Here is a 125,187-nt window from a genome sequence, read left to right on the forward strand (position 1 = left end):
TTGGTTGCATTCCATTCAGTTAATTTAATAGTACAAAATTTAATGTGTTGTATTCTGGGTTTCATCGTGACAAGCGTCAGCACAGAAAACATATTTTGCATATTTCAGCAGGATAATGAAATTCAGATTGTACCATCTTATATCTCGCATGTGATACACCTTACACAATATGCTTTTTATTACCTCAGAGGACATTGTTTTTTTTTCTCTCGATCAATAGGTACAGGGCCTTGATCACACAGATAACTTTACTATTGAACCCCTGGGTTTTAGGCTGATTGACTGTAATCAAGAGGTACTAAACCCAAACATAATGACCTGCATGCCCTCATGAACTGAGATTCTGTGGATACAGCAGTGGATTTTATTGTCTTGGCAGAAAGCATTCAGGAATAACTTCACTGTTCCCCCTTAAAGGCAATGAAACTACAGGATCTTTAAATTAGTAATTTTCTAGTTCATTGACTTTAAATATCTGATGTGCATCTGTAGCCAATGATTCACATTTTGCAATTTTGCACTTTATACTTCTCATTTTCTGTAGACTAAATTATTGCATATATTTCTGCAAATCGATTTTCGGATGGGGGTTGCATGTTCCAATCAAATTCACAGTGAGAATATGAATTACATTGCCCATAATGGCCTGCCAATTTGTGAACTATACCCCCACTCCTATTACTGTGTCTGAAGAGAAACATCTCTGTCGGTGTATGTGTGTGTGTGTGTGTGTGTATATATATATATATATATATATATATATGAATGTAATAACATTGTAATAACTGCCCTGAACATTTGGTGGCCAAAGTTTTGATGCTTCCTTAGTTATTTTTTGTTATTGACATTTTAATCAGTCTACTTGTCTGGTTGGGCAAGTAAAATTATATTTCGCTTACCACTGCTGGTATTGTGATGAATTGGTGTATAAGGTTTCAGTACACTGAAGAAACCCCTATACCCTACTAACCTATTTCAGAATTGGAACTAGTCTGATTTTTGTTGTTGTTAAGGTTGTATTATAAATGCATAATTCACAAAGACAATAATATGTGCTGAAGAATAATAATGTTTATTGATAACACAAGACAACCAAAAAATATAAATAAACACATGCTTTGTTTATCATGCTGCGTTTTTATGAATACTTGTCATAGACCTTATACAAGTGATTCAGAAAACCCTCTGCGTCTTTCAGGTCATCATTTGAGCATGACATTATGCGTCAAAAAAGGATGATGGATTTGTTTCTTTTTAATGATTCAGATGCATTTTAGAAGAAATGAGTTACAGTTGGATCCTCTGACACATTCACACAATTTTCCAAAGCGTGGACCAAGTCTCATGGCGCAGCGGGACCCCACAGCACACTACAGAGAGAAAGAATTTCATGATCAGATGTAAAGAACATGTTTTACAAGACCTTTGAAACAAATGACTTATACACTCTAAAAAATGCTGGGTTAAAAACAACCCAAGTTGGGTTGAAAATGGACAAACCCAGCGATTGGGTTGATTTATACCAGCAGTTGGGTTAAATGTTTGCCCAACCTGCTGGGTAGTTTAACTTAACTCAACTATTGTATAAAAATTACAGTATTGCTTACTGAAAATGAACCCAAAATATCTTGAAAATGAACATTTATTAATATGTTTAATAAATTAACATTTTAATTTAATTTTAGATTCATTTTAAGTCAGCCATATAGTCATTTTCAAACAATAGCTGAGTTAAGTTAAACTACCCAGCAGGTTGGGCAAACATTTAACCCAACTGCTGGTATAAATCAACCCAATCGCTGGGTTTGTCCATTTTCAACCCAACTTGGGTTGTTTTTAACCCAGCATTTTTTAGAGTGTAATATGAAGAAAATAAAGGTGACAAAGAAACGGAGCAAAATTTACCTGTGGAATGCCACGTTTTTCTGGAGTTGGTAAATTGGTCTGATATCTCCCCAAAAGTGCTGTCATTGCCTCAACCTATGCAAAAACAAGCACCCATAATCAACTGAATAGCCTGTTTTTCTTTACTTGAGATATGAGTGAAATTAGACTAATTAGTCTACTTTTACAAACAAGTCTGACACTTCACCAACCAATTATTCAGTTTTTTGCTCACAGATACAGGCTAATTGGCCTCAGGCTATGTCTCATATAAGATATCACGCTACAAAGAAATATAAACAAAGATATTAAAAAGGCGTTAATTTCGCGAATACTCACCAATTCGTTCTCCGTTTCCTGCTGGGACAGTTGTGTGTCATCTGAGGACAGTTCCTGGGAAGTTTGTCCAGAGCACATGACGATAAAGAGGCCGAGTATGATCAGTCCAGACAGTATCTCTGATCTCGTCATGGTCCTCGGTCCAGTCATCTGCCCGGGTCACAGGACACTGAGTTGTGGAGAGTCGGGTAACTTAGTAAAAACTGTCTATTTAACAGTTCATTGGCTGTTTTATAAACTGAAATGCCCCGCCCTGACTTCGGTTAACGGATTATATCGTGTCAGCTATTGGGCAAAACATATCTTTTTTGCTGACGCTGAGATTGGAGCACAAACAAGCGGTTTATTGAAGACATATATTGCAGCTGTAGTAAGAAGAATAGAATAGAATAGAATAGAACAGCCGTATTATTCTTTTATAGCCTATCTGCCGTTTGTATGAGCTCATATTAACTGAGAAACTACATGGAATATTTGTATTATAGTCAAGTCACCTTTATTTATATAGCACTTTTTTTTTTTTTTTACATTACAGATCGTTTTAAAGCAGCTTTACATAAAAATGAAAATAACATTTTGGTTCTGTGTAAAGTAGCCCACATCAATTATGAAATGAGTTCAATTCAAATAAAGCAGCTCTGAAGAAAACAGTGATGTCACCATCATCCAGTTCTCATCCAATAGTGTCAATAGTCAAATCAGTAATATTGCTGAATATTATATATTGCTGAATATAATATTATGTGTCCCCAACTGTGCAAGCCAGAGGCGACAGTGGCAATCAGGTGACAGAAATGGGGGGAAAACCTTGGGAGAAACCAGGTTCAGTCCGGGGCCAGTCCTTCTCTCCTCTAAAAAACGCTGGGTTAAAAACAACCCAAGTTGGGTTGAAAATGGACAAACCCAGCGATTGGGTTGTTTTAACCAAGCGGTTGGGTTAAATGTTTGCCCAACCTGCTGGGTAGTTTTATTTAAACCAACTATTATTTAAAAATTGCTATATGGCTAGCTTAAAATGAATCCAAAATAGTTGGGAAATTGAAAAACCAGATGCAATTAGAGGCAAAAATAATAGACAAAAGGTGAATGTTTATTAATAAGCTTTAATATTTTATTAATATAAATTTAATAGTTTAATAGTTTATTAATATACATTTATTAATAAGCAATTTAATAAATGTTTATTGTTTAATAATTATTCATTGAACATTAATAAATGTTCATTTCCAACATACTTTGGGTTAATTTTAATTAAGCAATACAGTAATTTTTAAACAATAGTTGAGTTAAATAAAACTACCCAGCAGGTTGGGCAAACATTTAACCCTACCGCTGGGTTAAAACAACCCAATTGCTGGGTTTGTCCATTTTCAACCCAACTTGGGTTGTTTTTAACCCAGCATGTTTTAGAGCAGGCTATTATTATTATACCTATGTTATTTATTATATTAATCTCACCACAGTGCTAGTTAAAATGAAGTGAATGCAGTGATTATAAATTACAAATTAAACCATTTTTAATTCATTTTTAGCATAAATATAATACAACTAAAAGATACTGTTATCCTGCTGCTTTTTGTAAGTTTGCTGCGGCCCCCTGCTGGAGAATCACTGGTTCAGAGAGCAGTGGCAGACGATGACCTGTGTTGCCAGTAGATGGCGCTGCAGTCACAGTTACAAGTTTTGAAGCGATTTTCTTAAAATGGGTGTTTCCTGAAACGCATACTTCAGGATTTAGGAAGGAACACGCCCATGACATCAGTGGGTTTTCAAGAAAAAAAAAAGTCGCTGAAACTGTGCAGCGAAGTAAGAAGGGGGCCAGAGGTGCCTTCTCAAGGTCTAAATATAAATCTTAAAGGATACAGATCTGCATTGAGAACTCAGAAGGAAATAGGACTAACTTTTTAAGAAGACATGTCAACTTCTGAAGACATAGACGGTTTCCGACCTAGATATGGGTGTAAGTATTAATGCGTTTTCATTACGCGTTCTTCTGAGACATGTTGAAAAATGTGTTACAAGAAAAACTATTCATTTTCATCTCATGCAAATGCTTTAATTCAAAAAGAGTACAATTCAGTTGATTTAGATGTTTTTAATACAGTTACTCATGTTTTTAATGCTCAAGTTTGCATCGGCATGGTAAACAACTTCCGCATTATAATACTGTATGTGTGCTGGGGCACAACCGAGCGGGGTCACCTGGACAGCTTTTTTGAGTTGAAACATGAAGTTTTTAACGTGATTTTACATGAAGCACTCAACTCTCTCTGCTGAACCTCAGTGTTAATCATATAAATTGAACCTGAAATGAAATGGCGTACATACTGTTTGCCTGCCTTTAATTTAGACAAGACCGTTTGAAAAACAGTTTTATAGACGCTCTCTCTCTCATCTGTGAATGTTGTCTTTATTATAAGCAGAAAACCAACCACCATAAACGCCCAAATGAAGGTCAGTTGGAAAAAACGTCATGTATCGCGCGCTACTATTTATCTATTTATCTTCCCCCCAGGCATGAACGAAACCAAACTGACTAATTATGGAGTTATGGAGTTATTTTGCTGCCGTAAAAGCGGTTAACTGTTTCTGGTACTAATACAGTTTCAATTATCTCTTCCACTAGCTGACAGCTTTTCGAAACCACTCACTTTTCTAAGCTGTATTTCACTTTAGTGGTGTGATTCATCCCAGTTGAATCTTTTGAATCAATTTACTAAAGGATTCATTTAGATTCTCTCACTGATTCGTCCGTTGGGTGGAGACGAGTCTTTTTGGGTGTCATGAGCGAGTCATCGAATCATTCACTCATCGATTCGTTAAAAAAAAAAACATTTGGTTGACTGAAACAAGGGTTTAAATAAACTGCACGATTTTAATCAAACTATAACAATTTATAATGGTAAAAAATAAAGTAAATAAGGATTTTAATGCTCAATTTCACAGACGGGGCTTAGATTAAGCCAGGATTAGGCCTTAGTTCAATTAGGGCATTTAAGTAGCTTTTATAAACGTGCATTAGAAAAAAAAAAATCATTACTGGTGTGCATCCTGAGACAAAACAATGGCACTGACATATTTTAAGAAGTTACTTTCAGTTAAAAGGGCTCAAACATGCATTTTATTCTGGGACTTGCTTAAGCCTTGTCTGTGAAACCAGGGGTAAGTCATCATACTGAGTGACTTTATGGTTATCAGTAACTTTTATACATTCAGAATTATTCTGCCTCCTTTGCTTCTTATTTATTTATGTATGTATCTGAGTTTCACATTCTCATTCAGTCTGAAAACACTGACTCTAAGACTTCTTTGGTAAGTAGTTGTGTTTCAGTTTAATGCTCAGACCTATGTTCTGAGCAATAACTCTGACATATTTTAAGATATGTCACTGTAAGTTGCTTTCAGACTGTTCTAGAATGCTTTTGGTTTGTGCTATTCATCTTTTAAGGCACTTCTAAAGGGAGAGACTTCAGTTCATGGAAAGAATGAAAATGATTCGTTCAGAAACAGATTGGTTCACAAACGAAATGCCAAATTTGCCATATTTTCTTATAGCAACTTTTAAAACTAGTTATCACTTAAAGGTAGGGTAACGTTCAAATGAGGCTCGAGTTGAGCTCTGAACAACAGTTATTTGATGGTTGAGTCATGTAATTTTATTATCTTCTAGACTTTGTTTTTATCTGTAATGCAATGGAAAAATGCCATTAATAGTCTTGTTTTTGGAAAACCTTTAGTGCAGTAAGCTTAAACAGTCACTGAAGAAGGGTATGACATAGTACCTGAAGAATATCCTCGTCATATCATTCTCGTTCACGTCTGAACATGCAGACATCATTTTGAATTGGGTTTATTTGCAGTTTGTTGCAGGGTAAAGGATTGTTTTGAAGTTTCATAATTCAAAATCCGAGACTACAATACTAATATGGTTCTCTCACTCTCATTTAAAGTTTAATATTCACAATTTAGGATCTACTTACTGATTGCTATAAATATGAATCCCCTCTGATGAATGCTGTTCTCAGAGTTAGAGCCTTGCAGCCTGATTTATTCCCTTAAATGTTTATTTTCCAACAGAAGTTTTTACTTTCTCAGACTTATAAATGCATCTTATACATCAAATAGGTCCACAGTGGATCATAACAGTTCAGACCATATTGAGTACAACTCTGGAGACTGAAATTAGACGTTTTTCAAATCTTAGGCCATATTTAATTTTTGACAGGAGTGAAAACCTGGGATAAAAGTACAGTGTGTTCAGTGGATTGTACTGGCTGTCTCTCACGGCGTCATTCGCATAAAATTCAATATGGTGTCTGTCCGAATGTGTTTTTCCATAGTTTCCTCCTTTTTGTTCTTCTGTCTGAAGAATGTGCAGCCATTTATAATTAGGTTTATCTTCTTTTTTGCACATGACATTAAACCTTATTAAATTTCAGTATGTGGAATAATCACAGATCTTAAGGTTGCTAGAGGTCAGGCACGTAAGACAAGTTATATATTACAAAGTTTGCATAAACTGCTGAAACGGTTTGGTTAGAGTGGAGCAGTTTATTTACATTATATAACTATTTGAGGGCGACTATATTTAAGTGATTATGTAAAGCGTGTGAGAAATATATCTATACACTATTGTTTAAACGTTTGGGGTCGATAACTTTTTGAACAGAGTCTCACCAAGACTGCATTTATTGGAACGAAAATACATTATTAAAATTTAAAACTGTTTTCTATTTTAATATGTGAATTTACAGCAGCTGGTCTTCAGTGTCACATGATCCTTCAAAAATCATTCTATTAGGTTGATGTGGTGCTCAAGAAACATTTATTATTATTATTATTATTATCCTTTTAAAAGTTAAGTTGCTTAATGTGGAAATTGCGATAATTTTTTTCAGGATACTTAGATGAATAGAAAGTTTTAAAAAAAGCATAATTTATTTGGAATATAAATCTTTTGTAACATTATAAATGTCTTTACTGCCACTTTAGAGCAATTTAAAGTTTCCTTGCTGATTTTTCAAAAGAAAACTGACCCCAAGCTTTTGAACAGTAGTGTATACAATAAGTGTGTGTTTTATTCTCATGTTTGCCCCCCTCATTTCAGCTGTTCTGGATGGTGTGGAGCGGCTCACAGCTGAGGAGATGGATGAGCGGCGTCAACAGAACATGGCCTATGAATACCTGTGCCACTTGGAGGAGGCTAAACGGTAAGAGCCCAAATCTCCATTTCAGCCCTTCGGCAGTTATGTTATTTCTTGACAGTTAACACAGAGTGTTTCGGTTAAAATAGCTGTTTAGCTTTCAGTTGGTGGTTGTTTAATGTCTCCGTGATGAATACTTGTCACGTGATTGTGGGTTTCTTCCTGCATGTCCCAGCAAGACCCACTACAGTGAATTTCTAAATAACCCAGATTCTCCATGGAGGTCTGGATTTTATGTCAGTTACATTTCAGTGGCTCAGACTTTAAGAGATACGTCACCCCCCAAAAATTGGCATGATTTTCTCACCTTCATGTCATTCATTCCAAACCGGTATGACTTTCTTTTTTCTGTGGAACATAAAAGATATTTTGATTTAATATTTCAGCTGTTTTTGTCCACACAGTGAAAGTCAATGGGGCTCCAAAACTTCACTGAACCCCAAATATTTTCATTATATGTACAAAGAGGGTTGAAAAATTCTTAAAAGTATCATCTTTGTTTAATGCACAAAGAAGGTCAAACAGGTTTGCAATGACATAAGAGTGAGAAAATGATGATAGAATTTTCATCTTCGGGCGAAGAGTTTCAACGAGTTTGTGGTAAATTAGATATAATACACTACTGTTGGAAAGTGTGGGGTTGGTAATATTCATGTTTTTCAAAGAAGTCTCTAATGCTCACCAGGGCTACATTTATTTGATCAAAAATACAGTAAAAACAGTAATATTGTGAAATATTATTAAAATTTTTAAAATAACCGTTTTCTATTTTAATATATACTTTAAAATGTAGTTTATTCCTGTGATGACACAGCTGAATTTTTTTAGCATCATTACTCCAGTCTTCAGTGTCACATGATCCTTCAGAAATCATTCGACTATGCTGATTTGGTACATTTCTTATTATTGTCAATGTAGAAAGCAGTTGTGCTGCTATTTATATTTTTTTGTAAGCAAAAATTCCAGGATTTTGTTGATGAATAGAAAGTTCAAAAGAGCAGCATTTATTATCTTTTGTAACATTATAAATGTCTTTACTGCCACTTTTGATCAATTTAATGCACTCCATGAAAAAAAGTAAATTTCTTAAAAAAAAAAAAAAACATACATCTTACGGACTCCAATATTTTGAATGGTTGGGCAGATTTGTACATTTTTGTACACAATTTGACTAGTTTGCCCATGTCAGGGTGTTTCTATGCGTTGCTAATGTGTTGTAAATGTTTTAAGCACGTTTCTGTGTGGTTCCAAGGTACTCTACGTCATTTCTAGGCCCATTTAGGTGGCTTAGAAAAGAAATGACACACCTCTCCTCATCAAGCCACACATTTTGAGGTACCGCAAAAGATGTGTGATAGTTAAATGCCAAAGTTTAACACTTAGGGTAGAAGTTTATTTAAGTCTAATCTGCTGTATCTATATTTTTTTGGATCTTTTGGAGATTTTGGAGACCATGGCCTGTCATTGCATTCATTACATGCACACAAAGACACATCAGTGGTGCAAGAGGAAGTGAGTCAGTCCCTGTTGATTTCAGTATCTCACTCTGTAGCTATGGCAACATGAGGTTGTCATAGAGACTGGTTCCGGTGTCTGCGTGTTTGAGGGAATGAGTGCGTGACATAGTGGGAGAGAAAGAAACTCCAGTGTATACATAAGTGAGCAAATAAGGTCAAAAGAGTCAAAGTCTGAGCCATTTATGCTGCTGTTTATTCCCTGTTCAGGTGTCGTCATTTGTCTCGCTGTGACATCTGAAATTTACAGTACATCTGTACTTTAATAAATCAACTAAATCTCCAACTTTGTTGCTGTTCTCAACGTCATCCATCAGGCTTTTGCCTGGAGGATGGGAGAAAGTTTCTTTCTCAGACCTTATTGAGTTGACAGAATTTGCCCTTGGGCTTCATCTCTGGAATGCTTGGAGTTTGCAGCGAGAGTGACGTATTGCGGTCTTCGGTATGATGGGAATTTTGCAGGTTTATATGTAGTGTCTGAAAGCAAAAGGCTGTGAATTTGTGTTGGTTGTTAGAATACCACAGTGCTGATATTTCCAAATGAGCTTTTATCATTCGTTTATTTCCATACCACAGTCTACTTTAAAGCATGAAGGCCTGCTCTGTATGACGATTTGCTCAAATGAATTGTGAATTTGTCTCTGAGCTATGCAATGCAAATTCTGCACCTACTTTATCCACTCTTATCTCCATCCATGACTATCCAACCACTGTGCCATTTCTTATTTTGCACTCTTAAAAAGAGAATGGATCTATCAGTACCAGAATAGGGTCTTTGGCTTGTAACTATAGCAGAACCCTTTTTGTTGTTAAAGGGATAGTTCACCCAAAAATGAAAATTATGTCATTATTGACTCACCCTCATGTCGTTCCAAACCCGTAAGACCTCCGTTCATCTTCGGAACACAGTTTAAGATATTTTAGATTTAGTCCGAGAGCCTTCTGTCCCTCCATTGAAAATGTATGTACTTTACATTGTCCATGTCCAGAAAGGTAATAAAAACATCATCAATGTAGTCCATGTGACATCAGTGGGTTAGTTAGAATTTGTTGAAGCATCGAAAATACATTTTGGTCCAAAAATAACAAAAACTGTGACTTTATTCTCTTCCGGAATCCTTTCCATTGAATTGATTCCATTGAATCCTTTCATCTGTCGGTGTTGGTATTGCACTTTTATGTCATTGTTTTTGGCGATTAGGACATCTGCGACATGCACACTTAAGAACCATTTTAAAAAATATAGCAATACCAAAATACAAACAATGTAGAATAGCTTGAATAAAGCATGGGTCTCCCTCAGACTGTAAACGAAGCTCAGGCGCACCGGATAACAGCGTCTTACATCAGCAGCGTCACTGCAGAGTCATGAACCACACTCCGGAGCAGAAGGGGGCTGTAATGCACCAATAAGCTGGATGCCAACCGCCGTAAAACAGGAAAGAAGAAGAAGCGGAGTCGTGAACGTGGATTGACAACAGACCTGGAAGAGAATACAATGCTGAATAAAGTCGTAGTTTTTGTTATTTCTGGACCAAAATGTATTTTCGATGCTTCAAAATGTTGTGGATGTCCTAATTTCCAAAAACAACCACGGCGACGTAAAAGTGCATTACCAACGCAGACAGATGAAAAGATTCAGTGGAATCAATTTAGTGGAATCAATTTAGTGGAATCAATTCAATGGAATCAATTCAATGGAAAGGATTCCGGAAGAGAAGACAATGCTGAATAAAGTCGTAGTTTTTGTTATTTTTGGACCAAAATGTATTTTCGATGCTTCAAAAACTTACCCACTGATGTCACATGGACTACTTTGATGATGTTTTTATTACCTTTCTGGACATGGACAGTATAAAGTACATACATTTTCAATGGAGGGACAGAAGGCTCTCGGACTAAATCTAAAATATCTTAAACTGTGTTCCGAAGATGAACGAAGGTCTTACAGGTTTGGAACGACATGAGGGTCATTAATGACATAATTTTCATTTTTGGGTGAACTAACCCTTTAAATAGGACCCTTTTTAAAGGAGTCTTAACGTCCATTATTGTGTGTATGTTGTTGTTGTTGTAACTGTTGGTGTAACTGCGTGAGTGTTTTTCTCTGCAGATGATGAGCTAGTGCTGTATGACAGCATCTGTCTGAGATGAAATACACATTTAAGTTTAGTGCCACAGTGTGTCTCTTCCATTTGTTTAAGTAAAAGCAATTAAAAGTAGCCATTGTGAATGAGATAAAGCAATGAGATAGCTTTAACGTTTTTGTGACTGGGCTTGTTTATACATAAACCCAAGTGATAATTGAGAATGCTAACAATATGAATCATAAATTCAATATCTCTGTCACATATTTGCTTAGTAAAAAAAGAGGAGAGATGTATCCTTAACTGCTCACACTTGCATGTTCTGTTAGTTTGAAAGATTTAAACCAAACTTACAATTTTGAAAGCTAAAATTTGTAGACATTTTAAGAAGGACACCTGTAAGAGAGTCTGTTTACAGTCTGTGTAGTTGGATGGTTAAGCTCCAGAAAATCAATATTGAGGTGGCTTTGAAAGAATTCTGACAGTTACAGATTATTATTATTATTATTATTATTATCATTAATATTATTTTTGAAGTGCAGGAAAAAAGTACCCTAAACACTTACATAACACAAAGAGCCATTTCAGCATAAAAGGGTTCTTTGAGGCAATATGGTTCTAAGAGTGAATGATGTAATCTGGAAATTTAATAGTATGAGCGCAACAGAAGGAAACTTCTGTAAGCATGGGTGTAAAGTAACAAGGTCAAGAACATTCATGACGGTCAGGGCACAAGGTCACAGTTTTGCATGTAGTCAGCGATTTTTGGTTACCTATCATTCCAGACCATTTTCTTTTGTTTGTTAGCATTTATTTTTAAATTAAAATTTTCTTGAAATGTTTTACAAAAAAATATGAAGTAGCACATTTCTAAGAACTTGGCATGTGTGCTTTAAACTAGATTTTTAAAAGATTTTTTTACTCTTTCCTTTATCGTTGACACTTTGTCATTGACCTTACAGGTCAACATTACTCAGCTGAAGTGCAAAGCATCTTCTCTATGTGAAAATGGCTGTGTCATGATGAGGTCTACCGGCAGCTTGCCATCGTTTTTGGAGCGTTGTACAAACCTCTCATTTCGCCTGCTGTTAATTGTAGGTTTTTGTTCTGTAAATGTGGGAGAGAGATCGATGCTGAAGAGGGAAAGAGAAGTGTGAGAGAGGATTGTGAGAATGTAACCAATTTTTGCGCATATCTCAACAGCACGGTTCACCGCTGCTATTACTGGCATTCACACTGGGATGTGTGAATTTTTTTGTTCAGCTCTTCAGAACTGGTCCTTTCTAAATTACACCCCGCCCTTCTCATAACTTTGTGAACGTGTAGCCTATGCTAGATTCCTCTGTTACTATGCATAGTAGTGTGTATACATGTTATGCTAGTATCACGTCCACTCCTTTTTTTTTTTTTTTTTCCTTGAGAAAAATATTTAGATCAGATACATTAATATTTAGATCTCTTTTTATGGTCATTACAGCATCTTACATGCTTAAATTAATGATTTGTTTCAAAATGGAAAACTTTGTTTTGAGAAGCATGTTGATTTATGTCCCTGTCACACTGATAGCGGTTTTATTGCTGGAGGTTGCCAGGTCAGTTCAGACCTTCAGTTGAAGGATGTTGCCTTTAGCCTCAGATTAAAAAATTGTAAAATTCCTTTGGAGCTCATTGGATTCAAGTTATTTTCATCATCCATTTGGGGGAAAAAAATATTACACATTAATAAACTGTGTTATATATAAAATTATTTAATTTACAAGTGTCGTGTTTGTGATTTTTTTTTTTTTTTTTTTTTTTGATTTATTATTATTATTTTTTTATTCATCATGCAGGGTATATAGTTTTTGACCATTAAATTCAGTTTGTGATTTTATGACAAAAACAGAAGTAACTTAATAGCTGCTTTTCCACTGTCGGGCCAGTGCGAGCCAGGGCTTGCAATGGGCTGGGCAGGGCTAATAGTTACGGACCTGTAGCACTGATCCCTGTTTTCTATTTGAACATATTGTAAAATGTAATTTATTCCTGTGATGGCAAAGCTGCATTTTCAGCATCATTACTCCAGTCTTCAGTGTCACATGATCCTTCAGAAATCATTCTAATATGCTGATTTGGTGCTCAAGAAACATTTATTGTGTACAATTGTACAACATATTTGGGTACAATATTTGAACAAAGTAAAAAAAAAAAGTGTTTATTTGAAATGTAATGTTTTGTAACATTTTATAAATGTCTTTACTGTCACTTTTGATTGATTTAATGCATCCTTGCTAATTAATTTCTTTAATTTCTTTTCAAAAAAATAAAAATTCTTACTGACCCCAAACGTTTGAACGGTAGTGTATAATGTTACAAAAGCTTTGTATTTCAGATAAATGCTGTTCTTTTGAACTTTCTATACATCACGGAATCCTGAAGAAAAAAAACAACAAAAAAAAATACTGTTTTCAACATTGATAATAATAGGAAATGTTTGTTGAGCAGCAAATCATCATATTAGAATGATTTCTGGAGGATCACGTGACACTGAAGACTGGATAAATGATCACAGGAATAACTTACTTTTTAAAATGCATTCAAATAGAAAACAGTTATTTTGAATTGTAATAATATTTCACAATATTTCTGATTTTATTATATTTTTAATTAAATAAATGCAGCCTTGGTTGTGCAGACGAAACTTCTTTTATCTTTTAGCTAAATATGAATATCAGACAGTCCAGTATAAAGAGACTAGACACATTGACAGTGTAACCAAATACATAAACAATTGTGATTATATGATTTGTCTGATTTTCTTCAAGTGGTGTCTTGTATTTATTATATTTTACTATGTTAATAGCATGCCTTGTCTTTTGCATTGCATATAGCCTAAATAATATATGTCTGCCTTTATATGGTGTTCAGAATCCACATCGGATTGCAAACGGAAGTTATTTAAAACACTCGCTGCTGTCTGAAAGTTAGTTTTGAGCTGAAATTATTTTAAATGTCTTTTATGCTTATGTTAGCTATGATCCACGGAGCTGACCCTCTCCTGACTCAGAGAAACTCTGCCTTTGTTCATAACCACTCCTCAAGCCTGAGCTGGCCCGCTTTGGACCAAAGTATTTGGCAGGCCAAAAAAACCTGGCCGCTGGCCACGAGGGAGCCCAGACGAAGCCCAGATGAGGGACACTCTAGCCCCGGAAGTGACTGGAAACACGACTGGCCCTAGCATGATTGAAGTCATAGGAACACCTTTTGGGGGGACTAAATTAGCTTCTAATTCAGAGTAGAGTCTAACCCGGCACAATAAGAACTACCAGTGACTTAATTGGCTGAACTCATGCCATACAAAACACCATTTAAAAAGCTGTGTACTGTAAGGTGCTTTCAATGTTCACATTTTACCGAGGCTGCACTGAAAGGAGCTCCGCAGCAGACTTCTTCCAACAGTCAAATTGCCATTACGTTGCGAAAGTGCAGACTTTTAGGAAGACATTTGGCACAGGGCCATAGTCTTCTGGGTTTTTACGTCATCCCTGCAGCACTCTATTGCAAATCAGACACCTCATTCTGTACTTGCTTACTCTGTGCTTGCTCAAGTTCAAGGCAGCAATCCAAAAGAGTGAATCTAATCATCATACATGTTCACTTCAAGATTGGCCACTCTGCTGATATGATCTTATCACTTGCACTCCTTGCACACATGAGTTATTGCAGATGCATAATCAAGTAATCTTATCAGCAAGGATTATCTGCATAATTTTTTCATATCGAACCAATACATTACATTTGAAACCTTTATTGGCTGATTCCAATGACGTTTCAATAATATTGTGCATTCCTTAAGTTAAACTTTTGTCAACTCTGTCACATTACTGGACATGCTCACATCACTTCGCCACAGGTGCCATTGCTCACGTCTTTGGAAAAAGCCAGCTTTCATTGAAGATCACTGCCTGTCTGAATGGCATTTAGGCTATGATTTTTAAACTACCACCACAAAATACTAAGAACTGAATAGGTTCTTTTAAGTATAAAAGATATTTTCCACTTTTTATTTATTTTTTATTTTTTCTGCAAATGGTAAAATTGAGGCAGACTGAGAAAGGTCAGTTTTAATGATAGTTTGCTAGTCTGTCCAAATGTTTTATTAAATTCACTCATAAAAACGGTGACCTGTTCCTCTTATTACAAAAAAACACTCTCATGCAATTTCCTGTTGTGCTACAGGCGGTCTTAACTATGTTCTCAGAGTGAGGTAGAGAAACCCCTCATCTGTGTGTGTGGCTGTCTGTAGGGAATAGAGCTGTAATAATTGTTACAATACAGAGGATGTGGGAAACTGTGCAATACACTGTCCATTGTTTGCATCAAATATATTAACACACAATACAACTTATAGTTGTCATGTAAATGCATCTTATAGATTTTATTGTGAACTTTTTATCCATGCATGTTTCATTTTTTGTTCTTTCGACTATATATATATATATATATATATAATATTTGAAGTAGGGGTGGAAATCTTTAGGCACAATTTAGTTTCAATTCAGGAGTCCTCATCCAAAAGGATTCCCAGTGCATCTCAGTTTTTCTGCAGAAGTGTAGGGTCCATTTTTCAGTGAATAAGCTGCTGCTAATTTCTGTGAATCACATGGCAATGGTGGTGAGGCGGTAAATGCTAGCAGTGAATGGAGAGAAAATGAATGCCTTTGGTGTCAGGGAGGAACCAATGACACTTCACTCTCTATAACTTTATAATGTTGCAGAAGTTAATTATACAGAAACATGAGGTCATTGTTCATTATGTGATTTGCTTTAGTACGGCTCTCATTCACTCACACACAAGACAGCCTCTCCCTTGTTTGGACAGGAAAGAGCCCACGCCCCTGTGTTTGTCTGCCCTACCCTTCATTACCCACTGCTTTTTTTCCTCAAGCCCTTCACAGGTGCTCTTCCCAGGAAAATGGTAGCGTCCACTTGGCTCTGGCTTTGAGAAAAGAGCCTTAGTCAGCTTTCTATGATGACTGTTTGACTTGTCAATATGAGTTTTTTTAGTTTCTTTAGTTTATTTCTTTGACACATATTTCGTTTAGGACTTCTAAGTGTTGCTTCATCCAACATTTTCTGTGAGAATATGTGGGAGTGAGATTATTTGTCCTCTATGTATGACTTTTTTTTCACTTGAAATGCAGAAATACTGTATAGGCTCTCTTGAACCCTGGGTCACAGCTGTGATACCAATGAAACAAGCACACACTAAGTCCATTGTCACACACTAAAGTGAGGAAGGGGAGACTGCTCGTTTTAAAACCACAGATCCATTTTGATGCCTCCACTTGTCTGTAATGTTTGGGAAATTGGAGATGTTGGCTGCAAGGTCCATTTCCTCTACTCCAAATGCTTATAATGGCTCCAAAAGTGGGATATGGGGACACTTAACCACTTAAAAAAATTAAATGTCATTGCATTAGGCTAGATAACAAAATAAGTGACACTTGCATTGATATTTTAAGAAATATAGCACAAACACTTTAAGTAAAATTTAACAAACAGAAGATTTTACATGCATTGTAAACCCAAATAAGTTGGGCTAACTCAAAAAAAAAAAGGGGTAATCAGTTACATAAAATGTTGAGTTATGATTAGGGATGTGCAACGATTAATCACGATTAATTGTTTGCAAAATAAAAGTCTGTGTTTACGTAATATGTGTGTGTTCTGTGTATAATAATTATGTATATATAAATGCACACACATACATGTATATATTTAAGAAATATATGCATGTTTAAATAAATATATATATTTTATATTACATATAAATATATTATATATAAATCTAACATTTATGTGTCTGTATTTTTATATATATATTATTATTGTTATTGTTATTATTATTATTATTGTTATTATACACAGAACACACACATATATTATACGTAAACACAGACTTTTATTTTGCAAACAATTAATCGTTGCACATCACCAGTTATGATGTTCCCAATTTTAAGTAAGCAGAGCTATTAAGTTTTGAGTTAGTTTTACTCGTGCATGTTAATTGCTCCTAACTTTAAGTTCTGAGTTAGCTAACTTTTACATTTTTATAGTAATTAACATAAAATATTTAGTTTATTAATTTTTTTTATTTTTGAGTTCTTGCAAATAAAATGAGTTATAATGTTCAAAATAAAGACAAATGTATGTGGGCACTTTCTGGTCATTAAGCGTAAGTGAATCTTGTTTAGGGGTGGGTGCTTCATGTGAGTGGGCGGAGCTAAAGAGCTATTTTAGTGCATGTTGATTTCTTCTGTGTAAATGTTTTTGTACAGCATCATGGGTAATGTAGTTTTTTTTACCAGCAATTCTGCTGTTAAACATGATTATTTAAAAAAAATATATGTTGTTCAAAACCAATTTTCCTATGAAGAAAATGAATGGAGTTTTTACTTCAGTAACCCAACAGTTGCACTCTATACAGTGTATGTATAGTTTCAGTTCTTATATAAATCTAAAAGATATAACCTTTACACTAGAAAAAGACCCAGCTGAAGACTTGACAAACAAGAAGGCATTCTTAGGGGTGTTTCGGGGTGAATGAGTTTCAGACAGCGGCTTCCTGTTGAGAGGTGATTCAGCTCAGTGTGTGAGTGTCTGAGGCACCTGATCATGGAGGTCCCGCACTGAATTCCTCCTCTGCAGCTGAGCATGTAATGGAGCACTTGGCTACTGCACGCTGTGAAATGCTCTCCTTCTCGTGCCAGGGCTTTTCCTGTCATTATCTTTCTGCCATAATCCAATATATTTTGATACATTTGTAATGTTTATATGAGACAAAATGTAGTTATTTTTAGTTTTTGCAGTCAGAATACTGCCGAGAAAGTTTGGAAGAAAGTAGGTGTGCCTGTGTAGATGGATATTTTAATATGGTCAGATAAGCTCCACCACTGATTTGCCTGTTCTCTATCCATCTGAACTGGTCCAGACAGCTGGTAGGTGTACAGCTGGTTGTTTTATGGCACACCTTGTTTATGGTGAGAAAAATATTGCACATTGTGTTTACCTTTTGTGGTCTTTTGGAACAATCAACAAATTATAAGACTAATTGTTCAATTATGTGTGAACATTCTGGGCAAAGATGAGCTACAGTCACATTCTTTTGGTCCGGTCTTGGTCAAAATAATACTGGTATGTTTTCATATGAACTAAAGTTTTTACATTACATTTCAGAAGACAAGTTAGCTTAACCTTACTCCAACCCAAAGTCCAAGTAAGCCTACATTTGCTCAGAGAGGAAACAAATGACGAAAACTAAAATTGTCATCATGTCATTCCAGATCCATAAGACTTTGGTTAATCTTCAAAACACATTCATTTTAAAGATCTATTTTTGCTGTTTTTGCCTTTATTTTGATAGGATAGTATAGAGACCTGACAGGAAATTAAGTGGGAGAGATATAGCTCTTTATTGAATGTCCAGGGAAACAAAACTTAAAACATCCAAAAAGGTGATAAAGACATTATCATTTTTAAAGACGTTGTGACAAAGATTTAATTTAGGCTTTTATTTATATATAAACCATGATCGACACATACATGAATGGCAAACTCATGCGTGTCACATACTATGATAGACCTCATTGGTTTTCATGCATCATGAAAAACATCACACATGTACAAGTTTTTGTGTTTACCATACAGTGATGCGCTGTATGTATGTATATATGTTTATATTTACAAGTGAATAAAAGCTTAAATGAATCGTATCGCTTCTCAAGACTGATTAAACCTTGATTCATATGGATTTATTTTACATAGCCTTTACCTTTTTATAATCTTATTGGATCTTTTTAAAGGGTTAGTTCACCCAAAAATGAACTAACCCTTACGCTGATTCATTATGCTCCAAAGCTTCCTGAAGCAGTGTTTTGAACTAAAATAACAAAATAAGTCATTATTTTGTTTTTTTGCCGCACCAAAAGTATTTTCGGCGCTTTATGATATTAACATTGAACCACTGTACTCACATGAACCGATTTAGATATGTTTTTAGTACATTTATGGATCTTGAGAGAGGAAGTGTCCATTGGAGTCATTGGATTTCAACAAAAATATCTTAATTTGTATTCCGAAGATTAACGAAGGTCTTGCGCGTGTGAAACGGCATGAGGGTGAGTAATAAATGACAGAAGTTACATTTTTGGGTGAACTAACTCTTTAAGTTTTGGTTACCTGGAATTTCAATTGAGGGATGGAAACCTCTCAGGTATTAATAAAAATATCTTCATTTGTGTTTCAAAGATGAACGAAAGTCTTATGGGTTTGGAATAGGGCTGCACGATTAATTGCATGCGATTCTGCTTTCAAATGAAGCGGCATTTAATAGACAGAACCGTAGATCACTGACAAGCTACGCAATATCGCGTTCATATCGCAGATGAATCGCCTTCGATAATGAACGCGATATTGCGTGGCTTGTCAGTGAACTACGGCTCTGTCTATTAAATGCCGCTCCATTTGAAAGCAGGTGATGGTGATTTAGCGGTAATCAGGGAACCGGCTTTACTAACGAAATGCGCGTTTTCATTTTTGGTTGAACTATGCCTTTAAGATCTAAGGGAACGTTTAAACCTTTTAAAGGATCATTTGCCTTTGTGTATTATTGAAAAAATGGTCAGGTTTTTTTTTTTTTTTTTGCATCATACAGATTTTGCAGGGGAAACCTATGAGCAGAATTGTAACTGCTTGTAAATTCACAAATGCTGGAGCAGTGGTGTTATGGACTCCCTCTAAAGGCTCCGCCCCCTCGTTCAGTGCTCTGCTTTGACTGGTGGAGTAACGGTCTAGGAGTTTGCCTTTGAAGTTTTTTTTGTATGAGTGAGGAAGTGACTGTTTGTGGTCTGCAGCTGTGAGGCGGCTCAAGAACCATACGGGTGAAGTGCAGTTAATGCATTGAGACTTGTTGAGTCCCAGTCAAAATGATGATTACTGATAACACATTTACAGACATGTGATTCACAGTTACTAATTTATCCTTTTGATTATGTCATACTTTTTCTCCCCTCTTAGGTTCATTAAGATTTTATTTTTTAAGTTTACTTTTTCTGACCATTGCCCTCTCTTTTTTACAATTGGACATGGTGGGGTTTTTTTTTTCTTTCTTTTTTTTTTGTGGATGTGCCTTTAAGACTCCTATATAATGCCCCCTCTTCTCATATGACATGTGGAACAGGGCTTACTGATTGGTTACAGATGTGTTGTCTTATCCTGTATACAGTAGTTTGTAACTGCCCCATCCTTTAATAACAATCTCTTTGCAAAGTAGGGGTGTAACGGTTCAAATTTATCATGGTTTGGTTTGTGTCATGGTTTTATGGTCACAGTTTTGGTATGGTTTGGTATGTGCTAGGTTTAGAAAAAAAGGACTACTGTCAAATAAAAATAGACCATAAGAACAAATAATCAATCTACAAGCAATAGCACAAATAAATACAGTAATGTTTCATACTTCTAACTAAGGTTGGGTGATACAGGTAAAAATGTATATCAATAATTTTCTAAATTTTGATGATATGGATAGATATTTTTGCATTTGCTCTTAAAAAATGGAAAATGGTGATATTCCCCCTCCCCCATGCAAAATATAGAACAGCTAATGTTACAAAATACAAATTGTTTACTCCAAAAAGCCTTTGTGTGTCTTGGGAGACAGTGAGCTCACTCTCATCTCTTCTCTTCCTATTGGAATGACCTGTGAACTCTGTGCAGATTTAGTCTTCCTGTGTCACACTGAAAGGAAGTCAGATGTTGTAGATAATGTTGCGCTTTCTCAGCTACAGTCTCAGTTGTTATTGGCTTAAGTTTGAGATGTCACCACACTCTATGGTGTATTGTTAATGTCAGAATTCAGATTTTTTTTTTTTTTTTTTTTTGGTTTCGGTTTCATTCTCGGGCCCCATTAATAGCATTGACTTGGGTGTGTCTCCTGTGTGTGTATGTGTGTGCGCGAGTTCAGGCGTCTCCCTTTTGAAGAACCATTGCAGTTTTTCAGATGAGAGAGACAGAGAAAGAGTGAAAGAGAGGTTGTTGTGCTGCGGCTATGAATGTGTGCCCTGTGTGGGCATTCACAGGTCAGTTAGAGAGCGTTTCAGTTGCTGTGGTTTAACCAGTGCAATAATGATACCTGCATTCTCTTTCATGGAATAGTTTAGACAGAAATAGACAATAGAGTATCTATTGACCCTTAAATTTCTTAGTTTATCTGGCAGATGTACTATACAAAGTATCAGTCATCAGTCATCAGTCATTGCTCCAGTCTTCAGTGTCATTGACTAGGGGTGTGACGAGACGGGTATCTCACGAGACGAGACAAGACTCTAGATTGAGTTCAATCATGAGACGAGACAAGATTTTTACACACTATTTTTAAGAAATCTTCAATGGCATAATACATGACTAGAAAAAATATTCTGCAGGTGTATTTGAAATGTTTAACTAATCATCTTGTAATGAATGTCATTTCAGTTCTACTTTCTGAGTATGAATTATCATATGCAGTAAAAGACAACAATACTCAAGTACTGTAAAAGGTTTTGCCACTAACTCAACGGACTGACTTCTCTTCTGTATGATTTCAGTCTCTTCAGACCTTACTGTACATGATTTATGAGCTTTTACAACTTTTGACCTCCTAACTGAAATCCTTTCCACAAACTGATCATAGAAATAAAACAGTATAAATAAAAATGTTAACACTTTACAATAAGGTCTCATTTATTAACATTAATGTATTAATAACCAAGATCAACTAACAATGAGCAATATATTTGCTACAGTATTTATTAATCTTTGTTTATGTTAGTTAATAAAAATAGTCATTCATTGTTAGTTCATGATAGTTCACAATGCATTAACTAATGTTAACAAACCTTACTGTTTGTGCTTAATAAGATTAAGAGAAAACTGTTATTCATTTTTATGGTAACACTTTACAATAAGTGCAACCATAATCGCACTCTCTCAATATTCAAAGTGCAAATAAGACCAACATTTTTCTTTGATACAGAGCTAAGAGATGGTTACAACTACACTGCCCAGCCTAAAATAGCTTTCATATTGAGAGATATCTGTATTCATCAGGGAGCCACTTTCAAAAGGCAGGATATTGAAATCGCGTTTGAATGCGCGCTCGCGTTTACTTTCACTTTCAGCAATCGCGCGTAACTCTGTAAATATGGAGTGGCGGCGACCGTTATCCAACTGAATTAAATGTTTTTTATTTAAATACAAAGAAAAACGTCTGATGGTGAGGTGTGATATAAACGTAGTGGTGGCATATTCTTTCCTAATCATCCTAACCACTCTGTCATTGCAATATTACGAGACTACTTCTCGCCTCGACGAGAAATCTCGTCACATTTTAGTCTCACACCGCTATCATTGATGAGTGCTGACTAGTAGTTTGGCCATTTCTAATCATTGGAGGAGACTTGTCCCCTTCAGTGTCTATGGTGGGCACCACATTGTAGATTATGTATTGTGTTTAATAGCATTTGGTGAAATAACATGACATTTTAAGCAAGAAATAAAATGTAAATGTACAAAAGAAAAATCCCTGCTATGGCTAATTTCATAGCTAGCGTTTTATGCGAAAAATATTTTCACACATTTTGCATAAATTGACAAAAATTACATCTTGAAAATGCACTTAATAAAAATTGTCTTTTTATATAGGCTAACATTCTCATATTTGTCTGCTACAGATTAAAGTACATGGAATTCAGCTGAAAAGCTGGAATTTGTCTTATACATAAACTGAAACAGGGAAAACCTGCTGAGACCCACCACTTTTGTCATATTAATATGATTGCAAATCATACCATAAACCAGATGTTTGTAATGTAAATCATTTAATTTTTACGAGAGAAAGTTTCCATGACTCTCTGTAAATGAAACTTCTTGCAGTGATTTTGTCACATCATCAGCCAAGGCAGCTGGCATCCAGTATGATGTTGAGCACAGTCACTGCTCTGTGAAGTTTTGAAGCTAGAAATGGAAAGTGTTCTACAGTCCTTCATTCATGGGCCGACAATCAACACTGTTGGTTATGGAACAAGTGGGACGATGTGTGATTGACTGGGGAGTTTCCATGCCAGATGAAATTGGGATGAGGATGTTGACTGGAGTACATGGGATGATGGCTGGAAGGAAACAGTCAACAGTCAGAGCCAGTCAGATGTATTGACTACTTCCTAAGATCTCCTATAACAGCGAGGCATTCTGTGAATACTGGGATGAGTGGGGTGACATATATTCTGATGGCTCCTTCACTGACAAGCTGGAAAGCATGAAAATGGATGGAAAGAAGGCAGTGGAGACCCCATATACATTAATGAACTGCAGGCAAAGACGGATACCGCTTGTTACTGCCTGTAATGTCCACTGGCATGTCAAAGCCACCTTTGAATGCTGGGAAGAGTGTGAGGACATTTATGCTGCTGGTTCCTTCAATGACAAGCTGGAAAGCAGGTCAATGTATAGAAATAAGGCAGTGGATAAACCCTGCAGGTCCTATGTGCCAAAAATGGCAAATATGGACCCCAAAGATTTCCTTTGTAACCTCTAATGTCCACAGGCATGCCAAAGCCACCTTTGAACACCAAGACGAGTGGAGTGAGATGAGAGGCAGGATCACAGCTGTGGCTGGCTGAGCTCGATGAGCCAAATTGAAGCATTAAAAAAGTCTTCCTTCATCTTAACAATTGAATGAATGAATGAAAGAACATTTATTTCCCGCCTTCCCACAGGTGGCATTAATGTAGGTAATGTTCATCAAAGCATTAAGCTTCTTCACCAAAACTTTTCAACTTTTTGCTCTTACCTGTGAAGTTGATTAAGCTCGTAATGTGTGAGCATAAAATGTAGATATGAATGAAATCAGACAAGATTAAAATGATCCCTGGCTGTAACAATAATCACCTGTAACAACCGCATTAGCTAGAGAGATAAACTGGAAGATGTAAATTGTTCACACTTTTATCATATTGTGTGAATGCGATGTATCTTTCATTAAAATGATCCTGTATCGATGACTCCTGGATCCCACCTGTGCTTTGAACTTTCTTATGAACACCCATGACCATATTTATTATAATCAATTTCAACGGTTTGTAATTTTGATTTAATTTTTTTTTTTAAATAAACAGTCATTCTTAATTGTATTGCTAATATGTCAAAAACAGCTGTTATTTTTTCTTTTCTCAAAGTCGTCACACCCAGTTATGGGCCTGTATTTTCAATTCAAATCATCCAAAAGTCAAGTAGTTTGCATCACCGAAAATTACTGTGGGGTGTTTATAATTTCTATTATAAAACGGTTACCATAAAGCATATTTCATATGCCTTGCACTATTTCACCATTAAAACTGAATGCTGGAATTCACACTTGTCTTCTGTGAACACTAGTAAAGCCTGCCTTCTTTCATTTGATTGGCCAGCTGAAACATTTGACATTGACGAGTGCTGCTAGACTGCTGAATCAGACCAGCCTAAAAATGTTTTGTCATCCAACAAACAGAGCTGTGTGTGTGTGTGTAACAGTCCAGCAGAGCAGCATCAAAACATTGGCACATTTTGGCCATTTGTAATTATTGGGGGGAACCTGTTTTTGGTGGTTTCACAGCCCTGTTGTTATCATGGACTTCAAAACACTACTAATAATTTTATATAGCTTATTATCAAATTTGTTTTGATTTTTATAATGCTCCTTAGCTTCTTTTCCATCATCCCGGTTACAGTGTTGCGCAACATTCTGTTTCTGATACCCACTTGCCACTTTGATGAAAGGAAGTCATATAGTATTTGAAAGTTTATTAATAGCCATTCAGATTTTTCTATTTGCTATGTTTATCAAACATCACCATGTGCTTAAATTCTGTACATTTGATCTGTTTTCAAACGTATGCATTTTCACATTTTAATCTGGACTAAAACATTCCAGCTCAGAAATTATATCTAGATACTGGTTGAAAATCAGATTCTTTATAGTTGTTTTCTTTTGCACTTTTTATAGTGTTCTTTTGCACAAAGTAAATTCCTCATACAAAGATATAATATGGCTTTAGGTTATTTGGAAGACATTGTGTGAGTTGTGCGATTTCTTATATTTTTGGAGCTAAATAGCCCCTAGTCCCTAGTCACATTCTGCTTTCATTGTATGAACAGTCTTCAGAAGTTCTCCTTTTGTGTTTTTCAGAGAAAGTGATTCAGTTTTGAGCATCACAATGTTTTCATCTTTGGGTAACTATGCCTTTAAGAAACGGGCACAGTGAGTCTGCTGCTTTTCTAGAACAAACAGAATTAGCCTTTGCAAAGCAGACAACTACCATTATGTAAATTACATGTAAAAGCCATTGAAAATTTGCATAATCTATCTTTACCACATCCATCTGACCTGCAAGTAGACGACAACCTTAGCAGAGCAAGACATTTTGGTCTCAATCTCAGTTCCTGGTTTTATGTTTAACATCTTTTCCAGGTGTTCAATATTTGAAGTATGTTGTCAGGTTGTGTTGTTTCTGTTTTAAGGCATTTCTTGGCCGCCTTGGAATGTTTTTGTGTTGGCTTCAGCAGGTTGAAATGTACAGGAGAATGTTGTCAATGTGATGCACATGATGTAACGTTGGTATGTGGTATTTTGTTGGTCTTCTTTGGACAAAACCCTCTTGTAATAAACCTCATAACAAATGAAAAAGAGAACAGGGTGTGCTTTAATAATAATTTTTTTCATAGCATGAGTACCACCTTTTGTACAGTATTTTTTTTATTTTTATATTTGACTTTGTAATTGAGTATATGCCCAAGAGCTTTAAAATATTTAAAGGTATTCAAATATGTTTAAATATTCTGCGAAGCCCTACACTGTTAGGCACTATAATGAAGCAGCCTATAACACGATGACTCCTACTGCACGTCTATGTTCACACTGCATCTAAATGTGGCCCAAATCTTCTTTCTTTTGTTTTTTTTTGCCCACATATGACAAATTTCTGTTTTCCCAATGACAGTGTGGACCGTAGAAACCACATGGAATCTGATTATTTCAATTCCGATTTGTGGCACTTAAATATGTGGTACTAAATCCGATACAGGTCAGATGTTTTGTAATGCGACCTCAGTGTGAATAGCAATTCATGCAATTTTTTTTACGTTACTCGAGATCAACATTTGTCACAATTCTGCGCTCAAGGGAGTCTATTCAAAGATTTTACATACCCACGTTATCAAGACAGTTGTGAAAGGTAGTCAGTAGAAGGACAGTAACGTGTCAGAACTCGTAAGTATTACAGAGAAAGCTGTATAATACAAGCAAAACATGAGGGCTCGTTTCATAAAAGTTTCAAAACTCTGCTTTCTTTTGTCACATCATTGTTTATTTTTCAAATTGCCTGGTCATAATTTCGCTGGCTTCCACGGCAGATCACATTGTAAATAAATGCATAATCACTTACTTTAATGCCCTCTGTGTTTACTAATACTGCGATTTCACGCAGAATTGGGTTACTTTTTCACTGTTGCCGCAGGTTGTTTTGCAAATCTGTGGGTTGAAGCTACCGCACCGACGGAACGCGATTGGGCTAGTTTTGGACTAGTATTGAGAAGCACTTGAGTGGATTTTGTGGTTAAAAACCTGGCAACCCCATTTGTATCGTTCTTTTGCGCATGCAGGTCATGTCAGAGCCATAATCTGATATTGGCAACATTCAAAACAATAGTCTGAACAGCTTTACAAAAAAATCTGATCTGAGCAAAGATCGAAATTGAGCATAAATCTCGCAGTGTGAACGTAGCCTTCGTAACTTGCATCATGTACAAAAGAGTGCATTTCCTTGCTGAATACGCCCTGTCTCTTTGTTTCAGATGGATTGAAGCATGTTTAAATGAGGATCTTCCACCCACCACCGAGCTGGAGGAGGGCCTGAGGAACGGCGTGTATCTGGCCAAGCTGGGAAACTTCTTTGCTCCCAAAGTGGTCTCTCTCAAAAGGATCTATGACCGCGAACAAACACGTTATAAAGTAAGACTTAAAAGACTTTAAAACCATTTTCACAAGCACTGATATGGTAATAACAGAAGGTTTGGATTCACTTGTTGCTTCTTTGTCCCATTTGTAGGCCACTGGGCTCCATTTCAGACACACAGACAATATCATCCAATGGCTGAATGCAATGACAGATAAGGGCCTTCCTAAGGTAAGCAGTGTAGGTGGTGAACACGAGTCTGCATGGTTCTGTCATTAGGAGCCTTTCTTCGGATTTATTGAGTCACTAACATGACAGAGCTTGTCAATGATCTCCTTTCCCATGTTTGGAAACAGTGCTGCATTCAGTCTCACCAAAGTACATGTACTTGTCTCTCCCTGTCAGATTTTCTATCCTGAGACAACAGACATCTACGACAGGAAGAACATGCCCCGCTGCATCTATTGCATACATGCTCTCAGGTACTGTTTCAACATTCATAATAACAGTAAATGTTTCTTCAGCACCAAATCAGAATATTAGAATGATTTCTGAAGGATCATGTGACACTGAAGACTGGAGTAATGATGCTGAAAATTCAGCTTTAATGTCGCAGGAATAAATATATTAAAGTTCAAAAGTTATTTTAAATTGTAATATTATTTTACAATATTAGTGTTTTTAATGTATTTTTTCAGCCTTGATGAGCATAAGAGACGTCTTTTAGAAGCGTTTAAAAAAATCATACTGTACCCAAACTTTTGAACTGCACTATATAATATAATATAATGTCTGTTTTTTAAAAATACTTTTTTCTGTTCATTCTCACACTTCCTGTTCAAATGACAGATTTACTTGTTTATTATAATTCATTTTAGTGAACTAGTACTTTCAGTGTTTCATGTAAATGAACCAGTTCACTTTAGAGCAAAATCATTTATAAATCAGTTTTTTTAGTGTTATAAGTTGTATTGAGTGTTATTTTATTGTTTTATGTTATTTTATGTGTTCAATTGAATACTGTGACCTGTATTGAGATTTGTTTTAAAGGTGCTAAAGAGAATGTTTTGTTTTATACATTTTTGCAATATTACTTGAAACTGTCTTTACTAACTGATAAAAGACTATTTATTAGGTGCGCTGAAAAGAATAATATTAATATACATCATCTGTGCACGAGTTAGGGCCTTAAAAACATCAGCCAATCGTTTACGTGATCATGGTGTAAACGAATGGCCCTCAATCACTGCCATTACGTTCCTTGTGAGAGACGAGCGTTGCTGCGCGCTCCAGTAACTTTCCACACTCCACAGGCGCCGCATGCAATGTTTTTGTCAGGAGACCGGAATAACAACTGCCGATTATGAGTTACCTGCAGTGAGTCCGACATAATGAATCCACTAACACGACACAGCGAATGCCGGTGGTAAACACTCGTGTTCCAATACTCGTGCACGAGTTTTGGGAGGCGCTCCCTCGAAATGAGCTGTGAAGGAGAGGGGTTGTTCTTACGCATGCGCTCATCTCAAAAACTCACTAACAGTCTTTGGTTTCTCAGTCGACGAAAAGATCCTCTTTAGCACCTTTAATTGCAGAAAAATACCTATAAATACCTAGTTAAATACTAGCTTCTCCAACTTAAAGATGATATGCATATTTAGACCTGATCTGCACCTACATGTTCTCATCCTTGAATTAACGAGTCAGAATTAATGAGGAAACCTGTTCTGGTTTCTGCTGAGGCACTTAACATGAGGCTAGAGAATCCTGCCGTTTGTAACTCTCACATTCCTGCTCACTGCAGAATTGACGCTGGGCCCAAAGGCCATAAATCTGGCCTTCAGAAACAGGAAATAACAGCATTTAGGGGGCGAGAATTTGGCAGAGGCCTGGCGTGTGATGAGGGGTACTGAATCCAGTTGTGGGTCTTTGTAGCGAGTATTAATGACGGGATGTAGGTTAAACTTGAAAGTCATACAGATAACATCTGACCCTCTTTCCAGTAGTGCCTTTTCCTGCACACACCTGTGGAATAGGATAGCTCTCCTCTGGGAAATTAGATTCTCATGATCTCTTTCTGTTTTCTCTATAGCCTCTACCTGTTTAAACTTGGCCTTGCGCCCCAGATTACAGACCTGTACGGCAAGGTCGCTTTCACAGGTGAGTCAGCTTGCTGTGGTATCAAAAGCTTGAGTTTATACAATAACAGCTGGAAAAGGCCCTGCTCCTGGGAGCTGTGGTCAATGTGAAAATCATTATCAATTGTATGAGCGTTTCCTGCCATTTAGGCTGGCCCAAACTGCCTGCCAAGTCCATGGATGGAAAACATTATTTACCAGACCTATTGAGAACAATGTCCAGCCAATCACATTAAAGCAAGGAAAAATGCACAGCCAAGATTACCTTCCAAAAGCTTACCGTGCTTATTAAAGCATGACATTGCAATATTTATCCTGAGCCTGTCCAGAAACTTGTTTTATAAAATAATGAAAACAAACAGAATACTTTCCACTGAGATAAATAATCCCAATTTTTTGTTACTTGTGTGCTGAGTTTGTTTTTTTTTGTATTTTTTTAGAGGAGGAGATTAACAACATGAAGATTGAATTAGAAAAATACAACATTCAAATGCCAGCATTCAGCAAAATTGGTGGGATTTTAGCAAACGAGCTGTCAGTGGATGAAGCAGCCTGTGAGTATTGTTTCTGCTTTTGAAGTCGAATTCCTCTTGGCTCCTTGGCACAGCTCCTTCCCTTGTAAACATAAACAACTAGACTTAACTTGTACAGCCAAGAGTTTAACAACACAGTAATTACGATCTGTTTTACATGGATTTGATCCCAAAAGAACTGCATTATCTTCTGTTGCAATGATTCAGTGCACGCTGCTGTGATCGCCATCAATGACGCCATTGACCATGGAGTCCCTGAGGGCACTCTAGCTGCCATGAGAAACCCAAACGCCATGTTACTGCAGCTGGATGAAAGCGCTGCCCAGCACTACCAGGACACCTTGTTCCAGGCCAAGTCTGAGAAAGTGGCCAACTCCCGAAAGAGAGTACGAACTGCACTCTACAGTTCCTTTTAAAAGATTTGTAATTTTTGGGTAACTGAGGTTGTATTTTAATATATGCACACACAATCTCTGTAAAAAAAATAATAAAAAATATCGGGCTGCCTAGCTAGACAGGATTTTAATGGGTTAGTTCACCCAAAAATGAAATTTCTGTCATTAATTACTCACCCTCATGTCATTCCAAACCCGTAAGACCTTCGTTCATCTTCGGAACACAAATTAAGATATTTTTGATGAAATCCAAGATGTTTCTGATCCCCCATAGAAAGCAACATAATTATCAAATTCAAGGTCCAGAGCGGTAGTAAAGACAGTGTTAAAATAGTCCATGTGACTCAACCTTAATGTTATGAAAATACGAGAATACTTTTTGTTCTCAAAATCATAACAAAAAACCCTGACTTTTTTTCAACAATTTCTTCTTTTTCTGTCATTCTGCTACACTGTTTACATTGTAGACACCGTGCAGCGCTTCCAGGTTCTACGTCTGAATAAAGTTATTTTTGTTTTGTTTGTTTTTTTGTGCACAAAAATATTCTCGTCGCTTCATAACATTAAGGTTGAACCACTGTAGTCACGTTGCCTGTTTTAACAATGTTTTTACTACTCTGGACCTTGAATGTGGTAATTTAATTGCTTTCTATGGGGGATCAGAAAGCTCTCGGATTTCATCAAAAAACATCTTAATTTGTGTTCTGAAAATGAACGAAAGTCTTACGGGTTTGGAATGACATAAGGGTGAGTAATCAATTCATCCATCCTGCACAGGTCTCTACTTTGATGAAAGGTTTTGATCCACTTCAAATGTTGACAACTGTATTTTATTCCAGTTAATGAAAACGATTTTTAATATTTTAGTTTTAGTTAACAATAACAACACAGTTGATAATCTATCCATTGTGTCATAATATAAAAGATTTGAATGAAATGAATATTTCTTTGGTATAGATTGGAGAGAATGCTGAGGCTGAAAGGGATGCTTACGATGAGCTGCTTACACATGCTGAAATCCAGGGAAACATCAACAAAGTCAATTGTATGTACCTCACCCATGTCTACGTCCAACTCTTTGTGTTCTTCTGAAGTGAATGATGTGATCTGAGTTCTGTTTTTGTGCTGATTTTCAGTGTCCAAAGCCTTGAATTCAGCAGAACAGGCCCTGCTGGTTGGTGATGAGGACAAGCTGTATGATGCTCTCCGTTCCCCTGCATTAGGCCTGCAGTCAGTGCAGGCTCCGAACAAGGGATGGTACTTCAAACAGCTGCTGGCCGATCGAGAGCAGAAGGAACAGGTAACAGGTTCTTCTAATCACAATGGTTTGCCACTCACAGTGTGGTACACTTTTGTACTGTGGTTCGATGTTTATAATGCTGCCTTTTAGAATTCTAAATATTGAATGAATGCATATGCATTGTGTGCTGGCCCTTTTCAAGAGTTCTGTAATTCTATCAGTCAGACTGCTCTCAGAGTCCCTCATCACTGCATGTCTGTGACAAAGCCAAGAGCTCAACAGAAATATATGTTGGTCACGGTAACCATAATAACACAATAATAGTTTATTCAGCAATAGCTGATGTGGCATAAAAATATCCTGCAATAACGGCACTGAGACTTCTTCTCTCGAATGCTTAGTTATTAGTGATTTGTGTTACTTAACACTAAAAAGGAAAAAAATAATAATTTGTGAAATATTTTCAGTTTAAATTAAATTATTTATTTTTTTATATATATTATGTATAGTTTATTAATATATATTACTTTAGTCTTTAGTAATCAGCAATTGTCAGTAATTTTCCTTCAGAAATCATTCTTAAAATGCTGATTTGTTGTTCAAGAAACTTTTATTATCAGTTTTAATATAACTGCTTAATATTTTTGTGGAAACCGTGATAAATTTTCTCAGGATTCTTTTATAAAAAGAAAGTTCAAAAGAACAGCATTTATTTGAAATGGAAATCTTTGTGACATTGTAAAACTCTTTAACTGTCACTTTTGATCATTTAATGCTTCCTTGCTGAATAAAAATATTAATTTCTTTTTAAAAAAATCTTACTGACTTAAGCTTAGAACTGCAGTGTATAGCTTAATGTTTTAAAAGTGAGTTAAAAAAAATAAACATTAGCAGTAAATATTAATATCACTGTCAGATTTACATTGGCCTCTATTTATGATGTTAAAATATTGGTTATCTATATTGGTCTCAGATTTCCTAATCATTGCACCCCTATTAATAAAATAACAACAATTCTTCACTGCATCAGTGAATCAATTCAACTGATTCATGATACAAACCAAACTGTGAAAAATATGAACGGTTACCTCAAAATTATAGTATCTCTTCATTTGGGCTTTTGCCATTCTTCCTCATGCCTAGAATGCCCCAGGAGAGCCGCTCATAAAGGAGGAGATACAGAGTGGAGTGGATGCAGCCAATTCGCATGCAGCGGACTATCAAAAATGTGTGTACTCTTTCATATACTCTTTCAGTATATTATTTTTAAACTTATGAAATATTTTGTATGTTCGGAGAACCGTACATCAGATACGCCAGTGTTTTCTTTGTCTCTCTTTTATGTGTTCATGTTTGCTGTCCCACAGCTGTTTCTCTGCGAAAAGAACAATGAGATGCATTTGTGTGTGTGTGTGTTTGTCTCAGTGCTGCGGGCAGTGGAGAGGATTAATGCTGCCATCAGAAAAGGTGTAGCAGAGGAAACTGTGAATGAACTGATGAACCCAGATGCCAAGCTGCCGCAGGTTTACCCTAGTGCTGCAGATCTGTACCAGAGAGAACTCGCCAGCCTGCAACAGCAGAGCGCAGAGGTTAAAACACACAAACACACTTGCATCCACACAATCTCTGCTCATTCTAGCGCATTATTTTGCTGTAACCATATTTCTAATGAGACGATAAATAATTGTCTCCAGAACCAAGAGAGCTGCCTACAGCCTAAACAGTATCCTAATGGTCATGGCTACTAATAAGTGATCCATTTGGAATACTCTACAAAGGCACCTGTTCTTTAATTCAGTAGAGTTTAGCAATAGCATCATATCTAATGCCAAGAAACTTTAAAGGGCCTGACATAATCACAGCAAAGTCTGGTGGTATGGTCGTATGTTTACAAGCAAGCTGTTTAGAAGTCCTGAAATTAAAACGAAACAAACTTAGTTTTGGCCTGATTTTTGAAAGTGAAAAAGTGACATGACGTGTAGCCAGGTATGGGGTCCGATACTTGGGATATGTGCTCTGCATTTCACCCATCCATGTGTGCGCACACACACGCACACACACACACTGTAAACACACACCTGGAGCAGTTTTGTTCGAATGACAAATTAGTTTGAAGTATTTTGGGGCCTTAATCAAGCATAAAAGCATAAAAAGCATCAAGCATAAAAATACATAGCACACACAAATATTTGGTAAACATTCCAATTTAACTTAAAAAAAAATTAGCTTGACAGTTTTTTTTGTTTTTTTTAATTCTGTAAAAATAGAAAAACAAGGAACTACACACCCCAGTCTGCAGAAGTGCCGACCATCAGGGTTTTTTTTTTTGTGCACTTTTGCACAATTTGCCAAGCTAGTGCCACAATACTGTAAAAAGACTCTCTCCTCCACTTTGCACAGTTTTATTTTGAGTGTGATTCATTGGACAAAAAAAGATAAAACACAAAATAAACAAAGTTAAATGATGAATTTGATAGCATTATTATTATTATTATTTTCAAAAATTATTGTGATAATATTGTTATTGTGAATTATTTTTTAGTGGAAATCTGATACAATGACAGCCATTGACATTTCTCTCACCATGTCCAGCATCTTTTTTTTTTTTCCACTTGTCACATTGAATTATGGGATTGCCTTCTCTGAGAAAGATACATACGATTCCGATTTAGAATATGGTCAGAATTAGGCTTCTTAGGAGGCAGCATATTTAACTTGTATTTAACTTTGTAAGCAGCTCACTAGGTTTTGGAACAGAACAATTATTTACATTCAGTTTACATAAGTTGATGATCTATAACCTTTTAGTTTAGTATGAGTGATTTTCATGCTTTGCTTGACTGCACAGGGCTCCTTGTCACACCCTGAGCTGTTGGTTGCCGTGGAGATGCTGTCCTCAGTGGTGCTGATAAACGAGGCACTGAATGTAGGGGACAGGGCAGCAGTGTGGAAACAGCTCAGCAGTACCAACACCGGCCTCAGCAATGTAGAGGACGAGTACGCCCAGAGGTGAGAATGAAGTGTATTGTTGAAATGAATGTGCAACTGAAATTGGTCCTATTTACTTAAATACACATTCCTGGTCTTATTGTGCACAATATTTTTTTTTTAGTGGTGTTAATCTTGGCCTTTCATCAAAATACAGTAACTTGCACGGTTGCCACTCATAGACTACATGACTTTCAAAGGGCATTTACACTTGTAACTTAATAAAGTGCTCAGTGCTCACCACTTTCAATGAAAATGACTCTGTGTTGTGCTTTCAGGATGCAGGATGTGATGCTGAACATTTAATTTCATTTGTGTTAACTTTGCGCATCTGCTTGCTGAAGAAAGATGCTCAAATGCTCTCTGGTGGACCATAATGTGATGATATGTGTTGCAGTAGTGCTGTCATATATGGCAGGCGATAACACGCTCTCTCACATATATATATACAGTACTGTGCAAAAGTCTTAAGCACGTCAGTATTTTCACCCCCCCAAAAAAGTTTTAAGCCAGTTATTTAGTTTAAGCCACATCTTTTGCTGTAGTGTGTCAATAGGAAATATCCGTTCACATTTCCAAACATTCATTTTGCCATAAATTGTAGTAATCCAGTGAGATTTTTGAATACACAAGGAGTCTGACAACAGCCGGTGCTCCACACAGTGATCTGATCTCACCATCATCGAATCCGTCTGTGATTACATGAAGAGAAACTGAGACAAACTAAATCCAGGAGAACTGTGGCCGTGTCTCTAAAATGCTTGAAGAAACCTGCCTGCAAAGATACAGTACTGTGAAGAGTTTTAGGCACTTGTGTAAAAAATGCTGTAAAGTGAGGATGTTTTTAAAAAATACTGTTATAAATAGATTTTATTTATCAGTTAACTTATATTAACTAAATCAAAACAATATTTTGTGTGACCACCCTTTGCATTTAAAACAGCTCTTGTCCAGGTACACTTGGGCATCATTTCTCAGGTAGCTTTGGAGGCAGGTTTCTTAAAATCTCTTGGAGACATGGCCACAGTTCTTCTGGATTTGGTTTGTCTCAGTTTCATATGTTTCTTCATGTAATCACAGATGGATTTGATGATGGTGAGCTCTGATCTCCATGTGGAGCACCGGCTGTTGTCAGTCTTACTGTGTATTCAAAAATCTCACTGGATTATTTCAATTAATGGCAAAATGAATGTTTGGAAATGTGATCGGATATTTCCTATTGACAAACTACAGCAAAAGATATAAATAACTGGCTTAAAACCTTTTTTGGGGGCTGAAAATACTGACGTGCCTAAGACTTTTGCACAGTACTGTATATATAAGCATGGTGGTGGTAGCATCATGGTCTGGGGCTGCATGAGTGTTGCTGGTACTGGGGGGCTGCATGAGTGTTGCTGGTACTTGGGGGCTGCGCTTCATTTAGGGAAACTCTAAAGTATATACAATTTTAATTTCTATAGTATTGTCGCTTGAGAAGATATACTAAAATGGTTGCTGAAATGTGAGGGGTGTACTCACTTTTGTGAGATACTGTGTGTGTGTGTGTATATATTAACACATTTTTTCTGTGAATAATCATGATTAAAACACTTAAGTTTTTATACTAAGGGTACATTTACTCGACAACAATGTACTAAAAACTCAAAAGTTTTTTGTACAGATGACAACATTATCAAAACTAGTGATCGACCGATATTGATTTTTTATAACCGATACCGATACTGATTATTTGCATGTTTATGTACCCGATAACCGATATGCAGAACCGATATTTATTTACTTCTATACTTCTGTTTTTGACAATTATTACAACACAAATGAGCTGAACAAACCATTTTATTTATAACAATCACTCCCTCCTTGCATAAAAAAAAAAAAAAAAACTTTACTGAATAATATTAGCTGGAATATATAACATTGTCAGGAAAGTAACAAACAAAACAGCATACATCATTGCATTTTCCAACTAGTGTTATTAATTATTATGTTTTGTCGGTCTAGATCATGAAATGCTTTCTGACAAAGTGCTGTAACTTATCTATGCATTTACACAACACTATAAATTGGGCTACGTGTGGAGATACTAAATAATTTCCACAGAGCTGCATTTATTTAGATTTGTATTAACTAAATATTGGTTATGTAGTAAATCAAATGATTAATCTAATAAAGTTAAACAGTACTTGTCAGTTGGCATTTTATGATCTAAATTTAATCTAACGTTAAATCATGAAATGCCAACTGACAAAGTGCTGTTTGACTATAACTTAATCAACCGCGATCGCGCATGGAGATAATAAATAATTAATTTCCACAAAGCGGTAGGCTATATTTATATGTGTATTAGCGAAATAATTATGTAGTAAATTATAATATAATCTAGGGTTTTTAAACAAGATAATCTTGTCAAAAGTTTCATTCAGTGGTCGTGCTTAAGCCTCCTGCTCATCCGTCAGATGCTAAGCAATATGAACGAACTTTTTCTTCTAGACTAATGGTGAGCAAATACAACAGATAGAGAATTAAATTCAGCGCTTTTATTTTCAACATGCACTCATTCACGTCTGTTTTATTTAATTCATGTAAAGTTACGTCTTTATTGGGGCAGGACATGATGAATTACACTACGTGACTCAATGAGTTCGTCTCAATTGTTTAGAAACAAGCTGCATAAATGAACTATATCAGGAATTTATGTGTCAGATCTCATTTGTGCATGTCTGTTATGTTAAATAAAGTTGATTAATTAAAGCAAACCAAGTAGAACATATACTTTACCTGTGCACTGAGTTGTTGCTGACTGATCTCCTCAGACGGAGGAAGTCTCAAAACGGCCACAAGATGGTGCCGTAAATCGGCGAATCCGATATTACAAAACCGATACCCGATTATGGAAAAATGCTTAAATATCGGGAAAAGTATCGGTAAACCGATACATCGGTCGATCACTAATCAAAACTATCCCTGTTCACATGGATCCGCGAAAATGACTGTAAAACGCTGTATTACACATGCCAGACAAGTAGTTGGCGATGTCACTTTGAAAAGAAAGACTACGTGCCTGCGCATTCTTTTACAGAGCACTTGTGCCAAACGCGCATGCCTATCCATCTTATTTTTAGAGTTTCCTGCAATATCCTGTGATATTCTTTTTGTTATTTCCCTATAGTGGCTAATAAATTGGAAGTCTTGCACATTCACAAAAAATGCGTTTAAAAATAAGGTGGATAGACTAAACATGTAATGCGCATGTGCATGCCGTCACCTTTTTCAGAGATTTGCGTTTTTGCAGTTTACACAGAGATGACAACGGTGTCGTTTTCAAAAACTTGAACTTTTTAACCCATTTTCAAAAGTTTGTTTTCAGGCCACCAAAATGCTGTTGTTGTATGCTGTAAATGAACAGCCAAAACGCATAAAAAGTTTTCAGTTTTTAGTTGAAAATGGTGTCGTGTAAAGAGCCCCTAATACAGCTACTGATGTCTCAATGAAATTGATCTTTTTTTAAATTTTAAACCATTATAGCCATTCAACATTAGAGTATAACTAAAAGTTATCATTTTTAATATTTATTATGCTTCAAAAAATAACCAATTTCTACCTATCTGTACAGAAACTGAATAAAGTTATCAAATAGTCTGCACTGCGTTAATTATTAAATAAATTTAGATTAATCCTATTAAAGCTACAAAATTTCTTTAGTCAAGAGCAGTAACTTTCTCTGTTACTGTTACTTTACATTAATGACAGATACAGCAACTGGTTTATTAAGCTACTGAGACTTCAAGACCTGCTGCTGCCGAATATGACGCAGATCTTAAATGCATCCTATTTTCTCATAACTCTTTAAGTTAATTTAAGACGTTATTTAACTCATTTAAGACTGCTCATACGAGGATACTCAACAAAACAGACATTTTGGCATAATTCTGTGTGTTATTGTTAGTTTCACACTACAGGACTCACAGTCCAGTGTAAATATTTGACTTGATAAATATCTCTTGGTCGTTTGTGATTCATTGGTGCTTCTCTCTAATCTCTCAGTGTCTTTGATAATTCAAACAGCGATTGTCACTCACGCGAACAAGCACAGAATCGCCAATTACCTGTCGGTGAGCTGAAAATCATTGCTAATGTGGGCGACATTACCTGGCCTCTGGAATGACTTTCCTTTCAGCTGACTGCCACAGTCTTCATGGGCCATTGGATTATGTCAACCATTAGCCAAATAGCTTTTTAGGCATGTTTTAGCTAACTCACATTCAAGTCTGACACTATTCTTGTATGGAACACCTACTTTTTACGATCAAATTAGTTTGCGATGGATAAAATTAGGTCCCACCCTACTTTCGTTTTTGTTTAGCTCATAAATATGCCAAACCACTGAAGTAAAATAGGTTGTGAATGAGTTTCGTGATGCCAAATAGTTCTGGTTTCAGACACTGCTTGTTGTTTCCCTGCAGGTATATAGATGAGCTAATACGTCTGAAGGCAGCTGCACGTGAGGAGGGCAGTGACTATCTCACCTGGAATGACATCCAGGCGTGTGTGGACCAGGTCAACGGTACTGTTCAAGAAGAGCATGAAAGTGAGTTTGACATTCATCCTCATTATGAGCAGAGCAAATTCAAAAGATTGTTCTTCATTATGAATGGTGTATGTGTCGTTTTGCAATTTTAGGGATTGCTGCTATTGGTCTGATTAATGAGGCTCTGGATGAGGGTGACCTACAGAAGACAATGGCTGCTTTACAGAACCCAGCTGCCAAGCTAACCGATATAGATCCATCTTTGGCCCAGCATTACTATGATATACTGCAGGAGGCAAGGAGAGAGAAGGCCCACGTACGTACTCTTATACAAACCCATAACAGTAACACAGCCCACACAATGTCAGTAAATATCAAGTCTTTGTGTCTTATTTTGAACCGTTCAGCATGCTGGGTCACTCCCATTGCTTTCATCCTCTGATATCCCGTTCCATTTTTTTGTCTAGTTTTTGTTTCCTCTAAACGCTAATGGAAAGTTTGTCACACTTTCTGAACACACAATAGCGTTTTCTCCCATTCTTTATAACCTGAGATGGGTTTACAGTGCTAACTATACTGATGTTAGTAAAAAGAAATTGCCATCAAGTGCATGTTATGTCATACAGTGACGTCAAAGGCAGCTAGTTTGTGTTCACAGAACACATATAAACATAATTAATTCAGAATTCAGTTTTAAATCTGAAAATGTAATGATTTATTTTTATTTAGCTCTTCAGCCATATTCTGCTGCTGTTTGAAGATAGCTGTAGTTAAAGTGATCTGATGAGAGGCTTTGTTCTTAATCATTTAATGAGTTTGGCTTATTTGGTGAACAGCTGATGGAGTCCAAGTTCTGAAAATAGGGCTGCATTTGAGAAAAAAAAAAAAATTGAATTGCTATATATATATATATATATATATATATATATATATATATATATATATATATTTGAGAAAAAAAATTTGTATTGATATATATATAGATAGATAGATAGATAGATAGATAGATAGATAGATAGATAGATAGATAGATAGATAGATAGATAGATAGATAGATAGATAGATAGATATAAAATGCTTATGTATGTATTTATTATGCTCCAGGTTTGTTGTGCTTGACAATACTAATATGAATGACTTTATTTTAAAACATTAAATCAAATTTTTATTTTGGCTGAAACCCCCTGAAGCTTCTCTTCTGTTGACAACAGCGGTTTATAAGTGCTTCTCATTACAAGGTTTGGAAGATTCCCAAATGCATCTTAGTGACTCAAACTCACAATACTTACATAGATGGAGTTCATGTGGGGCGGTATTTATTGCGAGCCGAGTCGCTCTGATACACTGAAAACTCCAGATCATGAGCTGCTTGCGTATAAAAGAACACAGTGCGGCACTTATCCCTGATACAGTGCATATATTTATGTAATTCAATCACACTACACCACATCACGAGTATTACTATTTCCTTTTGATTAACTGTCAGGAAAGTCTGTTTCTCTTTCCCTCTAAAAATGCATCATGTGGGTTTTCAGTCCAAGCTTCTCATGACTCAAGTCTAATGACATCATTTGAGCTCATACAGTCTCATTCCTCACCCCCGTATTTTGTCTGGCTATTAATTGACAGCTTCCCTCTTCTTTTCAGTGGAAACCCCCTTTACATTTTCAAATGACTGCAATATGTAGAAAGGACTTGATTCAGGTTCATCTCTTTATCGTTTGAGAAAAGTCATCCATCATTCAGATGAGATGGTAAACCGAGGTCCTGACTCTCTGTGGTCATTAGGGGTAACCCTGGTGTTCTGGACAAATTCCCTCCATTTGCCTTTGTCAATCATGGCCTCCTATAACCCCTATCCTTTGAATTGGCTCTATCTCTCTCTTCTCTCCTCCTATAGCCGGTGTGTGGCGAGCGCACTGGCTCTGTTGTTCTGTGGCTGCTGTTGCTCGCATCATCCAAGTGGATGCTGCACACTGGTGTTGGTTGAGAGGAGAACCCCTGATATAATTTTTATTTACAATCATATCAGGGGTTCTCCCCTTAACCAACACCAGCACTTTGGGTGTACAGTAGTGTAAAGTGCTATATAAATGCCTCATTCATAAGGTTTCTGTCTGAATGATAATAGGACATTTTGGTTCTGATCTGAGGTTGAGGACGTGAAGTAGGTTAGGCATTTAGTTTTGTTTTTGGCCACGCCCCACATGTTTCCTGTGGACGTGAAGCTGAAACCTCAGGGTCACAGGTGAATGGGCACATGGTTTACCACAGCAGTGTGCCACTGTGGTTCAGAGCTGAACTGAAGCTTCTGAGTCAAAGAATACTCGTTTAGTGGCATTATGGACAACAAATCCCAAATCTGTTTGATTTTTGCCTATTTGGAGGCAGTTTTTACAGAATTACAAAGTTACAGAATTACAGAGTTACAAACATCTTTTTTTTTTTTGTGGACTCGTAATAGCTGCTGAACCCATGCTGCCAAAAAAAACAAAGCAAAAAAAAAACATGGCTGGAAAAACAAAGTGTTTCCTTTAACTATGATTTACACAAGCGTCGGAAATAACAAGGCTGATGACTTTTTCTCTGCCTTAAAAGGGCAAAATTCTGGTCCTGTTAGCTGGTGTAGCTAAGTAAAGGATTTTTAACACTGACATCACTCCTTACGCTAGGCTTACGCTAGTTTGGGTCACTATGGAGTGTAAAGCACAGATAAAACCAGATCTGCTCAACTGACAGGAAGTGGTTAGGAAGGAAGTTTGATGATTTGTTTTTTTAACTTCTGCAATTTTTAAATAATCTCCAATAAGCAAGGATCACAAAAGATTGAGTGATGTGTGACCTGACAGAAAGTAGCAATTCAAGGCATTTCTGTTTAATTGACATCAATAATCACAATATATACTTTTTTACAATATAATTATTATATGTAATATTGTTTGATATAATATTAATTGAGAACTTTTGAGTTTTTGTATGAACAACATTTGTTCATAAAAATTTGTTATGCATCAACTATCAATATGGATTTAAGTAGTACATCACAATTTATATAACATAATGTGCTAAATTTTCCTACTTAACATTTTTGGATGACCTTTACCAAAGTGTAGCTGGAATACAAGTTCCTTTTTTTTTTTTTTTCATTCTGTGTTGTAAACAGGCCCAAAAGAGATGGTAATGTAATCTTGGACATTACACCACACCCTTTTTCACTTCCTTAGTTACAGTTTGCAGACTTCTGATCATTTGTACTCCACCCCACTGGGACACATTAAGTCTTATTTGCACTCTAATCCAGCAGGCATTTGTTTTATACAGCCGATGAAATGCAACACAGTGAAGCGGAGCCTTATCAACCCAGAAGGAACAACGTTTTCCTCTGTTGCAGTTTGACACACCCTCGGGTTGGTGCGCTGCTTTACGTTTGCAAGAAAGGCGGGCGATCTGCATAGAGGCGCCTTTGCATTCAGCAAATCAGAGAGCCGCAAATCGTGCTCAGGAAACTGAGCTCAGCATGCGGTCAGGACTGCTATGAGAGGGCAACTGCGCCACCTGGTGGTGGTAGTAGTAATGAACCCCTCCATTAGCATGTGTTTATCCTATAACTCCCTACGAATGATGATAGAAGCAGATGTGATTAATCCAGTGGAGATGTAGACTATTACAGCCAAAGAACACGATCAGATGGAATCAGTCCGCTCAGTCTTGTTCGTGGTTCTCCTCAGCACTTTCAGAAGGACATTGTGCTATTTTCCTAAAAGGCAGAGTGTAATTGTTTATATAATTTTGGCAGTTGTATTGTTAAATAATGAAACGCTATTTCTCTCTACCAGTTCTCACAGCATTTGTTGTTACTAGTGTTTTTTTGGTTTTTTTTTTTTTTTACATCCATTATACCAGTGTTTTCCAACCCTGTTCCTGGAGGCACACCAACAGAGCACATTTTGGATGTCTCCCTTATCTGGCCCATATATTTCTGGTCTTGGAGTCCCTACTAATTAGCTGATGAGTTGAATCAGGTGTGTTTGATTAGGAAAATGTGTAGTGTTGGTGTGCCTCCAGGAACAGGGTTGGGAAACACTGCGTTATACTATACCCATTGACAGTCAAAACATTTTTGTTAATGAGATTAAAGTGACAGTTTAGCCCAAAATGAAAATACTGTCATAATTGACTCTCTCTCAATTCATTTCAAACCTGTACGATTTTTTTTTCCCACTGCAGAACACAGATGTTTTGAAAACTGTTTTTGTTCATACAGTAGGAAAACAACACTGGAGCCCATTGACTTTCAATGTATGAACCATAAACATTTTTCAAAATATCCTGTTCCTGAGGAAAAAAGAAAGTCGTACAGGTTTGGAACAACATGAGGGTGAGTCAATAATGACAGTTCAGTATTTTCATTTTTGGGTGGACTGTTTGTTTAATGTTTGCCTCTCATTGCAGAAGGTCTATATGAGTCTTATTCCTAACCAACTGCAAGTGGGAATCTAGTTGGAATTAATTTTGAAAACAGCAATTCTGTTTGGTGGCAAAGAACTTTCTTCACCTTTAAACAGAGTTCCCATAATCCTGAAAAACCTGCAATTTTAAAAGCTTGATTTCCAGGTTTAGATAAGTCATGGAAATAACTATAGTCAATATTAAATGCTTATAGTTATGCTTAGTTCTTAATATTTTTCTTATAAATCCTTTTTCAGTCATCAAAATAACAGCAAAAAGTCAAATAATAGAAATTAATTTTCCACAAAGTGTGGGAACCTTGTATAAATTCAGTTTCACTAAATGACCATGGCACATCTTAATGCTTTGAAATGGTTATTCATTGGTAACTGACTCATTTTTTTCCTGTCTTTCCAGGAATGTGGAGATCCTTCTGCAGTGCTTTGGCTAGATGAGATCCAGGATGCGATCTTGAGAGCCAACAAGGACTCAGAAGAAGCTCTGCAGTGTAATAATCCTCATTTACATCTTAGCTTTAATAAAAATATGAACAATGATTATTTTTTTTAATAATGTCAGTCTTTCTAAAGAATGATCTTCTTGTCCACCTTCAGTCTCTCAGGCAATTCAGGCCATTAATGAGGCTGTGGATAACAAGGACTCTTCTCAAACACTGGCAGCCCTGCGTTCATCTTCTTCTGGTCTGTATGGAGTCACATCTGAATGCGCTCAGACCTACCAGGATGACCTGTTTCGAATTAAAGAGGAAAAGAATAAGGAAGGTGAGATGGGTTCTTGTGTTGATTCTGTGATATTTGGTACAAAAATATATGCTAATATTTACAAGTAACATTTATTTTTTCTACTTATGTTCTCAGTTAAAATAATTCATTTTAAACTATTAGGTGATAAATATTATTATCACAACATATTATAAATGTACACATTGTGACTGAGAGATTAATAGAGGTTTTTGGTAGGCGATAATGGCAGTGAATGGATGAAACATTGGGTGAAGGGAGGACACAACTACTACTATAACCTCAAGACTGGACAAGGCACCTGGGATGAGCCTGCAGAGTTCATTCCAAACAACACTCAGCTCAACAAGGAGGAAATACAGGTAAATCTTCATCTGATAATCATATATATAGCATGTGTATGTATATACAATACCACTCTATTGAAATGTATCTTCTGCTCTCCAAGGCTGCATTTATTTGATAAAAAAAAATAGTAAAAGTTGTGTACATTTTTTTTTTTCAGGATTCTTTGAATAGAACGTTCAAGAAATAAATAAATTGTCAGTTATTTCAAATTGTAAAAATATATCACAATATTACTGTTTTTGTTGTATTTTGTATCAAATGCAGCCTTGGTGAACACAAGAGACTTCTTTTAAATACATTTAAAAATCTTACCAATCTAAATCTTTTTAATGATAGTGTGTGTATGTGTGTGTGTGTACATACATATATAAAACATATATATTTATGCTTTATCTTCCTGATTTACATACTGTCTGTGTCTTTATAGTCTGTTGTGTCAGGAGTAACCACAGCATATAACCGAGAGCAACTGTGGTTGGCCAACGAGAGTCTGATTGGCAAGCTGCAAGCCCGGTGCCGTGGTTTTCTGGTGCGACGTGGAATGAAAGACCGTATTGGGTTCTTGAAGTCTCAGGAGCCGTCTGTTACCTGTATACAGGTAATTTTCCTCTTGCTTCCTTCAGTTAAGACTTCAGGACATTAATGCAAAGAATATTTAATAATATCTATGGGTTTGTGCCAAGTCAGTCATGACCATCTGGTTCTCTTTGCTTTATAGGCACACTGGAGAGGCTTTAAGGAAAGAAAGAATTACAATGACAGGAAGCAGTACTTGAAGGATCACTCTGAAGATGCTGTCAAGGTAAGATAATGAGAATCAGCATGAGAAATTCTGATGGAATTAAAAAGCCACACTTTTTGCCTCATAAAATGTAAGGATTATACTCATACTGTATGCTTTACACTACATAGCCTAAAATGTTTTTTTGGGTTTGGTCCCTTTAATTCTGTTTAGATAAATCTTAATATGGTCACATTTGAGTGTGGGTAAATATATGATTTTTTTCCCTTGTAGATTCAATCATTGGTCAGGATGCACCAAGCTCGCAAAAAATACAAAGATCGCCTTCAGTACTTCAAAGACCATGTGAGTTCAAACCTAACAACTTGTATATTTTTATATTTAATATAATCTAATCTCTGACCACACAGTGATCAGTCTTTAATGTTCTCCTGTCAATTGTCTCATTTCAGATAAATGAGGTGGTGAAAATTCAGGCATTCATTCGAGCCAACAAAGCAAGAGATGACTACAAAACCCTCAGTAAGCATTTCATGTACTTCCTTCAAATTATGTTTCACATCCTCTCACTTAGAACATACCACAAAATCTGTGAAGATAACTCTTTTGAAGGCGTGTATTTGTTGTGTGTATAATGTTGAAATTTTGAAGACGCTATGAAATGTATTATTGACTGCATTTCTTTTCTGTGTTGGCATTTGTTTTAAGGCATTTTTTTATGGTGAAACCAGAGTTCACCCAAAAATGAAAATTCTGTCATTTACTCACTCTCATGTCATTCCAAACCTGTATGACATTATTTCTACTATAGAACATAAAATAAAGTATTTTGAGAAATGTTTTCAAATGTTTTTTTCATACAATGGAAGTCAAATGTTTGGTTACAAACATTCTATAAAATGTCAATGTTATATTCTTTTTGTTTATTCAGGTTTGGAACGATATGAGGGGGAATAAATAACAAAATTTTCATTTTTGTTAAAATTATCCCTTTAAGGGTAGAGACAGTCAAAAGAACATTTGATTGGACAAAAATCAGTGTAGAATGAGTCATCAAAATATTTATTCTGTTGTCCCAGAATAAAAAGACTGTAAATTTTAAATGTGTATACATGCAAACTGTTTCCAAAACTCCAAATCCTGTTTTTAACAGTCAACGCAGATGATCCTCCAATGGCAGTCGTTCGTAAGTTTGTCCACCTGCTGGATCACAGTGACCAGGACTTCCAGGAAGAGCTGGATCTGATGCGGTTAAGAGAGGAGGTGATCACCAACATCCGCTCCAACCAGCAGCTGGAGAACGACCTTAATCTGATGGACATTAAGATTGGCCTGCTGGTAAAAAACAAGATCACCCTTCAGGAGGTGGTGTCTCACAGCAAGAAGCTCACCAAGAAGAACAAGGGTGAGCTGTCCAACCTCATGATGATGAATAAGCAGAAGGGAGGCCTGAAGGCCCTCAGTAAAGAGAAGAGAGAGAAGCTGGAGGCATATCAGTTCCTCTTTTACCTGTTACAGGTAAACCTCATCAACTCTAATCCAACAATTATTTGAAAATCAGTGTCTCGGCAGGCCTGTTCATTTTCCTCTCTGTTTTCCTCAGACAAATCCAACCTATCTGGCCAAGCTGATCTTTCAGATGCCACAGAACAAGTCAACCAAGTTCATGGATTCTGTAATTTTCACATTGTACAACTATGCTTCCAATCAGCGTGAGGAGTACCTCTTGCTTAATCTCTTCAAAACGGCCCTGCAAGAGGAAATCAAGTAGGAACTCAATGATATTCCATAAATTATATACTCTTTAAATATTTATCAAGTTGCACTTGCACTCTTTTACGATCTCTCAGCAGTATTTATCTTGTAAATTCAGATCAAAAGTGGATCAAATCCAGGAGATTGTCACAGGAAACCCTACAGTCATTAAGATGGTGGTGAGCTTTAACAGAGGAGCCCGAGGTCAGAACGCCCTTCGGCAGATCCTGGCTCCTGTCGTGAAGGAAATCATGGATGACAAGACTCTCAACATTAAAACTGACCCAGTTGACATATACAAGAGTTGGGTGAACCAGATGGAGAGTCAAACAGGAGAGGCCAGGTGTGTTCCTCAACCTTTTTACTTGAAGGCCTCCCAATATTTTAAGGCCCCGCTCCATATACCCTAAGATATTCCCACTATTTCTGCTATAATTATGACAAAGCTGCTTTTTATTGATATATTGAATTAATTCATGTGGTAAAATAAATAAATAATACAAACCCCATTTCCAGAAAAAAGTACAAAGAAAATATTTCTGATGTTTTCACTGATGTATTTTGTAAATATAAACACATTTTGATTTTGATGGCTCCAACACACTCCAAAATAGTTGGAACAGAAGCATAATAAAAGTTTATAGATTATCTAGGTTAAACTGTTTTGAGTCCACAATTATCAGGTAAATTGGTAATTGATCAGACTATCGTGATTGGGTTTAAAAGGAGCATCTCTGTCTTTGCCAGCAAAGATGGGTCATGGCTTATCACTTTGTGCCAAATTTCATGAGATAATTGTCAGACAAATCAAAAATCGCAAATTTGCAAAGAATTTAGGACTTTCACCATCTACCATTCATAATATTATGAAAAACCTTCAGGGAATCCAGAGAAATCTCAGTATGCAGTAGGCCCTCAGAAAAAAGGGACGTTGAGTTCATAGTCCCAAAGATGAAAGTGACCATCCAGACATTCATCAGCGACAAGTCCAAAAGCAAACGTCTGTCATGGTATATAGGTGCATTCGTGCAAATGGCATGGGTGACTTGCATATGTGTGAAGATACCACTGACGTCGAGGCATATATTTGGCATTGTACAGAGACATATACTGCCCTCAGGATGACATCTTTCATGGGAAGTCATGGTTATTAGATCAAGACAATGTCAAGTCTCATTTTGCATGTGCTACAACAGCATGATTTCGTAGACACATGTGGATTTGACTGACTGGACATCAGATCTGACTCCTATTGAAAATGTATGGCCCATCATGAAAAGGGGAACCCCACAACGATGCTTAAGTTTTGTATGCAAAACGTCACCAATATCCTCAATTCCCAAACGATTAAAAAGTGTAATTAAAAGGAAAGGTGATGTGACACAGTGGTAAACGTGCCTCTGTCCCAACCTTTTTGGAGTGTGTTGCAGCCAGTCTTTTCGTTGTATTTATGTCAATTAAATAAAGGTTAAAGAGAATGAACAAATCAGATTATTGATTTTATTGCATTTCACAAAACGTCCCAACTTTTCTGGAAATGGGTTTGTATATTAAATTATTTATCTATAATTTATTTTGTTATTCTGGAGGTTATGTTTTGTATTCCAGAACTGTGTGTTCTTCAATAACGGTAGTAATTGAAAGAAAATAAGAGACATAATTTCTTCGCATTTTATTTTAGGGTTAAATTTTATTTTTGAATATTCTAATCATAATAATTTATTAATTTAAATAATTTTAAGTATGCTGAGGCCCCCTAATTTTGTTTTGCAGTAAATTGCCATATGATGTGACTCCAGAGCAGGCAATGAGTCATGAGGAGGTTCGAACCCGCCTTGAAGCCTCCATCAAGAACATGAGGACGGTCACAGACAAATTTCTTTCGGCCATAATTGTTTCTGTGGATAAAATCCCGTAAGTTTACTCACAAGTCACTGGTAGAGTGCGTGTTTGTGTGTCAGCACCTAATATCCACCACCGGAATTTCCCCCCTGAGACCAACCATTTAGATGCACCTACCAATAATGGATAAATTAGTTCTTCAGTATATGAAAATGACTTTTAGCAAGACCAGATTTGAATATTCAAATACATGTCGGCTACATGAGCTGTTTCATTGTTCATGCTTGTGTACAAGTCAGTGTAATACCGCTGTTAAAGAGTGGCACTGTGCTGCAACTGAATCATATTTTTCTGAGCTTTCAGTCTGAAATAAACCTAATGATTTAAAAAAGGTAGTGTACCACAAAAAAAGTCTTTATATTGCCTTTTCTTCACTGATTGAACTTAAAACAAATGACATACAGCAAACGACTCTTTATGAAGCTTTAATGGGTCATTAAAAACTAATTATTGCTTTTGATATCATCCACTGAATCCAGAGCACAGTTAACAATTATGAATTGATTGTGATGCAATTTTTAATCATCTTATTCATTGAACTCTATCTTATCATAACATTCATTTTTGATTGAAGATGATCCAAGAACTGTTGAACCATGTTAAGTGTACTAGCTCTTTATTCTTCACTTTATGAAATAAGTATTACTGACTGAATGTTCTTATAACAGTTGTAGACCTAATTAAATTTAAATTCACTACATTTTTTTTTTTTTGGAATAAGTGGTATTTAAACTAAAGCAACATTCAAATATATTACAAATGCAGAATTCTATAGGAAACACTGGTGTAAGTCTCTGTATGTTTGATTGATTGTGTTCCCCTGCAGATATGGTATGCGATTCATTGCCAAGACGCTGAAGGACACACTTAATGAAAGGTTCCCTGATGCCACAGAGGATGAGCTTTTGAAGGTTTGTTACATCACAGCTGCTAGAAATGACAGCAACATTTGGCTGATGTAATTGCATACTTTAGTCTCCAAACCAAGACGGCCTTTATTCAGATGTCTTAAACACTCTGATTACCTCTTTGCTAAACTGGCACCCGCTGCTGTCCCACTGTGAAACAATCTTAAGCATTTCTCTGCTCGTGCTTCACTTCTATTGTGATACACCAGTCTTCTCACTCTGAATACTAAATGTGGTTTCCATCTCTTTCCTTTTCTCCTGGAAAGAAATTCCTCCTCCTTTCTATCTATCTGTCCCACACTTGCTCTGTCTCTCTCTTTCTCTATGCCCCGACTCAAGCTCTCCTCTTGGCCCTTGCTTATACCCTTTTCAAGAGGTTTTTGATGAGCACCCAGCCCAGGTGAGCTACGTCTTTCTTATTCTTGCCGCTTCTCTTTTTTTCTCCTCAGTATTTTTGTTTACCCCCTTGTGGAAGCAGAAGATCTTCAATTGCACAAATGTAGAAACATATATAATAGGCTTTTAAAATTTCACAGTTGTTGTACATGCTTGAAAAGAAGAACAGACCCATCCTTATTATTATTTTTTAAGATTGTGGGCAACCTGCTCTACTACCGCTACATGAACCCAGCCATTGTGGCTCCCGATGCCTTTGACATCATTGATTTATCTGCTGGAGGTCAGCTGACCACAGAACAGAGGCGAAACCTGGGCTCAATTGCCAAAATGTTGCAGCATGCTGCCTCCAACAAGATGTTCCTTGGAGACAACGCTCATCTGAACCCCATCAATGAATACCTCTCCAACTCCTACCAGAAATTTAGGTACAAGTGACATCAAAGTGCTTCTGTTTGTTTCTTCATTTTTAGTAGCTTAATTCAACACTCAATCCATACTAACGCAAAAACTTTTCTGTCGCCCAGACGTTTCTTTTTGGCTGCTTGTGACGTCCCTTCTTTGGAAGACAAGTTTAATGTGGATCAGTACTCTGACCTGGTCACCTTGACCAAGCCTGTGATCTACATTTCCATTGGGGAGATCATCAACACTCACACGGTAAAATATGAGACTAAAGGTGCGGTTGCTCGGTGAAATATCATATTAAAAATCTAGTCATTTTAAGAGGAATCCATGTGAGAGGAAGTTTCAGTGAGGGTGAAAATTTCCCACCAAGATGATTTTGCTTTGGGTTAAAATTGTTCATAAAACTTAACATATGACTTATTGACTACCAGAAAGCTTACTTGTTTGAAGCATTGCCACACTATTGATAATGGACCTTTTTTTTCTTTGAATTTAGCTAAAGTGACCGCACCATTATGGAAGAGATCACATTCAGTAGATTTTCAGGACTGAATATGTTGTGTGATATCTTCTTTAGCTCTTGCTGGATCACCAAGATGCCATTGCACCAGACCACAATGATCCCATCCATGAGTTGCTAGATGACCTGGGAGAGGTGCCCACCATTGAGTCTTTAATAGGTGAGCCTCTGAGAAATGCTTTAATGTGTCAGGACGCTGAGGTCCTGCTGAGTCAAGGTGATGAATTGTCATTCTCTCACAGGTGAGAGCCCACTGCCCGCTGATGATCCCAGTAAGGAAATGATGGGTAAGACAGAAGTCTCTCTCACCCTCACCAACAAATTTGATGTTCCGGATGAGGCCAATGCAGAAATGGATGCCAAGACTCTCCTTCTCAAGTAAGGACAATGCCCTACTCAATTGTTCTGTTCCAAAACCTAGTGAGGTATCTTCAAAGGCAGTTCCAAAAGATATGATGCCTCCTAAGATGAATTTGATAATGCAATGTGTCAAGCTCATTGGGAAAAAAAAAAACAATTAAATCCAAGATGGCTCACTGGGTTCTGGAACTGATGTTTTTACTTGTTAATGTAGTTTTGCTAGTATTTAACATGAATCTTTGTCCATTCACCCTGCTTATATAGCACCAAGAGGCTCATAGTAGATGTGATAAGGTTTCAGCCAGGAGAGACACTTACTGAGATCTTGGAGACTGTAGCTTCACCAGAGCAGGTAATTTAATAGCTAGAATGAAAAAGAAACTCCATCAAAGAAGTGATGTGTTCAAGCTGGTGTTTTTATTTGAAACAGGAAGCGGAGTACCAGCGTGCCATGCAGCGACGAGCCATTCGTGATGCTAAGACTCCAGAGAAGATGAAGCAAGCCAAACCAGTTGTGGATGACAGCCTTACCTTGCAAGGCAAGAAGGACAAGATCAAGAGCAACTTGCAAAGACTAGGAGAGTTGGGTAAAGTTCACCCTGAGAAGAAATACCAGGATCTTATCAATGACATTGCCAAGGTACGGTTCCTATGTCCTCTGTGTCCTGGAATTTTCAGACTGTACTTGAATATGAAATTTCATATACGCCCTTTAATTTATACTAAAGAGTCTTGATTCATTTGTTGATGATTTTTTTTGTAGGACATCCGGAACCAGAGGCGATATCGTCAGAGGCGAAAGGCAGAATTGGTGAAGCTTCAGCAGACCAACGCTGCTCTGAACTCCAAGACCAATTTCTACAATGTGCAGATTGACTACTACAATCAATACATCAAGACCTGCATGGACAATTTAGCCAGCAAGGGCAAGTGAGTGATGAATGTTTGGAGTATTTACTGTCCAGTTTAGTTCATGTCATTATCTCTGATTAGATAATCGCTGTCAAGATCTTGGCTTACGGTCATGGAAAATGCCATTGCTTCACACAGAGTTTCTAAGAAACCTGGAGACAATAAGGCGAAGAAGAGCAAGCAGGTATCGCAGAAGTACACAGCAGCCCGTCTGCATGAGAAGGGAGTGCTCATTGACATTGAGGATCTGCAGACAAATCAGTGAGTTTGTGTATTTGGGTTGATCTACTATATATCTTTTAGTACTATGTGTTTGTATATCAGCATTTCCTCCTGTTGTCCTTGATAATAATGTGCTTTATCTTTTACAGGTATAAGAATGTAATTTTCGAGATCTCACCATCTGAGATTGTGGGCGTGTTTGAGGTGAAAGCTAAACTCATGGGAGTTCATTTGGAGACATTAATGTTAGAATACCAGGTGAAAGTTCTTCTCTTGATATTTTTTTTCGTCTCTGTATCTGATGTAGTCAGAAGGAATGTTTGATTTTTGTAAAGACTAATGGCCCTTTCACACCAAAAGACAACTATCTGAGTTTCAATAACTGTTCTAATTCTGTAAGAAACAACACTATAACAATACCAACAGAGTAGAACAATATCCTTAAAAAGAAAAAGTTCTGAAATTTATTCTTTTTCCAGCTAATGAATGATAAAAAACATTGACAGCCAATTATAATCCAACAGACAGTAAAGAGCTTTAGCATTTAAAGCAGCAGATGACAACTGCAGTGCATGCTTATAATAAACTGAATGTTTTCTCCTGCTGGTGTGGATGCTAATGTAGTTATATCTATACTTATCATTCTTGGTGTGAATGGGGCTTAACTGTATATGTCATTTTTTTCATCCTCTTTAATATCAGGACCTGCTCCAGTTGCAGTACGAGGGGGTGGCAGTGATGAAGCTGTTCGATCGAGCTACTGTAAATGTTAACCTCCTTATTTTCCTGCTTAACAAGAAATTCTATGGCAAATAGAGACTCAGAGGGACTTGACAGACTGTTGCACACAAAGTGAAGCCCAGACCACATGCATCTTTACAGTTTAAATCTTTTCTGCACTACTCTGAGTAGGCCTTTGTACCTTTCTCGAAGGATGTACATTATTAAAGTAGACCACCAACTTACATCTTCCAGATAAGTAATGGTTGACACTTTTTTTTTTTTTTTATTAATGAGATTATCAGTGTCCAAAAGAGTATCAATAGTGTTTGCTTTGATATTTTGCAAACTGTCCTTGCATGAGCTTTGAAAACTGTATATGTTATATGTAAAATGAACATTTTTATTGCCTAATCTATTTTTTTGGGAGAAACAAATTTGTTTCTTAGTATCCCTATCGTATAGGAAAGTGATGAGTGTTATAGCCACATTCCTCAAATTGTTACCAAAATATATTTATCAGAGCATTTTTTTTTTATTATTATTTGTAAAAACCTAGCTATGAATAGGTTCATTGGCTGGTCAAAAATGAGGACTTAATGGAAAATATTTTTTTCTTTCTTTCTTTCTTTTTTTTTGAGCATTTGGAAACTGCGTGCTGGATGAGCTTATGTCCCTCTAATTTTTGCAGCCTTATGTCCATTTTTTTTAAAGGTGCCTTAACTTGAATAAACCGTTGGGAAAATGTGGAGAAGCCTTACACATAGTGCTTAAAATGTCGGTCCATCTCACTGTCTATTCTTGCAGTTAATGTCTCTTATACAAAAATAAATTAATTAAAAATAAAAAAGGAAAAGTTGAATGATGATTACATATTTTGACTGATTAGTAATGCTAGTTTATACACTCATTATGTTCAGAAAATGTGCAGTAAAGACATTAAAGACATTTAAATGTAATGATAAAACAGATTTATCATTACATTTAAAGATGTACAGGCATATTTTCTTTTAATTTTCTTCCAGAACCATTGCAAATATCAAGTTGGTATTGAATTCAGTCCATTACTTTTTTTTTTTTTTTTTACAGTCTTTAAAAACAAAAGGATTCAGGTTTTTTGAGCAGAACATCAAACTTGTGTAACTCTGGTGTCTGACTGGGATGATCTCTGTTGCTGTACTTTTGAAACAAAGTGCTACACTGTTTTCTATTCAAATGTTTTATAAAGCTGTATGGAGGTGTGTATTTTTTTCACATGTTCATCCAATATGGAATGGTTGAAATGTCTTAATGTAACAGTTGTAACAGATATTATGCCAATGTTACCAGTAGCACTTTAAAGGTAGTTCACAAAGATGCTGCATGAATGAATGACACAGGATGATAAATTTCACTCTCCAGTGTTTCAAATGGCAGAAATTAATTAAACCTGATATTCTTTGACCTCAGTGTATGGTTCAAAGTTCTTGCTTGAATATCTACTCAATGTAATTTTGTTTGTTTGTTTGTTTGTTTTTTCATAAATTGCAGATAGCTCATGCAGTCAGTTGTTAGCTGTTTCACCGCAAAAACTATTAATAAAATGTATAAATGAAAACCACAGTGATGGAGCGAATGATGTACTGTATTTGCTTTTGTTCAGAAGCCCAAACACATTAAGATCATTCAGTTTAATATTTGAAAGGCACAAATGATTAGGCTTAGATACGGGTCTGGTGGCATCCTCCCCCAGGAGAAAATCTTTTCATGATTTTAACATTTAAGCTAAGCATCCTGGTGCACTCCCACAAGAAAATAAATGGAAAAAACATTTGCTTCAAGTAAAAAAAAAAAAAAAAAAAAAAAATCAATTATTGACACTAGGGCTGGGCATTGACACAAATTTCACAATTGGATTCGATTTTGATTCAGGATCTTGCGATTTGATTTCAATTTGATTACCTTCAATTCAATAATGATTAATTTGGGGCCTATCAGGTAAAGTATATGACAAAAAAAATACAGGGAACCACAGCTGGTACATCATAATATTAATGGTTAAAATAAATTGATTTGTAAGCTACTTGCATATAAATTACACAAATAAGTTTTTTATAATAACGTTATAATACATTTTTAATGAAATACTTATGTTTCTGCTCGTTTTTAATATCTACCTAAACATTTAAATGGTGTTCATGAATATGCAATGACCTACAATAGTCCCATTGGATATATATCAAAATGCTCCTCTCGAAGTTCATTTTTGTAGCTGATTAATGAGTTTTTTGACATTGAACGGCTTTTCTGAGGTAGCCTAAATGTTTTTTGTTGTTTAAATTTTTTTTCAAGCTGTTTTATTGGCGCTTTTCCGCGGTTGAAACAATGATTGATCGATTAACGTTACATATGACATGATACGGATTTCAGTAAGTTGTACTGCAACTTTCAACATACCTTCGGTATTCATTCATCCCACAACCATTCATGTTTATTTGGTGTTGCAAAGCGGAAGAGATGATCGGTTCACACGCGCTCTGCCTCTGTTTGAACTGAAGCGCTTCAGCGATGTGTCAGTCACACCAGAGCGACAAAATTACACATCACGACAGCTCGAGACACGTCTATGGTCGCACTATGGGAAAGTAGCCCATTTTCGATTCTTCTGAGGTTTATTGTGCCTGCAAACTCACCCTGACACCCCCACCCCCGTAAAAAAAAAAAAAAAAAAAAACTCTTCGGATCTACACGATTCACTCTTCTACTTCTACGATTTAATTTTTTTTTTTTATTCAAAACGGCGAATTTCGGCGAGAAGCGACTAGTTTGCAGGTCATTTGAATGAACTGGAAACTTTCCAGTGTTGTTATTGACTGAAATTAAAATTATTAAAAAATATATAAAACATTTCATTAAAAAATTTAAAATAATACAATTAAAAATAGTAATGTTACTTTGGAAACTAACTGAAATAAAACAAGTTAAATAATCAAAATAAAAGCTGAAAAACAAATTTAAAGCTATAATATTAAAATAATTTGCACATAAAATTACTAAAACTTAAACTAAAATTAAAATAACTAAAAAAAGAAAATATTAAAAAATATTCAAAATATAAGTGTACATCTATGTTCCAAATATTAAGCAAATGTAGAATTCCAATTCTGCTTTTCACAGAATCAACTGAATTAATGACAGCATAGCTATGATGTTTTTGATCATAAACTTGGGTCACCCAAAGACTCGCTGGCCCGGTTTCACAGACAGGGTTTAGGCTAAGCCAGGATTAGGCTTTATTTCAATTAAGGTATTTAAGTAGCTTTTATAAACATACCCTAGAAAAAAACATTACTGGTGTGCATCTTGAGACAAAAAAAACGGCTCTTGACATTTTTTAAGATATGTCAGTGCAAGTTACTTTCACTTAAAGCAGCTCAAACATGCATTTTAGTCTAGGACTAGCTTAAGCCTTGACTGTGAAACCGGGGGGCTATGTTTAAAACTGCCGTCCGACTAGTTGACATTTTTACAAAAAAACTGCAAAATATCCATTTTTATTTCCAAGATGCTAAAGACTTAAATAGACATCTTAAAAGGGGTCCTAATTAGGACATTGACTGCATAGCAGTTAATAACAGAGTTATATTTACAGCACAGGGAGAAGAGAAGAGTGCTACAGTATGCTTACAGGACATCCTTGACAGTATTCAGAGACTGAGTAGAGGATGTTGGGATGATTCGTTGGCGCCCACATCTTCAAACCCCAACTCCTGGAGTTGATGATGACCATTTAAGTCACTTTGATATTACATGCCAAGGTATATATTACATCTTCACTCAATTAGGGGTGGTAAGACACCCTACAGGAGTTGCTGACCAAGGATCTCAAACTCTTTTTCTTCTCTGTGAATACACACATGCATATTTTATTGATTTGATTCATTATTTTTTATTGTTTTTGATTTCATTTTTTGTTTTTCTGTGAATTTCTCTTCTGTAAAGCAAGTTTTAAAATGTGCTATATAAATAAAGCTTTTATTTACTAAAAAGATGATTCTCACATGCTCCTCTCTGAGTGTGACAACGTGGACAGCAGTGACGATCATCCTCCTTTCATCTCTTGTGCCCATAATCCTTGGCTTCTTAGAACTGGCACAATGGAGGTTTTCTTATAGGTTCTATAGACTGAACAAAAGTTGCATATATCCAAAAAGAAAAATAGCAGCTGATCTGCACATGCCTTCGCAAAAAAGCTGGGGATGATGTTACACCCAGGAGCCTTGAGTAAATATGATGAATGGGGTCAGTGGTACAGTCCTGTTTGGAATATTGCTGTCATGATAGTCATGATATGATTGTCATGACCTAGCTTCTGTTTTAACATTACCACTTGCTTGGAATTAATGTTTTAATAAAAATTCAGTAATACTGTTTTTTACAATTAAAATAACTCTCTTCTACTTTTAATGTATTTTAAAATGTATTTTATTCCTGTGATGGTAAAGCTACACCATTCCTCCAGTCTTCAGTGTCACATGATCCTTCAGAAATCATTATAATGTGCTGATTTGGTGCTCAAGAAACATTTATCAAGGTTGAAAATATTTGCGCTTTTGTTGTAGATTATTATTTAGAATATTGCTATTTAGTTTTCAGTTTTAGATAGTTTTTCATTCCAGTTAATATTTGTAGTGCTTCAACTTCAACTTATTTAAACTTATTTCAGTTTATTGCAAAGGCAACATTTCACATTTTTGTTTTTCATCTAATATTTATATTTGATTTGAATATATATATATATATATATATATATATATATATATATATATATATATATATATATATATATATATATATATATATTTGTAGAGCAGAAGTTTTAACTTTTATTTTTGCAAGTTCTTTATGACACCTTTAACATGAATAATAGGGCTGTGTATCCCTTTAAGGGAACTCCACTGCCTCCTTGTGGACACAACTTATACAAAATTGGTATACACTTTTGGGGCAGGCTTGTGTATTTTTTCCTCGGCTTGTTTTCACTCGGAGTGAGGGATCGAAGTTGACTAAACAAATGTGTGCCGTGGAGTCACGAGTCGGTGTTTCACAGTTCAGGTGGATCTAGATGATGGACACGGAGAAGAGAGTTCAAGGGAGTACACGCGGACTACATGATCAGATTTCGCCGCTGCACTTCACGAATCAGTAACATCTAAACATTTTCTCTGACTCGTATGACAACAGCGCTCGATCACTGGCCGCTGGTTGTCCTGCCGCAGGACAGTGAGTGTCTGGTGCAGACTGAGTTTCATTTGCTACCTTGTTGCAAAGTTGCGCTTACCTGTTTATACGAGTTTGGAATGCGTAATGAGGTTTACATTGGCGAGACCACTTGTTGAAATCTCACGAAACTAAGTTCAGTATTGTGGGCTATAAGATTGATTGAATTTACCATATAGTGGGTTGTTTGCTGTCATCTACAGTTCGTTTGTGACATTTCGTTTGTGATATTTTGATTGTGTCATATCGCTCATTAGCTGGTTAGCTCATACGGCTGACTTTACCCTGTAAGTTACCTGACTGAGCAATAGCAGTCAGTTACACACTTTTAGACAGTTATATCATCAAATGTCTACCTTAATTCATAAATAATGGTAGACACTTAAATATTAATGTGTAATCATTAAAAATACATAATTAAAATGCTTCTCGTCAGAATCTGAAGTATTTAGCTCGCTAGCTAGAGTCGTTCCTGAACTTGTTTCGGAAAGCGAAGTGAAATATTATTTAAGCTTTTCTGTTTGGCATTGCACAGTATTCCACATCTCATCCTCATTTTCCCATGATACAAAGCAAGAAAGCAGATTTAGTGATGCCAAACAAAACTGTCATAACCGCTTGAATATTTAGCGATGTCCAGTTTCCTGACAAACTTTTAGCAATATCGGCTCATCGCCTGTATTCAAAATTTGTCGTTATAAGTAATTCCTATATATCGTCGTTACTTTGCACGTAAGCTTATTTAAGTCCATTAAGTTGTTAATAACACGGTTTCGTCGCGTTTTCCAGCTCATTAACGGTGGCAAAGCTCTTGTCATTAAAGCGACCTCGTCAAACCCCTCTAAAGCGTCTGGACTGCACTCTTACACGCTTTTCAGCAACATGGAGGGACAACTTAAACACATTTGACTTCTGTATCGACAACATTCAACAGTCAGTTTCCTGCGAAGTTGATCTCGAAACTCTGCGGCCCAATCATGTCTGGATCCCCGGGCTCGAGTGGCTCCAACCCGCGGAAGTTCAGCGAGAAGATCGCGCTGCACAACCAGAAACAGGCGGAGGAGACGCGGGCCTTCGAGCAGCTCATGACAGACCTCACCGTCTCAAGGGTAAGCACAGCCAAATTAGGAAATTACCTCGCTCCCTCGATTTCATACATCAAATGCAGATGCCTAAGTTTGTTCTAAGCGCACCTGAATCACTGTTAATGTAAAACGCCAGACACATCGAGCTCATGAGGAGGGATGAGAGTGTCAGTGGCTGACTGCTGTCATTCACACTGCACGCATTAACACGGACATCATTAAAGGGATGATACCTTTTATTGATCTCATCACTTGATGAATCGCTAATTACATTTTGTCTTAGCTGTGAAAAGAAAATGTATCTTTTCTTTTAAGTACAGATGTTTTTGATAGTCATGACCCCTTGAAGAAGGCACCATGGCAACCATAGTTTCCAGCCAAGATACCATAGTTACCAGAGCTAATAGTTGCGTCCCAAACGACGCACTATACACTTATGCACTATGTACTCATCCATGTAGTGCGTGAAGGTTATTTTGTCATTTAACATCGGGGTCTGATACCCTCTACCCCTCCAATACGTAATTAAAGCTGCGAAAGTTGAGTGCATGAAGTGTCCCAACATTCCACACTTTGTTTTTCCCGTTACTAGTGCATCATCCGGGTATTTAAAGTGTACTATTCTTTTTGGAATTTTCAGTGTGAACACACTACTTGCACTATTTATACTTAAAAACGTCATAGAATAGTGTATAAGTACGCGAATTGGGACGCATTGATTGTTACTACAATAAAACTGTAGTAAGGACATATAGGGCAGAATAACCACAGAAACAGCAGTGAGGTTACCTTGATGACATCCTGGGGTGGGCAGGCGGATATGTGTGGTGGGTAGCTCAAGCAAATATGATGTCTTAAAAAATGATTTCAAACAATGTATTTTTAAATGTGATTTCAAACAGAGACACAATGCAAAATAGTTCACTTGAATACACGGGCATCACTTTTATTACACTTTTCAGTGTGAGGAATCTGAATTTTTTTTTTTTTTTTTTATTGGATATATACTGTGAAGGAGTTTATTTGTTTGTGTTTTGTAATGTATAATGTACAGTCTGTCGATTGTTATTATAAAATAAACCAGTCATGGTTATCAGAGCCTTAAAATGGATGGCTTTGGCAAAAATAACCCCCTTTAGGTTGATATAAGACACATCCACAAGTCCAGTTCACCCTGTCGAGTCTAATATTGAAAATAATAATAATAGTTATATAATTTTTTTCCAATATAGTTCAGCCCTATAATAATAAGCTCTATTTATATAGTACCTTTTCAAAACTCAAGGTGTTTATAATAATCTTGTATGTAATAACCAGATGAATATACATAATCTTGCTTATTACATGGCTGCTTACCAAATAAATCAAAGTCAGAACATAGTTATACTGTAGTGGTCAGTTACACAGTGTTGGTCGATAATTATTCAGAAATACTTGACTGCTGGATGTAGCAACTGACCAATCAGAATCAAGTATTCCAATGAGTGAGAAATCAGCAAAAGAGAACGTAAAAGCCAATTAACAAAGGGTTCCAACAAATGGACCACAACACGGATGTTAAAGGATTACTTTCAAATTAAAATTTTCTGATAATTTATTCACCTCCATGTCATCCAAGATGTTCATGTCCTTCTTTCTTCAGTCGAAAAGAAATTAAGGTTTTTGAGGAAAACATTCCAGGATTATTCTCCTTATAGTGGACTTCAATGGAGTCCAAACAGTTGAATTGTTAATTGTTAATTGTTATGTACTTGCATTAGCATATTGTATATGACTATTTAGTTCAAATTTTGACCTGTGGAGGGCAGTAATACACTTAGCAGTGTCTACACTGCTGGAATTCAAATAGAGAAGAAGAAGAAGAGAGCTAGTTCAAGATGAGCATTTATGGTTAAAACGTATATAATGTTAATTTTATTTTTAGAAAATGAGCGATGGTTTCTCTAGATAAGACCCTTATTTCTCGTCTGGGATCGCTGTAAACTGTCATTTTGACCTTCAACCTTTTGGGCTCCATTGAAGTCCACTATATGTCTTCAGTCGTCAAATCAAAAACCTTAATTTCTTTTTGACTGAAGAAAGAAAGACATGAACCTCTTTGATGACATGGGGTGAGTAAATTATCAGGAAAATTTCATTTGAAAGTGAACTAATTTAATCCTTCAAAGGATCTTCATGGAACCATCGATGGCTTTTTTTTTATATTGTTTGGTCACTGACCACCCCTAGACAAGTCTGCGAAAAAGTTCACTAATAATTTATGATTTTAAACAAGAACTAGTAACTGTTGTTTAGTCGGAAGCTGTGGTTGCCGTGGTAAACATTTGTAGGGGGCATGTCAGAGGCTTTTAGTGTGCTGAGCTGCTTTGCATTTTCAGTTTCATTTACATGCACTTCTTGTAAACATTTAGAGTAACATTTGTAATGGTGAACATCACCCTCTAGCTTTGGACTGACCAGTAAAAGATGAGAGCTGAACATGTTCAGGCTGCTTTATTGTGAGTTTTCTTGTGTGTACCAAGCTAAGAGTTTGAGTTATGTTTTAGTTTTTGTTTTCTGTAATGAATTATTATTATTTAGCTTTTGAAGTATGGTTAGAGTAAGGTTAAGAAATGTTGTTCAGGTGTAGTGGCTCAGCTGTAGGTCTTTCACCAGTGGGAAGTGTTTTACCAGAAAGCAGCTCTGCCTCAGACAGCGCTCTGTCTCTGTGTGGAGTCTGTAGGCGGGAATGAATGAACATGATCTGCCAGTTCATGATCTGGCTGCCTTCTTTTCTAGGGCACGAGAACATGTGGTTGTGTTATAGTAAATTGTCAGAGTTTTTCAGAGTTCATACGTCTTACCAAATACAGTTTGTCTTCTTGACAATACAATGAGCCTTGGAGAAAAATGCTTGTATTTCAGCAAGTTTGTGATCTCTCAAACATTTCTGAAATTTTACACATTTGGTTAATTTTTTGAACATTGTGATATGTACCAAACCACTCAGTGTTGTTGTAGCTTTTCAAACCTTGTTAGCAATGGTCCACAAATGAAATAAGTGTATACATGGCAAAGGAAGCAGCAAAATGTGTCATTTGCAAGGAAATGACTGACAGTGCTTCTGCTATCTCAAAATGATCACTTTTCTTTGTGTTTGAATTCTCTATATTTCTTGGGTTGATCAAATAAACATCATTTGCCACAGTGTTTACACTGTAAACTTTTCGAGGAAGTGAACCTACAAATGGCTTAATTATATTTATGTTGTCTGCACATTAAACTGCTATCAACAAAGGGATCATTTGACAATTTTTAATTTGTCAAACAGTTGTCTTCCTTAAACAAGAACACGGTTCAAAATTGAATGTGTCACTTTGAATGTCTGCTTTTAGAAACAGATTTGACACCTTCACGTTTTTGTGGATCTGAGAGATTTGACGAACGGCAAAGACCAGGTGTTTTTCAGAGCAGAGAGAGTGATTCTTGCCAGTAGGATGTAGGATGTGATAAACAGAAATGGAAACAGAACTTGTCTGTGTGCTATTACAACACTTGTTGTCTATAAGCCCACCATGTTTGCATGCAGGAAGTCATCCAGCTGCAGGTGTGCTGACTGTCCTTTGGCATGTCCAGCCTGTGCAACTTGTAGTAGTGGATCAAGGTGTCTCTGTTAAGCCATGGTCACTAGACTTTGAGCATCATCTATGCGATCTACTTCACTTTATTGCAACGCTGCAGTCCTGCAGATTTAAAGTTTGTCACGTTGTGCTGTATCAGTATTCTATTTGTCAGCCCTCTTCACGTGATACAAATTTGCATGTCATAGTTCACCAAACTTGAACTTTGGAACACAGCGAAATGTTTTCTTCGCATGAGCTTGCGTTTCCTGTCTCTGTTATTCATATGTCTATGAATGAAAGTCAATAAAATGAAAAGTTTAGTTTGTCCGCCACTTTATTTTTAGATACCAGTAGGTACCAGTTTTTTCATCTTAAGTGTTTATTAGTAAAAGTTAACAATAAAAAAACTAAAACTTAAAAATGTATGCTCTACTGCATGTGGAAAATATTGAATTGGGAATCTAAAGAACTCTTTGTTTACTAGTTCATTTTTAATGTAAAATAATGGGAAACCTTTTTTGGAGTGAATATTTAGGCCTAAATTTAAGATTTATGTATTTAAATTGCATATCATTTCCATCCATTTGGATTACACATTTATTTATTTATTTATTTATTTGCGTAAACTAATAATCTGTCTTTGAGGCATTTTTGTCAGTCATACATAAATGAAACGGGTAAGATTTCTCCACTCAAAATCATGACAGTATATTAGTAACTATTTGCATCTAGTTGATTTCATGCAATTTGAAAGTATGACTATTCACATTGCTTAAATTTGTTCATTATGAAAACTATTACATTTTTTCAGTTAAAATCTGTAGAACAAGCAATATTCACTTAATTAAAGTGTATGATATTGGAATAAATTAGCTTTAATGAGAAATATATAAACCTGGTTACTCTGTATTTAAAATATATTCAGTTTATTAGTACTATTACAGAAATCTTACCTGTCTTAACTTTCATATATGTGTGTCTGACAAATATTCATTACTAGTCTTTTATGGACATTTAATATGCAATTAAAATACATAATCTTAAATTTAGGCCTAAATATTATTATTTATTTTTTTGATTGTAGTAACTAAGGATGCACAATATATTGCCCGATATATGTTAATTTTTAATGTTATCATTATCGTCCCGATAAGACACTTTGGCTGATACATTAAAGCTGATAAATAATGTTTTATTTCCTTCAGGTGAGACACTTTAGGTGTGCACCATGATGGTTTTGAATTGCTTGAAATATAATGGAATCGCTTCGAAAAGTAGCAACATGTGCTGAACATGTCTGTCATATAGGCTACATAAAATTATAATGAAAAGCCTTTGTATGTTGTGATATTATGTTTATTTTGTGTGTATATATCTGATATATATCTCATATAGGGTTTGTTTCAGTTAATTAACGCTGTAGTAAAGCGCTTCAGTTAACCGGTGATCATCTTTAGCTTCAGTGCATGCCGCTCAAACAGCAATGCACAATATTAACAACTATGATTGGGACTGTCATATTACATAACATTATAATGAGAACACTATTGTAATAAAACATTGTGAATTCTTTGGGTATAGTTGCTGTGTTTCAGCAGCGTGTTGTTACAGGAAGAGCACATCCACAACAGGAGTTACACTTTCTAACTAGCACGTAACTTAGTTCAAGTTCACTTGTGCATTCGTCATTTCGTTTTGTGCAGATATAAGTTATGTTTATGTTGTATAAATATCTGATTCATCTAATCTAAGATGTTTCGTTGAGTTAATTAACCCACTAACAAAGCAATTCGGTGCTTATTAATTATAACTAGCACTTTTATTTCTCTTTTATTATTTTCATCAGCAATATAGTTGAATTAAAATCATTTCATTATTGTCTGTGCAGAGGATATTCCAATACATTTATCCATGGCACATGCATTTTTATTCTTTATACACAGATAATATTGTCCGTTCACTTGTTTGCATTTATTTGGCTTTTTAGACTTTTATTTTTTGTAGTCAAAACATATTATATAAAAATCTGTATTTTGATTTATCGGCCAAAATACTGGTTATCGGCTTTCGAATAAGGAACTATCGGCTATCAGAATCTGCCAAAATACTACTAGGGATGCACCAAATTTGGTGCTTCCCTAGTAGTAACCATTCTCTGCAGTGTTGTTTGTGATGTTGACAGAGAAGAGGAAGAGCATAAGCTTAAGCACGCTGCCCCAGGGAAATCCTCGGCTTCACTAAGCTGCTTGGTCCTGCTCCACAGCTGGGGTGTCATTGTTTTGATAACACCGTATATTGAAAGGCTGGATGTGACTCTCGATGACCCCAGAGTGTGTGCTGAGAGCGAGGATCTGTGCTTGTTTATTGATAAGCCTGTGTTTCTGAGCTGTCTGCCTGGAACCGAGTCAGCACTGGATTTGAAGCAGCATCTTGCTTATACATTGAAACAGTATCTTGTGAGTGAGAGATTGTTGTGTTTTTGTTTTATGGCCCATCATTTTCAAGTTCAAGATATTTGAAAGTGTTTCTGATATCTATAATTAGGGCTGCACAGTTAATAAAGTTGGCTTTTTAAAATGATTCTACGGAAAATTGACCAAAAAGATTAACACATCATGTGCTGCACATATTTTTTCCAATCAAATTCTCTCTAGAATGAAAGTGTCGCTCCCTCCAATCGCACCTGTCACAGTAGGTAGTATATTTTGGTTAATGATAACTAAAGCTTTCAGTTGTCAGCACAAGAAAGAAAGCGATTTTGACCAAAAATAAAGTGAAACAAGATTTATTTTGTTGTTTTATCTTTGTTATAAATTGGAACAAGGATGCAAAGACTGACTGTGTTTATGTGAACCTTGTGTGTTTTTGACATAACCTTGTGAGCATTTCACAGTAGAAGCAAAAGTTATGCAACGAGAATGCAACAAGAACTGGGTTCTGTTTGTCTTAGTTCACTTTTGGGTCTCTGAGAGTTTGACTTTTTTTTTTTTAAGATAACAAGTGTGAACACCCTTAAAGTCAAAATGAAATGAAAATTCACTATTTTCTGAGTGCATGTCATTGACCTAATTGTGAACAATTCATCTGTGCATACGTTTAATTTTTGCATTTTTTTTTTTTACTTTGTAGTTTTTTTATCAAAATGTTATAACTTGATCTTGTGGTGAAACGACAAATTTCCCACTGGTGACGTATGCCACACATAAACAACCAATGGATAGAAATCTCTCTTACATTTTTTTTCTTTTCTTTTTCTTTTTGATAATTAGGGGCTTAGGGGCAGTTGTGGCCTAATGGTAAGAGCGTCTGACTTGTAACCCAAAGGTCATGGGTTTGAGTCACAGTACTGGCGGGAAATGTAGATGGGGGAGTGAATGAACAACGCTCTCTTCCACTCTTATTAACCACAACTGAGGTACTCTTGAGCAAGGCACCTAACCCCCAATCGCTCTCGTTCATTTTTATTTGCTACTTGTTCATTTTTAATGTAAAATAATGGGAAACTTTTTTTTAGAGGTTAATACACTCAAAATATTTAAGATTTATGTATTTGAATTGCATATAATTTCCATCCATTTGGATTACACTCATGTATTTATTTATTTATATACATAAACTACTAATCATTCTGAGGCATTTTTGTCAGTCATTCATAAATGAAATGGGTAAGATTTCTTCACTCAAAATCACGACAGTATATTAACTATTTGCACTATTTGATTTCATTTTATTTAAATGCAATTTGAAAGTATGATTATTCACATTGCTTAAATTTGTTCATTGTGAAAACTATTACATTTATTCAGTTAAAATCTGTAGAACAAGCAATATTCACTTAATTAAAATAAATTGGCTTTAAAGGGATAGTTCACCCAAAAATGAAAATTTGATGTTTATCTGCTTACCCCCAGGGCATCCAAGATGTAGAGGACTTTTTTTCTTCAGTCGAACGCAAATTATGATTTTTAACTGCAACCGCTGCCGTCTGTCAGTCAAATAATAGCAGTGATTGGGAACTTGAACAATAAGAGTCGAAAATACTTCCATAGACAAATCCAAATTAAACCCTGTGGCTCGTGACGGCACATTGATGTCCTAAGACACGAAACGATCGGTTTGTGCGAGAAACCGAACAGTATTTATATAATTTTTTACCTCTAATACACCACTATGTCCAACTTCGTTCAGCTTCCGGCTAGTGAGGTCAGATCGCGCTCTGACAACGGAAGTGATGTCTCGCGCTCATTGAAGTATATGGGCGAGACATCACTTCCGTCATCACAACGCGTTTTTTGACCTCACTAACAGGAAGCTGAACGAAGTTGGACATAGTGGTGTATTAGAGGTAAAAATTATATAAATAATGTTCGGTTTCTCGCACAAACTGAGCGTTTCGTGTCTTAGGACATTAATGTGTCGTCACGAGCCGCAGGGTTTAATTTGGATTTGTCTAAGCAAGTTTTATTTACTGTTATAGTTGAAGTTCCCATCTACTGCTATTATTTGACTGACAGACGGCAGCGGTTGCAGTTAAAAATCATCATTTGCGTTCGACTGAAGAAACAAAGTCACCTACATCTTGGATGCACTGGGGGTAAGCAGATAAACATCAAATTTTCATTTTTGGGTGAACTATCCCTTTAATGAGAAATAAAATTAGTTATGTGTGTGCGCACTTGGATGGGTGAAATGCAGAGCACAAATTCCAAGTATGGGACACCATACTTGGCTACACGTATGGTATTTCACTCAATCCATTTCACTCGTATGTACGAAAGAAAAGATCTGTCGCTACTTCTGTTTCATCGCAACTTTGCAGCAGTACTATTCTTTGGCAAAATATGGGCAAAATTTGATAATTTGGAGACATTGCTTGCAAGTTGATAGGTTTTGCCCATGCTATTTGTGTTTCAATGTGATTTTATGCCTTTTTTATGCTTCTTGTATTTCATTGATGTCTTAGGAGTGAGGTGAAATATAATGTTATAGAAATATAATGAAATTTAATGTTTATCAAATCGCAATTAAAATAGGAATTTTGTTATTTGTCAAAACAACTGCAATATGTTTCAGATTATGCAATATGACTTTTTTTGGGGCTAAATAAAGCAGCCTTACAACCAAGCAGCGCATAACTCCGGTTTTGTGCTCTGGCTTAAACATGTCAGTGTGTTGGATTAAAAAGAGGCCTTTAGCTTATGTGTAGTAACCCATTGATACCATTAAATGAGGTCAGTCTTTGAGATTCAAATTTTGTCCTTTGCTTTGTGGGAGGAAGGAACGCCTCCTGATTTGCTTGTTCCTGATCAGAATTGATAATTTTCATTGTTTACTTTTGCCGAACAACAAAATCCACACTGTCCTCCAGCTTGGGCTCTGAAGTTCACTTAAAATCAAACTAATTTCCAAGAATTTCAAACTTAGTTAAATACAGATGTTATAACAACACCTTATAAAATGCCTCGATAGACTCTCACTCTTCTTTCTTTTTCAAATGCATTTACGGTGTCTTCCTCTTTATTAAAGGTGCAGTTCCAGAAGATCCAGCAGCTCCGTCTGTCTCAGAACCGGGCACAGTACTACGGTGGCTCGCTGCCCAACGTCAACCAGATAGGCAATGCCAGCAATGATTTCCAGGTACCTGGGTTGTCCTCCATCCACTTCTCAAAGTCTACTAAATCTGTTCATTTAGTCATGTTCTTTTAGGAGAAGATAAGCTCCAGCCATATATTCCACTTTTCCACCCTCAGATAAACGATGTCAAGAGATGGTAATTGCAAACCTTGTCCTTATAAAACAAAGAGTGTGTTTGTCCTATCCTCTTAGTTTGCCCTCACTTTGCCTACTCCTTCAGTACACGGCTATCCCCACAAGTACACTTGATACAGCGGTGTGCACCAAGAGCCAAAGAACTGTATCTGTGTCTATCCCCTATGGAGAACAGTGTTGTATACCTTCAGGTGAAAGTGCTCTTGTTGCTCTGAATAAAGCTTCTTTGAGACACCGAGCAGTGATCCCTACTTTTTGTCTGCCATGAGAAACCAAACCTAGAGAGGTAAAAGCACTTTGGAGTAGACTGATTTCCCTTGGGGACACAAGCTAATGGTGGCACTTTGAATACTTTACTTGTGTGTGAGTGTGCATTCTGCATGCTTTATCAGTCCTGAAATATGAACACTGTCTTTTCACTGACAATTTTTAGGGAGTTACTTTTAAAGGCATTTATGACAGATGTTAACCAAAATGGTGTTTCTCCACAGGGGGCGTTTCCCTCCGGTCTGGACTCTGTGCGAGGGACTAGACACCATGGTCTGGTGGAGAGGGTCCATCGAGACCGCAATCGGATCAACTCACCGCACCGCAGGCCCATTGACAAGCACGGGCGGCAGATATCCTTTAAGTTCACTGGTGGAAAGGCCTTTGTTGAGGGAAAAAGTGATTTATAATCTGTGAGGTTCTTTGCTTACGCTAGTAGATGCATCATTATTATGAGCTCAGAATGTTGTATGTGTGTGTGTCATACATGTTGACCTTTGCTCATGTGGGCAGCTTTTTTTTTGGGGCTTCAGGCTGCTGATGATCCTCTGTGTATTGATATTCCCACTCTTGTACTGTGGGTGTGAATGAGTGGGTAACTGCAATAACCTGCTGTTTTCTCCCCACTCATGAGAAATGTTTAGAGATTTGAATATCAGTACTCTGGTGTCCTCATTAGTGGGTGATTAACAAAACTTGCCGCAGATCGTCTTGCGCATTCTGCCGCTAGTTCTGCATTCATTCATCACAAAGTTGATTAAATCACTGACTATGCCGGCCCGGCCGGTCTTTTATCTTCCTCGGATGTGTAGTTGATGGGCTTCTTTCATTTATTTTTCAGTGGTTGCCTGTAAGCTTAATCGTCTGTGGGCTCAAAAAATAATTTCGGTTCTGCAGATTTATCTTAGTGCTAAAGATTAAATAAAAAAATAACAAGGCCCTAATGCTTTCTGAGTAACCATGCTGTTTTGAAGATGTTGAGGGCATGAACATTCGCACACTGATTTAGTTTTGATTTCATCATCTTTGTTTTGAAGCTGCAGAGATGTTTTGGGGTTTGAATTATCTTGAAACCCAGTAAGAAGCTATTCCGTACTCATTAAAATTGGAATAGTTTGGGAATGGTCCACTTGCAGAGCATGGTGTGCAATATGAAAAGACAACAAAGACAGTGTGAGGGAGACAGATGAAGAAAAAAAAGTGTGACAGAGTTGAGCTACGTAAGAGCTTTGAACGATGGGTTCAAAGTAATTCCACACAGTGCGCTACAGCCGCCCTTCTTTGAGTGGGGAAAAAGGCATTTGTGATGGTGACCGCAGTCATGTTAAAAACTGCAAGACCTGTTTGTCAGACCTCTGTTCTGTGAATTGAGCCACTCCCTCCCCAAGAGCTGAAGATATTCTTGTGTATTCTCACGGGTTTCTTCAGAGTCTCTGATGATTTTTTTTTTCTTCACCTCGTTGTCTGTTTGTATTGTGTTGCATTTGTTTTTTTGCCTTAATTGCTGACACTTGTTTCTTGTTGTCTTTGAAACAAAGAAAATGATTTTAATGAGTAAATGGTTAGCTGGGTTGTTACCGTCTTCAAAGCTTTTTGCTCTTGGCTCAGAACTTTCTGTTTTTTGTTGTTGCTTTCAATTTAAAAATTCAGCATACGAATGAGAAGACGTACTAACACAATAATCTGATGCAGCAAAGAGTCCCGACCAATCCAACTTATTAGTGTTGCATCAATGTTACTATTTCTCATACTTAAAATAGGGGTGGGCGATATGACCAAAATCTTATATCCCGATATAAGTAATTTTATATCACGATAATGATATATCACTATAGTTATTTTTGCTTTAAATAATATCAAAAATTTTCATAATTGTCTTAATTTCATAATTCTTATCACCATTCTCAACATGATTTAAAAAAAAGAAATACTAGCCTAAAAAAACACTCAAGCTTACTGAAGACAAGTAAACGGTGATAAAGAAAGAGCAAAGAAAACAAACTACAGTAGAACAAAGACACAATTGAAATAGACCTACCTGAAAAAACTTCAAGCACTAGAAATACTAGGCCTGCATAAAATGTATAAAGCAATCAAATGTATAAAAATAACAATGCATAGTCTTTACTGTGTAGTTTAAATATACATTTATTCTTATTAAAGTTACAAAAGCAAGTGAGATTTTTTTTTTTTTTTTCTCTTGTTTGATTATCAGTAATAAAGACAGCAGGTAAATTTGGATGCTGTCCCTTTAAGAACAACTGCACCGGTACATTATACTCATGCCTTGTCTTTCTCAACTGTACCTTCACTTAAGACATAAATGGCTCTGTTTACTTGCAAATACATAGTCACTTTGACACATAAATATGTGTATTTAACCATTCAAGCCCAATTAGTCGCCAAAAAGCACTCAGTTCAGTACTCACGCGCTCTGTGATCTGCGGCTTCAAGTCACACATCTCTCAGAGAGAGTGCGCATGCCTAAATGAGGTGTAATTTGCTGCTTCAATGGTTTAAAACCACTTGATTTTAAACCACAATGCTTAAAAACACATGCAAACGATAAGCTTTTGTGACTGCACAGCATTGTCAAGTGAGCATAACCGAGATACAGACGATAGTCTAGAATCTCTACCAGTTGACAAATTTCTACCGATTAATCGTGTCTACTGCTATATCGCCTATAACTTAAAGTTAGGGATTTTAACACACCCGTAGGTGTTTAACTTTGGTGCTTAAATTATCCTCTGTTTGTGACTGATTTTACATTTACATTTTGCTGCTCTTTTTTTTCCAAATCAACTTAAATTGCTTCATGATGCTATACATTTTGTCAGTTCATGGATTCCCCAGCAACTGGACCCATGACCTTGGCGTTGGTAGTGCCATGCTCTACTTACTTGAGCTCTCTATCAAAAAACATTTTCAAGAGGAGTTTTTCAGAAAACACAATTAAATGCCCACTGTTGTGAATGGTAAACTTTATTGCACTATTTTTATGCTCGAGGTGGCCATAACAGAGCCATATATGTTTGAGCCAGAGTCAGATCCCAAAGCAGGAAAAAAATGAACCAACGCAACCACAATTGCCACAGTCAGTGTGCTAATTGCTTGCACTTGCTAAAATCTGTTATGTTTTAAAAATATTATGAAAACTTGCTTGACTGCTATATAATTATTGATATTTAGAAAAAAGGCAGCATGTTGAGAATAATTAAGAAGAGAGTATGTAGTGAAGTGATATGAATTAAAAAAAGAAAAAGAAAAAGTTAAATTAACTTTAGCCATGCATTTCTAATAGTTTGGTCTTTTGAAAGGGTATGCAGTTTTTGGAAGCGCAGTTTATCTACAATTTTTATTGCTTTTTGTTTAAGCTTCTGCTTTTAAACAGTATGCACTTTTTGTGTGTGTGTGACAGTGTTGGCATGTCCTTCAGCTTCCTTCTAATCTTTTGAGATTTATTTTTTTTCTAAATATGGGCAGTTGTGAGATATGTATTTTGGCATTATTTTAGGCTTATTTCTGTGAGGCACATCGCCTATTTTGGGCTTGTTTTGTTAAACCCAGTTGTTGCTTTTTCTAGCATGATCTGGCAACATTGTCCCTATGGACCCTAATGTATGTGGTGCCCCTAGACCACAGGGCTTTTGAAAGCAACTATGGTGCAAAGAATAAGACTTGAATCAAAAAGTGGGAATGAGTTAAGATGTATTTCCCTGTGATTTGCTCAAAATGCTGCTGGAAATGAGATGCATCTCTGATGCATGTTTAAATACGTAATTAATGTATAGTCAATCAGTTTGATTTAATGTCAGTTCAATTGTCACTACATTAGGGCCTGTTTACACACTTGGTCACTTCATGCATTTTCTCTGATCGGATTGCTATTCGATCGTGAAATGCCCTCCGAATCACTTCCGAGACAGATTTAAATCCAATCACTCAAACGACTTCAAGAGGTGGTTTGAGACGCATTCCAAACAAAACTGGACAAGTGTAAATGCATCTGGTTGTTGAAACCACATATATGTAAATTTTACTCCTCCCAAAAAAATGTTAAAAAAATAAATGTGTGAGAGCATGTTATAGCCAGATATGATAGTGCTATCTCTTCAGCAAGCCAACTGCCGCAAATGAAACAAAGTTAAGTCGCAGACGCTCAACACACAATGATCTTAATTAAAAATTAGACTAAATGGATCTTTCCAGTGCTGATGCCACTTTTTCCTCCTATTGCAGTCTTTGATCTTGAAAATAGCTGATGATAAATAAAATTTCGCTCATTAATTATAGTATAAATGAAACTGTTTTAATAAGTCAGATAGCTATCCAGTCAGAGAAAATGCGTGAAATGTCCAGGGCCCTCATTTATCAATGGTGCGTACGGACAGATTTGTGCGTAGTGAGTGCGTAAGAACAGTTTCACGCAAATTGTGGGATTCACCAACTTGTACTTAAACGTAGAAATGTGTGTAAATATAAGCACACCTCTGAGCATGCTTACGCAGATAATCTAGTGGTAGAATAGTGACACTACACACAAAAATCATTTTCACAGTAAAATCAGTCACAGTATGCATTAAGCAATCCACATGTCCTGTGTTTCCATTATTTATAAAACACTCAATTTATCAATTATCTAGTTTTACACACAGTGCGTAATTGGTGTCAATGTAAAAAAAAAAAAATAAAAAAAATAAAAAATAATAATTTGGTTAAGTAAATAATACAGAAAAACAAAAACAAAACAAAACAAATGCAAGTTATTTAGTAGTACTCAATTTAAGCTTGTAGAAATTACAGTGTAAACATCAACATTATAAAATTAAGTTAAACTACTCAACTTTTCTGATACTGGTGTTCCCATCATGCACTTGGCCTTGAATAATTAATGAGGTCAATTTTTTGCTGTTTTCCAGCTGTTTTTACACTGTTTTATCATTGCTTTTGTGGTTAGGTTTAGTAGCTTAACATTTTGTGACATTTGGAGCTCATTTTCTACTCAAAATGCCACAATCACACTCAAAAATGTTCTATCGAATGTTACCGTCATTGTGTGTTGTGTACCAAGTATTGAGGTCTCTGTGTTCAACTATAGCATTACTTTTAATGTGTAGATATGATGTCTACACAATATCTTTCGTATTATCTGCTTAGATGTTTCTAAGTAAAAGCATGCACATCAACAGCATGGTTTCATTAAGTGTTATATTGTTTTGTGTAAAATGTATTGCAAGAGAGTTTTAAATTAAATAGAAATTACTCAACTTTTTACTGATAAAGTTAAAGTTACTTATAATTTTACTTATCTTAGCTATTTAGAGTAACTTAAACCCATATTTGAAATTTACTTAAATAGTTTATGTGTGCAAAAACTTAAGTAAAAATTAAGTAAACTTTATCTTTATTTTATCTTGCATTATTGGAAAACTTTGCAAACAATGCGCTCCAGAGAACACGTTTTCCAAGATCATGCTGATCTGCTTGGCAAGAGCTCTCTTTGCTATTATTGCGGTGAGGAAAAAACTCAATCACGTGACTTTTAAAGGGAAGTTTTGTCACCATATATGGTTCATTGGAGGCGTTTCTGAATGCTGATGACCTTGAACGTGAACGAGCATGGCACTTACGCACATGTGGGATTTATCAACAATGATTGCTTACTCATGTGCGTAAGAACTGCGTGCGCACGTTTGATAAATGCGGATTTTCTTGTACTTAGGCACATTCTAAATTTCATTCGTTGGACAAAATATAGAACCTTTTCTATGCACTGTTGATAAATGAGGGCCCAGGTGTAAACGGGCCCTTAATTTTCGGTTATTTCAGGTGTTAGAATGCGATTGTTATTTCCGTAATTTTTCTGAACTTTGTGTACAGAATGAGATTAGGCACTCAGTAGATGAGGAACAACCATATTTAGGTGTAATAAGCATTAACTAATGCTAAAACTATTAAACATTGTGTTGTATAATGCATTATAATGGTAATGTATGTTATAATGCATTATATCTTTTCTTAAATAATTATAAAGCTAAATGCATTATAATATTAGCAGATTCCTTGTTACTTCTGAAGTAGTTTTTTTTTCATGCGTTTTAATGCATTGTACTTTCTAAAGGTGCGTTGAGGTAGCCTGACGTGGTCATACTCAATTTTAGTTCGAATATGAGTCTGATACTGCTCCATTGGGCTTTGATTATGGGGGCGTATTTCAACCGATCCAGGAAAGACCTCAATTGGATAGACCTACAACCAATCAGAGCTACAGAGTAAGTGATGTATGTTGAGCGACGCATAGTTGTCAACAGAACTCAACTGCACACATGCTGGAACTAGTAGAAGATGAGCGTAAACAATCTTTTCCGGTGTTGTAAAAAGAATAAGTATACACGGAGTACTTGCCAATTAATGCGCTGTCGATATCTTCTATAACGGACGCGATGGCGGAATCTACACATCTCAGTTCTTCAACAACAGCCATCATTGTTGTAAACTAATTCAACCCAAGTGCTCTTTGATGACGTGGCTGATTACGTTTCTGGTGATAATCTGTCAATCATCGCCTTGACAAATGTGATTGGTCCGAACAGTTTCTGTTCGGGCATAATTACTCCTCTACTGATCGAGTCCAGACCGAACTCCCCGACCTCAAAATGTTGTGGGTGGGGCTAAGTTCGGCTGGCATCCAGGCTAGCGTTGAGGTTTAATAGATTAATAATAGATTCATATTATTATAACTGGCTACACTTATTCACAAGACCTATGTAATGCATTATATGGCGCGTTTTAACTAATTTGTTAAATCTAAAACTGAAATGAAAAAAAAAATTATAGAACGTTAAATAGAAATGTATTAAAGAAAACAAATTCTAATAAAAATGACAAAAGCACATAACAAAATTACTAAAACTTAAACTAAAATTAAAATGCAAACTGAAAATATAATAAAAATAAAACCTAATTCAAAATATTAATAAATACTATAGTAGTATATAAATAATACTAAAATAACACTGATGGTCCTGGAAGCCACCTACAACACCCTGTCATTATGATGGCATGTTTTTCACAGCCATATGCCACTCACATTTTCTATAAAAAGAAAAACGATTTTTAAATCTTCTTAAACTCCAAACTACACTTTACATCTAATCTAAATAAATGTAGTCTCTCTAAATAAACATTCACCCACTAGGCTTTTCTCTTAATGTCTAAAGCATTTCATTTTCATGCCACTCTAATTCTGCTGAGTGAGAGAACATAAGGGAGGATTCAAAGCCCAAATTTGCTTTTACTCTGATTTTTTTCCCTTTAGTGCCAGATGTCCCTCACAGTGTTGGCTTGTTTTGCTCACATTGATTCAACCACGTCTGCCAAGATTATACTCTCTCACAGGCTCGCTAGCCAACCTAACGCTGTCCAACTTCCTCCTATCCCATGTAGTTGCCTTCAAGCCGCATAGATCATGCCAGATGCCTTGATTTGGCTTTGTATATATTTCTGGAACGATGTCCTATTGGAGGGCGAGCGGTGTGGGTTGAGTATGAAATGTCAGTGAGAAAGGTTAGCTCACCCACGCCGTCCTGGAGCTTCTGAGACGAAGGTGCTGTCACAGCCACCCTGTCTCTCCACACCGTTTCAGCAGCCATGGGCTAATTAGATCTTAGGAAGGATCCCTCGTAATCCAAGCCGCCCGGCTTATGTCATCATCACTCTCCCCATCCCCAGGCCTAGCATCACCAACAGTATGTCACGCTAGGATTTCATACAAATGATACTGGTTATGGCATACAGTCTTAACTATGAAGTGGCCTAAAATGTTTTTTCTGTGGCCCGGCTTTGCCTGTTCATTGGTTGTGCTGTGCTGTGTCATGGTTCGGGTCAAGGGGGCGGGCTGGTGGTTGAAGAGTAGGTATGAAGAGCTCAGTCTACAGTTACTGCAGCAGAACTGATTGCTGGGTTTTCCAGGCCCATGCAGATGTTGAACAGAGAAAGACTCTGTCCTGCTTTCTGTCTTGTAAATCCACCCCCCCCCCCTTTCCCTCCTTTTTTGGATGTGAGAGTCTTGGCACAGAAGGACATGACGAGGCAGCATTGTCAACATCGTTCTGAGTTAAAGTAACCGTGTTTACTCAAGGAGTTCTTCAGCTGGGCTATTTTCTCTCTCATTGTTCCTGTAACTTTTGTTTGAGTCTTGAGTGACAGCAAAAAAGTTTAGAACTCGACACTACTTCTTCCGTTTACAGAGTACAGCTTGAAATCAAATGTGCCAACCTGGTTTTAAGAAACATTGGCCATTTGGCCACAGTGAGGTAACTAAGAGAAAGTATTATAGATTATATTATTAAAGGAATTGTTCACCCAAAAATGAAAATTATCCCATGATCCATCCTAGGTGTACATGACTTCTTTCAGATGAATACAATCAGAGATTTTTTTTTTTTAAATATCCTTGCTCTTCCTAGCTTTATAATGGTAGTGAAGTGTTGTCACATTTTGAAGCCCCCCAAAAATGCATCCATCATAAAAATAATCCATACTGCTCCAGGGGGTTAGTAAAGTCCTTATGATGTGAAGCAATGCATTTTTGTAAGAAAAATATCAATATTTAAAACTTTATAAATTCAAATAATTAGCTTCCTGCGGAAGACCATACGCAGAATGTGCAAGTCGACTTCGGCCAAATGAGTAACCCCTGAAGTGATGTATGATGCAGGATGTAGGAGTAGCGTAAGCTTAGACGCCTCTCACGGTTCAAACAAATAGAGCTGGGCAACAAACTCAAGCTCCTCTTCTCTTATATCGAAATCCTCCGACATTTCTCTTTAAAAATGATTTAGACTTCTAATTCATGACCGTTGTTTTGTCTTGCTCTATCCTCTGCACTTCCATGTTTTTGTCATGGGTCAGAGATTGCTCTTCCACCACAAATCATTTTAAATATGGATATTTTTCTTAGAATATCCCATCGCATTGCTTTAGAAGGCCTTTATTAACCCCCTGGAGTGGTATTGATTAGTTATATGATGGATGGATTTTTTTTTGCAAAATTTGTGCTTGTCTGAAAGAAGATAGGATGCCTTGAGGGTGAGCAAATTAAATGTTTAAGGCACCATCTGTTTTGTAAATGCATGTAAAATCTTATTGAAAATCTTATTGTGAATGATTGATCTATGTATGGATTAAGTAAGAAATAATTGATTACAGGCCATTGAATTATTAGAAAATAATGCACACCCAAGGTGGTAATGCAGCCATGACGTGAAGCAGAGTCAATTATTCTGTTTGTATACTACAGTTACCACACCTGAAGACATTGTTCAGATGTTGTATTTCAAGAAAGTTTTTAGATTTTTGTCCTTAAAATGCTTGTGTATAGGACTAATTTCTTACACATCTTATCCCAAGCCTCCATTGCTGATTCCAAATGTAATTTTAGCGCTAGTAACGGAGGCTTGAGCCATTGATAGCAGACTAATGCAGATTTTAATGCAGTTATTAGAGAGGGGGAGAGAGAGAGAGAGAGCGAGAGAGAGAGATTAAGCGTGTGTGAAGTTCCTGAGTCTCTCAACAGTGTTTAGCAGCAGCATCTCTACTAATAGCGAAACTGTAAGTTTATCTGCTTCAGCAGATAACAGCGCCGTTATTACCTGACTAATGAGAAATGTCATTTAGCTTTTAAGTTAAGCTTTTACTAATAAAATCATCAGAGCAGTGCTGACAATACATTTCTGTGCAAGTACATTTGTTTGTACTGTATGTGTGTGCGTTTGAGTGGAAGACAGAGCGGGAGAAAGAGAATATGTGCTTTCTGTACATAATAAAACATAATTTTGTGGCAAAAAACATGGAAATAACTTGTAGTTTTTATCCTGTTGTTGTGGGTTTTGGTTCTTTTGCTGTTAACTGTTAATAACTGAAATAATTTGGTGAAGTAATATGGACATGTAATGCGGTCAAGACCTGCCTGAGCCAAGACCACTTTAGCTGTGCATTTCCTTGAAAATAATGGCACACCTCAGATTTAAGCATTCGACAGCCCCATACTATAAGAAACATAAATATTTCTTTCAAATATAAAAATACAGTACATTGCTAAAAATCTAAACTATAAAGAGGGTTAAAAAATGGTCATGAAAAATGAGATTTATGCCTATCATATAGACAAGGAATGAAGCAAATTTTAACATTTTGGAGGCTTTCCTTGACTGAACTACGCTGAGAGTTCTCCATATGGAACGATGTACCTTTCTCCTCCCCCCGACAACAGCTGGAGAAGGTGAGTCCTCATTTATTTATATTACACTTACATTCATGTATATGGCAGATGTTTTTACCCAAAGCAGCTTACATTGCATTATCAGTTCTTGCATTCACTGGGAATCGAATCCAGGACCTTGCCGTGGCTAGCTACAGGAAAGATACCATTCCTTCAAACAATAAGGACAAATATAGTCCTACACACACCCATTCACCGCCAACAAATATGTGTCTGGTCATGCGTCACATATGCTGTTACATTCTACTTCATGTAGAATTTGATCATATCTTCTGGGAAGGGTGCAAAGATGATGTTATCATGAAATGATGCCATCTTAGTGACATCAAGTGGTGTTGCAAGAGAGATTATGTCACATTAGAGGGAGTGTTATTGCATGTTTTGCATTTGCATAGGCTATCCCTATAGATGCCTGAAAAGAAAACAGTAATGACGTTTTTTTTTCAGCATGTGGAAAATCCACATCCGCAGCAATGACAGATAACACCAGTAAAAGGTTAGATAAAAGCAAATGTGTTCAAAGAGAACTACGCACATCATTGTGTCGTTCTTGACCCTCAGGCAGATTAGAAATCCGTTCTCTGAAAAAAAATTCTCAAATTCTCATACGTTTGCTCTGCATAAATGTCACTCTTCTCGGTTCAGCCCCGGTGAGGCGTAACCATTGGATGGTTTTCCTCATTTGTTTACCGAGGAGTGAATTGCAGCCAGTAATAAAAGGCTTAAGGAAGCTTCTCCTCATCATAGTCGTGTTTTGAATACAGGCTTGGCTGACGGCCAACATACCTTCTTACCAGCAAGCTGTCTCGGCCTCCATGTTGACTCTGCGACTTGCAAAAATTTCAGAGTCCACGCCCTGTGGCATTGTTTACACCTGAAAACTGGTTGGCCTGATCAGCTTTAGCACAGCCTTCTGTTCCTACTGTGGCGAAACACTGCTGTTACAGCCATATGCCATAGAGTGGTTCACATGCATTACTAGATGCAATACAGGGCTGTATTTCCAATTTCCAATCTTATTGCTTTTAGATTGAAATGCGAAATTATATTACAGTTCAAACACTGACCCAATTGCATTGTAGATGTAGATGTTGTTGTGTAAAGAAGCACAGATGGGGGTAGCAGAGGATAAACTCTCATGCTGAGTTTAGCTGAATATATGATCTTAGGCAAACTTTAGAGCTTCATTATAAATGCATAAACCGTGAGCGGTTCACTCCACTTCAAGGGATGTCTCAGAGGCATCCCATGAATTATGAAACATAGGATTCAGAGGATCAAGCACAGTTAGATCTTCACCACTACAATGTATATTTCAGATTTTTTTACATTGCCTTTTTGTTTTAATTATATCCAGTTTTTTCTCTTCTTCAGGAATGTTGTCTTTGTGTCCTCATGAGCTGAATACTAACAACAGCATTTCTCCCTGATTCTAACGGTCTCTTTTTCTTCCTCAAGGATAAATGTTCAGCTATTCTTTAAATCTTTTCTTAGTGTAAACAGCACTAACTAAACCTGCCAGATCTTTTGCTAGCTACCCCTCAGAGCCGCCCTCCCCCAGAACAGATCGTGAGCTCAGCGTGTTTTTACGCCTCCCTCCCTTTTTTGCTCTGGACCAGATTAGCATTTGCTAATGACTGTAGTTCATGTTTTGGTTTGGTTTTTGTTTTGTTCTGGTTTTTGTTTTATTTCGCTTTGTTCGTTTGACCTTGTACAGATATATGTGATTGAATAGTGGGTGTTCTGCTGTTGCCTTTTAGTTTCTGTTGGGATATTGTGCTGAAATATCACCTCACGTGATTAAATGAAAGGCCGAACAGATGTTTTCTGTCTGCGTGGACATTAGAGGTTAAGCTAGATTTAGGATCGTCGGAGAGCGATTGCAAATGATTTTGGGCATTTTTAACTACACATGTGTTTGTGAAGTCTGCTGTTATTTGTCTGACAGTGTGACACGTCAGAATATCTGCAGATTTACTAGTGTTTGCAGTTGTAAAAGGGATGTTTGCTTGGATGTTTGTGATGCTTCAACTCATGTAATGGAAGGGAAGGGAGGACATTTGCTGAAGGAGTCAAGGCCAGTTGGCAACAAATCAGTGATTATGGTTTTAGAGCAGTGTTCGTGAAGGTTCAGTGGGACTTTCCATGTAAAGGGTACAATATAGGGCCTGAAATGACTGATCTCCCCCCTCCCTGTAAGGCGATGTGCAGTGCCTGAAGTGGGCTGGTACGCACCAGTACACAGTACTGGCACTTCTGTATTTGAATACATTTTTCTTCCCTACCGGCACTTCTCGCATGTTGTTGGTACTCTGACCACCCACACTAAAACATAGAAGCAGGCTACTAATTAATTGTATACATCATGCGTTTGGAGCTTTATAAGCTGTACTGAACCAGGGCTCCAGACAAAAAAAATAATTAAGGAGCCACTGGCTCCTATAGGGTGAAAAAACATGCGCCAAATAATTTTTTTAGGAGCCAAACAAGAAGGAACTTTTATTATTTTATTATTTTTTAAAATCACTTACTTTTAGTCATCCTGTTGTGTTTATATATCTTATTCAAAGAACAACAACCTGAGGAAGCTACAGAAAGACCAAGCTGAATTCAACATAGCCCAACATTGCTTAGTTCTGGTGAGTTCTGCTAAACTTCGATTCTGATTTCCTTAGACATTGTTTTTCAGGTAAGAGGTAACAGCCTGGATAAACGCAACTTGTTGAAACTTCGTTTAATTCCTTCCTCGTATTTTTTTTTTTTCTCTCATTAAAACCAAAGGTGTTCATCAGTGATTGTATATCAAGAGCAAAGACATGTTTGTGTGCATTGTGTTTTGTGCTTTTAGCAGAAAGAAGTGCTTGATCGTCTGTGTGAAGACTGCGCATTGTGCATGAGCACCAAGGGAACTGATAACAGCGGCAACAATCAAAAACAACTCATTTCAGCGAGAGATCGCCTCTTATTTATCACAGACCAACGAATTTCTTATCAAATTGAGATGTTTCTTTCTTTTAGGTACGTCCGTGCGTGCCGCGAGATCGAGACATGTCCCACCCGCAAATTATGCCTATACCGTAAGCCTACTTTAAGGAAACTATTAAATATTCCACAGAATGAATAGTCTTGTTTTATTTGTTATATCATTATGTCGTTGCGTTAGAAACACCCTCGCAGCATTAACATTCGCAACTTGAGTCAGGAGAAATTGTGAATCTCTTTAGTTTACAGATTACACTGCAGGAGAATTTTTGTTTCAAATGTGAATTATTTTATTTAAAAGTAGACATTTCATGCTTTCTTTAGACGTATGTTTCATGTTTGTGTGATAATTATTCGCTGAGTTTAAGTTCATTTTTTAGACGTTTCAGAAAGATTCAAAGACAGATGAAAGCGCATTCTGTTTTTTGTTTTGTTTTTTTTCCAAAAGCAGAAGGTTTTGTTTTTATTGTGAGCGTACACAAATAAAATGGACCATTTTTAGTTTGTGATGATGTCTTGCACTAATCTGTATCGCAAAAAAATGACGGAGTAGGCCTACTTTAAGTTGTTTCAGCTGTCATGAGGAAAAATCCATCAGAACGCGCCGGCGCGTTCGTTGGCCAGAGGGTCAAAGAAAACGTATTTAGTTTCATATTTGTTTAATATTAGACTATAGCCTAATATTAGTTTTTAAATTTAATTTATGTTTATTATGAAAAGTGAACAGTATGTTTAAGATGGGCTAAGTATGCGCAATATATCGGGAGACATGCAGTGGGTCAGACGCGATTTTCACCACTTAAGTTTTGTTTTATAGTGAGCCTTCTTTAAAGTGTATTTCGTTTTGTATAAATTGTATCTTAATTTTAATCAATGTTTTATCAACCAACTGCCTGGATTTAATAAATAGGAAGAAAACCAATGTCAGGTGTGAACATCATAATTAATTGCTAAGAGATTGTTGGTCGAACAATATATTTTAGTTGAACATTATCTGTAGACATACTGGAACCTTAAAATGATCATTAATACTCTTGTTATACTATTTAAGGTACTGAAGACTTTTATGCCCTTAAATTTATCTGATGAGCATGAGCGGTGTAAAATAATGAAAGTTATCAGCATGATTGATATTCAAAACGGTAAGCACGCGCTGCATTGTGTGTGTATCTGCAGTCTGCAAATTTATATGAAGAAATGGGCAGTTGTCTCCTTTATGCAAGAGCAGAACTGTGTGTTCAAATGCAGTGTTTTGCACCGACGCGAGGCGACAACATAGTCATTTTTTTATTGGTGTCTGTTTGGTGTGTGATATTTTCCACTACCAGTTCATATTTTGGCGCTCTAACTCAGTGAAACTTTCACACGCAGCATCTCATTTAATTACGTCAATACAGCAAATTATGTGATAGGCTACTGGTCACAGAACATGCAAATAACTGCAAATTTTACAGTCATAACGTGTGAATTTGTATGGTTGCAAATGGCGACCTCAGCAAAAATATCACTCGCAAATTAATATTTTTAGTCGCCAATGCAACCGTTTAGGCGCAGTCTGGAGCCCTGTGAACTGAACGGACCAATTATCTGAACAATATGACTGAAGCAGACCAGTTGTTTAATTTTGCATGAGTGTTACGCAAATCACTGTAGGAGCTTTCACCAGCACGCTCTAAAAGTGTGATAAGATTTGCGCGAGCCATTCCTATCGCGACGCTGATGATAAAATGTGCAACCCATTTGAATTGTATTGAGAATGTATCACTTTAAAACACTATGGAGAAAGTCAAAAATGATCTAAAACAGCCACATCAACTAAAAGACTAGTGAAAAGAGGAGAAAACATCCTGCACTAACATAAATTAAAAGCTTGACTTCTCTACACATTTATAATAGATGATCTGTTAATGAAATAGATTTTACACTAAAGTTTTATATTACAAATGTGACATGTTCTAGCTATATTATCTGTAGGTTGCTATTTTTCATAACAAATGCTATGGATAAAAAAAGACAGGAAAAAAATAACATTGGCCTCGGCATGGTAATGAGGAGCCATCAATGGTGTTGCCTGTGATTATATCCTCACTTTACTGCAGTTATGTTGTCAACCAACTTTGCGTGCATGGATGATACCACAAAAGACCATTTTGCATATATAAATAAACAAAGAAATAAATAAAACTCACAAGGGAGCATGCCCTGGGAGACGACCAATCCTCCCCACCCCCACCCCCTGGTGAGCGATTTCAACAACCCCAATTTAAATGAAACTGTCACTCACTCGAAGATAGTTTGAGATCAAATGTTGTTTTCTAGTTTTTGATAAACTTATATTTTACATAAATTTAAAGAGAGTTTGTTTGTTTGTTTTTTTCTTAAAGGGATAGTTCACCCAAAAATGAAATTTCTATAATTTACTCACCCTCATCATGTCATTACAAACCCATAAGACTTTAATTTACCTTTTGAAAATTAAATTTAGATATTTTTAAGAAATCTGAGAGGTTTCTTTCCCTCCATTGAAAGTCCAGGTAACTAAAACTTCTAAAAAGATCTAAAAAGATTATAAAGGCATTGTAAAACAAATCCATATGAATGAAGTGGTTTTATCCAAGTCTAGTGAAAAGATAAAATTGCTTTATATGATGAACAGGTTAAATTGAGGATTTTATTTACATCTAAACATTGATTGTCACATACATTCACAATACGTAAATGCAGAAACTTGTGCATGTGTCAAGCACTAGAACAAACCTCACTGTTTTTTATGCAGCATACTTGCACGGTAACCAATGAGGTTTGTTCTAGCGTGTGACACGCACAAGCTTCTGTGTTTAAAACGTGATTCTCTCTATGTACGTATGAGTGTTTATATGCGAGCCAATAATGACAGAATTTTCATTTTTGGGTGAACTAACCCTTTAATAATTTAGTAACAGGGTTGAAAGGTTGAGCTTGATGAATGTCAACAAGATTGTAAAAACAATTTTTATCCAAATTAGCTTTTTTATGAGCTTTTGACATATAAGAGGTCATCATACAATAAGAATAGCCTGTAAGTTTCAGAACTGAAAACTTCCTTGTCCAATAAAAGCTTGTATTGACACCAGGCCCAGCAAACGACAGGTTTTTCAAAGTTGGGATCTATGATGTAAAAGGGCAGCAAGCACCGCCTCCGCAGAAGAAGATCAATGCCTGTTTAGCCCCGCCCACCAATTCACACATGTCATGTAATAAATAACATAGGCCTACATGGTGCTAAACCGGATCAAACTACCAAGCAATAAATCTAAGCAATACAAAATATTGTGCAGTGCCTGGACTCCACAGTAATGCAACATGTAAGTAACTGAGTTAATTACAATGCCTTATCTAATATGTATTGATTCATGTACAGTCAGATGTTCTTTGTCTGTGTGTCAGTAAATCAAACATGCGTTGTTTCTCTTAGTACATTAAAAAGTGATTCAATTATATAAAGAAAGCGATCAAAGATAGCTCTCTTTGTAATCGTTGGAGCAGCACACGCTGAAGCTGTCAATCAAACAGAGCGAGTTTATCAGTGACCGAGTTCTGGACACGTGCAAAAACTCCCGTTTTATTCAACGAATCTCTTATAACACGTTTGCACTGTTAGTGACGATGAAAGCATATTTTAGTGTACTGAAATTGAGTTGCAATGACTAGATCACTGCTTTCATGCTCAACATGTCTGTGATCGGCTACAATGTTCATCACTGCAGCCTTTCATGCCATGATCTCCTGTAAACATAATGCCATAGATCTAAATGCAATCTAGCACTTTTCACGATTAGTTAACCTTGAGAGCTATAATGGTGAAAATGTGTTAAAAGTTTTCGAGAGAGTAATACTTGGCTATTTCAAATGAAAAGATGTTAGCCAATCACAGCAGTGGGCGTTTACACTGAAGTCCCACAGCAGACACGCCCCTTAAAACAGAGCGTTCTAATAAGAGGGCTAAAGTCAGGGTAGGAAAAATGCCTTTTTTTCTGAATTATGACAATTTTGGATGTAAAAAGCATACTAACATTATAAGTGACCCCCAGGAAACATAAAACAACTCAGTTCATGACCCCTTTAACTAATTAATTTTTAATGACTAAGTTGTCCATAATTTACTTAAAGGTGCCCAAGAATGCTTTTTCACAAGATGTAATATAAGTCTAAGGTGTCTCCTGAATGTGTCTGTGACGTTTCAGCTCAAAATACCCCATAGATTTTTTTAAATTAATTTTTTTAACTGCCTATTTTGGGGCATCATTAACTATACACTGATTTTGGCAGCGCGCCGCCCCTTTAATTCGCCTGCTCCCTGCCACACGAGCTCTCGACTATATTACAGTGCATTTACAAAGTTCACACAGCTAATATAACCCTCAAATGGATCTTTAAAAGATGTTCGTCATGCATGCTATATGCATGCTTCGAATTATGTGAGTAAAGTATTTATATTTATGTTTATGTTTGATTCTGTATGAGTTTGAGGCTATGCTCTGTGGCTTACAGCTAATGCTACATTGTTGGAGAGATTTATAAAGAATGAAGTTGTTTATGAATTATACAGACTGCAAGTGTTTAAAAATGAAAATAGCGACGGCTCTTGTCTCCGTGAATACAGTAAGAAACGATGGTAACTTTAACCAAATTTAACAGTACATTAGCAACATGCTAATGAAACATTTAGAAAGACAATTTTGAAATATCACTAAAAATATCATGTTATCATGGATCATGTCAGTTATTATTGCTCCATCTGCCATTTTTCGCTGTTGTTCTTGCTGGCTTACCTTGTCTGTGCACAGATCCAGACATTAATACTGCCTTTCCTTGTCTAATGCTTTGAACATGGGCTGGCATATGCAAATATTGGGGTCATACATATTAATGAACCCGACTGTTACGTAACAGTCGGTGTTATGTTGAGATCCGCGTGTTTTCCGGAAGTCTTTTAAACAAATGAGATTTACATAAGAAGGAGGAAGCAATGGGGTTTGAAACTCAATGTATGTCTTTTCCATGTACTGAACTCTTGTTATTTAACTATGCCGAGGTAAATTCAAATTTTGATTCTAGGGCACGTTTAATAAGGATCAAGGATAGCGATTTTTATAGGATACTTTTTTTATTTTTTATTATTCACCGTTTCTACCCAATAAATTATTTTAAAGCTTGTCATAACTCCAAAAATGTCTATTCATTTTAAAAATGCCAATGGAGTTTCAAAATGTTATTAATGTACTTGACATTTCCAGGTCTAAAAATCACAGGGTGATTTAAAATGATAAATTTGTAGTTGTTTCTGCTTATTTTAATGCTTATTTTGTCTTATTTTAAATAATTTTAAGTCATCTTGAGGCCCCCTAGTGCCCCCTGGCCCCCTGGTTACATTTAATACTCAGTAAATGAGCATTGTGTGCTAGGTATGAGTAGTCTGTAGGGGATTGGTTATGATTCACTATTGGTTTAGGAGTGCAATGTGCAGGCGTTTGAGCAGCAGAGGGTGGTTGTCCGGCTTTACTGGGAGGCTCATCCTAACATATGCCCTCGAGGAAATGTTTACAGTTCTCTCAACACATCTGTGATGCATTATCTACCGCAGCACACACTGGGTAAGGGTTAATGAGCTGAAAAAGGCGTCAGCTCAGCTAATTAACCCTTTCGTCTCTTCACCACACAACTTGGCCCAACCAGTGCAGATTTCTGGTGCTTATTCACACAATAACCTGATGTATGGGTGGCGGATGTTTTGTGTTCAGTTCACAGGCCTGCTCAGTTCTATCACCAGAAAAGGAAATGTAAGAGGACTTGAGGTAGTATGTTGCCAATAAAAAGATGTTGTTGGCATTGAAATGGTTGAGATTAAGAGAGCCCAATACTGTAACATTAATATAAAGTGTTTTTGGAGATTTTTATCATCCATTCCCAACACATTTTTCTTTGGTTATTTTTTTGCTACAACTACAACAATATTCTCACGTAAACATTGCGTGACCCTTAAACTAACTTTAATGTGGTGTACAATTTGAATCTGTGTGTGTTACTCTGCCACAAAGCTTAGTTGCGTCCTTAGGGATGACAGCGCTACTATGATACTTTCAGGCTTAGCTCTCCCTGGGGTACAACTGTCCCTCTGGTGTCTGGGTAAACGTGGGCTGGTTTTGAATCCTAGGCAACATCCATATGTTTCCCTGTGGAGCTCAGCTGGACTGGGTCAGGAACACGGGTCAGTGCTGTCCTCTTAGTCCCACGCTCTCCCATCCTGGATCTGAGCCTCTGCTCTTCCCCGACAAGACTTCCTCTGGGAGGTTTTCTAGAAAGGCATTCGACTCAAGTGTGATTCAGCAGCGATAGGCTTTCATTGAAAAATCTCTGGTGGTCTGCCTGATGCCAGTTTAAAAACATCTGCTTTTTACGTCATTTCTGATCAAGGGTTAGATTTAAATAACAAGCTGTATACGAATCAGCTTTCTAACCAAAGACTTTTACCAAGACTCCATCCTTTCACTTCCTGATTCATTTCTATTTATGCCATATACTGCCTTTAAACTCTTCGATTTTGAGTCTTAAATTCACAGATATCTCCAGCATGGGTGGTCGATGGACACTGACATTAGTGCTTCATATGGCATGTGCAGCTAAGCCCTAATGCACTTCAAAGAAAGGGCACAGACCAGCTTTACAGCAACATTTGAAGGAAGGCCACTTTCTGTTGTAAGGAGTATCTTTTTTTCCCCATTAAGCATTACATCACCCTAGTGTGGTCTGGCATACTGTAGCTTCTCCTTAGCAGCAGAGCGGGCTGCAGGAAATCTGTTTATTATTTCTCTTTAGTGTCTTAGTGATAGGAATATATTAACCCTCTTAGTGGGAACCAGCTTCCTTGTTCTGGCAGACAGCAGCATGCACAGGCTACATCTGCTGGGCCTCTCATGCATCTACACGGGCAAATGTGGATCATTATACAGTACATGCATGTCTTGTTTTGTGCTCTTTGACACACCTGCCATATGTTATTACTCACTGTGAGTAATGACACCACTGAGTTATGATATCAATGGCTGCTTCGATAAGCGGTTACAGATATGAAGAGAGAAATATTTTGTTTTATATACATTACCGTTCAAAAGTTTATTTTTTTTAAAGAGGTGTCTTATGTTCACCAAGCCTGCATTTATTTGATCAAAAATACAGAAGAGTGATATTGTGAAATATTAATTCAAAAAATTGAAAAATTATCATTACTCTAGTCTTCAGTGTCACATGATCCCTCAGAGATCATTCTAATATGCTGATCTGATGCTTAAGACACATATCTTATTATTATCTATGTTGTTGAAAACGGTTGTGCTGCTTAATATTTTTGTGGAAACTAATACATTTTTTCAGGATTCTTTTGATGCTTAAAAATACTGACCCAAAACATTTGAATGGTAGTTCTATTAATTAGCTAGTTAGTTTGTTGGTAGTTAACAGTACAGCATGTGTGTTCCCCGGAAATCAAACCCTTGACCTTGCACCATGCTTTACTATTTGAGATACAGGACTAGACTAGAGTCTATTTTGACTCAGGCCAGAAAGAAACCACCCCAGCAACTGCTTAGCAATGCCCTGTCGTCACAGAGCCTTTGCTTTTTGTCCCTGAATTGCGTGGCTTTCACAAAGATTAAGGTTTTTATTTGTGTCGATTGCGTTTGTGGCCAGTAAGATGTATTCGTTTATTTGGTTGAGTCTGTATCCTGATTTCCCAGTGCGGTTACTTTGGTGCAATGTTGCCTGTGTGTTTCTTTCATTAACCTTTGAAGATATTATAGCACTTTTGTTTGCTCTCAGACATGGCACATCCAATCTAATTGAAGCAGTAAATCAGTGCTGCACACAGTATTGGACTAACCTAGGGGAAAAGGCTCTGATTTCTACGACTCTGTTTGTTTTCCTGAAGGTGTCACAGAGGAATTTTCACCCTGCTCGCTCTCTTCACTCTTTGTCTCTTGCTTGCTCATCCTGCTGTACTAACCGCTGAGCCAGGGCTACAGGCTCAGTACAGTAGTGAGTAACACGTGACTGTTTCCATTTCTAAAGGGAGCAACCACCATGGACTGAAGAGAAACGACCTGGATTTAGATTAATATCGCAGCTTAACAGGTGACCTTTGACTTTCAAATTCCCCTCACAGATCTCCCCTGGACCTGTCTTATTTGTTTTTTCTTATTGTAATTTCTTGCAGATCTCCTTCTCTCGGCTTATCCTCCTTTTTGTGTTTTAGATCTTAAGTTTGTTTCTTGATCCATTCTTAATACAAACAGAATGATTTCAAGCAAATCACAGATGCCGTTTCTCTACTTGGCTGACTATTATCTGAGAACTAATATTTCACTCTATCAAACTAATCCAAACCAGGGATCATTATTTCTACTAATCTGTTTTTTCCCATCACCACACTCATTATTGTGATGTAGAGTAACTGCACCTTTTGAACAGTTGCTCTACAAATAGCAAAAACAGGACAGTATTTTTTTTTTTTCATGTCACCTGAGAATAACTAGGTCAGACCTGATAAAGGATGTAAAGCAGAGAGAGCCACTAGAGGAGAGTGAAGTGCTCTTGAGAGTGCCATCGTGTATAATTGCTTAATAAAGGCAGTGAGCGAGGGTAAAGGGTCATGTGGCTATGGCTCGGCTCAGCAATTTTTTTTTTTTTTTTAATGATGGCTCACTGACCGAGCTGTTTTCCTCCTTTTTTCTTCGCCCATTCCTTCTCCCACAGAACAAACTCTGACTCAGCTCTGCACACCAGCGCCATGAGCCCAAACCCACAGGATCCTTTTGGCATGAACCAGCAGATGGGCAGAGGACCTCCTCAGCGGAACGGTGAGCTCGGCTTCCTCCCTCTCTGCCTGTTTACATACTAATTTGAGCGAATTTAAAACCTACACAACCATATTCTAACAAGTGTTATTGTGTGGCATAACAGTATGGTTGAAACAGAAATGCAAAGGGGTCAAATGGATTGCACAATGTCAGGCATGGATGATAAATCAATGATTTATACCAGACCCAAATCAAACCGTCGCACCCGTAGTGCAGTGTGTTTGCACGACACAGCTGGGGCTCACTGTCATGTTGTTTATCTAGTTGTCTTGGTTACTAATACAGGCATTTCAGATGGTAAGCTGAAAATGGCTTGCAATCAGCCCAGCCCATTGTGCTGTAAAAGGATGTTCCCTATACCATTATTTTTCTCTGATTTCTAGAGCCCTTGAAAACAAATGAATGTACATCCCCATGAGCTTTACAGATGCAATAGTCTGGCTTGTCCTCCCATTAAAAAGACCCATAGCCAGAGTTCACATACACATGCTTCAGTGAAGATGTTTGTAAGACTATAGGATTATGTCATAGGGCGGGATAATCTTTCTTCCATTCTGCATTAGCAGTGCAAATGTTTCATCACTGTATCTGTTGAAGTTTGGCAAAGAAATGTGTTGCTTTGCCAATGCAATAATACAATACAGTATTATGATTTAAAAAAAATGTTTCCATGACGTTGCATCAACACGTCAGGTCCTTGTCTTGATATGTTTTTTGTTGTTATTGTTGTTGTTTTTATTTAATCATGTGTTCATTAAATCAAAAGTACAGTAAACATTTATAATGTTATAAAAACATACTATTTAAAATAAATTATGATTTATACTTTCTATTCATCAAATAATCCGGAAAAGATTATCACATTTTCCACAAAAATATTACTTAGCACAACTGTTTATAACTGGTAATGACAAGAAATATTTCTTAAAGGGATAGTTCACCCAAAAATGAAAATTCTGTCATCATTTACTCATCCTCAAGATGTTCCAAACCTGTTGTTCTGCTGTACACAAATAAAAGTATTTGGAAAAATATTTGTAACAAAGCAGATCTCACCCCCCATTGACTACTATAGTATTTTTTTTCTACTATGGTAGTCAATGGGGAGCGAGATCTGCTTTGTTACAAATATTCTTCCAAATATCTTCTTTTGTGTACAGCAAAACAACAGGTTTGGAACATCTTGAGGATGAAAATTCTGCTTTGCATCAGAGGAATAAATTGCAAAAAAATATATTTATATTATATTATATTATATTATATTATATTATATTATATTATATTATATTATATTATATTATATACAGTATTAATTATATTATATACAGTATTAATTAAATTATATTATATTATATTATATTATATTATATTATATACTATTATATTATATTATATACAGTATTAATTATATTATATACAGTATTAATTATATTATATACAGTATTAATTAAATTATATTATATTATATTATATTATATTTTATATTATATTATATACAGTATTAATGATACGATACGATACAATACGATACGATACGATACGATACGATGGTAGTCAATGGGGAGCGAGATCTGCTTTGTTACAAATATTCTTCCAAATATCTTCATTTGTGTACAGCAAAACAACAGGTTTGGAACATCTTGAGGATGAAAATTCTGCTTTGCATCAGAGGAATAAATTGCAAAAAAATATATTTATATTATATTATATTATATTATATTATATTATATTATATTATATTATATTATATTATATTATATTATATTATATTATATTATATTATATTATATTATATTATATTATATTATATTATATTATATTATATACAGTATTAATTATATTATATTATATTATATTATATTATATTATATTATATTATATACAGTATTAATTAAATTATATTATATTATATTATATTATATACAGTATTAATTATATTATATACAGTATTAATTAAATTATATTATATTATATTATATTATATTATATTATATTATATTATATTATATTATATTATATACAGTATTAATTAAATTATATTATAATATAATATAATATAATATAATATAATATAATAGTATATAATAGTATATAATAGTATATAATATATAATATAATATATTATATTATATTATATACAGTATTAATTATATTATATACAGTATTAATTAAATTATATTATATTATATTATATTATATTATATTATATTATATTATATTATATTATATACAGTATTATATTATATTATATACAGTATTATATTATATTATATACAGTATTAATTATATTATATACAGTATTAATTATATTATATACAGTATTATATTATATTATATTATATTATATTATATTATATTATATTATATTTTATATTATATTATATTATATTATATTATATTATATTTATTATATTGTATTATATTTATTATATTATATTATATTATATTATATTATATTATATTATATTATATTATATTATATTATATTATATTATATTAATTATATTATATTATATTATATTATATTATATTATATTATATTATATTATATTATATTATATTATATTAATTATATTATATTATATTATATACAGTATTAATGATATGATATATGATATATGATATTATATTATATACAGTATTAATTAAATTATATTATATTATATTATATTATATTATATACAGTATTAATGATATGATATGATATGATATGATATTATATACAGTATTAAATTATATACTATACTATACTATACTATTATATTATATTATATTATATTATACTATATTATACTATACTATACTATACTATACTATACTATACTATACTATACTATACTATACTATACTATACTATACTATACTATACTATACTATACCATACCAAAATGTCAGTTGACCAGTCAGTGATTCATCTTTTCTGAATCATTGAAATGTTGGTGTACGGGACAGCGTGAGCCCAGAGACTGTAGTGTACACTGTGAGTTTAAAAAGGCTTAGCTTGAAGGTGTGCTATAAATGAATAGTGCTCATAAATGACTGTAGAGAATAGTATTCTCAGTTAAAAACAGAGTAGAGGCTTGAACCATGAAACAGCAACTAGGGGTGGGTATCGTTTAAATTTTAGCAATTCCAATACTTATCGATTCCCAGTTTTGATTTCAGTATGGCTAAAAAAGAAACTAAGCCAAATATTTAGATGCCAAACATATTTATTGTGTCTTTTTGCAAAACATTCTGTTGCAGCTGAACACCATGAACAAATATCAGCAGTCTAAAGAAAACAGCGCGCGAGTGCTGATAAGCAGAATCAAATTTTTTAAATTTCACAAGTATCCATTTCCAGAAATGGAATCTATTTTCGATTCACAACCCTAGTCGTGACTTAAGGTGACAAGTGGATTGCTTTGCCCAGTGTTACATTTTCTTTGTAAATTAGCTAAAAAAAAAAACAGACAAAAAATTATTTGCTGTGGTAATCAGCATTGTCACAAAAAATATGACTTATTCTGAATCTGTGACGTCCTTGTTCTGTCTTACTCTCTATTTCACTCATTCTGTTTATCACTTGCTCTTTTATGAATGGATTTACAGGTGTATAGGCTTGAGTTTGCAGCTCATCTGCACTGCACAACGAAGATAAACGCATCTTTGTGTTTTAGACTTTTGTTTAGTCGATACATTTAAAAAATATATATATTGAGTGAAGATGTGAAGCAACTCTGACGGTCAGGTGTAAACTGAAATATGGAGCACTAAAACTCAGAGGCTGTCTCTGGCCAAGGGTAGTTGTTTTCACAGAGACACTTCAGTTCAGTCTGATAAGAAACTGCTTCACTTAAAGGTGCTCTAAGCGATCCTGGGTGGAGTAACTTCCTGTTGACGTTTGAAGTGTTGTCAAACAAAACAGAGGCTAGCTAGACCCTCTCTCCTCCTCCTCCTCCCCTCCGTGCTTCCTGAAACAGTCATGAACGTGCATTTAAAATCATTCTTGTAGGTTATTGGCTGGAGCGTGTCTATTATGTTTTGTGGTCCAGGCTGCACCAGTTTGTTTTTGTTGCCGTTTTTGGGCTTGTGGCAACTACAGAGACCACGTTTTTTTACAGTGTGTTCAGGGGACAGGCAGCTAGCGGATAGTGAGGAGATGTTTGCTGTATGTGACAAAAAATGTTTTGGCCTAAAAACGCATGACATCCCTTAGAAGCACCTTTAAGGACATGGCAGACAACGTTCATTTAATATCTGTCTGGCAGCTCATCTGAGCTATGCACATAGTTGACAATGTGTGGAGGTGTGCAGTGAGGCTCACGTAATATGAACAAGTACAAACCAGCTTCTCGCATGGGACAAAAATTTGTCTCACTTCCGCTATCACAGTAGTCTCATTCCAAACCTGCCAACCAACTCGACTGTGTGATGCAACTGTGCTACTCAAGTGGAGCTCCCAAAAGCATCAAGACATTATTGCAACTTGTGTCCCACGTTCAACCTCTTGACTTTGACCCTACTGGGATTTATGATTTGACATCAGCTGTAATAAGAACTACTGTTTTTATGCTTGTTTTTAGCTATACGGATAATTCTAGATAAATGTAATTGTAAATAATGTACTTTACATTAACTTGGATTATGCGTTTTTTAGATACTTTTTTCAGGTATAGGTTCAAGAAAAGTGAAACTGGACTCAGGCCAATGTTTTTCTGTTGTAGTTGTCTTTCTGTCAGTTATGGCATTGAATGAGACTCTCAGTGAGTGGGAAATGAGGTGTCGACATACTTTTTGTTTGATTCATTGTGCGTCGCAGTTGGGCGTCTGAGACCGGCAGCTTTGCTGAAGTGCCGGAGCTGGTTGATCTGGCTTCGGGCCCACACAGCATCTGTGCTGGGCCAGCATCAGCAAAGGAAGTAGAAAGGAGGTTTGTTTTCCACAGGATCTCTGTGGTGTACTTGAAAACAATGGCTCTCCATTGATTCACTTTGCACTTGTGGTCACAGATTTTTCCCAATACTTTTTTTTGTCCCCTCCCTCTCACTTTCCCTTTCATGGGGGGTTCCTTAAAGACACAGTGCACACTAAGAAGCAATTTTCAGCTCCCATCTTCTGGAGTTTGTGCCCCGAATTTTCAATGGGTGGAGTGAATGTGCACTGAAAGACTCATTTCAATGAATCAAATGTTTGTGCTAGCTCGACTGAGCAGACTGAACTGAACTCTGTAGCCTAAATATATACAGTGCTGCTTGAAAGTTTGTGAACCACTTGCAGAATGTGAATAATTTTAACAAAATAAGAGGGATCATACAAAATGCATGTCATTTTTTTATTTAGTACTGTCCTGAGTAAGATATTTTACATAAATGGTTTACATAAAGTCCACAAGACAAAAAAAGAGCTGAATTTATTCTTAATACTGTGTGTTAATACCATTATTCTTCAAAAAAATCCTCCAGGTCCTAAACATTCTTCAGTTTTCCAGCATCTTTTGCGTATTTTAACCATTTCCAGCAGTGACTGTAATGATTCTCAGATACATCTTTTCACACGGAGGATAACTGTGGGACTCAAACACAACTATTTATCTTCTGTTGCTTCTGAAAGGCAGTACTAAATGAAGAAAAAAAAAATTTTTTTTAAACAAAATAAGAAAAAATTTGACATCTTCATCCTGTTCAAAAGTTTTCACCTCTGATTCTTAATGCATTGTGTTTCCTTCTGGAGCATCACTGAATGTTTGAACCTTTTTTTTTTATTAGTTATGTTTGAGTCCCTCAGTTGTCCTCAGTTTGAAAAGATGGATCTGAGAATCATACAGTCACTGCTGGAAATGGTTCAAGTACGCAAAAGATGCTGGAAAACTGAAGAATATTTGGGACCTGGAGGATTTTTTTGAAGAACATTGGGCAGTTTAACTGCTCAGCACAAACAAGGGACTCCAGAACAACCATCACAAAACAAAAACAAAAACAGTTGTAGATCATCCAGGTAACCACACAGTATTGAGAATCTAGGGTTCACAAACTTTTGAGCGGGTTGTTTTTATAAACTCAGCTATTTTTTGTCTTGTGGAATATATGCAAACATGTTTTATGTAAAATATCTTACTAAGTACTGTACTAAATAAAAAATAACATGGATATTGTATGATCCCTCTTACTTTGTTAAAATTATTCACATTTTCATAGATTCTGCAAGGAGTTCACAAACTTTCAAGCAGCACTGTACACACTACCATTCAAATACTTTTATTTAAGAATACTTAATTTTATGAAAAGATATTTATAATAATAGAAAATCATTCAAATAAATTCTGTTTTTTTTTTAACTTCATCAAAGAATTCCTGAAAAAAAATGTAGCACTGTTTTTACAAAAAATTATTAATGTATCTTGAGAAAAATAAATGTGTCTTGAGCAGCAAATCAGCATATAAGAATGATATCAGAAGGATCATGAGACACTAAAGACTGGAGTAATGAGGAAAATAAATTCAGCTTTACCATCACAGGAATAAATTACATTTTATAATGTTTTCAAATATAAAAGTCATTTTAAATTGTAATAATGTTGTTTTTTTTATTTACTATATTTGTTTTGTATTTTTGAAACCTCTGAATGGTAGTGTACTGTATATAATGAAGGAAAGCTACCTTGCTAGAGGCTGTTTCTTCTAGAGTGAAGGTTCTGGATGCAATAATTAGTTACTTTGAATGCTCAAGGCGTGATTCATTTGAGAAGTGGATATTAAACTTAAATGATTAACACTTTGACTGAACGTAAAACAGATGAAATCAATCATGTCATTAGGGTTGCTTGCTAATATAGTCTTACGTCACTAGTGATTCAGTTATATTAATTTTTAACAATCAAAACATACAACAGAGAAACAGAATAAGAAACATAGAAAGAGGGAAAACTCTCAAACTTTGTGAACACAAATTGTGTTCATCTATATTTGCACAAATCTTAAATGAACTTGCGCCTTGACTTTTCTCGTTTTTAAATGTGATAAAAGACATTTGTAAATGCAAAATTATTGACTGCTTTTTGATCCAGTTGTTCTCTCTCTCGCTCTGTGTGTGTGTGTGTGTGTGTGTTTGTGGTCATGCAGCAAGCATGAATGAAGCAGAAGTGGACAGTACTGGAGATGGTAAGTAGTGATGCAACAATAATGATTTTTCAATGGCAAGTATGTGTTGTCATGCTCGTTGACTCTCCATCAAGTGTTCAGACCTCCAAAAGAAGATTGACCCCTTTAATGACAGTATCAGACCTCACAGTATGACATCTCTCTTGTACTATGCTGTGGTTTGCTGTAGTGAGCTGATGGATACTGTTTTAGAATAGTTGGTGTCCCCTGCTGGTGATCCCAGTCAGCCTCTCATATAGTTTATCTTAAGATACCTTAAAGAGATAGTTCTCTCAAAAATGAAAATTCTGTCATCATTTACTCACCCTCATGTCATTCCAACCCCATAATACTTTTGTTTGTCTTCGGAACACAAATTAATAAATTGCGAAATCTTAATGTGAAATTTTGACTAAACCATTCATTTAATTTCATATGAATTAGTTTTACAATCTTATGAACCATTTGAAGCGTCAAAGTGCTGATTGCGTCTATGGAGGGACAGATATCGCTCAAATTTCATAAAAATGATCTTCGTTTGTGTTTCTAAGATGAGTGAAAGTCTTATTGGTTTGGATGATGGTAAGTAAATGACAGAATTGTCTTTCTTCTTTTTTTTTTTTTAGGGGGGTGAACTAACCCTTTAATAAATCAGCCTCTTTTATTGATTGATTGAATTTATTTTTTTGGGTGAGTTGTACGATGCAGATGGAGTATTTATTTTTACTCTTTTATTTATTTAGTTTATTTAGTGTATTTGTAATTAAGCTGTTCACAACATAAAATTATCTGTTAGTGACTTAAGCAGCACTACTGGTGTAAGGTGAATATACATACAGCAAAGAATAGTAACCGGGATTATTTGTGTTATTTAATGTGGGTCTGTCTTTTTTCCTCTGCAGTGTTCTCATTTCCTGCCGTCCCTAATGAGGAGAATCTGCTCGGTGTGAATAAGCCACTGCCCAAACAGTTATGGGAGGCCAAAAAGGTGAGTACATGAGGACTGATGATCTGTAATACTAAGTAAAGACTAATTTGGAACCAGAGAAATCATATTCATATCAAAATAGAAGATCTGTGCTTAGACTTAATAGACCTCTTACTGGCCATTATTACCAACAAAGTAAAGAGATGTTGTCAGTGTAGTTTTTCTTTTATTTATTATTATTATTCATTTTGTTTAGGGAAAAAAGGTGAGTTTTGATATAAATGATTGTGTACTCTTTAGGGCTGCTTTTTATTTGACATTTCTGTTACCTTGAGTTGGTAACAAGCCCCCACTAGCTTTCATTCTTTGGGTTGCCAGATGTCAATAGTTTAAATCCCTCAAACAGAGCTTTTCTCATAAAAGATACATTTTCAGCCCAGTGTTTTACTTAATCTTCCTAACCCGGCAATTATTCGTGCACACTCTCTCTGGGCTGCAAAAAAAGCTTTGGTTGACCTTTATATTTTGCTTATAGTGTTTAGTCTGTTCAATGTTTTTTGCTTTTAAATATTTCCCATAAACAAATGTATTATGCCCACCATTTATTCAGTCATTGAGTTTTTAAAGATTTAGAGAAGTATTTCAGAGAAGTAGTAATTAATTAGTAATGAAGTATTTAAAGTCAGCGTGAAACTTTCTCTTATAGTGACGTATATCCAATTATTCTCGAATTAGAGAAAAATGTAGAACGTAACTTAATTTTGTCCGTCAGGAATTATTGGATCATTAGATTGTTGCACTTTGCTAATTTGCTGGCTGTGATTATTTAATGTGAGTGACAGGTTACTGGAGGGACTGAATCTTGGATATCTTATTGCTTAGCCCTTATTTCACTATCTACATCATCAGAGAAGAGATGTTGTTGTGATAGAGAGGGGCATGTTAATGTTTTAATGCCACAAGTTTATTTTGTTTTGTTTTCTTTTTGAAAAATGAATGATGCGCATGCATAAATAATATATAATGAACACTGCACCATTCCATAAACAAATGGGAATTGTCAGTTTGTCATGTCAGATGTCATGATGACTTAACAAAATGTTATGCTGTTGATTACAGAAAATATATTATTGATTTAAGTATGATGTTATTTTGTCTTAAAAGGTACAGCGGTACTAATTGATTCTATGTAGATGGTAGGTTGTTAAATGTATCTTTGGTTAGCGTGAACGTTTAATTCACATGTTGCCTGGTTTACAGGTGCAGTCTCTGTCCTCCCGGCCAAAGTCCTGTGAAGTGCCTGGAATCAAGTAAGTCCAGGGAAATTTATGTCTGTGTGCATGCATGCATGTTTATTGATATTTGCTGTACATTTAGACATGCTGAAATGGTCTCTCTGTTTCTCTGCAGTATATTCCCATCTCCAGAGCAGAATGCTGGTCTGTCTCACTACCAGGGCACATTAAACACTGGCGGGTCTTTGCCTGACCTTAGTAACCTGCACTTCCCCTCTCCGTTGCCTACACCGCTGGACCCTGACGAGGCTGGATATCCCAACCTGAGCGGAGGCAGCAGCACCGGCAACCTGCCTGCAGCCATGATGCATCTGGGCATTGGAAACTCACAAGGTCAGTGGTTTGACTACACACGGCATGAACAGACACATTAATACTTGTACTGGTTTTCACACGCGTAATCTCATTCAAGCACGGTCTAAAGATAAAAGGGCTTTTGTTATTCAAGGAGGCTCGTTCGCTGTTAAAGCATCTCCTGGCTTCAGAGGAGCCTGGCTGAACACTCCAGTCTTTGTTTAATGGCACACTGTAGGCTTACACTGTAGGCGCTTTCTGGGGAATGAATGCCATGTGTTTTCTAAAGGGCCATATCCATGCAGAAGACCACAGCTTTCCTCCTCTCTCTTCCCCCCTTTTTAAATCCATCCGCCATCTGATCGCTCTCTTTGACTTCCATTCTCTTGAGCTTTATTCTTTCCATTCGCTCTCATGTCTGGGAACAGGGTGTGCTGGGATGTTTCTGCTGCCTGCTTCAGCTGTGCTGCTCGCTCATTGGCTGATCCCCAGAGACACAGGTGACCTTTAACCCCTGAATTGGCTGCTCATAAACGGCTCTTTTCTCTCTCGCTTTCACTGGTCCAGTAACCTGCAGACAATTGCTCAGTGTCTTCTCTGAGGAGTGGACATCAGGACAGGAGCCGGCTTGCACGCAGTGACTCATAAAGCCATTATTGGTTTATCTCGGTTTCATTAAGGCAGTTCAAGAAGAACTTTTGACCTCTGAAGCTGATTATGTCTTGTTTGTTGTCCTCTCAGGGCTGTCATCCTCTCTAAGCAACCCTTCCATTCAGGCGTCCCTCACCAACTCTCAGCTGCACTCATCTCTCAGCAATCCGTCGCTCCACACTTCCCTGCGTCTCTCCTCGCTGTCCAACCCTCCTCCGACGGGCATGGCGAGTTCACCCAGGAGACGGCCGGCCCCCATTAGTCCTCTGACGCTCTCTCCAGGGGGTGATCAGAGACGAAGCCTGGGCAAGCAACTCTCTCCAACAATGTCGCCCTCTCTCTCTCCGATCACACAGGTGAGAAATTGCTCATTAAAACACCTCACCAACCTCTCATGTTCTGCAGTGGTATCTTTACTCACTATTCATTCAGAAGATTACTGGCTTCTTGTATTAAACTGTACAGAACTCCAGACTGCATCAAATGTTGTTAGACTTTTCACTGGTGTGACCACGTTAAAAAAAATTCTTTAATCATACTCTACCATTATCTGCTGTGTACGACGAATGTTACAGGGTGAATGCTTATATGTGTTGTAATACAGCACTAATAATTGAACCATGCAAGCACAGACCATTTATCTGCACGGCATGAGTGGATAGCAAAGCTTTGTTTATTCTGAGTCTTTGAATAGCACCCCACTGATCAGTTTGGAGCCCATAAGGCATTGTAACAGAGATTTCTGTGCTGAATTCAAATGGATGCACTGTGCAAGAAATGCAATCTAAAGTTTACTTGAGTTGATATCCACAGAGCAGTTATACAAATATACACTACTGTTTGGTGTTGATTATGATTTTTTTTGTTTTTTTTCAAAGTTTAGTTTGAAAGAAGTCTCTTTATGCTGGTCACTTCATGCGTTTTCTCCGATTAGGTATCCAATTTGTTAAAACTGTTCCATTTACACTTGGCTACATAAATGTGTCTCCACAAAACGAATATAAATCAGATCAGAAATGAGCTTCATTTTATTTATCATCCGTTAACTTAAGAATCAAAGACTTCAATAAGAGAGAGAGCTGCATCAGCACTGGAAAGTTGATTTAATCTTACTACTTTCAATGAAGATGGTTGTGTGTTAAGCTTCAGGATGCCACGCCAAACTTTGAGTTTCATTTGCGTCATTTTGATGAAGAGATATGTGCATATCCGTGGCAATGTGTGTTGGAGTAGTGCTGTTATACATTGGTGTGAAAAACTGCTTGCCCTCTTCTTGATTTTTTTTATTTTTTTGCATGTTTGTCACACTTTAATGTTTCAGGTCATCAAACAAATTTAAATATGAATCAAAGATAACACAAGTAAACACAACATGCAGTTTTTAAATGAAGGTTTTTATTATGAAGAGAAAACAAATTCTAAACCCACATGGCCCTGTGTGAAAAAGTGCTTGCCCCCTAAACCTAATAACTGGTTGGGCCACCCTTAGCAACAACTGCAATCAAGCGTTTGCGATAACTTGCAATGAGTCTGTTAGTTGCTGTGGAGGAATTTTGGCCCACTCATCTTTGCAGAATTGTTGTAATTCAGCCACATTGGAGGGTTTTTGAGCATGAACCATCTTTTTAAGGTCATGCCACAGCATCTCAATAGGATTGAGGTCAGGACTTTGACTAGGCCACTCCAAAGTCTTCATTTTGTTTTTCTTCAGCCATTGAGAGGTGGACTTGCTGGTGTATTTTGGATCATTGTCCTGCTGCAGAACCCAAGTTCACTTCAGCTTGAGGTCATGGTTCCATTTATCACAGCAAGTCTTCCAGGTCCTGAAGCAGCAAAACAGCCCCAGACCATCACACTACCACCACCACCATATTTTACTGTTTGTATGATGTTCTTTTTCTGAAATGTTGTTACTTTTACGCCAGACGTAATAGGACACACACCTTCGAAAAAGTTAAACTTTTGTCTCATCAGTCCACAGAGTATTTTCCCAAAAGTCTTGGGGATCATTAAGATGTTTTCTGGCAAATCTGAGATGAGCCTTTATGTTCTTTTTTGCTCAGCAGCGTTTTCGTCTTGGAACTCTGCCATGCAGGCCATTTTTGCCATCAGGCCATCAGTCTCTTTCTTATTGTGGAGTCATGAACACTGACCTTAACTGAGGCAAGTGAGGCCTGCAGTTCTTCGGATGTTGTTGTGGGGTCTTTTGTGAGTCGTCGCTGCGCTCTTGGGGTAATTTTGTTCGGCCGGCCACTCCTGGGAAGGTTCACCACTATTCCATGTTTTCAACATTTGTGGATAATGAACCTCACTGTGGTTTGCTGGAGTCCCAGAGCTTTAGAAATGGCTTTATAACCTTTTCCAGACTGATAGATCTCAGTTACTTTCTTTCTCATTTGTTCCTGAATTTCTTAGGATCTCAACATGATGTGTAGCTTTTGAGGATCTTTTGGTCTACTTCGATTTGTCAGGCAGGTCCTATTTAAGTGATTTCTTGATTGCGAACAGGTAGGGCTGGGCCATATATCACATGCGATTGTCGCGCGCATTTCGTCAGTAAAGCCGGTCTATTAAAAAACTCTGTCAATTAAATGCCGCTCCATTTGAAAGCAGGTGATAGCGATTTAGCGGTTATCAGGGAACCGGTTTTACTGACGAAATGCGTGTGACAATCGCATGCGATATATCGCCCAGCCCTACGAACAGGTGTGGCAGTAATCAGGATTGGGTGTAGCATCAACAACCAGATGCATTTACACTTGTCCAGTTTTGTTTAGAATGCGTTTCAAACCAGGTGCAAGTGTCATCTGTAAAACTCAATGTTAAAGACATTATATAAAGATATATTTCTTTACTTTTATTAATTAATTAGTGGAGCACTGTGCTTAGAAATGTTGCAGGTGGTTTGTTTGTTTTTGCTAAGAACAGTGTGTTCTGGTGTGTACCATTGCCCAGTCAAATGATTTATAACTTTCCTGTTCTCTTTAGGGGGTTGCCTTGGACACCAGCAACTTGCCAATGGAACCGCCCCCTCCCTACCCCCTTTACCAACAAACCCAGCAGCCCCTGCAGCAGCAGCAACAGCAACCGCCTCCCCAGTCTCATCCGTCTATTCAGCAGAGCTCCCAGCATCCAGGGGTGCAGCAGCGACCAACAGGTGGCCAACAGCAACACCAACAACAACAACAACAGCACCACCAACAACAACCGCACCAACAACAACAACAGCACCAACAACAACAGCACCAACAACAACAGCATCAACAACAACAGCATCAACAGCAGCAGCACCACCAACAGCACCAACAACAACACCACCAACAGCACCAGCCTGTGTCCCCGCTGCAGAACATCCCACTCGACTTTAATTCCAGCGCTGTGAGTTCCCGTTGAAATCAGCTGTTAGTAGACACAGGGCTCTGAGGGGAGAGGCTAATGTTCAGCTGTTTCACAGGCTGGCTATTTTTGGCCGAACAGGAAAACACTGAAACATGTGATTGGCCAAGACTGTAGAAACACTTGGCATTATTTCCAGCACCATACAATGTAAATAATGTCTATGAAATGTAAATAATGTCTAAAAGATTAAAAGACATAACCTTTCATTGAAGTAAACAATTGAAAGTTGGGGGGAAATCATATTACGAAATAAATGTTTTTCTCCAATACATGTTTGCCACAATTATTGGCACCCCTAGAAATTCTTATGAGTATAATATCTCTGAAGTACATTCCCATTCATATTTACATTTTTTTTTTTAGCCCACCAGGGTGACTAGGAACATGAAATTGTCCAGCAATGAGTTTCACAGGAGTATAAACATGAGGAAACACAAAGGCCAATTACCCTTAATCATCCATCACAATGAGTAAAACCAAAAAATAAAGTTCTGATGTGGCTAAAAGAAAAAAGCTAACGTTTGAAAATCCCCATTTCCACCATCAGGGCAATAATTAAGAAGTTTGAATCAACTAAAGATGGTACAAATCTCCTTGGAAGAGGACATATGTCTATATCGTCGTAATGCACAGTAAGGAAGAGAGATTGAGTGGCCAAAGACTCTCAAAGGATCACAGATGGAGAATTGCAGAAATTAGTTGAGTCTTGGAGTCAGAAAGCCTCAAAAAAATATCAAACAGCACCTACATCACCACTTGTTGTTTGGGAGGCTTTCAAGAAGAATCCTCCTCACTCATCCAGAAACAATCTCCAGCATATTCATTTGTCAGACAAGCTCCTATGGTCAGATGAAACTAAAAAAAAGTGCTTTTTGGCAGCATACCCACCAAATGGGTTTGGTGCAAACAGGGACAAAAAGTACCCCAGGCCCACGGTTTAATATACTGCTGGATCTTCGAAATCGTGGGCCTATTTTTCTGCTGGAGGTCTTGGACATCTTGTTCAGATACATGGCATCATGGATTCTATCAAATATCAACAGATAAAAAAATCTAAATCTGACCGCTTCTGCTAGAAATCTTATAATGGGCCATGGTTGGATCTTCCATCAGGACAATGATCCAAAACAAACATCAAAATCAACAAAAAAACGGGTCACTGAGCACAAAATCAAGCTTCTGCCATGGCCGTCCCAGTCCCCTGACCTGAACCCTAAAGAAAATGAGTGGAGTGAACTGAAGAGAAGAAGCACCAACATGGAGCTGGGAATCTGTAGGATCTGGAGAGATTCTATATGAAGGAATGGTCTCTGATTTCTTGTTAGGTATTTATATGTGAAGTTTCAGAGCTGTTATCTTGGCAAAAGGATGTAGAGAAAAGTATTGAATAAAAGGGTGCCTGCCATTAATTGGGGCCAACATGTATTAGAGAAAAACTTTAATTTCATAAAGAGGTTTTCCCATTTGTAATTCTTTTATTTAAATGAAAAGTTCAATTTTTGTGTTTTTTTTTTTTTTTTTTTTTTTTTTTTTTTTTTTTTTCTTTCTCCACAGGCTTCCTTGTTCATATTTACCAAGGGTGTCAATAATTCTGACCAGGATTGTATATGGTGTTAACATGTTTATAACTTCCTCTTGCTTCTTTTTGCCTGCAGCACAGCAGCATGGCAGCATTCTTTAACGATCCCTTTATGGAGCTGCAGTTCTCCGGACGTCAGTCCAAGTGTTCTTCCTATCAGGTAAACATATAAGATCCTGCAGTGCACTCTGGTTCCTAAGTTGTTCATCTTTTGTCTGTAACAAATATTTTGCATGTGTTTACACCGCAGGATCAGTATAACATGTTGGAGAATGTCATGAGCTCAGTGGCAGGAGGATTTGACCCTTCCTCCAACCTCTACTACTCCCAGGCTGCCCTCATGGGCTTGAGCGGTAGCCACGGCAACCTGCAAGACCAACATCAGACGAGGTCAAACATGCTCTACTCTAATTGTGGAGGTGGAGTGCCCAACATCATCCTTACAGGTACAAGCTCTGATTAAAAAAATGAGTCTCATCTCATTCATGGGACTATTATTTTATGTAACTGGCAATAAAAAGGAAATTGGAATAGCAAGGAAACATCACATTCAAAAGAATGCTAGTTGATTATCACTTAGGACCTGTTTCCACCTGGTATTAAGATGCATTTTGGTTGATCTGATCACAAGTGGACAGTCACAATCCAGGTGTAAATGTGGGTGTAAATCTTTTGAGCTTGTCCACTTTTGACCGGATTGCTTTCGTAGTGGAAATGGTCATGTGGTCGAATGCATTCAAACAGCCAAAAAGGATGGGATACAGATCCAGATGGGATTTAATCTTTGTCAGGTGAAGACCTAAGTATGGTTTGAAGATGAAAAACATACCAAGCCCAATGTTCTCTCACCATTCCTGATTTCTAACACACGTTCAGCTGGTCTTGTGGCTGTCAGTAGTGGTGGAGAGATGAAGCCTAATGAAGCACTGAAGCTTTTCAGCCAAGTGGTTCACAATACCACCTGGTGGTCAAAGAGTGTAAAACAAGCAGATACATTACAGATGACCTGATGTGATGATCATGTCATACACTGTATTTTGCGCCAGTTAAGGCTTAGAAATAGTGGTGAAGAAAAAATACATTTCCACATAGACTAATCTATTTATATGAATATATTGTGTATTTTCTGGTGGTATATAATGATTGTATAACATAACTGTGTAATAAACGTAAACGTGGCTTGAAATGAATAGGGCAAATGTGTGTAAATCAATTCTTTGGTCATAACAGGCAGGAGGGGCGATATTATTTATTCTAAAGCCACACATTTTGAGGGGATCCCGTTGGTTTATAATATATATGTCAAAATGTCACACCAAGATTCGATCCACTTCCTGAACCAGTCAGGCAGAAGCGAGGCTTCAGATGTCATCAATGATGTCACTGGTATAAAGCGATACATGCCTTGATACGCGCTTCACTGAAAGCTTCCTGGATTTCTCGACACATGCTCCAAAGCCTCGGCACAGAGCGTGACATCACTACAGTAGCTGTCAGAGAAGAAATGAAAGCTGCTGCTCTCCGTATGTTTTTCATCATCTATGGACGCATTCAAATGTAAATTGTGCGAGCTTATTTTGTCCATTAGATCTAAAGATCTGAAAAAAGTAAAAGCCATACATTTACCCACTCATAGACCCTCCCCTCGAAGAAATCAGGACAGAAGTGGTTGAAAGTGGACAAAAGAGACGGATTAAAATACCAGATGTAAACAGGAATATGTATCCCTCGTCCACTTGTAATCCGATCAACCAAAACAAATAGTAATACCAGGTGGAAACAGGGCCTTTGTCATCCAACAGCTGCCTAGTTTATATAGATTTATTTATATTTCATATGTATACCATTCAGAAGTTTGGGGTTTTGCCATTATTTGATTAAAAATACAGTAAATCTGGTAATATTGTGAAGTAATATTACAATTAAAAATTGTATTTGAATATATTGTAAAATGTAATTTATTCCTGTGATAGCAGTTTTTTTCAGCATCATTACTCCAGTTTCTGTCACATGATACTTAGAAATCATTCTAATATGCTGATTTGCAGCTCAAAACACATTTTTCTTATCCACATATAATTTTGAAAATGGTTGTGCTGTTTGATATTTTAGTGGAAATTGGAAACAGAAAAGCGTTTATTTGATATAGAAATTTTTATACAGTTATAAATGTCTTTTTTGATTAATTTAATGTGTCCTTGCTGAATAAAAGTAATTATTTTAACAACAATATCTTACAGACCCCAAACATTTGAATGGTACTGTATATATATGAAAAACAAATTGCCGTCATGTTTTGAGTTTCCCGACACAAGTGTTGGAGTCTTAAGATGGTATGTGAAGTTTAAATATAGTGTCTTTGAGACCTCTGTATTGTGTTCCATTCTAATGCGGACCATCTCGCTGAACATAAGATTAGTGAAATTGCCTTTCAGTTAACCCACTGAAAAAAAAAAAAAAATTTTGCACATCTGTTCTTTCAAATCTCCTTTATTCACTCACAATTCTGCTGTTTCGCTCTGTCTCTCTCTCAGACGACTCCAATCCTAGCCTGTCTAAGGACATCAGCAGTGTGTTGTCTGCAGTGCCAGAGTGTTTGGACTCAGAGGGAGTTTTTCCGCTTGAGGATGAACTACGTATTGAGCCGCTCAGTTTGGATGGACTGAGCATGCTCAGTGACCCCGATATGGTCCTCCCTGACCCCTCAGTAGAGGACAGCTTCCGAAGCGACAGACTTTAAAGAGCCACATCATGCATCTATACATACATACCTGCATACAAGTCCATGGACATGACGACTAAAGCACAAAACCTATAGCACTCAGATTTCTATAAACATACAAAAGATCTTTTTTACATTTTCTTGAACACAAAACGCATACATAAACACTACATGTTGATATAAAACGAATCATCATGTTCGCATGAGTCACCCAGACGCCGTCTCTCAGTGGACACCATTGCTCAGCATGCTCCATCTGCCTCCCGAGACACTGTTCATCACTCAACAGATAGCAGTGAAACCAATCTGGATGCTTCACACGTGCTTTGACCTGTAAAGACGACAAAACAAACAAACGTACTTGAACACATGAACCTGCCGTGTATCTGCTCCTAGTGCCGAGTGACAATCAGAACACCGAAGCCATAGCAATGCCAAACCGATGGCTGGTTCGGGCCATTGCATTGCTGGTCTAATTCAAAGCCATGCAACCAAAACGAAATGAATGTCCTTGTTTTTACACAGTGCTTTTTGATGTTATCAGGTCACACCAGCTTTCTATGACATTTCGATAGCAGCAAAAGGATGAGACGGTCTTGAATGTGAAGACGACAATATGACGTGTTATGGAACAGAAGGAGTCGACAGCCGGCCTAATACCAGCCCATATTGATGCACCAAATGCTGTGATACGAGACACCAGCAGGATGATTTGAGCCTTCCCCCTCCCTCGCCACGACACACAACCTTTGTTTCAGTACCAGGACTAGAATGTGCTTGGTGTCAGCCGCTCTACTGAATCGTCTGGCTCGGGCTACTGAGCGGACACATCTAAACTAACCAACAGTTACTGCCTGAAGTTTAGAGCATGCGCTAAGCTAACCGCATGATATTGCTGTGCGACACGTTCGCTGACCAATCAGCGGTCACCTTTCTGGCCTGTGAGCCAAAACAACTCTTACTTGCTTCTGGCTGTCAAAACTCAGTCCGTCCTTCATAATGTGGCCAGTTCCCATCATTCAAACGATAGAATTCATGAGATCTCCTCGTGTCACGTACTAGAAAGAGAGGACAGAAGAGTTTAGATGATGTGTATAGAGCATTATTTTACATATTTTTTTGTATAAAAAGAAAAAACTATGAAAGAGAGCTTTGCCACATAAATATGCCTCACAATTTTCTGACTAGAATGTATTTTTGAAACAGAAAAAGGGCAACCTGTTTACAAAGATAAAGTTTAAGAACTACGAATTGTGAGTAGGCGGTGAAATTTTTATGCTTTTGGTATAAATCTAAAAGAAAAAACCTTTGTATCTCGCTGACATTGATCCAGTCCATAGTTGGCGAATGGAAGCTTTGGCTATGCAGAAGTTCAGCACAGGACTGTCTCAGACGGCTGGAACAATCTAGACCATAAAAAGGAACTATTTTATGTGTATATTTACTATATCTTTGTGCTTATTTTTGATTTTATACAGACTTGTAATGCGGCTTCTAATATGTCAGTTGTATTTGTACTTGTTGATCTGTTTATGTTCTCTCTCTTTAAACTTTTATTGTGGACGTCTTCTTTGGTGAACGTTTGTTGTGATGGTATTTTTCACCGTTGTTCAGCATGGGCCCTCTCTCTGCAGCTCTGATCCTTGTGAGGGGTTTTTACAAAAAAAAAAAAAACGTCTTTAAAAGGTGTGATTTGTGGACGTGGGACACGCGTATCATTGTTATTGCTCATGTTGAAGTTTGCACTGATCTGAACAAAACTGATCTTTTGGTCTTTAAGAAGCAAATTCTGGTGATTTTTATTTTGATTTTATTTGGAATGATGTGAAGATATCTGCTGGATGTTACGCTGTTTAGAGGGCTCTTGCCTTCTCAGCATGTTATGCATGAGGACTTTGAAATTAATGCAGTATATTTTGTGAATGACTAGATTCAAATGACCAAATATTTTGAAATGAAGACCCTAGTGAAAAAAAACTATACTAAAATGTATTGAAATACATTTATTTTGTGCTAAAAGTACTACAAATACATTTACATATTCATGTGCTAAAAAAATACCCTGCAATTGTACTTGTACTAAACTGGTCTACATAAAGTCTGCTAAAGTGGAACTACTCATTTTGTATTTAATGCACTCTAATTGTGTGGAAGTAGTGCTGAGGTCCAACTAAAGATATACTTAAGTATATTCGATTGTGCTAAAGTGGAACTATTGCAAGTATACTTTAAATATCTCACGTTTAAATCCTCAAGTGTGATATTAAAACTGTTTGTGCAAAGAAATACTCCAAATTAAGTTTAATTATAATTTTATATCAGTAAGTTTTAAGTGATGTCAATAAATGTTAATGGATTTGAAGTATACTTGGTTATAAATAAATATATTTTAAATAGATTTTGGTATAGTTCTTTTTTACTAAGGGAGAGGTGTCTGAATATAGCTCAGGAATGTATTTTTTTCACCAGTATCGTGAGTGGTCTCCTGCCTCTTGACTGCCAGATCCGGGCAAAATGTTCCCAGATTCCCAGAGAAACTGTTATAGCAAAGATCTTATGAATTGAAATGCACTCTTCTATTTGTGTTGTTATCTGTGTAGCTTTCTATTCCAGTTACAGAGTCGGTAATAGAAAGCAATAGCAATGTTATCTGTGTGCCAGGTCCACAATTTTTTGTTTTTGTTTTTTGTTTTTAGTGTGTAATTTTGCATTCATCAAGGTCATTATAGTGTTTTGGTCAAAACCATCTTGTTGGTCAAATCCATCAAGTAGTCTTGACTAAAATTCTTCCTCTTTTTGTTGTGCATTGTCCATTGTGGTCCAAGTAGGCAAGAAGAGAGGATGATTGACACAAGCAGAGATTTAAGGTGCGGTGACATTAGTGAAATCTGGCGGGCAAAAAAGTTCCATTGTCTATTATCAATAGATATATGAAGCACAACTCAGATGTCACTTTCAAACCAAGCAACAAAGTGGCGAATCTATGTAACCAACTTGAACCCGTTGCAAGATCAGCATGGGCCCCCCATTCTTTTGCCCTCTTGTGAAATTCCAAATCATGTAAATTCCTATTGAAATGGCTGGATTTCGCCAACAAAAAATCCGCCAAACAACATAAATGTGACCGCACCTTAACAAACCCCTTTATTCAAAGGGATAGTTCACCCAAAATGAAAATTTTATCGTCACTTACTCACCCTCAAGTTGTTCTGTCTGTTGAATGTTGAAAACCTGAATGAGTTTTTCTTTGATTACCATCATTCTTTAAATGTTGGTAATCAACAGAAGAAAGAAACTCATACAAGTTTGGAACAATTTGAGGGTGAGTAAGTGATGACAAAAGTTTCACTTTTAGGTGAACTATACCTTTAATTATCAATAAATCTAGTCCCCCATGTACGAAAGTCAAAACATTTGGCTTTAACCCCCTGTAGCTGCAGATACTTTTTATTTTGTAATGTTGTTCTTTAGGTGTATTATAAGCATCTATTATAAGAAGAACATGGCTATGGGTGATGTAGACATACACGCTGGGCTGTTGTGCATGTTACTGCATCCTGTTTCTGCTAAAAAAAAAAAGAAAAAAAAGTATGCATCTCTCTATATAACTAACATCTTTTAATCAGCTCTGTCATCTTCCCAGTTAACTTTTTTTTTCATTAATATTAACAGTGGTATCACATTATAAGAGATGGAGTGAAAGGTTCTTCAGTGGTTTTCATTGGGTCTGATGGTTCCCATCACTCATTCTCTCTCTCTCTCTCTCTAGGAGGAGTTATTGTCTTCTGCCTTATTCTTGCTCTTGACCACTTGCTGTCCCCTTGAGTGTACTGTGATACTTTCATTTTTATTTTTCATTTCCAGGCCCTGTGCTCTAATGGCAAAAAAAGGTGTTTTGGATTTTTTTTAATATAGTCTTCATAACAAGATAATAGTTTTTTTTTTTTCTTCTTCTGTTTATAGAAGGATTTTTTTTTTTTTCGGTCTTGTCACTTTTTTTTTTAATGTACAGTTATATTATTTAAATATTTTCTTGTCCACTAGTGTTACTTTCTTTTTTGTAATATGCCATATTGAGATCTTACTTTTTCTGACATTGCAGATTTATTATGCCAGTGATTTCAAGTCTTGGTCACGGGGACCCACAGCGCTGCACATTTTGCATGTCTTCCTTATTTAACACAACTGATTGAGATCATCAGCTCATTAGCAGAGCTCCATGAGAGATGAGCAAAATGTGCTGTGCTTTGGGTCCTCAGGGCCCTGATTGAAAACCACTGTACTACACCACAAGGCGTTTGGTTTGTGAAGTATATTATAGTGCTTTCCTTTGATTTAATATAAACAAATAAAATCTTTACTGTCTCAGACATCTGCTGTGGATTTTCCTTTCTTTGACAAACTTTTTCAGCCATTTTCTGCTCACTTGATGTCTTTTTATGCTACACCACTAGATGGAGTCATTAAAGCACTTGTGGTGTTTGTGCTCACAGTATTAAAGGGTATGGATGCGGAGAAATGGCTGCAAAGACTGTTCATTTGCACATAATGATAAAATGATATTATAAATTATAAAATTTATATATTTTATAAATATATTATTATTATATTATGTGACTTATATTTAATAATAGCGCCTATTTTACAATTTGTTTTGAAGTTTTCGGAGATGCGAGCTCCATGGCGTCAGCGGCCGTTCATTGATCGTGTAACTTATGCGCCAACAACAGCTTCATCTCGGCAGTGGTTCGTGGATTTACTGCTGGCTCTTATAGTGGTTAAACATGAGACATTATTCAATTTGAGTACATAAAAAGGGCAATCTTTGGTCTTATTAATCTATTATTTGTTCCAGAGCAAGTCGAATTGTGCTATGTTTAATTTGATAATAATTACCTTATTTATATAGCATAGCATAGCATATTGGCTACAACTAGATGGGACATATCAGACGAAGATTCTTCTCCGCTTCCTCTTCTTGCTCCCTTTAATTTTTTCAAACATCAGCGGCACTTCCTTATCAAGGTGGGGCAGATTTATGAGCTTTGACTGACAGTTTGAGGATCCAATGGAGTTAAGAGGTTTTGTCACAAGCTAAATATTTGCAAAACCCACATACATACAAAACCCATTTTTTTTTGGCATTTGGTAATTAATTTGTTGTTCAATAAATATTATTTTATATATGTCCATTAATGCGTAATATGGATTGAGTGAACATTACATTAATACGCCATTAGATGGCGGCAAAACTTTACAGGTGAATGAGTCAGTGAGTTACAAGAGACTTTTAAATTGAAAGGAACTTTTGCAAAGGAAGTTGTTTTAGCGCTGTGGTGTTATCCATAGACATATATGTCTATGGTGTTATCCGCTTGTTATTTTTTTACAGTCTATGGTGTCGACGTCACTTTCCCGCCGAAAGCTCGCTCCCTCAGCTGGACTGAGTGGCAAAAGAACCTGCTGCATGACTGGATTTAACAGAGGAAACTGCGAAAACGCGAGTAAAACTAACGAATTACACTAAAGGTTGGAATTGAATGTGTTTCTTCAACTTGTCAAATAAACCAATCCATGGATATTGACATGCAGCCAGGAGTCGTGTTCCCTGACATTTATATGTGCCTGATTTCGACGCTGGGGAAATACATAAAGCATCTGCTGTGAATATTTTATATAACTACAATATAGGTAGGTTAAAATCCGCCTAATCACTTATATCAATGTTATATCGTCATATTGTCCAGCCCTAAAACAGCTTTAGTCAGCCTTGTTTATTGAAAAACACCCAATTATGCAGAATATAAGATGGAAAATATTTAATTGATGATTTGTCAGCATAATAACAATACAATATATATGGTATGATTTTACCTCAAAATCCAACAATTTGACACTAAATGATAACTGCAAAACATGTTTCTCTGCCTGGAGTCCAGCTGTTTCTGTGCAATGTTCTGTTTTCAATTGCAGTGATCCATTTGCTTATTTTTTTCTGTAGCTTTCTGCAGTTTTTAAATATATACCCCAGGTTTTGTGTCAAAGCTATTTGTACAGTCAGTCGCAAAGCTCTTTCCCATTTTGGATGTGTTTTGTGTGTTTTTCGCGACATTCACGCTGAAAGCCAATGCTGCCGCTCAGTCTTTTGCCACTCAGTGGGCGTGGCCGCAGGCGTAACGGTCGATTGTGACGTCACGTGCATGCCCTCTATACAAGATCGCTTTCCTCAGCGGACATTCAAACGGATTTTACAATGGATTATATATTATGGACATCGACTGAATGAATGTAATGCAGTATATCAGAAAAAGGAAATAGCCTACTCTCTCAGGCGACCTCTCTTTCTCTCTCTCTCTCTCTCTCATACCTTACAAAATTCTATGAGTTTCAATGAAGCGACTCAACGTTCCTTCGTTACTAGTTCTAAAGTGACGTTTTAGAGTTAGTAAGGGAGGCTTGGTCCAACTGTTAACTTGAGATTTGAATCCGTGGCGGAAGGAAGAAGTAGTAATTCACATAAGAGGGTTTTAAAGACACTCTGTTGTTGTTCTTATTTGTTTACACACTCCTGCAGTCGAACTGTTGTGTAAACGCAATATCACACTCCTAGCCGTGCGATATGGCTGTATAGCAGCACGCTGTGATTACCTACAGCACTCGGCCTGCGGCCTACGGACGAATCACAGCCGTGCTGATATACAGCCATATCGCACGGCTACGAGTGTGATATTGCTTATATATATATATATATATATATATATATATATATATACACACAGTGGGTATGAAAAATATTAAATTTTTCACTCTGTTATATTGCAGCCATTTGCTAAAATCATTTAAAGTGCTACAGAGGATGTTTTGTTTTATACATTTTTGCAATATTACTTAAAACTGTCTTTACTAACTGATAAAAGACTATTTATTAGGTGCACTGAAAGGAATAATATTAATATACATAATCTGTGCACGAGGTAGGGCCTTAAAAACATCAGCCAATCGCGTAAACGATTGGCCCTCTGGCTTGTCAATCACTGCGATGACGTTCCTTGTGAGAGTGCGTGGCTGCGCGCTCCAGTAACTTTCCACACTCCACAGGCGCCACATGCAATGTTTTTGTCAGGAGACAGGAGTAACAACTGCAGATTATGAGTTATGAAAAGATCCTCTGTAGCACCTTTAGCACCTTTTTTCCTCATTAATGTACACACAGCACCCCATAATGACAGAAAAACACAGAATTGTTGACATTTTTGCAGATTTATTAAAAAACAAAAACTGAAATATCACATGGTCCTAAGTATTCAGACCCTTGGCTTTGACCCTCATATATTTAACTCAGGTACTGTCCATTTCTTCTGATCATCCTTGAGATGGTTCTACACCTTCATTTGAGTCCAGCTGTGTTTGACAGTGTATGTCAGAGCAAATGAGTTCAAAGGAACTGCCTGAAGAGCTCAAAGACAGAATTGTGGCAAGGCACAGATCTGGCCAAGGTTACAAAAAAAAATTCTGCTGCACTTAAGGTTCCTAAGAGCACAGTGGGCTCAATAATCCTTAAATGGAAGACGTTTGGGATGACCAGAACCCTTCCTAGAGCTGGTCGTCCGGCCAAACTGAGCTATCGGGGAGAAGAGCCTTGGTGAGAGAGGTAAAGAAGAACCCAAAGATCACTGTGGCTGAGCTCCAGAGATGCAGTCGGGAGATGAGAGAAAGTTGTAGAAAGTCAACCATCACTGCAGCCCTCCACCAGTCGGGGCTTTATGGCAGAGTGGCCCGACGGAAGCCTCTCCTCAGTGCAAGACACATGAAAGCCTGCATGGAGTTTGCTAAAAAACACCTGAAGGACTCCAAGATGGTGAGAAATTAGATTCTCTGGTCTGATAGAACTTTTTGGCCTTAATTCCAAATCCGGGGACACACCTAACAATTAGCTGAAACATTCTAAGACCGAACTGAACACACATACCGATTGTTTCCTTTGACTGGAGCCAATTTATATACTTAAACATGGAATTTGAACACCGACTGTAATCGCAGACTGAACGCAACTGGCTCTGACTGGACGCGTTTGAGCGTGATTAGTCATAAGTATCAATTTGCATTCATAATCAGCCTTATAATCGTTAAGTGTGTGCGCGGCTTAAGCGGTATGTGTGGAGAAAACCAGGCACTGCTCATCACCTTTTTAATACAGTCCCAACAGTGAAGCATGGTGGTGGCAGCATTATGCTGTGGGGGTGTTTTTCAGCTGCAGGGACAGGACGACTGGTTGCAATCGAGGGAAAGATGAATGCGGCCAAGTACAGGGATATCCTGGACGAAAACCTTCTCCAGAGTGCTCAGGACCTCAGACTGGGCGAAGGTTTACCTTCCAACAAGACAATGACCCTAAGCACACAGCTAAAATAACGAAGGAGTGGCTTCACAACAACTCCGTGATTGTTCTTGAATGGCCCAGCCAGAGCCCTGACTTAAACCCAATTGAGCATCTCTGGAGAGACCTAAAAATGGCTGTCCACCAACGTTTACCGTCCAACCTGACAGAACTGGAGAGGATCTGCAAGGAGGAATGGCAGAGGATCCCCAAATCCAGGTGTGAAAAACTTGTTGCATCTTTCCCAAAAAGACTCATGGCTGTATTAGATCAAAAGGGTGCTTCTACTAAATACTGAGCAAAGGGTCTGAATACTTAGGACCATGTGATATTTCAGTTTTTCTTTTTTAATAAATCTGCAAAAATTTCAATAATTCTGTGTTTTTCTGTCAATATGGGATGCTGTTTTTTTTACATTAATGAGGGAAAAAAATTAACTTAAATGATTTTAGCAAATGGCTGCAACATAACAAAGAGTGAAAAATGTAAGGGGGTCTGAATACTTTCCGTACCATATTATTATATAATGTGTTAAGTCCTTTTAGATGTTTTATTTACTGTTTGTTTGACTAGGGGTAAGTTTAAGAAGTAACACTTTTGAAAGTTTGTGTGTGCATGTACAAGAGTGGTAAGAAGGCCGAGAGACAAGGAAACTGTGTAAGGTGTTTTTATTGTGCACAGTGCTCAAGTGAAAGTGGAATCAATATTTACAGTATTTACAATATAAGAAACAAATAACAGTTAACAGAAAAAAACAGGTGGGAAGGGGAGCTCGAGAGGTGCCAAAGAAATGAATAAAACAAAACACAGCTAACTACTTTTACCAAACTAAGCTGACTACCAAAAAGAAAATGTAGAAAGAAAAAGGTCTTTGGCGTAGAAACGCCCTATCTAACCCAAAAAGGCAGCCAAAACATACAGCGGGTGGCACTCTCTCCTAAACTAGTGTGTCTAATACAGAAAACAAAAATGTCCTACGTGTGCACAATGTATGTCGCGTGACTTACTTACCTGCCCACGCCTTCCCAGCCTCACACAACGTGATGACTGAAAAGACAGACTGACAGTAAAACGCAACTATACACTGTACAAAACAAGCTCAACAAAGGACTCTTCAAACGGGTAATAGACACACGTACAATATACAATGAACAATATCAGGACAAAAAAAAAAACAGCACAATAAACCACAAGCAAAACAACCAAATAGCAAAGCGAATTGAGCCAAACAGCTGGAAACGCGGAGGAGATACAGGGTTTTTAACCGGGGTGTTGGAAGATGATTGGTAGTGTAACCGGGGACGTCATCAGAGTGACAGGCTGATGGACCAATGGGATCTGGAACACACAAGCCAAGACTACCACACATACATAAACATGACGCACACTCAGCGTGCGTAACAAATGTATATTATATTATATAACTGTGTATATATATATATATATATATATATATATATATACACACACACACACACACACACACACACACATATATATTGTGGCAAGGGGGGCGTGGTTTAGCGGAATCTGCAGCGGGAGAGAGAGAGAAGGACTGCTGGCTGTTTCCATCACCCTTGATGTTTGAAAGACGACTGACTCTTGCGTTGTGTTTATTGTGCGCATCGGCACGTAATTTTATTTCTTTTTCATTTTAATAAACAGCCAGTAGTCACCGCTGACCCTGTCCTCTTCCCTCCTTATTTACGAACTCTGTTATACTGGTGCCGAAACCCGGGAGGGAAGATGGATGCCGCCGCCATGCCCGAGTCCTCCGCTGCACCGTTTGCGGAAATAATTACATCCCTCGCGGTCATGCAACATGACCAACACCAGGCCCTGCTGGACTTAAGACAAGACCAGGAGAGGCGGTTTCAGGCCGTCCTCCAAGCCCAGCAGGAAGACCGTGAGAGGTTCCCTCGACCGGGGAGCCCCAGACCAACGCGCTGTGCCCGCCCACCTCCCGCTCAATAAAATGGGACCTGAGGACGACCCGGAGGCATTCATTGATTTATTTGAAACGTCCGTGGAGATCTGTGGCTGGCCTCGGGACCAGTGGCCAATGCGCCTGGTCCCATTGCTCTCTGGGGAGTCCCAGGTAGCGGCACAGCAGCTTCCGGTGCGGAGCCTCCTGGACTTCGATGACCTCAAGAGGGCCATCATCCAGCGGGTCGGCCGGAGCCCAGAACAGCATCGCCAGCGTTTCCGGTCCTTGGAGCTAGGCGAGTCCGGCCGACCCTTCGTGATGGCCCAACAGCTCCGGGACTCCTGCCGCAAATGGTTGCTGGCCGGCGGAAGCGACGTGGAGGAGATCATCGACCGAGTGGTGCTGGAGCAGTTTATCACTCGGCTCCCGAGGAGAACAGCCGAGTGGAGTTGGCTATCCAACTCGCGGAGGATCATATGGTGGCGTGCCCCGGGGTCGGCGAACCCGCGTCATCATCTTCTCTCTCTCCCTCTCTTCCATCTCCTTCTCTCTCTCGCCCTGTCCCTCTACCCAGGTCTCGTCCACCCGGCCCTCCTCGAGTCCCGCCCCGGGGGGCACCAGCCGGGTTGGACGCGGCTCCTGTGTCTCCGCTCTCTCCACGCCAACCGTCTAATCCACTCTCTGCCACTGGAGCGGCGGGGAGGTCTGGGCCGGCCTGCTGGCGTTGCGGGGACCCGGGCCATTTCGTGGATAGGTGTCCTGTGATGGAGGTGGGAACAATGGTCCGGGTCCTGGATGTCCCGCAGGCTGCCCCCGGTCAAGCTGGGTGGTACCAAATACCTGTGAGTATCGAGGGGGGTACCTATCAGGCATTGGTGGATTCAGGATGTAACCAAACCTCGATCCATCAAAATCTGATACATTCTGGGGCATTGGATAAAAGCCGCGTGGTTAAAGTGCGGTGTGTGCACGGGGATGTGGTGGAGTATCCTATTGTGCCAGTCATTATTCAATTTCGGGGTCAAAAGCATAGTGTTGAGGTGGCAGTTAATCCGCACCTCCAGCATCCGTTAATTTTGGGTACGAATTGGCCTGCGTTTACAGAATTATTAGGGGCTGTTTGTACGGATGCTTCTTGGGGTAAAAATGCACCGGAGGGGAGTGTGAGTGTGCAGGTGGGAGAGACTGAATCGGGACCTCTGAGTACTGCCTCAGGGGAGCAGAGCGAAATCGAGAGACTTATTCTCTCGGAGCGCGATGATGTTCCCCTGGAGCAGTCTCAGGACGAGACGCTGAAACGCGTGTTTGAACAGGTCAGCACCATCGACGGTCAGCCTCTCCAACCTGGACAACCGCTTACCTATCCATATTTTGCAATTATAAAAAATAGGTTGTATCGAGTGACCCAAGACGCTCAGACAAAAGAAGATACAACCAAGTTGTTAGTTCCTAGGAGCCGCAGGGAAATGCCCTTTCAAGCGGCTCATTCTAATCCAATGGCGGGACATTTAGGACAGGGAACGACACTAAATCGCCTCATGACCCGTTTTTTTTGGCCGGGCATTCATGAGAATGTGCGCAGGTGGTGCGCGGCTTGTCGTGAATGTCAGCTGGTAAACCCACCGGCCACCCCAAAAGCGCCTTTGTGCCCCCTCCCATTAATGCAGGTCCCCTTCGAGAGAATTGGTATGGACCTCATCGGGCAATTAGAGCGATCGGCAAGAGGACATTGCATTGGTCATTGTAGATTATGCAACACGATATCCAGAAGCAGTGGCTCTCCGCAACATTTCCGCTAAGAGTGTTGCTGACGCACTGTTTTCTTTAATCTCCCGAGTGGGGATTCCGAAGGAAATCCTCACTGATCAAGGCACGGCGTTTATGTCACGGACGTTACGCGAACTTTACGAATTATTGGGCATTAAATCGATTCGGACCAGCGTCTTTCACCCACAAACGGACGGGCTGGTCGAACGTTTTAATCGCACGCTTAAAACAATGATTCATAAATTCGTTCAGGAAGACGCCAAAAATTGGGACAAATGGTTGGAACCCCTGTTGTTCGCTGTGTGAGAGGTCCCGCAAGCCTCCACGGGGTTTTCCCCCTTCGAGCTTCTCTATGGTCGTCAGCCCAGAGGGGTGTTAGATGTCATACGAGAGGCTTGGGAGGATGGACCTTCTCAATCTAAAAATGAAATTCAGTATGTGCTGGACCTGAGAACAAAACTCCACACTTTGGGGCGGCTATCTATGGAGAATTTGTTGCAGGCCCAGGACAAACAGAGCCGGCTGTATAACAGGGGGACCAATTTGCGTAAATTTGCACCGGGAGATAAAGTGCTTGTATTACTCCCAACGTCAAGTTCAAAATAACTTGCAAAGTGGCAAGGACCGTTTGAGGTCACACGGCAAGTGGGAGAGCTCGATTATGAGGTAATACGCTTGGATAGGAGAGGAGCACGTCAAATTTATCACCTCAATCTTCTAAAAAAATGGAATGAGGAAGAATCAGTGATGCTGGCGATGGTGATTAGCGGAGAGGATGATCTCGGGCCGGAGGCGAATATAAAACAGCAATCTCTCGCACTGGCCCCAGGGGGAGATCACCTCTCGCCCTCCCAGCTCATTGATTTAACCAAATTACAGGCAGAGTTTGCTGACGTGTTTTCTCCCCTACCTGGTCGTACAAACCTTATTCAGCACCATATCGAGACAGAACCGGGCGTGGTGGTTCGCAGCCGGCCGTATCGCTTGCCTGAACACAAGAAAAAAGTAGTTCAGGAAGAATTAGGTGCGATGCTTGAAATGGGGGTAATAGAAGAATCCAGCAGTAACTGGGCAAGCCCGATAGTCTTGGTTCCTAAGACGGACGGCTCGGTCCGATTCTGTGTGGATTATCGCAAGGTGAATGCTGTGTCGAAATTCGACGCATATCCAATGCCACGCGTTGACGAATTGCTTGACCGGCTTGGTACGGCTCGTTTTTATTCGACACTGGACTTAACAAAGGGTTATTGGCAGATCCCCTTGTCTCCTTTATCCCGAGAAAAAACAGCTTTCACAACGCCGTTTGGATTACACCAATTTGTTACACTTCCGTTCGGGCTGTTCGGGGCACCGGCTACCTTTCAGCGGCTGATGGACAAGGTTTTACGGCCCCATGCTGCATATGCGGCTGCCTATCTAGATGATATCATCATATTTAGTAATGACTGGCAGCGGCATATGCAGCATTTGAGGGCGGTCTTGAAGTCGCTGAGGGGAGCCGGGCTCACGGCCAACCCGAAGAAGTGTGCAATTGGGCGCGTGGAAGTAAAGTATCTGGGCTTCCACTAGGGGCATGGACAGGTGCGTCCCCAAATTGATAAGACGGCAGCAGTTGCGACCTGTCCGCGCCCTAAGACCAAAAAGGAGGTAAGACAGTTCTTGGGGCTGGCGGGATATTATAGAAGGTTTGTACCTAATTATTCGGACCTCACCAGCCCCTTGACTGATCTTACTAAAAAGGAGGCACCAGATACGTGGACGGAGCTGTGTCAGCAGGCCTTTACCCAAGTAAAGGCTGCTCTGTGTGGCGGGCCGTTGCTTCACTCTCCTGATTTCTCTCTCCCTTTTTTGTTGCAGACGGACGCGTCGGACAGGGGGCTGGGTGCTGTCCTGTCCCAGGAGATAGAGGGTGAGGAGCGGCCGGTGCTGTACATTAGTCGCAAGCTCTCTAAGAGAGAGACTAAGTACAGCACCGTGGAGAAGGAGTGTTTGGCCATCAGGTGGGCTGTCCTCACCCTCCGCTATTATCTTCTGGGACGGGAATTCACCCTCTGTTCGGACCATGCCCCTCTGCAGTGGCTCCACCACATGAAGGATAACAACGCGCGGATCACCCGTTGGTATCTAGCTTTACAGCCTTTTAAATTCAAGGTGGTCCACAGGCCGGGTGTTCAGATGGCTGTGGCCGATTTCCTCTCCAGAAATGGGGGGGGGGTATGTGGCAAGGGGGGCGTGGTTTAGCGGAATCTGCAGCGGGAGAGAGAGAGAAGGACTGCTGGCTGTTTCCATCACCCTTGATGTCTGAAAGACGACTGACTCTTGCGTTGTGTTTATTGTGCGCATCTGCACGTTATTTTATTATTTCTTTTTCATTTTAATAAACAGCCAGTAGTCACCGCTGACCCTGTCCTCTTCCTCCTTATTTACGAACTCTGTTACATATATATATATATAAATATATATATATATATATATATATATATATATATATATATATATATATATATATATATATTTATGTATGTGTGTGTGTGTGTATATATATGTATATATGTGTATATATTCCATTGTATGGACACAAAAACAATGAGACATTTCTCAAAATATTATCTTAATCATATTCTATGGAAGTTGAGTCAAGTCAGGATTCAGGAACGACATGAGGGTGAGGGAGTGCCGCTTGTTCGGGAGACTATGAAAAGCATAAGATACAAGGGTGAATGAAGGGTTGAATTCCTGTGCATCAAGAAGAAATCCCATCTGCTTTGATCTCGTTGATCTACTTGCCTCTGGTATCTGGTAATCCAAGGTATGACACCGTTCCATATTGTACAGTTCTGGTACAAACTGATGTGGGCTGGTCCTGTAGATGTTTTTATAAGGTGTGAACAATATGCTTCAAATGCAGCAAAGCGTGTAACATGCCTCAAATATGTAGAGAGATGCCCTGGCAAGCCTTTCATTACTGTGATACAGTACTCACGATAATGGATTTTAAAACACAGGTAGCCTAGTAATAACATGTTGGACAAGCACTGAGAGGAAGAACATGATAAGAGCTTGCTAATCTCTTTCACTGCTGGAATTCACATGAACTCTGCAAAAAGACCAGCTATGATGACTCCCTCCACCCCTGTTTACTGAAACCAGGCTGAACTTTTGTGTCTTCATTAAAAGGAACAAACTGAGTCAAGACTGTGGTCAGAACAAACAGTACTGTGGCCTTTTAATAGTTTGTTTACAAGACTGTTTGCTGTGTGATAGATCTTATGTCAGAATTTTTTTTTGTTTTTATTAGCCAATATATGTTTTATTCCCTGATCTTGTTGGTTCAGAACTTATAGCCATTATACTAGTTGTCCTTGAGTTTATTTGTTTTATTAGTTTAGGCTATTTGTAAGGTACAGATCAGCTTAGAATAGATAGAAGGCGTTGAACAGCAATGATTTATACTGTTTTGTGTCAATAAAGAAAGGGAGATGATTTAATTATAGATTGCAACAGTCATGTTTTGAAAGTATAAAAAAAATCCCATTCTTAAAAAAAAAGTATGTATTTGACATATTCCAGGAGCTAAACCCTACCCATAATCCTGAAGAGAAAAATCCACCTATTAGAGAGTCACAAAAGCATTCAAGCATAATACTCTTAATATTTCTGCCATATAAAGAAAGGAAGAAACATGGTATGCTAATAAACATTGTAATTATGATAATCATTTATGAAT

At 37.2% G+C, this 125,187-nt stretch overlaps 3 protein-coding genes across 4 annotated transcripts; 2 read left to right on the forward strand and 1 right to left on the reverse strand.

Annotated features, from left to right (window-relative positions):
• Positions 1 to 1,058: 1,058 nt before the first annotated feature.
• Positions 1,059 to 2,452, reverse strand: cartl (cocaine- and amphetamine-regulated transcript-like). Its single transcript, XM_067401776.1, has 3 exons — positions 2,224 to 2,452; positions 1,906 to 1,980; positions 1,059 to 1,370 (listed from the first exon to the last, which is right to left on the reverse strand). The coding sequence occupies exons 1-3, from the start codon at positions 2,371 to 2,373 to the stop codon at positions 1,263 to 1,265; spliced, it is 333 nt and encodes a 110-aa protein (XP_067257877.1). The 5' UTR covers positions 2,374 to 2,452; the 3' UTR covers positions 1,059 to 1,262.
• A 1,526-nt stretch (positions 2,453 to 3,978) lies between these two features.
• iqgap1 (IQ motif containing GTPase activating protein 1) lies at positions 3,979 to 55,003 on the forward strand. The gene is made up of 37 exons (XM_067401974.1): positions 3,979 to 4,183; positions 7,331 to 7,433; positions 26,935 to 27,091; positions 27,189 to 27,266; positions 27,441 to 27,517; positions 29,128 to 29,195; positions 29,614 to 29,727; positions 29,914 to 30,092; positions 31,059 to 31,146; positions 31,238 to 31,401; positions 32,485 to 32,569; positions 32,767 to 32,930; positions 34,190 to 34,350; positions 38,793 to 38,917; positions 39,010 to 39,173; positions 43,724 to 43,814; positions 43,921 to 44,088; positions 44,287 to 44,429; positions 44,843 to 45,013; positions 45,134 to 45,217; positions 45,431 to 45,502; positions 45,610 to 45,679; positions 46,311 to 46,675; positions 46,761 to 46,924; positions 47,031 to 47,255; positions 48,686 to 48,826; positions 49,641 to 49,725; positions 50,314 to 50,546; positions 50,646 to 50,778; positions 51,104 to 51,206; positions 51,289 to 51,424; positions 51,671 to 51,758; positions 51,837 to 52,046; positions 52,170 to 52,336; positions 52,457 to 52,579; positions 52,690 to 52,798; positions 53,243 to 55,003. The coding sequence occupies exons 1-37, from the start codon at positions 4,138 to 4,140 to the stop codon at positions 53,354 to 53,356; spliced, it is 4,968 nt and encodes a 1,655-aa protein (XP_067258075.1). The 5' UTR covers positions 3,979 to 4,137; the 3' UTR covers positions 53,357 to 55,003.
• Positions 55,004 to 58,252: 3,249 nt separating this feature from the next.
• On the forward strand, positions 58,253 to 113,883 carry crtc3 (CREB regulated transcription coactivator 3). Of its 2 annotated transcripts, XM_067401976.1 has the most exons (15): positions 58,253 to 59,628; positions 68,733 to 68,843; positions 69,467 to 69,595; positions 79,466 to 79,527; positions 90,613 to 90,675; positions 91,297 to 91,400; positions 98,504 to 98,542; positions 99,424 to 99,509; positions 100,710 to 100,759; positions 100,860 to 101,077; positions 101,780 to 102,045; positions 104,678 to 105,067; positions 106,744 to 106,827; positions 106,918 to 107,113; positions 109,202 to 113,883. In XM_067401976.1, exons 1-15 carry the CDS (start codon positions 59,497 to 59,499, stop codon positions 109,405 to 109,407), a joined length of 2,136 nt encoding a protein of 711 aa, XP_067258077.1. In that variant the 5' UTR covers positions 58,253 to 59,496; the 3' UTR covers positions 109,408 to 113,883. The 2 variants fall into 2 exon arrangements, with proteins under 2 accessions (XP_067258077.1, XP_067258078.1); XM_067401977.1 differs by lacking the exon at positions 90,613 to 90,675.
• The last annotated feature ends 11,304 nt before the right edge of the window (positions 113,884 to 125,187 follow it).

Source organism: Chanodichthys erythropterus, chromosome 11 (genome assembly GCF_024489055.1).
Source record: "Chanodichthys erythropterus isolate Z2021 chromosome 11, ASM2448905v1, whole genome shotgun sequence".
NCBI lineage: Eukaryota > Metazoa > Chordata > Actinopteri > Cypriniformes > Xenocyprididae > Chanodichthys > Chanodichthys erythropterus.

Bases quoted from the DNA above. Each gene is read 5' to 3' on its own strand.
- cartl (XM_067401776.1), bottom strand. From the start codon at position 2,373: ATGACTGGACCGAGGACCATGACGAGATCAGAGATACTGTCTGGACTG. The intron at 1,981-2,223 runs GTGAGTATTCGC...GTTTTTGCATAG, and splicing joins AGGAAACGGAGAACGAATTG to GTTGAGGCAATGACAGCACT. The intron at 1,371-1,905 runs GTAAATTTTGCT...TTCTCTCTGTAG, and splicing joins AAAAACGTGGCATTCCACAG to TGTGCTGTGGGGTCCCGCTG.
- iqgap1 (XM_067401974.1), top strand. From the start codon at position 4,138: ATGTCAACTTCTGAAGACATAGACGGTTTCCGACCTAGATATGGGT. The intron at 38,918-39,009 runs GTGAGTTTGACA...TTGCAATTTTAG, and splicing joins TGTTCAAGAAGAGCATGAAA to GGATTGCTGCTATTGGTCTG. The intron at 45,680-46,310 runs GTAAGCATTTCA...TGTTTTTAACAG, and splicing joins AGATGACTACAAAACCCTCA to TCAACGCAGATGATCCTCCA.
- crtc3 (XM_067401976.1), top strand. From the start codon at position 59,497: ATGTCTGGATCCCCGGGCTCGAGTGGCTCCAACCCGCGGAAGTTCAGC. The intron at 68,844-69,466 runs GTACCTGGGTTG...GTTTCTCCACAG, and splicing joins ATGCCAGCAATGATTTCCAG to GGGGCGTTTCCCTCCGGTCT. The intron at 100,760-100,859 runs GTAAGTCCAGGG...GTTTCTCTGCAG, and splicing joins TGTGAAGTGCCTGGAATCAA to TATATTCCCATCTCCAGAGC.